Source organism: Sceloporus occidentalis, unplaced genomic scaffold (assembly GCF_023333645.1).
Source record: "Sceloporus occidentalis isolate IW3139 unplaced genomic scaffold, rSceOcc1.0.p SCAF_4, whole genome shotgun sequence".
Lineage (NCBI taxonomy): Eukaryota > Metazoa > Chordata > Lepidosauria > Squamata > Phrynosomatidae > Sceloporus > Sceloporus occidentalis.
In genome coordinates, this window is record NW_028316984.1 from 5,022,610 (window position 1) to 5,134,479 (window position 111,870).

Here is a 111,870-nt window from a genome sequence, read left to right on the forward strand (position 1 = left end):
AAGGGTGTCTGTGTGTCTGTAATTCAGGCTTGGATAAGCAAACCGCCAGGAAGAGGGAAAAGGCCAGTTTGTTCAGAGGGGGTTTGCCATGGCCATCCCCTAAGGCTGGAGAATGTGCCCAAGTATGTGTGTCTCTGTGTGTAATAATTTCAGGTTTGGACAAGCAGCCTTCAAGGGGAGGAGGGGAGGAGGATGAACAAACTAGAACAAACCTCCCACAGTTGCCAGCCTCTGTTGTTGTTCCCCATGCCGGTAGGCAAAACAAACCTCCCGGCCTCCCTGCCATTGCTGTACTAGCCACCAAGGATGGATCAAAAGCTTCTCCCAGCCAGTGGGGAGGAGCTGGAAGCCCACCCCCTGCAGCCACTCCCCCAACCAGGGGCACTTCTCATCACAGGGCCCCCTGGGAAGGAGGAGTCATGGGGAACAGCAGCCATTGCTCCCCCAATGCCCTGTGCAATGGGGCCAGACACTTGAGCCCCGCTTAGCTGACCTGACATCACTTGACATGCAGCTGCTACCAGCCGGGACATTTTTACAAGCCTTAAAACGGATTTTCCTGGTTTATCAGGACAAATGGCAACCCTACTCAAGGGGCAGTCCAAAATTAGAGAGCTGGTACTAAAAGAGTGCTCCTCAAAAAGGGAGGTGGGACCACCTCTTACTTTTCATTTGGTGAGAGATGCATGTATTGTTATAGTTTTAAAATTGTTAGCTGATTTTATTGTAACCTGCCCCAAGATCTTATGATATGGGGTAGAGTAGATATATTTTAAATAAATATGTAAGTAAATAAATTATAGGAAAGGCCCACAATATCAATTTATTCCATGGTAGGCCCAGTCTTGTATATTGCTTTTTTCAGAAGGCTTTAGTATTAGCAGGCCTTGTGAAAGGAACAGAAGAGAAGACTTTCATGGGACAGAACTTGATCTATAGCCACCTACATCATGCCCTCAAAGTTCAGGACATGTTTTTTATCTTTTAAATTGTATTTTATCTTTTCAAGAGTAAGTTTAAATTGTCGAAATATTGTGAGTAGTTTAATTCCATTTTAATGTTCACTCTGGCCTCTTTGTGGCATGGCAGCAGACATTTTAGAGTTCAGGAGCATGCAGCAACTGCACGCTCCTGAACCCTAATACATAACCTTAATACATCATCTTGATGCAGCGTCGTCCACACGGCGCATGTGTCTGTGACGTGCCTTGTGCAATGCACAAGACACGTCACTGCGACGCCCCAGGCAGGGTTGCGGGAACTAGCTCCATTTCGGAGCTCCTTTTTCAGGCAGATCGTTGTTGCGGCCGTGCAGTTCCCACAGCAACAACCTGGAGGAGAAAGGGGTGGCCTCTGCCCACCCCTTCCAATCTGTATCTTGCCTTTGTTTGTGTGTGTGCATCCAAGGGTGAGTCCACGCCGCCAAATAAAGAAACACACACTGAATTGGAATTTAACAAATGGCCACAACTATTCACACAATTCCCTGCAGGTTCCAGGGCAAAATTCTGGGTCCTCAGTGCCCTGGTTCTATGAAGTGCTCCCTTGCTTGCCACAGACGTGCCCAGTGTTCCTTGCCACCCTCATGCTGCATCACTGCCATTTCTCTGTCCCTGAACTAGGAACCTCTGTCCCCAAGGTCTCAATGCCATCCTAAACACTCAGAATTCATGAGTAAGTATGGTCCAGCAGCAAACCTGGTTAAATGTACTCAACATAAGTCCTGGATCTCCACTTGCCCAACCTCTTGAAGCCCTCTACTGACAAGACTGCAGGCTGCTACTGTGGTAGCTGCCCCTATCCTGAAAGAGTGCCCCCAAACACTTAAGTGTCCTTTAGAAAACAGCTATAAACTGATAGCAATAAGTAGAGGGGAACCATCCCAGTGGATGAAAAGGTGGCCCTGCTTTTCCTTGGGCTTGGCTTCCAAGAATTTGTGCAACTGGACAACTGGGCAAGATGATGGTATGTCCAAGCGACAGAGCAATAGTGCCCTTGTCTGCCTGATCCCATTTTGAATGCCACACCCTGATGTGTACCTCATCTCAGTGGAAGGACATACCACTTTTCAGGAAAGCACTACCAGATCTTTCCACCTTGGACCCTGCCACCAGGTACCCCATCCAAAAAAAAAAAAAAAAAAAAAAAGGCTGTCTGGAAAAGTAACACTGCATAGTCAAGCAGACCCATGTCAGATGCACCCAGCCTCCTGAGGAGACTGAAGGTAATGAGCCTTCTGCCACCCCCCTGATGCGGCGCTGACCATGTAAAGTCTGCTACAGCCCTAACTAATATAGCGTCACAGGAATCTGCATAGGTAAAAAATGAAATGCCTACTAACTGGAGGAGTATAGACTATGGGGACATTCCTAGCTCTTTTAAGTGCACTAGGTAATGCAGCACTTTCCGTTCAGATGCAGGCAATGCTTCATATCCCAGTGTCCTTCAGAATCATAGAGTTGGAAGAGACCACAAGGGCCATCCAGTCTAACCACCTGCCATGTAGGAACTCTCAAAGTATACCCGACAGATGGCCATACAGCCTCTGTTTAAAGACCTCCAAGGAAGAAGACTCCACTACACTCTGAGGGAGTGTGTTCCACTGTTGAACAGCCCGTACCATCAGGAAGTTCCTCCTAATGTTGAGATGGAATCTCTTTTCCTGTAGTTTGCATCCATTGTTCCCAACAAGCAAGGAAGGCAAAGAATACATGGGCAGTCCCGCTTGTAAGCTTTTTTGGATGATGGTGCAATTGAATTTAATACTCCCTGAATTATGCATGTTTACCAAGTGGCCACAGGTTATCCAGGAATTTGTTTGGGTGAAAAATACTGTGGTTGGGAGCAGTGTTTGAGGAGCTATCCTGTATTTTTTCACTGTTTTTAGGGGCTTGTTGCAGGCTTTTATTTGCTTTTGGCTGTGTGCTCTTCCTGAGCATATGGTCTGATGGGGTAGGATTTCTGCTGAGCCACTGACCTGATTGGGGGAGGAGCTACCAGCAACTAACTCTATATAAAAAGTAGAAAGTAGGTCATAGACTTATCTGGAGGGAGATATAGCAGCCAGCAGCTCTCTCTATAGCTGCAGTCCTAGACCCTGAAGCTTGGCGAACAGGCATGGCTAACAAGGGTGTTTTGTGTGGCTGTTTAGGAGAGGCCCAAAATTCTCTTCAGTGCTTTCTTAAGGCTACTAAAATGATTAGTGAGGGAGTTACTGCTGTGGTATGTTTGTCTTCCTGCCCAAGGATGTGGGTAGCTACACTTGCACCAAGTGCAAGTTGGTAGCCCTGCTGGAACAAAGGTAGATACCCAGCTGGAGGCTTGGGTATCTACATTTCAGCATGTTAGGGAGCAAGTGGTTTTCTTGGAGAGAGCATAATGCATGGGGAACCCATAGGGGAAGTTCTGAAGAGGTCAGTTCCTGTACACAGGAGGTAGACATTTGCAGAAATGTGACACATGGGTAGGTAAACTTGGAATTGTTCTTTATGAATGAGAAATTGAAGTGTACAATTAACTAACCCAAGAAGATTGGTTGGTAAAGATAGCTGAACTTGCTAAAATTGACAGCTTAATTAAGGAGAAATCCTTGAAAACATTTTTAAAGGACTAGGAAATATTTATTTCTTACATGCATTTCCACTAGGGTCAGTTAAAGAGGTAGACAGTTGCAAGAATGTAACACACAGAAGGAGAACCAGAGATGCTTCTGAGAGCTTGGAATTCTGGAATTGATTTGAAGCTGTCTGTCTCATCAGGGATGACAAGGAAGAGCAGCAGGGTAAGTGCAGGAGATCTTCTTAGACTCAATAGAGGGAGTGGCTGCTGCCAAGCCTCAGAAGAGTCATTTGCTGCTGGACTCCTTGTGGAGGAGTACAGAAGCAGCGGTTTGTGGGCCTGAAAAGATGTTGGAGGTGTGTTAGCTGACTGAGGCAAAAATCCATGAAATAACAGAGAGGCTGACAAGACTTGTCAAACCTATTTACCGTTATCCCTTCCTTTTAGTCCATGTGGCAACCAATAACACTACAAGGCACAGCCTTCAGGATATCATAAAGGATTATGAGGCTCTGAGCAGGAAGCTGAGAGATGGATACATAGGTTGTCATCTCATCTCTTTTCCCAATTGAAGGCACAGTCCAGGAAGGGAGAGGAAAATAGCAGATGTGAACAACTCTCTCCGCAGATGGTGCCACCGAGAATGGTGTGAATTCTTGTCTGGGAAGAAGTCCTCTGATAAATGGAGGGACTCCCATTTATCACACCAAGATTTGGGCTTCTTTTACTGTAAGTGATGCCAGTCCAAGGGCCAATTTTCTGTCTGTGGTATTCTCCAGTGATTGGCATAGGCTGTAAAAAAAAACACACCAAACCAAACAAAGCTAAGTGATTTAAGCAAAGAAGTGATTTTAAACTGATTGGTTTTGAAAAGCAGTGGAGGGGGGTATAGGGAGTCCTGTAACCTATTTAAAATGTAAAATGCTACTCCTGGGAAATTTCAGGAGAGGCAAATCACTTTGGGGGGCCAGAAAAACTGTAGTCTGGTAGTACCAAGGGGATTAAGGGCAATAAACACAGCCTGGGTGGGAGGGGAAATATGTAGCTCCAGGGCTGTACTTTGCCCACCCCTACTGTAAGGAGTAATTCTTCAAAGGAGAATAGATGCAAAATTCGAATGAGACAAAATGGAAACTTTGCCAGTATCAAGAGCTTAAAATGCATGTTCAGTTTCTTTCTTTCTTGTATGATCCTCCCCTCCCCACATCCATCATTTTGTGAAACAAATTACTTCTAGTCCTTAGGACAGGGAGATATTCATTTTTCCTGCACAATTAGAATTTCCTATGGTAAGAATTATAATCAAGTTAACACAGCTTTCATTCTCATTTCCAGCTGCAACACTTGGATAAATGCTGAAGCATGACACTGGTAGGTAATGATGGCTGGTACAGCAATCTCATTCTTTCCCCCTTCTCTCTAGTGCTAAGAGTTTTTATCTCTGCTGAACAGCTTGTGTATTAATTGTGTGGTAAATTTTACACAGTAGTTCTTTAATATATGTTTTTAGTGGTGCACAACTGGATAAGAACTGACACATGCCAGTCTAGTAGAAATTAAACAAAAAATGATATTTTTTAAAGCAAGGACCATCTATAATAGATACAATAAACTTATTTGTTTGAAAGGCAGAGCATCCCAGGGGATACTAAAAAACAAAATCTGAATCACTTGGGTTTCAAACTATTAAATTGTACTGTGCAGTGAATACCATAAAGAACTTTCTCAAGTATCAACTGTTTCCATGTTCCATATCTCACTTGAGGATCAGTTATTCCGTTAGTCACTGCAAAAGATACTGAAACAAATCCAAACCTAATTTCAATGTAACTCAGCTTACCTAGAAGAGCACATGTTTGAGAGAACTATGTGTATTCTCTCTCCAATGAATAGAAGCTTCATGAACAATTTTAGTCTAGCAGAGGTTATGTCCAAGCAGCTAAAGTGCTTGTACCATATACTTCCTATTTGTTCTAAGTAATGAGAATATATGCTACACAAGAATGTTCACTGTAACTCATCAATTTATGTATCAGCTCAGATGGAACTCAGTTAAGAATCCAATGCTTTGTCATTGTAATAACTGCCTTATCACCACCACCACCACCTCACATTTTCCCCAGCCTGAGACTAAAGGCATCTTACAAAAGTTATAACAGATACAGCTTTAAAATTCGTATCATACAAAAAATAAGAATAGAATAGAATAGACCCCTCCCCCATCATAAAAACAGTCATCAACCCCTAAACCAGTGCTTCTCAATTATTTTCTGTCATGCCCCCTAGGAAGAAGAAAACATTTCGCGCCCCCTGCGCGACTGTAAATAGTATCATTTGTCTATAAAATTGTTATAAGTACACCTCTACATAACAGAGCCTCGCGCCCCCCCTGGGGGGCCCGCCCCACTATTTGAGAAGTACTGCCCTAAACAAAGATTAAACATCAAAAAATTTAAAACTGTCCAATATGAATACAGTAAAATTGAAACATGGGTCACCTATCGCCAACACCTACAACTCCTTGAACGCTTTCATCAGCGCTGTTTACGCACAATTCTAAATATACACTGGACTGACTATGTGACAAATGTTGCTGTCCTTGAGCAAGCAGGCATCACTAGCATTGAGGCCATGCTATTGAGGACGCAGCTGCGCTGGGCCGGACATGTTTCTAGGATGAAGGACCATCACCTCCCCAAAATAGTATTCTACGGTGAACTCGCCACGGGTCAGCGTAAGAGGGGCGCCCCAAAGAAGAGATACAAGGACTCCCTGAAACAACATCTCAGGCTTGGCCAGATAGATCACCAACAATGATCCTCCCTGGTCTCGCATCAGGAGGCATGGAGACGCACTATCCATGACGCTGCAGCCTTCTTCGAAAGCTCACACTGAACGAGCCTCGAAGAGAAATGACAACGCAGAAAGAACCGCAACCTGGAAACATCACCCAAGGAGACTTTCTGCTGTGCTTTCTGCAACCCGACTTGTTTATCCCGAATTGGCCTTTTTAGTCACCAACGCACTTGTACAAAGCGTGGGATGAGTCCTTTCTGAATCTTTGTTCGCGAAGCAAAGCCAGAGAGAGAGAGAGAGAGAGAGAGAGAGAATTTCAGGCAGTTTAGTGCTAGAAATGAGTCTTCCTCTCTGTGTGTGTGTGGGGGGGGGGACGGGAGCGATGGTATCAATCAATTTTGATATTGGTATTAATAGAGGGGGAGGCAAGTCTAATGGATCTAATGGACCTAACCTCGTTGGAAAAGCCGTCTTAATGCCCTTTTTAAAGGTTTCCAAGGTGATAATATGGCGGATCTCGTCTAGCAGGTCGTTCCAGAGCCTGGGGGCTGCTGATGAGAAGGTCCTCTGGGTCACCACAGAGCTTCTGGTCTTCATAGGTTATAGCAGATTCTTCCCAGAGGACTGAAGTGTGCAGGGAGGATTTTATGGAAGTAGGCGCTCACGCAGGTAGTCAGGACCCAACCATGTAGGACTTTACATGTTGGAACCAACACCTTGTACATTGCCTGGAAACTGATAAGCAGCCAGTGGAGAGATTTTAGTACTGGTGTAATATGGGCAGTTTTGGATGTTCCCATGACCAGCCTGGCTGCCATATTTTGTACCAGTTGTAGCCCCATGTAGAGTGCGTTGCAGAAGTCAAGTCGAGAAGTTACCAGCGTATGCATTACTGTTTCTAGGTCTTCCTGCTCCAAGAAGGGGTGTAGTTAGAGTATCATCCAAAGCTGATAGCAAGTGCTCACATCCACCTGACGAATCAGTTGGAGTTGGAGTAACGAGTCCAGGAACACACCCAAGCTGCGGGGAAAGTGTGACCCCATCCAGAACTGGCTGGCATAACTCCATTCCTGGATTAAGGGTCCCTATTACAAGTACCTCCTTCTTACCTGGATTCAATTTGAGTTTGTTTTGATAGTTAGCTCTTGTGGCTCAAACACACAGAGTTCTCAATTAGTCCTGCACTATTATTATTTTTGTTTAATCTGAATTGCGATCTGGGAGTTCTAGTTTCTTTTCTACTTCTGTACCCACAGATATGATAACATTAACTTTAGCACCTCTGTGGTACAGAGCGTGCGCTCATTTTTCCAATATTGTTATCCAAATGCCAGAGTTCCAGTTTCCTTTGCCTCATCCTTTACATCCTTTGTTATATGTCACTAAGTTTTACCCTCGACATATCCACTGGTCATATTAAAATTCATAAATTTGACCTCCAAACTGCCCTCGACTTATACATGAGGTCAGCTTATACTGTGGATTTTACAAATGCTCTACTACCATCTTTCCTTTTAAAAGGGTTGCTTATCCACATCTGCTTATATCTATGGGAGGTACAGAGCCTGAAATTACCTGTTTGTAAAAATAATTTGTTGACGTTACTTGTTACAATGGTAAAAGTAACCCTGTGGTGTATTACTTACTATCTTACTGTCCTATTTTTATGCCAATCTGTGCTTTCAGTTACTTGCATAATATCCCTAAAAAGGCCCTCTAAAAGTAACCTTTATACCAAGAGTGGGGAAAGCACAGCTTGTTGTCTACATGCAATCCCAAACCCACTTTTGCAACCCCCAAAAGCTTCCCAGTGACTCCCAACACTTCTTAGCCCCCATAACTTTTTCAAAAATTTGTGCTTCTATTATTATTTTTGTTTAATCTGGAAATCATTCAGAGTGTCCCCAAAACATTCACAAAACTATTCAGAACAGTTGGCCACCCCCTTGACAACTGCTCAAAATCCCTGTGGGAATCCTAGGGAAACTTTGAAAAGCATACAAAGATCCAAAAATGGCCCAAATGGTGACTGGAAATGATATGACAATGAAGCTAGAAATGCTCCCAGCCTGCATCCAGTTGCCCATAACTACTTTACCTAGAAAACCTTAACTAAGAAATAAATTAACTCAGGGCCAGAACAGACTGATATTAAAAGCCAGCTTCCAGCTGGCTTGGGAGTATGGCATGCAGATGACATTACTTTTGAAATGGAATTTCATTGTTTGTTACCAGGAAAAGTAACTTCTTATCAAGAAAAGTAACTTGTTATCAAACTGTTACCAATACATATAACCTATAGAATCATAGAATCATAGAGTTGGAAGAGACCGCAAGGGCCATCCAGTCCAACCCCCTGCCATGCAGGAAATCCAGATCCAAGCATCCCCGACAGATGGCCATCCAGCCTCCACCTCTTAACCTACTTTTCTCCAGGCTAAACATACTCAGCTCCCTAAGGCGTTCCTCATAGGGCTTGGTTTCTAGACCCTTCACCATTTTAGTTGCCCTCCTTTGGACACGGTCCAGTTTCTCAATGTCCTTTTTGAATTGTGGTGCCCAGAACTGGACACAATATTCCAGGTGGGGCCTTACCAGAGCAGAATATAGTGGCACTATTACTTCCCTTGATCTAGACACTATACTTCTATTGATGCAGCCTAAAAATCGCATTGGCCTTGTTAGCTGCCGCATCGCACTGTTGACTCATGTTCAACTTGTGGTCTACTTGGACTCCTACATCCCTTTCACATGTTGTCTCCTTAAGCCAGGTGTCCCCCATCCTATACCTGTGCATTTCATTTTTTCACCCTAAGTGCAGTACCTTACATTTCTCCCTGTTGAAGTTCATTTTGTTAGCTGTAGCCCAGCTTTCAAGTCTATTCAGGTCATTTTGAATTTTGATCCTGTCCTCTGGAGTATTAGCTATTCCTCCTAATTTGGTGTCATCTGCAAATTTGATAAGCATTCCCCCAATTTTTTCCTCCAAGTCATTGATAAAGATGACCTGATTAAACTATGTTATTTCTAACTAATTACTCCCATACTCTGGGTATAATTTCATGCTGAAAAGAAAAATGACATGTCCACATTCGCCCAGTGCAGCGTTTGGGTTTAAAATATTGATGTACTACCTCTTAAATAAAGTTTAAGAGTTTTAAATTTTGTCTTATCCCTAGAGGAAAAAACATTATGAAGATAACATGCAGCCTCACTACTATAGAGCTTTTAAAGCTCAGGACCATACAGCATACATACAACACAGTTCCACTGAGCTGTTGACTTTATCCATGTTAATAGCATTTTTTATAAGTTATAAACAAGATGCAAAGGAAAATAACTAGAATTATAAATGTGTTGTATAACAATATAAGGATGAGTCATTTTATTGTTTTACCGTATACTGACGTTATATATCCAGTAGACTATTACTCCCCTGGAAAAATTTGAAAGCCAAGACATGAATTTTAAACAAACGATAGATTGACAGTTTTGTACAGGAACGTTTGGTAAAATTGAGTCCCGCCCTCATTGGGCTTGACACTCAGACAAGGATGGGGTTTTGCCATGTCATTATGATGCAACGTAGCTGGAGACAAACAACTCATTATCATTCTGCTTCAGACAACTGCAGAAATGGCCACCACAAATTCTTCTTTCTCCACCAATATTCGGATTAAATTCCCCGTACTTGCTATTTTTTTGGAAGTGGTCATTATAATTTTATTTGGAATATTTGTAAAATATGACACAAGTGATCATGGAAGCAAGCTCCTGGGTGAATTCTGGTTATACCCACGTAAGTGTTGGTTAATGGACTATACTATAGCATTTTGGTAGAGTTAGCTGTTCTTTGAATTGTGGTAGCACTGTACACAACTGTACAGTTATTCATCGGCTAAACACGGGACATTTGTGGTCATTTCTTCTGATATGTATTTTTACACATCATAAACTGCCAGCATATCAACTGCTTTCAAAGTGCTGAAGGTTCTTTCTAACTGAAATACACAGTTTCTAAACAGCAGGCATAGTACAAAATAAGACCTTGGGAATGATGAGCTCTTTGTGATCATGCTGCTCTTCTCAAAGAAGCCACTTGAAATTTTGTTTTTAGTTATATTGCTCCCTGTTTTTATAAGGTCTGCTGACTTTCTGTACTGAACTAGTCTGCCTTCATGGGAGAATTCATTTACTTATTTTGAACTCCCATCTTATCTTCCATCTTACTCATGGACAGGGCTGATTTTTCAACAGCAATTATGTCTAGCATTTTGTAATTTGCTTTCATTAATGAGGACAAGTTTTTTATTTTGAAATTGTAAGGTGATCAGTTATTATTTATACTCATGGTAAAAGAACCTTTCTCTAGCAGGCATGTTTCTGGATATATTATGGTAATTCACTAGCCATTCTAATGTTAAATAGGTAAACATAAAATAAATGTATTGTTTATTCAGCATTTAAGCATGGTGTAGCATTTACTCAGCGGAATAAATTTGATGTAAAGTGGCTGTTTCACAGAGCTTCGGCCATAATCACTGAATTAATCTTTATTTTTCAGGTTCACAAGACATGGGTGGGTTACAGACCGCCAAAAAATACGTATGGAATACGTATTAGGGTTAGGAAGGGGCGGTGCTTCCACACACCCCTAACCCTAGTACATATTCCATACGTACAACATGGCGGCGCCCCTTCCACATGGGGGCCGCCATGTTTACGTATCGGACGCATAGCGTCCAGATGTGTCGCGGCGCCTATGATGTCGCGAATGCGCCAGCAGCGCCTCGCGATGTCACAGAGCCGCCGCAAGAAGGAGCTCCATTTTGGAGCTCCTTTTTTTGCTCCGCGTGGGAGCCGCGCGGTGTGGCTGCTGCGGCTCCCGCACGGAGCAAACCTTAGTTTGCTTCAGCAGACTACATTTGGCTGCTCCTTTGGGATATACTTTGATCCATTTTAAAAATTTCTATTTCTCAGGGCATTGCTATTCTCAATGTGAGCGTTAGATCCATCCTGTCTGATATAACATGAATACAATTACAGACAGTGGATCTCATTCTATTTTCAATGAACTAGAGCAAGAACATTAAACCAAGATGCTGCAGCATAAACAAACATTTTACATTGAGCCTATCTTTGTTGGCACAGAAATTCTGAACAAATGAAATTACCATATTTATTTGGATTTGTGACCTAATAAGGAATTTTAGAAATTACATCATAACAATTCAAACTTTCCATCTATTTAACCTAAGATTGTATGTTCCATCTATCTAACCCAATATTGTATCTTTCCAGAATTTCTTTCCAGGACTTGTGTTAACTCTTTTTTAAAAATTAGAGATAGGCATGTGCTCTTCTATTTATAGTTCCACCTTCATCTGATTCTGTCCAGATCCTAGCTTCTTTCCAGCAAAGCAGATATACATATCTCCAGTCTTCATGATTTTTCTTATTCTATCACCATCTTTGTCCACGAATATGATAAAGGTGAGGTCTTCCCATCTCTGTCTTGATGGGCCAGGTAGGTGCTTTTAACCCCAGACAATTTATTCATTTACTGCTTGGGCAAATCTGTTATCTGTTTGATATAGCCACTCTATTTCACCTTTTGATTTTAGATATATTTAATGACACCTGTTCTGTTCTGTCTGTGCTCTGACAATAGCATTATGAACACAATGATGTAGGCTCTCTATACATCCTTCTTTCCATGGTCTTCTGGGTGATCGAGAGCACATTTTCTTCCTTTAGATCAATGTTCCAGTATTTTGCCCTATATATAAGGACTAGAAAGATGTTATTATTTTGTATCATAAAATCATAGAACCTTATAGTTGGAAGGCACCAATAAGGGCTATCTACCTGCCAAGCAGGAATACACAACTAAAGCACTAATGACAGATGCTCATCCAACCTATATTTAAAAACTTCCAAGGAAGGAGAGTCCACAGCCCTCTGAGGCAGGCCATTTCACTGTTGAAAAGCTCTTATAGTAAATAAGTTCTTCTTAGTATTTAGGTGTATTTTTTCTTCTTTTTTGTAATTTAAATTGATTGGTTTGTGTTCTGTTATTTGGAGCAGCACAAAATGCTGCATCCTGACTCCACCCACAGGCCGGTCTTTATGGCCGGTCTGTATAGCACCTATACTCATGTTGATGCAATCCAGAATTGCATGTTGCTCTTTGGCCTATCCACCAAGAATTCGCAAAGATTATGGCCAGTGGCTCTGAGATTACTTCCGCAAGTTCATTTAAGAGCTCACCAAGCCCAGTAGACCTGAATTCATTTAGATTCAATTCAAAACTAGGCATTCCTTTACTGCTTTTTTACCTGTTCTAGGCTGTAGTTTTCTTACTGCATGAGTTATTCTATTTTCACCAGATATTGCACTGTTTTCCTTTTGAGAGAAGACTGAAGCAAGAAGGTAGTAATAGTTCAGGCCTCACTAACCTCTTAGCATTTCACCATCATCTCTACGCAATGGCTCTACGATTTCTATGTTCTTCTTCATGGTCTCTGTGACTCACACACTGCATCTGCAGTTCTGCCGTTCTGTGCCTGCACAGTGAATCTTCAGAACCTTCTAGACTAGATCTACAAGCTTTTTGGTGATAGCTTCTCCCACTCTCCATTTTGTCCTTGCATTCTTGCTGCATTCCCTCAGTTCATTTTTGTTCACCACATGAATAGCATCGAAGGAACCTTGCTGCAGCTAGTTTAACTTTTGTTACAATTTCAGTTTTGACTACATTTCCCCCCCCATAATTGTTCTGTATTCCACTGATATGGACTGTTTTATGGATTCTTCTTCTGGAAAATCTAAGTATTTTAGTCTCCAGCGTGTCATTTAATTGAACATGAGTTTGCCTTCCCTACTGATGACAGAGTATTTTCTGAACAGATGCTCAAAGTGGCCAATATTTTGGAGCTCCAAGTCAAACAACAAGAGTTGGAACTTATGGACCCAGTATACCATCAGATTCAAGCAAGAGTTCAAACTCAGGTCTCTATTTCACTTCTCCCTTCACTTTTGAAGATTTTGAGGAGATTATAGGCCACGTCTTCAACTATTCTATCCACAATCTTTATCAGGTGACAACTACTAATTAGGAATGGCTGATAGAATATCCCAGACTTAATTCTGTGGTTGTCGAGACCTCACATTCAGTACTGTCATAGAAGTCATCCTCAACACCAAGTGATACAGAAGGTAGACAATTAGACCTAATACCAAAAAAGTTTTATTCTTCATTTGCACTCATCTTGAGAATAGCCAATAATACCACTTGTATGGATTTGTTGTTAACTGCCCTCAAGTTGATCTCAACCCATGGCCACCATGTGAATGAGACATCTTCCACTGCTCTGCCTTCTCATGATGTTATGAAGTATGACAGCTTCAGTTTTGTTTTGTCATTTTGGCTTTCAGGGAGGTTTCTGACTTGATCTGTTCTAAGGACTTTTTCACATGGGAACCTATGTACTTCCATCCCAAAAATGGTTAAAGTGCTGGCATCCCAGAAAAGCAAGCCCATTTGCTAATCGTTATCACAGACAAGAGCACAATAAGGGATTAAAGGCACATTACTTAGGCTCCAATGTGAATCTGGGTATCAAACAGAGGAGCACAAAGCCCCATTGCTAGTTTAGAAATACCTTTTCTGTGCATGCCCCAAACTGTCAGTTCCACAAGTGCATACAGACCCACATGCTCCATGGAGGGAAGAGAAACAGGGCGGGGGGGAAAAAATCTTTGCCCCAGAAGCCCCAGAAGCTGTGTCAGTGGAAGGCAGGATGAGGCTTCCCTTTACAAACTACACACACACACACACACACAAGAGAAAGAGGAGGTGGGTGGGTCCATAAATCTGTCTGATTCCACAGAGGGCTGAAACTCCCAGATGCCTTCCTTTTCCAGGACATGTCCTCCATTTTGCCCTCCTGTCCAGGAGCAATGCCAAAACGTCCTCTCTTCTCCCAGCAGCTGTGCCCTTAATTAGAGGCTGCAGGAGGAAGGAGAAAGCAGCTGGGCAAGGGAAATGTGTGTGTATCCTTTAAGAAAAAGGCTCTCTCCCTCTCCCTGGCACAGCAAGGGACCCTGGGAAATCTGGGAACAGGAGGCATCTGGAGGCTTGGTTTTCAGACGGCTGACATTATGTGAAGAGAGTGAATTCACAAGCAAAATGGAAATGTAAATACCGTAGTTTTGCGAATTTGCTTATTTCCTGATTCACCTCACATTCTGTCTGGGGTCTGTCCTGATTGCATGCAGCATCATGTGAAAAGCAGCTGCGAACTTGTCCCTAATGCCCTGGATGACTTTGCATTGGCACCAATATAACCTTCCAATTTTCCTCATGTGAAAAAGTGCTAGGACCCATTTGTCTGACTTCTTGGCTGTCCATGGGATCTTGCACTCTTCTCCAGCACCACATCTCGAATGAATTGATTTTTTCCTATCTTCTTTCTTATCTGTCCAGCTCTCACATCCATACATGGTAATACAATGGCTTGTATGATTCTAACTTTTGTGCTCAGTTGTATATCTTTGCATTTTAGAATCTTTTCTAGTTATTTCATAGCTGCTCTTCCCATTCTTAATCTTCTTCTGATTTCCTGACTGCAGTCCCTGTTCTTATCAATGCTTGATCCCAGGTATGAGAACTCTTTTACCATCTCTATTTCTTCATTGTCTAGTTTGTGTAAATTCTCTGTAGTCATTATTTTTGTTTTCTTTATGTTCAGCAGTAAGCCAGCCTTTACACTTTCCTTCTTGATCTCCCATAGTCGTTTCAGGGAGGTTTTCTGCTAATATTATTCTTTTATGCCCAAGCCTGCTTTTTTCACCATACATTTTACATATAAATTGAACAGTCAGGGTGATAAGGTGTTCTGTTCTGATTGTAGCCTCTTGTTCTGAATACAGATTCCTCATCAGGACTATCAAATGTGTTGACACTTCAATGTTTATAAGGGCATTCCATAACCTTTCATGATCTATGCAATTGAATATTGATTTTCTTTTGGAATTCCCTGATACTTTCCCTTAGTCATTGTATGTTTACAATGTAGTCCCTAGTGCCTCATCTTTTCCTTAACCCTGTTTGGATCTCTGGGATTTTTCTCTCTATGTATCGTTGGAGTCTATGGTATTTTGACCATAATTTTTCTTGCATGGGAGATTAGTTCTGTGATCCTATAGTTGCTGAAGGCTTTTGTATCTCCTTTTTTTTGTGGCTGGGGATGTGTATTGATCATTTTCAATCTGTTGGCCGTTGTTTTCTTTTCCATATCTCTTGACATATGTTAGTTAGCACTATAGTTGACTCTGCCAAGAAGGATGTGGACAAGCTGGAGTGTGTCCAGAGGAGGGTGACTAAAATGGTGATGGGTCTGGAAGCTATGCCCTATGATGAGCAGCTTAGGGAGCTGGGTATGTTTAGCCTGGAGAAGAGAAGGTTAAGAGGTGATATGATAGCCCTATTTAAATATTTGAAGGGATATCATTTTGAGGATGAAGCAAGCTTGTTTTGTGCCACTCCAGAGAACAGGATATGGAGCAATGGATTCAAGATTCTGCCTAAACATTAGGAAGAGTTTCCTGATGTTAAGAGCTGTTCGACTGTGGAACATGCTACCTCAGAGAGTGATGGAGTCTCCTTCTTTGGAGATTTTTAATCAGAGGCTGGATGGCCATCTATCTCATTAAGGGAAAGCTTGGAATTGATTGTGCAGCTCCAAACTTGCAATGTGGTTCTTGATAGTTCTGCTTCTGGGTATAACATTATTTTAAGTATCAGCCTTCTTTGTTTGAGAATTATCCCCCTCCCTATAGTACCCCTAATTTTGGTCTTCAGGAGAGTATGTTCAAGTCTTTTCAAAAAAGTTTCTTCCTCCCTGATAAATTGAAGTGTGAGTACATGGCTTCAAGCTACTGTACCTTCTCTTCCTACAGAGAAACCAGCCTCCACTTGCTGCAAGGTATAGTATGACATATCCTTTGGCAAGAAAACAAACATGGCACAGATATTGTAGATCAATGCCACAGCTCCATCACCATCCGTATTTGCCATCCTATATTTGTAGCCCATTTGTAGAGGTCCAGATACCGAGACAGCAGCAGCTATATAGAAGCTAGCAGCTGGTAGCTCACCCCCAACCAAATCAGTGACTCATCAGAAGCCCTAGCCCCTTAGATCATGTGCTCAGAGACAGCACATAGACCAAAAAAGACCCACACAAGCCTCAAAACACCACAGCCAAGCCATCGACATAGACCCCCCCCCCAAAGTCGTGAGACCTTGCGTGTGTTTTTCACATGGAAATTGTTTCACATTTTATGCTTTTATGAATTTTTCAGTTCACATTTTAAAATATCTGCACTTTATTCCTCTGAAATATGGAAATGAATAGCCTTGACTTTTTTGTTTCAAGTAGAATGTGACAGGGAAGAGCTTCTGCTGCAACAGTAGAACAAAACATAGTGCCAGGCAGATAGTGTCATTTAAAAAAAATACAAACTCCAGACATATTTTTTTAAACCTTTCAACAATTTTTTAAATATGGGCAGTGGTTTCTCTCCAGAAATGTTCTGTTTTGTTTTCTCTGTGTGAGAATAATTGTTCAAGAGGGACATGCAACAAAATGTTCCGGTGTACTGTGTTCATGAGAAGGGTTCTAGACATCTAAGCTAGTTAGACCGACTCTTTCCCAAAATTCTCCAGTACATTTTCCTCTTTACATGTGGACACACAGAACCAGACACCACGCCATACCTTGCTTTTACATATATATATTTTTCATTCAGCAGATGAATGAAGTAGGGTATGTGTGTATATGTTGATGTTTCTGCAAACTTTGGGCCTGCTAATACATCCATTTTTGTGTCTATGTTGCCATTTTTCTACATAAATGATTGTATTTATTTTTACTATAAAGGAAACAGAGAAAACTTGGCACTTCTTGTTATCAGAAATCACTGACCATATCTTTAGATGACAAAGTCCAGGAGGGGCATTGGGTTCTTCATGGTAAGTAATTGGAAATAAGAGGCAGTCGTAACTTGTTGATACTTCCAGTCATAGCCCTTATTTTCCCTTTTTTCCAGTATTTCAAGATGTTCACGTGATGATATTCATTGGATTTGGTTTCTTGATGACTTTTCTAAAGAAGTATGGCTTCAGCAGCATTGGTACCAACCTGCTTATTGCTGCCTTGGGTCTCCAGTGGGGCATCCTACTACAGGGATTTTGGCATATGAGATTCAGTGAAATCCATATTGGCATTAAAAGGTAAAAAAAGACAAGTATCAGTCACTTCAAAAGCATACAATCAGTCACTAGCAACCTCATCCATTAGAATGCATAAAACACACTGTGGCTTCTTAGAGGAAGGATATTTAGGCACAATTGCCTATATCCAGATTTCCTGGAGTGTATCCACATTGCAAAATTAAAGCAGTTTGACACCACCTTAGCTGCCATGACTCTGTCTTATAGAATGCTGGGATTTGTAGTTTGGTGAGGCACCAGAGCTCTCTGACATACTAGGCTGACAGAGGCTGACAGTTCTCTGACAGGCTGGACCAAACTACAAATCCCAGGATTCTGTAGTCATGAGATTTAAAGTGTTAAACAGCTTCAGTTCAGCAGTTTAGACACACTCCTGGATAATATTATTTTACACTGAGGCCTTTTGGTCCTGTCTTTAGAAACCAAGCATATTTCAGCTATAGCACCCTAAGTATGAAGTACACTTCCTGAAGAAGCACCCTGGCTACAAACTCAGTGAACATGATTTTGCCATCATCTCTATGGTAAACTTGGATGTGTTGCAGGGGGGTGGGTGGGGACTACATATGGGGATGTCACCCAGTGGGATGGTACATCTTGACGGGGGGGGTGACACTGCCCAGGGGAAAGATAGGAACTGCTGCCACCACAATTACAAAGATGGGGGAGAAGTGGGAGCCTCTCCTCGCTGCCACCTTCACTGGCCCTGGAGGTGGAGTTTCCCTCTCCTGTTTGTCCCTGTTCCTACTATGGTACTCAAGCAGGGTATAAAAGCCTTTGGTATCTCTAGGGCTGATGGTCTTGCAGAGATGGTAGCAGGGGCAGATGGCTTGGAGCAGGTGGTGTGCTGGGTGATGGGGTCCTCCCAAGGCTTCAGCTGGAGCATGGCTTGTTAGCTGGCCATGCTGCTAGCCCTGAGCTTGGCCCTGCTGCTGTTGGTGTGTTCACTCCCACTGGGTCTTTCCAAGGACCCTCCCCCCGGCATCCTGCTGGTGCATACCCACCTATGCTAGCTTCCTGTGCTGCCCCTTTACCAAGACTTTTTCTCCCTGATTTTCTCTGCCTCATCTTTTGTGTTTGCTCCTGCTCTCACCTTAGAGCTCTGTTTATTGATTTCAGTAAGGTTCCGCATGACATTCTTGCAAACAAGCTTGTAAAATGTGGGCTAGACAAGGCAACTGTTACATGGATTTGTAATTGGTTGACTGGCCAAACCCAGAGGGTGCTCAACAATGGCTCCTTTTCATCCTGGAGAGAAGTGACCAGTGGAGTCCCACAAGGCTCTGTCCTGGGCCCAGTGCTATTCAACATCAGGTCATTGATAAAGGTGTTGAATAACAGTGGGCCCAGGACAGAGCCCTGTGGGACCCCACTGGTCACTTCTCTCCAGGATGAAAAGGAGCCATTGTTGAGCACCCTTTGCGTTCGGCCAGTCAACCAGTTACAAATCCATGTAACAGTTACCCTGTCTAGTCCACATTTTACAAGCTTGTTTGCAAGAATGTCATGGGAAACCTTGTCAAAGGCCTTACTGAAATCAAGATATATTATATCCACAGCATTCCCTTCATCTACCATGATCCTAGTGGCCTTCTAACGTGTTGCTTAAATTTGCTTAAATTTACTCTTAATTTTTTTTTTTACTTGGGTTATTTGGGTGCTGTCTGATCCAGAACTGTATAATTCCCAGCTTTTTTAATTGGGTGAGGGGAAATACCATAACCTGTGATCTGCTGCTGCCTCTTTTTACTGACAGGCACCTAGTAAGGTGAAAAGAGCCTTGGCAGGAGACTTGCATGCATATATACCTTCAAGTCACACCTGTTAACTTTTGGCAACCTCATTAATTTCATAGAGTTTTCTTAGGCAAGGAAGACTCACCAGAGGCAGCCTACAATAGTCTTCCTCAGACTAAAGCACCTGGGTTTCCTTGGTATTCCTCAGCCCAGTAATAACCCAGTACTAATTTTTGAGGTCAGACTTTTAGGGGGATCTAGTGTCTTCTGGGTATTTAGGTGGATTTGGGGGAGGAATGCTAAATGCCCTAAAGGCTCCAGATCTTGTTTGATCTTGGAAGCTAAACAGTATCAGTCCTGGTTGGTACGTGTATGGGAGACCCCCCCCCCAAAAAAAAAAAACCTACCAGGCGTGGAGGCTCTATTTCAGAGGAAAAAACTGACAAAACTACCTCTGAGGGTTCCTTGTCTTAAAAAACCCTATAAAATTCAGGGGGTTGGACTGAATGGCCCTTGCGGTCTCTTCCAACTCTGTGATTCTATGAAAATTCATGGGGTCAACCCAAATGACAGGCAACGTGAAAACACATACACACAATTTGTACAGCATTGCATGAGAGCAAGAATCATGTAAATGTAAGTAATTTCACAGTGATTATCAACCGTGCATAGTTCTGAAAGGGCGTAGGGGAGAGTCCGCTGAAATCAGGAGCAAAGTTCACAAATAACCTGAACAAATTTGATGTCTATAGTGACAACATTCTGACAAGTATTTATTTTCTAATTGGATTCCTTCATTACCTCATTAGTTGTTTGACAATTTTGTCATTTCAGCTCTTTGCCAAATATTTTCCAAAAGTTTAAAATAACTTTTTAAAATTTGCCTATTTCCAGTTTTTTGCTAAATTAATCCTAGCTGCACACAAGAGATTAGAGAGAGAAAGAGAGAGAGAGAGAGAGAACAGTGGGCCCTTGTTATCCAGTGGGATTTGGTTCCAAGTCCTCCCGTGGGTACCAAAATCTGTGGATGTTCAATTAAATACAATGGACATATGATGCTTTGCTTTTTTTGGAATTTATATCTTTTGGAAATATTTTCAAAGCTGTGGATGTGTGAATACATGGATAAAAAAATCCATGGATATGGAGGGCCAACTGTATTTTAACTTTGGGGCTGGAGACACTGCTCCTTTTTGCCCTGGATCATTGCTGTGGCAACAGCATGCTACAGCAACAATCCGCTCCCTCTCGGGAGCAAAAAGAAGCTGCTGTAAGCAGCTTCCTGGAAGGGGCGCCATCATGGGAGCGCTTTTTGGGTGCTCTGATGCCAATGTGTCATTATGGCGTGCCCCGTGTAAACGAGTGTGTGCCATGATGGCACACGGGCAGCAAAAGTAGGGCTGGGTGCGTGTTACCACTCAGTACTATCTAGCCCTACTTTCAGGTCTAGGCTGGCACAAAGTGCTAGTCTGTTTAGAGCCATACTCTTCAATTCTTAAAATATCAACATCAGATTGCTGCCCAAGAAAAAATATATCTTCCATGGTAAACACCTTATATTCTTCCTGACTGTACATGCATTATTTTTGAGGTTATATTAACTCAACTCTGTTTCCATACATTATGTGAAACTGAAATTTTCAGATCTTGAGTTTTTTTCTGCTTTAAATTCAACAAGATTTGACTAGCTGTTTCTAATCAGATTTATTATGGTTTTCCACCATGATGTGTTCAAATCTTGCCTACATGACAAAAATAACGTTTTATATTATTTATCTTTTGTAAGATTGCATAAAACATCACTACTCCATTTTTACAGATTAAGCAAGCAAACATATGACCAATCTTTATTGTTTATTTATTTTGCATATTTCCTGCTCTTTCTTTAAAGAATTTTAGGATAAGACTAGACATTACAAGACATGGAGAACTGCTGCTCCTGCTTTTTCTCCCCTCCTTCCTTGTAAGAACTAATAAAAAACAGCAGCTGTCAACACTGAGAGGCAGGTGCAGGGTGATGTATCATATAATGATGTCTGATGTTGTTTGTCTTAGATGTTATATAGAAGAAGGAGTGGAGGACAAACACAGAAAAACTGAATGCAGTTATGTAATTCTTATAACATCTGACTTGACACTCAGTGTGTTTGGGCTAAACTAGTGCTTACACATTAGGCCACTTTTCTTTTGAGGAGAAAGTAACCATAAGGCCAAATAGGGCCTCTTTAGGTGCTTTGTTTTCAAAAGAAACATGGCCTCAAGCTTAAGCAGTTTTTAAAAAGTGTGACCAAGATTACATGCATGTTGTACTTTCATACAGTTTCTACGTAATGTGTCAACCAGACATCTTACATGGCCAGGAATGTTCAAATTTAACTGCAGAATATCATTATGTGCTTTCCTTTGCTTTGCAGGTTTATTCTTGACTTCATTATTAATCTGATTTCATTTTTATTCCTCTCCCCTCCTCTTTAAAGTATGATCAATGCAGACTTCAGCACAGCCACCGTCCTGATTTCATTTGGAGCTGTCCTGGGGAAAACAAGCCCAGTCCAGATGCTGATCATGGCCATTCTGGAAATCACCTTATTTGCATGCAATGAACATCTTGTTGTGAACATACTAGGGGTAAGAATTTTCTCTGATGACAAGAAACTTGTTTGCTTCTGTTTGTCCCTCACATACACTTGTTCCTTCCTCACCACTCTTGCCCTTATGGAACACTTTGATTTCCATGCTGGAAAGCTTTTTTTCTAGAATATTGTGTTACAATTTTAATTCTATAACTATAGTCAGGATATTTTTCTATAAGAGAGACTCACAGTTGGGAATGTAAAGGAAAAATCTTGTGGAAGATATCAACATAGTAAGGGCAGTCTTGTGATCATCCTAATGTTTCAACCTCCTGAAGCTGATTTGAGCTTTTGGTTTTAATGGAAGGGGAAACAGAATACTTTGGGCTTTTAGTAGTCTGTAATATTATATATACAGTGAGCAATTCCATCAAGGAATAAATATGTACCACTCACTTAGCTGGCTATGCTTTCTCACTATTGGCCATGAGAAATTAGTTGTTCTCAGGAATAGTACAAGTGCTTGCATTGGTGACAAAAACAAAACAAAAAAACAAAAAAACAAAACCCAGCTGCACATTAGAGTTTGGGAACATAAATTTTTAGACTGCAGCTCCCAGAATCCTTCAGTCAACATGTCCACTAACAGTGATGGCTGTGAGATTGCAGGAATGGTGGTTCAAAAAGGTAACATCCATTTGTATACTAGCAGGAAGAACCCTTTAAGAATCAGTCTTTGGGGCCATTCACTCTGCATTATAAACCGGTTTGCAAACCGGTTGAAAAGTGGGTAGTTCACACTGGTGCCGGGTTTTGCACACCCAAATAGGGGTGGACCTAGGGCAAATCCCCTCCTCTTTGCAGGTTTTCTGATTTTGAATTTCCCCCCATGTCTTTTGGGGGGGGGGAAATGTGAACTTGCGCTGATCCCATTCGGGACATCCTGAAGGGAGGGATTAATGGACAGAGGGTGGGAACATATCCATTTTATCCCACAAGTCTACCTTGAGTGCTCGTGCTTAGTTGCCAGCTCTGAGTGGGGTTTCATGGCAAGGGTTCCTCAGAGAGGCTTGCCCTCCCCATCCTCTGAGGCTGGCAGGAGGGAATCCCCCAAAGGAGAAGCTCTTATGGGGGTTTCATGACAAGGGGTCCTCCAAGAGGCTTGCCCTTCCCATCCTCTAAGGCTGGCAGTGGGGAAATCCCCTGAAGGAGAAGGCCTCATTGGGGCTTCATGGCAAGGGGTCCTCCAAGAGGCTTGCCCTCCCCATCCTCCAAGGATGGGGGGGGGGGGGTTCAGTGTGACCTAGATGCGTATCATTTGATTGACAGAACAAAAATAAAAACCCTGAAAATGTTAGAATGCGATCGATAAGGAGGTTTTATTGTTAATTCATACTTTGGTCAGTGTGAACTTGACAGGATTAAATTACACTGGAGAGATTTGATTGGGGTAAACGTAATGTGAACTTCTATTAGGGTTAGATTCAGTATTGCATCAATGAATCTCCCCAGATCTCCCCAGCAAAAAAAGGCAAATGTGAATGGGGCCAGTTGTATGCTGTGTCATTTTACTATTGTGATCCGCTTTGATTCCCTGTGAAAAAGTGGAATATAAATTATTATTATTATTATTATTATTATTATTATTATTATTATTCCTTGTCCAAATCTACTTTGGAATTAGAACCCTACTTTCTTCTTGCTCAGACAGCAAGCATAACTGTTTGTAGTGGCAAGTAACCCTTCCTAGAAGTAGAGATGATACAACAGTTTCCATGTGCCAAATCTCTACCACCTAAAGCTCCTACCTTCTGAATCATCATAGTTCCATCCATTCAAGCCTCTCATGTCAGAAATTATAACAAAACAGAGTCTCCATGTTCAGCAACAATGTGCCACTGCACATTAGGATAGAGACAAACAGCAGGAAAATGCTATTTTCATCTCTCTTTATATGCTTCCCAGAAGCAATTGACTTGCCTCTGTTGGAAATGGAATACTAGATTAGATGGAGCCAACAGGCTTCATACTCAGCAATTGTACACCCATGAATTCCAGATGGCAAGAATACATAAGAGAGGAAGGTTATTATTTTCATTCTCTGATAGTGAGCTTATAGAGGCATCTGCTGGCCACTTGTTGAAACAGAATGCAACCTCGATCGCTTTCTTTCAGGAATAGTACAAATCCACACATGTTGTTCTAATACAACAACCACCTTCAGAACTATCATTCCTTTGTAATGCTGCCGAAATAGCAATAAGGGTCAGGGTCAAGAATAAGAAAGTAGCTATCAACATGTTTATGTTGTACTTAAATGCCAAATGAAAATATGGATTTCAGTTGACTTAGCTGTGTATTTCGCTGTAAAATGAATATATTGTTACCATTCATAGATCAAAAGATGCACATCTTTCTGTCTTTTTGAAAATCCTGAACTCAGTTTATATAACAGGAATCACTTTCCAAACCTGAAATAGGGAATATTCCTTATGATAAGAGATATCTGCCAGTCCAGTGAGGGACAAGCTTTCTAATATAAGGAGTATCTCTTACAATAAAGGACACGTGGCAACCCTATTCCAATACTATGTACAGTATATGCTGAAAATATAATGTACCCTCTGGGTTGCCAGTCCCAAAAATTAATTCACCATAGTTTTATCTTTCTTCCAAAAATACCTTTTCTATTTCCTCCCTGTTTCTTGAAGCAAAAAAGGGGCACTTTTTTCTCAAATCCATCTCCTCTAATTTTTAACTGCAAAAGCACTAAGGAATCAGCTCTTGGAAGAGGGAAGGAGCAAGCCTTCATACACCTTTGTATACCTACATGGATGCAATGGCATGATACACAGAAACTTTTAAAAACATCTTTATGAGTCTCATGTAGAGTAATTTTTAATAATTGTTTTCTTTTTAAGATGGCAAGTATGGTTGTTGTCATTGGATTGATGTTGTTGTCATTGTTGCTATTGTTGTTGTTGGACAGTATGTCTTCTCTGGATAAGTCTTTCCTGGATAAGTCTTCCCTGGAGTGATTGGCTGAACAAGAACTCTTAAACTTATTCTGCATTTTTCAGGCTACTGATACTGGGGCATCCATGACTATTCATGCCTTTGGAGCCTACTTTGGTCTTGCTGCAGCTCGAGTCATATACCGCCCTGGTCTGAAAAATGGACATGAAAATGAAGGTTCTGCTTACCACTCAGACATATTTGCTATGATTGGTGAGTAAGAAGCTGAGGTTCTGTACTCAGATTTCTATTCTGTTTTTGCTTTCAATTCAATTTCTATGGTTCTGTTTGTGTGGAATAGCACCACACCAATTGAATTTTCATAAGCAAGGGAATACTGAGTGTGTTCTTGATTGTCAATATTTTGAATCAATTATTTATGGAGATACTTAGGACTGTACAAACTGTTAGTCAGTCAGGGACATCCCAGGTACAGAGATTTCAGGGCCCAGACCTTTGTGATATTATAAGTCCCTGGTGATGTCACTTTTGGTGATGTTGCAGGGATCAAGCCCAGGTAATGTCATTAAGCACTGTCAAGGAAGTCAGCAAAGTCCTTGACTTTGCTGAACCACTGGTGAATTTAGCATCCAGTGATGAGCTCCCTCATGTTGAGGGGGATCTTGATGGGGGTTCTAGTCATACTCAACTAGCAATGAATGAGGATGACTTTATTACTACAATTCCAGCACAACCCTTAGACCCAAATAAGCTATTGAAATGTGGACTAGACAATGTAGCTGTTAAGTGGATTTGATTGACCGGCCAAACCCAAAGGGTGCTCAGTAATGGCTCTTCTTCATCTTGGAGAGAAGTGACCAGTGGGGTGCCAAAGGGTTCTGTTGTGGGCCCAGTGCTATTCAACATGTTTATCAACAACCTGGATGAAAGAATAGGATTCTTCTTGAAATACTTGTTTTTTGACCAGTTCTCAAATATTTTTTTAATATTCTTTTCATTCCTAGTATTTATAAATTCATTGAGGTGGAAGGAGTAAAAGGGCCACTAGGTCCAACCCCTTGCTCAGTGCAGGAACTGCAACTAAAGCATCCCCAGCAGATACCTATCCAGCCTCTTTAACAAAGGAGACCCAACCACTTCTTTAAGCAATTGGTTCCACTGCCAAACCATTCTTAGCATCAAGAAGTTCCTTTAATTGTGCAATCAAAATCTATCTTACTGTAATGTAAAACCATTAGCCTTTGAGCTAGCCATTTTCCATTTTTATTAGCATATTCGAAGTTTCTTTGTTTAACTATTTTAAGATTCTTTCCAATTTCTCTAGTCAGTTCCATTTTTAATTGTTTTTGAAGTTTTCAATTGAATTTTTATCTTATTTGAAGTTGGAGCTAGCATTAATTCTTTTTCTTTTATTTGTATTTCTTCTTCGATTTTTTTATGTATTTCATTTCTTACCTTTTTTTGTAAGCACCCCATTGTATTATGAGACCCCAAGCAAAAGCTTTACTAGTATCCCATATTATGTTCTTTTTTGTTTCTGCTTTATTGTTGTCTTGAAAGAATCTTTTATTTTTTTTATTTTTTTAATTTTATTTTATTTTCACAAACATACATATTACATACATATAAACATAATACATACGTACAACAATACCAAAGAGGACAAACATCACACTGAATATCTAAACCTAAGATATAATCACTCTTTAATACTTCCATCACATCTTATGGAGCTTGGCTTCTTTAGCCTGTACAGATCCCATCGAACTAGGATATCCTATCTTTTCTTCGTACCTAACATCCTTATTACATCTAGTTCATTATACCAAGGATTATCCTTTTCATCTAAAAAGAAAAATACAGGGAATAATCTCTTATTATATTACCTTAACATTTGTCTTATTCCAGTATAATCAGTATTTTTCAGTATGTACATCTACTCAATCATTATAAGAAAAACAATATCAAAGCTATAGTTATCAAATGTCAACTAAGATATAGATCCACACACTCCCAGTTTTTATTCACCTTCTTTATATCATTCCCCTTGGTGATTTCTGTTAATATATCCATTTCCTTAGCCTCTCTCAGTTTAACCATCCATTCATCTGTTTGAGGTATCTCTTTCTGTTTCCAAACTTGGGCATACATAATTCGCGCCAATGTTACCATATACAAGATAATAGAGTACATCTTCTTCACCATTGGGTTATCTATTATACACACCATATTTAACAAAAAGATACGGGGATCCAATGGGATATTTATTCTTAGAATTTTTAACATTAAACTATGTATATTCAACCAGAACTTCTTTGCCATGTCACATTTCCACCAAAGGTGGAAAAAAGAGCCCTCTTCTTTCCCACATTTCCAACATAAACTGCTAGCAGTCTTATATAGTTTATTGATTTTTTGGGGTGTCATATACCATCTATAAAATAACTTGATGTAGTTCTCTTTGTAGTTTTGACAAATTGTAAACTTTTTTGTATCTCTCCAAGACCTTTCCCAGTGATCCAATATAATAGACTCCTGGAGATCTTGTGCCCATTTAATCATGTTGTGTTTAACGGTTTCGTTTTCCAAGTTCCTTCCCTTCAAAATTCTATAATATTGTGATAAATGTTTTTTCCCTTTGTCCAATAACACTTTATCTAAATCATTATTCTCTTTACTGAAACCTTTGGATTTCAAATCGTCTCTAAATCTATTAGCGATTTGAAAATATAGATACCAATCAACATCCCGACCACCAACAGCCATATCTTCTTTTTGTTTTAGGGAAATAACATCATCTGACCTCCATAAAATCAGATCCTTATATGTCAACCACGAATTCTTATAGTCCTTAGTTCTTCTAAAAAAGGCTTCTTGTGGAGATACCCATTGTGGTAGGTTAATGTAAAAGAGGGCTTTGATCTTGTTCCACACAAATAGAAGGGCGTTTCTCAAATAATGATGTTTGAAACCCTGGTGTTCCTTGATTTTATCATACCATAAGTATGCGTGAATTCCAAATCTTAAGTCTCCACATTCTAAGGTCATCAGTCTATCGTTATCTACTCTTACCCAGTTTTCGATCCAACACAAACAAGCAGCATAATAATACAGTTCAAAATTGGGTAACGCACATCCTCCTTTACAAACATCATCAGTTAACAACTTCCACCTTATTCTAGCCCTTTTCCCTTCCCAAAGAAACTTAGATAACTCTTTCTGCCAAATAAGAAAATGTTTTTGTTCTGCTATTACCGGCAAGTTCTGAAACAAATATAAAAACCTAGGAAGGATATTCATCTTTAATACCGCAATTCTCCCACAAAAGGAGAGATTTAGCTTTGACCAATTAGACAGATCTTTCTTAGTTTCTTTCCATAGGGAGGTATAGTTATTCTGAAACAAATCTATGTTCCTTGACGTTAGAAAGATTCCTAGATATTTTGCTTTCTTAACCACTTTATATCCAGAAATAGAACTTAATTCCAATTGCTCTCTTATATCCATATTTTTAGTTAACAGTTCAGACTTATCTTGATTTACTCTTAATCCTGAGAATTCTGAGAATATTTGCATAGTGGTGTTCAAAGCTGAGATGTTATATAATGGGTCTTCTACAAAACAAATAAGATCATCTGCAAATGCCCTTGCTTTAAAGACATGGTTTCTGATAGAAATTCCTTTAATATCAACATTAGACCTGATATTATTCATTAACACCTCAAATGCAGCAACAAATAGGAGAGGCGACAGAGGGCATCCTTGTCTTGTCCCACGTTTTATCTCAAAAAATTCTGTTCTTTCGTCATTGATTAACAATCGCGCCCTTTGTTCTTTGTATATCGCATTTATCCATGTTAACAAATTATTACCCAAATTCATTTGTTTCAAGAGTTCTTTGAGGAAACTCCATTTAATCTTGTCGAAGGCTTTCTCTTGATCAACCAATAACATAGCTATTTTTTTATCAGGGTTAGTCTCACAATGTTCGATTATATTCAGTACAACTCTCAAATTATCTTTTCCTTGGCGTTTGGGTAAAAACCCGCATTGGTCCTCATGTATATGGTTAGCTAAAACTTCCCTCATTCTGTCAGCCAGTATACTCGAGTAGATCTTGTAGTCAGTGTTGGTCAAAGAGATAGGTCTGTAGTTATTCATATCTTCTCTGTTATTCATTTTTTTAGGAATTAAAACAATCAGGGCTTCCTTCCACGTCTCGGGTATTCCATTGGTTAATATATCATTGATAGTGTCTTTCAAAGGCCCCACCAACACCTCCTCCATTTTCTTATAGTATATGGCTGAAAAGCCATCTGGCCCCAGTGCTTTATTGACTTTCAATTTCCTGATCGCTTTTATTACTTCTTCTTTAGTTACTTCGTGATTTATTTTCATATTTTCCTCATCGGATAGGAACAACGAGGTTTGGTTAGACAGGAAATTTTGTAGTCTTTCTTCCACATCAGGGCTTTCTTTGGTGTCATTGTATAAGTTCTGGTAAAAAAATTTAAATAGTTCTTTGATAGCTTTTTGTTCAGTATATTTAATGCCATTAGAAAAAATACTTGTAATCATCTTTCTTTCCCTCTGTTTCCTTAGTTGGGTAGCCAGTAGTTTCCCAGCCTTGTTTCCCTGCTCAAACGTTTTTTGTCTTATCAATATCATTTTTTTTCTTTATTTCTTCCACATCTAAGATCTTTAGTTCTTGTTTTAGAATTTGCACTTTGATTCTTAAATCCTTATCGCCTTTCTCTTTCCATTCTCTTTCACTCCGTTCCAATTCTTCTTGCAGCTTGATCCTTTTATATGATAGTTCTTTTCGCTTAATTGAGTTTAGTTTGATCAGGTTGCCTCTGATCACGGCTTTGCTGGCATCCCAAATACTTTTCTTTTTCACACCTTCTATCTCATTTTCCTTAAAGTAATATATTAACGCTTCTTTTACCTTGTCACACACTTCCTCGTCATTCAGCAATTCTTGTGGCAGTCTCCATTGAAAGTCTTTTTTGGGTTCATTAAGCTCCATATATATCAAGTTGTGATCTGAAAAGGTCGTTACACACGTATCCATTGATCTTATAAGCGGTAGTAGTTCCTTAGATGCCATAAACATATCAATTCTTGAAAAGGAATCATGCACTTCAGAAAAAAAAGTGTAGCTACTAGAATTGTCATATTTATATCGCCATACATCTTGAATGTCATGGTCATTGTATAACTGAAAGAAGGACTTCGGCAGTTTACCCTGGTTCTTTTTTATCTTCCTTAGTCCTTCACATTTTCTATCTAATTCTGGGGCGATAACAGCATTAAAGTCACCCATCAACAATATCAATAGTGATATTCCGATAATACTTTATGTAGGTCCTTAAAGAATTCCTCTCTGTTTTCATTAGGTGCATATATTCCTAATGCCAAAAGGGTAAGATTTGAGATCTTCACCTCTACCGCTACATAGGAACCGTTATTGTCCCTAAATATTTCTCTCGATGACCATTTCTTATCTATGTAGATCGCCACTCCCCTTTTCTTCTTATCCGTGGAGGAGCTATAACAAATTCCCAATTTTGGATTTCGTAATAATCTCTCTTCTTTGGATTTGATTTTAGTTTCCTGGATACAAATTACATCTCCTTTTAGCTTCTCCAAATAGTGGAAGACTATATTCCTTTTATATTTAGAGTTAATTCCTTTGACATTCAGTGAAATAACTTTAACCATTTTGTATCTGGTTCTCCACAGGAAAGTATTATTCTATGTATATATATATATATATGTAACTTTTAATACATATATATATACATATACAGTGATCCACCCCTTCCTCCCCTTGTTAAAACTTTATTAAATCAACACTATCCTTAAAGAAACAGAGTACAAAAAGGGTAAGAATAAAATCGATTTTCTCAAATCGTTCCCGGGTTGGGTTCATTTAAGTTTAATTCTTCTTCTGTATGTTTTCCTTCTTCATCTTTCTGCTCATTCATACTGTCATTCTTAACTCGATTATGCTTTGCAATGGTCTCTTTAGGAAATCCATTTTGTTTTCCCTTATTTTCTTTTCTTAATTTTACTTCCATCTCCTTAGCTTTCTCTAATGTGTCTATTTTGATTCTCTTCTGTCTGTAAATAAAAGATACACCTTCCACTCTGTCCCATCTGTATTCTACATTTAGATATTTTAACAAGTTAATCAGTCCTCTGTATTTCTGTCTTGCCAGCATGATAGAGGGTGGGATGTCTTTATAGATTTTTGCTTCTTTACCATCAATCAGGAGTACAGAGTCATAACTCTTTTGAATAATCAAGTCTCTAACTCTCGTTCTCGTACAACAAAAAATTATATCCCTTGGGTAGTTCTTCTCTCTAGCTTGAACAGAGTTAATCCTAAAGATTTTATCACATTCAGATTCCATCTTTTCAAAGGAGTAGCCCAGAAAGTCTGCCAAAGGTGGTAATAATATGTCATAAAGGTCTTCATTTGGACTTTCTGAAATACCTCTCACTTTAACACATTTATCTCTATATTTTAGATCTTGATATAGTTCCTTTCGTTGTTGATGATCTTGTTTTTGGCGTATTTCAATCATTGATCCTTCCAAAGTTAAAGTCCTTTCCTTGATTTTTTCCACGTCGTTTTGTGTTTTGTTCATCTCCAAATTCATTTTGTCCATTCTCTTAACGACATTGTCCAGTTCTTTCTTAAAGTCTTTTCTGATTTCTGTCCTTGTCTCTTTAATTTCATCCCTTAGTTCTCTGTTTGATTCTTTAATATCCTCCTTCAATTCTGTCCGGAGCTCCTTCATTTCAGCCCTTATCTTCCTTAGCTCCTCTAATACCAAAAGGTTAGGATCAATAGTCCTAATCCCTTCCTCTGATGAACCTCTTCTCTGGCTGGGTGTCTGAGATTGTATCAGGTTTTTCTTTGCATTTGCCATCGCCAAAGTTTCCTCTTTCTATGTAAAAAATAATAAAGGTAATAATATTTCTATAGTACCCACAAGAAAGAAGAAATGATTATATGTTTCAAACCACGTTTCCCATTTTCAGTCCAGCTAAAGAAACAAGATTATATATAGTCTCCTATGTAGTACCCACAAGAAAGAAGAAATGATTATAAGTTTCAAACCACGTTTCCCATTTTCAGTCCAGCTAAAGAAACAAGATTATATATAGTCTCCTATGTAAAACCTTTAAGTTACTGAAATATATTACCTTGATTAGCAATGTATCAACCCTATGTTCAATTTTCCTTCCTTTGTTAATTTCAATAATACAGTAAAGATATTGAAGGTACCACAGTTCATAAACTTAACATGTAAATCATAATTATTTATCAGTCATTGTTCAATAGCACACAATATAATTCACTTGTTCATGTACTTCCCTTCTTACGTGCAAGTTCTCTTGTTTCCATTAATCTCCCCTGGGAAGCTCCTTTAAGAGAAAAAGAAAGAGAAGAAGAGAGAAAAAAAAAAACCACTCTTTGAAATCAAGAGGATGAAAAAGTCCGCTTTGTTGACCAATCTAACACAATATTAAATCAAATATATGACTCTTATCCTAGTTGGACTTATGAATATTTTCAAAATATCCACTAATCAATGCCAGGGTCGCCAGGTTGCAATAATAAATTGTTTCCAATGCCAAGGTCCTCAGGTTGCAGTAATAAATTGTTTCCAATGCCAAGGTCCCCAGGTTGCAGTAATAAATTGTTTCCAGTACGTAGTCAGCTAAGCGAACAGAGATAAGAGTTCAAAACAAATGAAGCAAATGCCCATTTCTTATTCTCCAGCCGATATAGAAGTTCCAAGTTTTGTCAGCAATTAAGTTGTTATTATCAAACAAAGAGTTCTCAAAATTGTCCACTATCTGTTTAATGTTAATGACCATTAAACAAGAGAAGAAGAAAAAAAAAAACCTCTTCACTTGCAATTACCTGGATAGTTCACTCTTGCAAATGTTTTTAGAATGTCCTGGTATCCAAAGCTTTATATGCAACCAAATAGAGATTCCAAGATTTATCAACAAACAGGCTATTAATATCAAACAAAGAGTTCTTAAAATGCCCACTATCCACTTAGTATTAATGTCCGGTAGCACAGAGTAATAAAAACCCTCTCACTCTGCTTGCCTGGGTAGGTTCCTGCTTGCAAGGCTTTTAAAGTATCCAAATGACCAATCTTCTATCTTCAGTCGAAAAAGGATGACCAAGAGTTTGTCTTCAATCAAAAAGGAATTCCAGGCTTTATCAACAGTCAGGCTACTACTGACAAGCAATATCAATAACAAAAGCACAAGAAAAAAGAACAGTAGAGGCAAGGATCTACTGGAGAAAGCTAACAGTTAAATAGCCATTTACTAGGAGTGCACTAATAAACCTCCTTTATTGCTTTCCTAATTGGCTCCAGGAGTAGCTCCCTTAGTTCCAGTATCCTTCTTATCTGGAATAAACACAGCTGGCAATCATAATTTTACTTACTAGCAGTTCTCTTTCTCCTGTATTTTGTAAGCTAATTGGATGCTTACTGGGCTTTGTCTAGAGGAATTTCACAAATTGAATACAGTCTCTTAATACCAGGGGTTTCACTTTCTCCCCCAGAAGCACAAGAAGCACAAAAACACAAAGATCAACAGCCTTTCCTTCAGCTTTTTTTCCTCTTTGTCTCTTCTCCTTTCCTCTCTTGCTTTCTCTCCGTGCTGTTCCTTTCAAAGGGTCCAACCGGTCATCCTCTCGGCAACTCGGTTTCCCTCACTCAAACACACAGCAGTCCTCTCTTGTCGTCCCCCGCACTCTCCACCTCCACTCCGTTTCTCTCCAACACACCTGGTGCTCCTGACTCCGTTCTTCTTACTCCCCAGACAAACTCCCGTTAAAGCCACGAAGTGAGCGCCACACACACAAAAAAAGAGAACTCTTCTCTCTTCATGGGATAAGGTTCAAAAAGCCCCACAATTATGTGTAAGTTCTCTTCCCAAGCTCTCTCTCCATAAGGCTCAAGTAAAATGGGGAGGGGGTTGCAAACGTCGCCAAAACTAGACGACTGCAGCAGCGGGAGTCACCAGCTCTTCGGCTCTGATAAGAGAGGGTAGAGAAACACTCCCCCTCTGTCTTCCAGAGCCCCCAACAAGCTGTAGGAATACCTTCCCTTAACGGGGAAAGGCAAGGACGGGCAGTTGGCGTCCCCGTTCCCACAAGCACCGTTGCAGCGGAGGTTGCAGTCGGGAGCCTTCCCAACTTGCTTCCTCCTCGCAGCTCCCTCTCACCGGAAGGGTCCTTGAAAGAATCTTTTAAGCTGTAGCCTCAAATTTATCACAAATTCCTCATCTTCCAAAATATTGTCATTTAATCTCCAGTTATATTGTCTTTTATTTTTAAGTTCAAGGTATATTGGTTTGTGGTCAGATTCTGTCCTTGGCAGAATAGACATATTGTCAATTTTCCTCATTAGTGTAATTGTTGTTAGAAACATATCTATTCGTGATGCTGAGTTATATTGATCTGAAAAAAAAGTAAATCCCAGCATCTGGTCATTTAACTTAGTCCAGACATACAGACATCGTCCAAATCCAGTTGATCACATAAACTAAAAAAGGAGTTGGGAAGCTTTCCTTGATTTTTAAAAATTTTCCTAATTGACTTCCTATCTCGGGTTGGTTTCATTACCCCATTGGACCTTAGTTTTAAAAAAATAGTCCAGATTTAACTGTTGCTTTAAAAATTATTTCCATCTCCCAACTATGAGATGGTTGGAGGGAAATAAGAAAGTGTTGGGGGGAAGGACTGCCAATATATTGGGTGATGGAAGGATTTGGATTCTTCGATCATGGGCTGCGGTTCCATGAGGAGGGACTTCTTGCAACAGACGGGTTGCATCTCACGCCAGTTGGAAGAAATGTTTTTGCCAACAGTCTCAAGAACTTGATCAGGAGAGCTTTAAACTGAGTTCCGAGGGGAAGGGAGACAATATTAAGGAAGGCGAAAGGGATGGCGAAAATAGTCAAACTGACACAGAGGAAACAAGGCAAACAGTGCAAGGACCCAACAGTGGGAGGCAAAAAAACTTGCACAGGCAGCAAGTAAAAGGGAACCATGGTCTGCGATGTCTCTACACTAATGCACAGAGCATGGGAAATAAGCAGGATGAACTCGAACTCCTAGTACAACAAAGCAAATATGATATAATAGGCATCACTGAAACCTGGTGGGATGAGTCTCATGATTGGAATGTGGAAATAGAGGGGTATAACCTTTTTAAGAGAAATAGGCCAAACAAGAAAGGAGGAGGAATAGCACTATATGTCAGAGATATTTACACCAGTGAAGAGATCCTGAACATCAATCATGGAAGCCAGGTGGAGAGCATCTGGATAAGAATCAAAGGGGAGGGAAACAACAAGGATGTTACAGTGGGAGTCTACTACAGACCCCCAAGTCAGACTGAGGAATTGGATGATGCCTTTCTAGAACAGATGACCACACACTCAGAAAGGAGAGATGTAGTAGTGATGGGCGACTTCAACTACCCTGATATTTGCTGGAAGTCAAACTCAGCAAAATCCTCAAGGTCTAGCAAATTCCTCACTTGCCTGGAAGACAATTTTATGGTCCAAAAGGTGGAAGAGGCAACAAGGGGGTCAGCTATTTTAGATCTGATCCTAACCAACAAGGATGACTTGGTTAATGGGGTGCAAGTGGTGGGATCATTAGGTGGAAGTGACCATGTTCTCCTGGAGTTTGTAATACAGTGGAAAGGAGAAGCCAGGCATAGTCAGACACGCACCTAGACTTTAGGAGAGCGAATTTCAGTAAACTTAGAGAAGTATTGAGGGCGATTCCATGGTCAGAAATACTAAAAGATAAAGGAGTTCAGGATGGATGGGAGTTTCTCAAAAGAGAGATACTGAAGGCACAATTTCAAACAGTTCCAGTGAGAAAGAAAAACGGGAGGTGTCTCAAGAAACCAGGATGGATGACTAAGGAACTTTCAACTGAGCTAAGTTTGAAACGGAACATGTATAAGAAATGGAAAAAGGGGGAAATCACAAAAAAGGAATTCAAAGAAATAGCAGGCATGTGTAGGGGTAAAGTCAGAAAAGCTAAAGCGCAGAATGAACTCAGGCTTGCTAGAGAGGTTAAGAACAATAAAAAGGGCTTTTTTGGATATGTCCGCAGCAAAAGGAAGAAGAAGGAAATGGTAGGGTCACTGCGTGGAGAAGATGGCAAAATGCTAACAGAAGACAGAGAAAAGGCAGAATTACTCAACACCTTCTTTGCCTTCTCAGAAAAGGCAAAGGGTGCTCAACCTGAGGATAATGGAGCAGAGGACAGAATAGGGGAATTTCAGCACAGAATAAGTAAAGAGATAGTAGAGGAACACCTTATTAATCTAAATGAATTTAAGTCTCCGGGACCAGATGAACTCCATCCAAGGATATTAAAAGAACTGGCAAATGTAATATCGGAGCCATTGGCAATAATCTTTGAAAACTCCTGGAGAACAGGAGAGATCCCAGCTGACTGGAGGAGGGCAAACGTTGTCCCCATCTTCAAAAAGAGGAAAAAAGAGGATCCCAACAATTATCGTCCAGTTAGTCTGACATCAATACCAGGAAAGATTCTGGAGCAGATCATTAAACAGAGAGTCTGTGAACATCTAGAAGGCAATGCCATAATCACAAAAAGTCAACATGGGTTTCAGAGAAACAAGTCATGCCAGACAAACCTAATCTCTTTCTTTGATAAAATTACCAGCTTGGTAGATGAAGGGAATGCTGTGGATATAGTATATCTTGATTTCAGTAAGGCCTTTGACAAGGTTTCCCATGACATTCTTGCAAACAAGCTTGTAAAATGTGGGCTAGGCAAAAGAACTGTTAAATGGATCTGTAATTGGTTGACCGGCCGAACCCAAAGGGTGCTCAACAATGGCTCCTTTTCATCCTGGAGAGAAGTGACCAGTGGGGTCCCACAGGGCTCTGTCCTGGGCCCAGTGCTATTCAACATCTTTATCAATGACCTGGATGACAGAATTGGGAGCATACTTATCAAATTTGCAGATGACACCAAATTAGGAGGAATAGCTAATACCCCAGAGGACAGGATCAAGATTCAAAATGACCTGAATAGACTAGAAAGCTGGGCCAAAGCTAACAAAATGAAATTCAACACAGAGAAATGTAAGGTATTGCACTTAGGGCGGAAAAATAAAATGCACAGATATAGGATGGGTGACACCTGGCTGAATGAAACGACGTGTGAAAGGGATCTAGGAGTCCAAGTAGACCACAAGTTGAACATGAGTGAACAGTGTGATGCGGCAGCTAAAAAGGCCAATGCTATTTTAGGCTGCATCAATAGAAGTATAGTGTCTAGATCAAGAGAAGTAATAGTGCCACTGTATTCTGCTCTGGTCAGGCCCCACCTGGAGTATTGTGTCCTGTTCTGGGCACCACAATTCAGAAAGGACATTGAGAAACTGGAGCGTGTCCAAAGGAGGGCGACAAAAATGGTGAAGGGTCTGGAAACCATGCCCTATGAGGAACGACTTAGGGAGCTGGGGATGTTTAGCCTGGAGAAAAGAAGGTTAAGAGGTGATATGATAGCCCTGTTTAAATATTTGAAAGGATGTCATATTGAAGAGGGAGCAAGCCTGTTCTCTGCTGCTCCAGAGAACAGGACCCGGAACAATGGATGCAAGCTACAGGAAAAGAGATTCCACCTGAACATTAGGAGGAACTTCCTGACAGTAAGGGCTGTTCGACAGTGGAATGCACTCCCTCGGAGGGTGATAGAGTCTCCTTCCTTGGAGGTCTTTAAACAGAGGCTGGATGACCATCTGTCAGGGATGCTTTGAATTGGATTTCCTGCATGGCAGGGGGTTGGACTGGATGGCCCTAGTGGTCTCTTCCAACTCTATGATTCTATGATTCTATGCATTCTGGGGTAGGCACAATCTGTGGCCAAGCACGTGACCCTGGGCACATCACACACTCTCAGCGCCAGAGAATGGTAATGACAACCCCCCTTTGAAGAAACTTGCCAAGAAGACCCCATAAGGTTGCCTTAGGCTGACCATAAGTTGGAAAGGACTTGAAGACACACAAGAACAACAAAAAAAGTCTGCAATTACAGTACAGTGGGACCTTGTTATCTGCTGGGATTTGGTTACAGGATCCTCGTGGATAACAAAATACTTGGATGTTCAAGTCCTATTAAATATAATTGCAGAGCAAAATGGTGTCCCTTAAATAAAATGGAAAATCAAGGTTTCCTATTTGGAATTTATACTTTTGAATATTTTCAAACTGTGGATGCTTGAATCCATGGATAAAAAAATATCTGTGGATAAGGAGGGCTGACTGTATTTCATAGATAGTACACGGGGATAGGAGCCATCATGGTGTAGTGATTTGAGTGTTAGACTACCACTCTGGAGACCAGGGCTCGATTTTGAAACCTACTGGGTGACCTTGGGCAACTCACACTCTCTCAGCCTCAAGGGAAGGCAATGGCAAACCGCCTCTAAATAAATCTTGCCAAGAGAATGACATATTAGAGCCAGTGTGAACTATGGAGACTAGGGCTTGAATCCCAGCTCGAGGCAAGCCTTTACTCATGAGTAAAGCCTTGCTGGGCAGAGAGAAAAAGGTCCCCTTGAGCTCTCCCTCTCTGCAAGGCATGGTCCCCCAGGCCTCTCCAAGGCCTGCCTGCTGCCTGGCCACTCCACAGAAAGTGCAGGAAAGGCAGCAGCAGTGGCAGTGGCCTTTTCTCCCCCCCCCCCCCCAGCTGCAGCCCATTCCAGCCTTACCAGGTCTGCCAAGGCCTGCCAAAAGCTCTCTCTCTCTCTGCTCCTTCTCCCTGCTCTTTCTCTCTGTCCATTGCTCCCAACTCTGGGAGCCGGAACATGGAGCCTCCTCCTCATCCTGGGTCTTTCCTGTGAGTCACCAGAAATCGTATGAGGGGCTGCTGGCAGCCCGCGGGCCATATGTTGTGCAAGCGTGTTCTGAATGGACAAATAAGTATAGCGTTGGTATAGAATTGTTTCCTATGTTCCTCTTTCCTTTTGGTATTTTCCATGATATTCTATTTTTAAAAATTTATTTCCACAGGTACTCTTTTCCTTTGGTTGTTCTGGCCCAGTTTTAACTCTGCAATTGCAGCACCAGGAGAGGCGCAGCAAAGAGCTATCATGAACACATACTTCTCTTTAGCAGCATGCACACTTACAGCATTTGCCATCTCTATCTTGATTGAACATAGAGGCAAACTTGACATGGTAAGCTTCATCCTGAATCCAACTAATTCCCTTTATTTTTACAAGTAACAGGAGTTCTTTATATGTGGGTTTCATATATAAAGTTTCTGTACATTTGTAGCTCAATGTCAGAATCTGGCACATTCTGTCATAAGATTGACATTGTGGTTGTAATATACAGCATGTTTAATGTTTTAATCTAATATGGATGTTAAAACTTATTGGGATATGACAACAGTAATGGGACATATAGCGTTACTAGAAATAATAGATGATGGTTCAAAAGGATGCTTGTCGCCTGACGCAAGAATATTCAGATTTATGGAGGAGGAATTTTCTCAGAATCTGTTGTTGGGAAACAAAGTAGAGATGAGAGCCTAGCCAGTACCGGGGGCTAGGCAAATAAGGAGGACATGGAAGAGAGCTGCCGAAGGGCCAGGTATTGGTGCTGGGGCCTCTTGGCCTCCAACACCTCTACCCGGCCCTTCCGCGGCGGCGGAAGCCGGGTGCTGGCGCTGGAGGCCTTGAAGGCCTCTGGCGCTGCTGCCCTCCGCGCCTCCTCTCCAAAAAAAAGGCGCGGAGGTGGGGAAGAGGACGCGGGAGGGCAGCAGCGCGGGAGGCCTTCAAGGCCTCTGGCACCGTCACCCGGCCTCCTCAGTGCCGCGGAAGGGGTGGGTGTCGGTGCTGGGGCCCTCTTGACCTCCAGCACCGGTATCCGGCCCTTTGGCAGCGGCGGAGGCCGGATGCCGGCGCGGGAGGCCTTGAAGGCCTCCGGTGCTGCAGCCCTGCTTCCTCACCGTCCGCCATGGGAAAGGCCCAGCGGCGGTGCTGTTGGGGGCCAAGAGGCCTCCAGCACCACCATCGCGCCCTTTCACGGCGGCGGCGAGGAAGCCGAGGCTTGGCCTCCGCCACCGCTGCTGCCACCCGGCTTCCCTCGCAGCGGTGGCGGCGGAGGCCAAGCCGCTGCACCGCAACAGTAAAGGTAAGTAAGGGGAAGGGAAGGGAGGGAGGCAGGGAGGGAAGGGAGGAGGGAAGCGAGGCAGGGGTGGGAGGAGAAGGAAATTGTCCCCAATGGCGGCGTGCGTGCACGCACGCCGCCATTGGGGACAATTTCCCAATTTGCCATCCGTGGATGCTCAAATCCACGGATGGCAAATCCGCATATAAGGAGGGCCGACTGTACAGCTCTAGTGGCAGTCATATGTGTCAGCATTCGAACAGTGCATCATCAGAATGTTGATGCAAGTGCCAACTGTTGTTCTCAATTGTCACTGAGAGACAGAGAGATGGTTGGTGTTACTGTGGCTGCTTCAGAAGTTGTGTTATTATTGTTGGTTGGTGTAAATAGTGTGTATTAGAGAATGTTGTCCAATACACTGTGTATATATATTTTGTAAATATTGCAAATGAAGATTAAAGTCCTCGTGAAGAGTGAAGTCTTGTTCTGTTGTTATTTCTCAAGCCGGGAACTCAAGGCAGTTTGCAGTGGTGAAGGAATGTTTCCTTCTTGACCAGAATACCTTTGTAGACATCTCCACAGATTCCTTCTCCTTGGTGTCCTGTCGATGTGGTTCAACTCTGCAGGTGGTTGTGGTGGACACACCATGTCTTTCCACACGCCCCAACAGATTTTGTAATAATTTTGTCTTAAATTATTACATTTTGTATATTTTTGATTATTTCTTCATGATGTTTCCCATTTCTCAAGGGGTATTGTTTCATTTATACTTTGCATACATTTAAGCATGCTTTCTTTAACCGCTCTTCTTTCAGTTTTATATCTAGTAGTAGGCTATATATTTTTAAAATCAACTTTTTCTTTCCTTCCACTATTATTTTATTTAATTCTTTCCATTTGGTTTCTACACCAATATTTAATACAACCTTTTTATAATCTTTTATTTGTAAATAATGGAACCAGTCTACAGACAAAACTTCTTGTTCTATATCTTCTTTTGTTCTGATTTTAACTACTCCATTTTTTTTATCAGTAAATGTTGGAGGTGGAGCCAGCCAATGGCTGGATAAGACAACCGAGTACTTGGAAAAGAGGAATTGGAGTTAAATCAATGCTCCCCAAAAGGGGAATTTTACTTCTCTGATGTGGATCTATAAGATAAAGATATAATAATAATAATAATAATAATAATAATAATAATAGGATTTATTTATATGCCGCCCAATCACTGGGAATCCGGGCTGCTTACAACAGAGGGGATAATAGATGGTTCCCTGCCCTCAGGCTTACAATCTAAAAAGACATAACACAAAAGGAGAAGGGCATGATGAGGGGGGAGGGGATCAGGTCCAGCATTCTTCTCTCCCTCTGAGGCCTGGACCAAGGCAGATGGATTGGAGGGAAGGCTCTTGTTCTTCAGGTTAGCCCTGATGGAGCTGGGCCTGCCTGGTCATCTCCCTCATAGGCCGAAAGATGACAGTTATGGGAGGGAGGAGTCTCTTCTTCCAGGCTAGCCCTGGTGGAGCTGGGCCTGCCTGGTCAATTCCCTCATAGGCTGGAAGATGACAGTTATGGAGGGAGGAATCTCTTCTTCCAGGCTAGCCCTGATGGAGCTGGGCCTGCCTGATCAACTCCCTCATAGGCTGGAAGATGACAGTTGTGGAGGGAGGAGTCTCTTCTTCCAGGCTAGCCCTGATGGAGCTGGGCCTGCCTGATCAACTCCCTCATAGGCTGGAAGATGACAGTTGTGGAGGGAGGAGTCTCTTCTTCCAGGCTAGCCCTGATGGAGCTGGGCCTGCCTGATCAACTCCCTCATAGGCCGGAAGATGACAGTTATATAAGGAGTGTTTTGTTGGTATTTTTGTAAATGGGTGTCTGTCACTTCACTAGAAAGTCCTCTTTTAGTTTCAATACAACACAGTCAATTACAAAAAAAGTAAATTCTCAGTTTTATGTCTATCACCTTGCTGGTTAACATTGTATTCTTCACACACAGGTGCATATTCAAAATGCAACCTTAGCAGGAGGAGTAGCTGTGGGTTCCTGTGCTGATCTGAACATCTTGCCCTTTGGTGCCATGTTAATAGGCAGCATAGCTGGAGTCATCTCAGTTATTGGTTTCAAATATTTGACTGTGAGTATAACTTTTCAAAGACTTTTCAGCCAAATATATCCCAGCTTTGGTAAAGTACTCCTTGTTTCATACTGTGCCAATTTTGAGGCAAATTGAGGCTTTCTGAATTTGATGTTAGAGTACTGAAGATCAGAACCATTCTTGTTATTTTATGTGACTATTTATTAATTAATGTATTTAACATATTCCACCCCCCAAGGGCTCCTGAGATGATGAAAAAATGAAAACCAATTAAAATAATACAAAGATGAAAATATTTTAGAAATAAGTAAAAGGTTGTCTACACTGATGGGAAAAAAATAAGCCTTATTTCACATTTTCCTGGTCTGCAGTGACTCTGCAGCAACTCATTAATGCCACACGCTTGACAAACACAAAAGGGTGACTTTGGCCTAAGTGTCTACAGATATCCTTCTGGTGAATTTACTTCATTCTTCTGCTTTTATCTTCCTTGCATGCATCAACCTATTAACCAATAGCTGCTATCAGTTGCCTGTCAATGTAGACTACCTTGCACTCTGATTCGATGTCTCGCCCTTAGCTGCCCCAGTGAGTGAGGGAATACTAAAAGTATATATGTATACACACACTCTCACAAGCACAAAGGAGAAAGGGGGGAAAACTGTATTTTACTTATCTTTCATTCATGAAAATGTCCAGCCATGAGATCAGTGTTAAGGAGTTGGATTGGGTTACTCTCTCCCTCTTCTTCCTCTCCATCCAGTCAACATTGTTTCAACTTTGTTTTATGTCAGTGAATGGAGTGCATGCATTCCCTTTTCCCCCCTGATCAGTCTCATGCTCGCTCATGTGAGGATTATATGCACTCCTTCCCCCGCAAATTCCCCTACACATATACAGAAGTCCCTTGCCTTCTGGACCCCGCCGTGTAAGGCAAGTTCTGCCTATGCTTGGGTCCCATTGAGGATAATGGGGCTTGTGCACACGGCAGCGTGAGTGTGCACAGCGTGAGTGTGCACAGTGTGAGTGTGCCATTCATTAAATGGCACAGGCCTTCCAGCATAAGCTGGAAGCCGCTTAAAAGGCGCCTGCATATGGTGTGGGCACACTGTATTGCAGATCAATGCACAAGCAAGCAAAAGAATGATTGAGGGGAGGGAGTGTAAGATTTCTGCATGAATGAGCAAGCAAATGATTGAGATGAAAGAGGGATTGCATGCTTCCCATTCACTGATACCAAAACGAAGATGACACAACATTGATCAAGTGGGAACGGAGGAAGAGGGAGGGGGTCATCCACTCCAAGGACACAAGCCTTCAGCAGATTCAGAAAACCTTTATTTAGTAAGCAAAGTAGATCACAGTACATATTTGTAGTCAGGACTGAAGAATTCTTTCAGTTACATCATATACTTACAGTTCAACTGATTCACTAATTACAAAATGGCTCCTTTTCATCCTGGAGAGAAGTGACCAGTGGGGTCCCACAGGGCTCTGTCCTGGGCCCAGTGCTATTCAACATCTTTATCAATGACCTGGATGACAGAATTGGGAGCATTCTTATCAAATTTGCAGATGACACCAAATCAGGAGGAATAGCTAATACCCCAGAGGACAGGATCAAAATTCAAAATGACCTGAATAGACTAGAAAGCTGGGCCAAAGCTAACAAAATTAAATTCAGCACGGAGAAATGTAAGGTATTGCACTTAGGGTGGAAAAATAAAATGCAGAGATATAGGATTGGGGACACCTGGCTGAATGAAACTACGTGTGAAAGGGATCTAGGAGTCCAAGTAGCCCACAAGTTGAACATGAGTCAACAGTGCGATGCAGCAGCTAAAACGGCCAATGCAATTTTAGGTTGCATCTATAAAAGTATAGTGTCAAGATCAAGAGAAGTAATAGTGCCACTCTATTCTGCTTTGATCAGGTCCCACCTGGAATATTGTGTCCAGTTCTGGGCACCACAATTCAAAAAGGACATTGAGAAACTGGAGCATGTCCGAAGGAGGGCGACTAAAATGGTGAATAAAAGGGTCTGGAAACAATGCCCTATGAGGAACGACATAGGGAGCTGGGGATGTTTAGCATGGAGAAAAGAACGTTAAGAGGTGATATGATAGCCCTGTTTAAATATTTGAAGGGATGTCATGTTGAGGAGGGAGCAAGCTTGCTTTCTGCTGCTCCAGAGAATAGAACCCGGAACAATAGATGCAAGCTGCAGGAAAAGAGATTCCACCTCAACATTAGGAAGAACTTCCTGACAGTAAGGGCTGTTCAACAGTGGAATGCACTCCCTTGGAGGGTGATGGAGTCTCCTTCCTTGGAGGTCTTTAAACAGAGGCTGGATGGCCATCTGTCAGGGATGCTTTGATTTGGATTTCCTGCATGGCAGGGAGTTGGACTGGATGGCCCTAGTGGTCTCTTCCAACTCTACGATTCTATGATTCTTTGAAAAGCTGTCATCCCATTTGTCAGCAACTCAAACATACTGTCTTCCCAAGTCACAGAATCATAGTTTGAATCACAAGGACCATCAAGTCCAACCCCCTGCCATGCAGGAATACACAAGCAAAGCACACCCAGTAGATGGCCATTCAGCCTCAGTTTAAACCCTCTGAGACTCCACCACACTCCAAAGCAGTACATTCCACTGCTGAACAGCTCTTACTATCAGAATGTTCTTCCTAATGTTGAGCTGGAATCCCTTTTCCTGCAGTTTGAATCTATTGTTCTGGATCCTGTTTTGTGTAACTGCAGAAAGCAAACTTGCTCCATGTTCAGTTATGACATCCTTTCAAATATTTAAATAGGGCTATCATATGAGCTCATAACCTTCTCTTCTCCAGGCTAAACATACTCAGCTCATTAAGTCGCTCCTCATAGGGCATGGTTTCCAGACAAGCTCCAGTTTGTCAACATCTTTTGAACTATGATGCCCAGAATTGTACACAATATTCCACATGTGGCCTGACTAAAGCAGAATAGAGTAATACTGTTACTTTCCTCAGTCTAGACACTATACTTCTATTGATGCCCGATAGGACTGCATTGCCCTTTAGGGTGCTGCATCACACTGTTGACTCATGCTCAACTTGTTGTCTACTAGGACTCCTAGATCCCTTTCACATGTAGTCTCGTTAAGCCTACATGTGAAAGGGATGACAGGTGTCCTAGTAGACCACAAGTTGAACATGAGTCAACAGTCTGATAGTTTAGCTATTATCTCCAGCTGTTGATGACTTATGACTTGGATGACACAATTGGTAGCATAGTTATCAAATTTGCAGATGACACCAAATTAAGAGTAGCTAATACCCCAGAGAACAGGATCAAAATGCAAAATGACCTTAATACATTAGAAAGCTGGGCCAAAGCTAACAAAATGAAATTCAATACGGAGAAAGGCAAGGTACGCATATATATATATATATATATATATATATATAGGATGGGGGACACCTGGTTTAAGGAGACTACATGTGAAAGGGATCAAGCAGCTCTAGTAGACCACAAGTTAAACCTGAGTCAACAGTGTGATGTAGCAGCTAAAAAGGCCAATGCAATTCTAGGCTGTATCAATAGAAGTATAATATCTAGATCAAGGGAAGTAATAGTGTCACTCTATTCTGCCTTTTAGGCCTCACCTAAAATACTGTGTCCAGTTCTGGGCACCACAATTCAAAAAGGATGTTGAGAAACTGGAGCATGTCCAAAGGAGAGCGACCAAAATGGTGAAGGGTCTGGAAACCATGCCCTAAAATCCTAGACTCCAGTTTTAAAGCAGGCCCGGTACATACCGCTGAAAAATGATGGCCTGCCGGCGGCCTATTTCCCTCTGGAAGGAAGCCGCAGCCGCCAAACAGTGCAGCTTCCCTCTGGAGTAAAAAGAACCCAGTATTTCCGGGTTCTTTTTATGGCGCCGGAGTGATGTCGCGAATGTACCACTGTCTCACTCACAGCGTAAGCGATACACAGTGCCGTGTGGACGCTGTGTGGTACTTACGTCACAATGGCGGTACCCGTGTACACGGGACTTCACCATTAGTATGCCGCCACTCCATACTAGGGTTAGGGACCGTGCGGTTGGTGTGCAGTTCCTAACCCTAGTATCGCTGCCGCCACACCACAAAGTGCCTGTTTGGGGCCACAGTTAAAACAGTAGTTTCAAACAGTGAATGCCAACAATGCAGTATTTTGGCTGCCCAGTGCAAACTTAAAAGTAACTAAGGAATGACCCACTGTAGCCAGATCTACTTCCCCCAAGAAAGGGTGCCACTGGCTCACCAGCTAAGTTTGGGCAAAGATGATCATGATCACTACATCAACCTGGCTTTCCAGGAGCATTGCTGAGTCTAAGAGCAACCCCAAGCTACAAATTTGATCTTTAAGAGGGAGTGCAAACCTATCCAGGACAAACTGCTATCCCAGTCCCAGGTTGATTTTCCTACAGACCTGTATTACTATCTGTCTTATCGGGATTAAGCGTTAGTCTGTTGACCTGCATCCAATTATTTACTACATCATGACAAGTATTCAGAACTACCACATACTCTTTGGCATTAGTTGTGAATGTGAGATAGTGCTGGGTATCATCAGCTTACGGATGACAAACTCCAAACCCCCAAAGCTCCAGATGATTTATCCCAGCAGGTTCATATAGAAGTTGTCCGTACAGGGCAAAAAGCCCAGGTTCCCCCTGGCCTCCTGGCTTCCTTTCAGAATCTGATATAAAATTATTTTCCTGACCTTCATGGTTCGGCTCCCTCATATTTGTGAGTGCTCATCTCTCTTTACTGCTCTCCATGTGCATTGAGATCTTATGACACTGGTCTCCTGACCCAACCAAGGGTCTCCTCCTCCCCTTCTCAAATCTGCCCCTTCTCCTGTGCTGCTCCTCATGTCTGGAATCTCCTCCCCACAGAATTAAGAACTATTACTTCCTTGGCTAATTTTGGGGCCAAATTGAAGACACTCTTATTTAGGGAGGCATTCCAAATTACTGGTTGTTAATCTGCTGCTTTCTTTGTCTTTACTTTGTCTGGATGGTCCTTGTGGTCTCTTACAACTCTATGGTTCTATGATTTACTGTATACTAATTAGTATTAGTTTAGAGATATTTTAAGCATGTAGTATTGTTGTTTTAGATTGTATGCTGCCTGGCAGGTTTTTATTCTTTTTTCCCCTTACTTTATTTGACCTTTACTATGTAAAGCGCTGTGCAAACTTTACAATGCTCTATAAATTAATAATAATAATAATAATAATAATAGTTCAGACAACACAGGCTGAAACCCTGGTGCCAGGATCCAATGGATCTGGCCTGATCCCAGAGTAAACAGCCATTACCCTAGGGCAATAGAAGCCCCGATTTGCCTCAGAGTTTACTGGAAACTCCACAGCAAACCCTGGCTGTTTACACGCCCCACATTCCTACCTTGCGGTGTATTGCTCAGACTGAGAAGCTCCCTCGACTGTTGCCACGTCTAATGCACAAATGGGGTGCCTGGCCACATGAATGTACCAGGCACTCTGTTTCCATTCCAGATATAGTGATGGGAGGCTTCTCAGTTGAAGTGATAGTGTGGCAACATAAAGAGTGCTTGCACTCCTGGGTCTTGGGTTGGTGTGGCAAAGGGTGTGTAAACACTTGCCCATCCCCACACTGACCCGGGTACTAACTCAAGTTAGCACTGGGGCCAGGATAGCATGGGCTCAGCACTATCCTTGTGAGATCTGGGATTCTTCAGACCAACGTTCCACAAAGAAAACTCATTTCAAAAGAAAGAAGAAGTAAGGCAGAAACAATCCATTGACACATTTTTGCAGAATCTGAGGTCCACAGGAAAAAAGTCACACTTTTAACTCCCCTCCTTTTCCCAGCCCAGTTCTATTCCCTCACCACACACCACGGAAACCAAGACTTTCTCAAGCGACCAACCTTGGATGCCAGACAAAACACCTTATCACTAACATTACAAACTGCCTGACTGGGCCTCTTCTACCAAGCTAGCATCTACTAAACTTTTCTACTCTCCACTCAACCCCCTCCCACTAAAATAACTTTAGACAGAACAGGAATATAAACAGTTATAAGAGTGCATACATATATATGAATAACCATTATAACTGAACCCAAATGACTGGTTCTGACAATCCTAGCCCATCTGCTCATCCCCAATGATCTTAAAAAGCATAGAGAACAGTACTGATCCATGTGGAACCCCAGAAGCTAATGGCCAAAAGGCTGATCAGCATTCCCCAGCATCATGTTCTTAGAACATGCAGCTGAAAAAGAACAAAACCACTGCAAGGCAGTGTTCCTAACTTCTACATCAGCCAAATAATCCAGAACAATATAATGGTCGATAGGATGAAATCCTGCTGAAAGATTCAGGGGGGCCAACAGGGCTGTGTTCCCCCTGTCCAATTCTCAGTGGTGATTATTCACCAAGGTGACCAATCCTGTTTCTGTACTATAACCAGGCCTGAACCTGATTGGAATGAATCCAGGTAAGCCTGGAAGCCTGGAGTTGTGTTGCCACCACTCAGTCTAGGACCTTACTTAGAAAGGGGAGATTAGGGACTGGCTGGGTCTCTAGTGAAGGCTTTTTTCAATAAAGGTGTTACATTTGCTTCTTTTAGAGAGGTTGGGATATAGATGAACAAGGGTCTAAAAGACAAGTGTTTGGCTTTACCTTTCCAAACAATTTGTCCACATCATCATGTTGAACAAACTGAAACTGAAACTCTTCCATGTGACTTGGTTGCCTACCCAAACTCTACCTTTACTGTGAAGACCAAGTCAGAATGAATACAAACAGTTTTCTCCACAAAGTATTTATTTATTTATTTAATAAGATGAAAATGGAGCACTATTGAATCAAATTCCATCAGGTCATCTTTGGCTATTGGGAGCACTTTGGACTATATTATTTATTTATTTATTTATTTATTTATTTATTTATTTATTTAATTTATACCCCACCTTTCTCCCAGTTCAGGTCCTAAACTGACCTATGCATTTGTTCATAGTATATAGTAGTAGTTTGTTCTGAATTATATAAAAGACCATCAGGGACTTTTAGAGATAATTAGAGACAACTTGCTTAAAAGTATTCAAGTTCAATGTTTAACAGGAACTTTCATTGAGATTATGGCATAGATTTTTCTCATACTTAGAATGATTTCAATATTTAGAGTTGTGAAGATTTCCATGAAGTTCCATTGGCAGATATGCCTTTATTGCAGATACCCATATAGACTGCTTATGCTTTTCAATATCTACATGAAACTGATGGGAGATGTTGCTTGGAGTTTTGGAGTAAGATGTCACCTGTACGCTGATGATACCCAGCTCTATCACTCCTTTCCACCTAATTCCAAGGAAGCTGTTCCTCTCCTAAATGGGTGTCTGGAAGCTGTAATGGACTGGATAAGGGCAAATTGAAGCTTAATTCAGACAAGACAGAGGTACTTCTGGTCAGTCTAAAGGAAGATCCAGGAATCTTTATTCAGCTTGTATTAGATGGGATTGCACTCCCCCTGAAAACTCAGATTCATAGTTTTGGGGGTATTTCTGGATTCATCTCTGAGCCTGGAGGCCCAGGTTTTGGCAGAGACCAGGTCTGTGTTTGCAGTTAAAGCTAGTACGCCACCTCTGCCTGTTCCTGGAGAAGTCAGATCTGGCCATGGTGGTACATGCCTTGGTTATATCCCATTTGGATTACTATAATGCATTTACTATAAAGCCCCATACAGATTGGGTCGAGGTTATTTGAAAGACCATATTTCTTTGTTATTTATTTATTTATTTATTTATTTATTTATTTATGGTATTTATACAGAGCGGCTTACAATTATTATTTTTAATTAGGCTGTTCCCTGCCCTCAGACTTACAATCTAAAAGACACGACACAAAAGGAGAAGGGAATGGTGATGGGAAAAGGGATGAGGTCCAGTGGTTCTTCTCTCCCTCTGAGGCTTGGACCAAGGCAGATGGACTGGAGGGAGGGCTCTTCTTCTTCAGGCTAGCTGTTTGAAAAGCCATTTAACTCCCAAAACACTGCTCCAAAACCTATTTCTTGCTATAAATACATGTGGCTGAACAATAGCAATTCCATCCAGTTTACAATAGGTAGAAACATTATCAGATTCAAACATAGACCCTTAGTACTGTTCTCTGTGCTACACAGCAAGTAGATTGAGTCACATCAATCAGCTTTCTCCCAGACTGGAGCCTGGTTTCTGGAACTGATCAGCATTGCCCACTGCAGTCCTTTAATGTGCTATCCAGTTCCACCTTTTATATATTTCAGTTCTTGTGTGTATATGTGTGTGTGAATGCTATTGTGTGGCTGGTAATTTCTCCCTTTGTTGTTAATCAATAAAACTAAGTTGTACTTTGCACTGTGAGAGTCTAGTTCTTGAACCTGTTAAACATAGGGGAGATCTCAACTCTTTGAGGTTACCCATAGTTTTCTTGCTGCTATTAATCTGAGTTATTAAAATTCCCCTATTACATATTAATTTGTGGGTGCTGTCTTGGTAACCCAGAAATTTGGATAACATCCCTTTATAAGCCAACTAGAGTAGCCCTGGTGGCGCAGTGGTTAAATGCCTGTACTGCAGCTACTCATTCAAAACCATAAGGTTGCGAGTTCAGTACAAAACCTTGCATCCTTCCACGGTTGCAAAAATTAGTACCTAGCTTGTTGGGGACATTTAGCTTACAGTTGTAAATCACTTAGACACTGCTACTTCAGTATGAAGCGGTATATAAATGAAGTTGTTTGTTTGTTTGTTTGTGTTGAGATTTTCCAGAGAGGCACTTTTCTTTGTATGACCATCTTCTCAGGCTTGCTTGGAGGGAGGTGGCCACTATGCATACACAGGAGGTAGGCACTTGGAGGAATGTTATACACAAAGGTCTTCTTAGTGGTTGCTCCTAGGTTCTGGAACTCCCTCCCTCAATGGCAAATAAAAACATTCTTGTGCCCTAAAGCTATTTCAAACTAACAAGGGTTGGGCATTAAATGCTGTGTCATTTAGACTTTAAGGTTTGTATACAGTTTTAAACACATTTACATTTGAATTCATAACCTTTTTAACTTTTAAATGTTTTAATTGTTTTTTAAATTTGATATTTATACATGTTGATGTTTTTGTACTGTTTTTAAATTATATAGTTTTAAATTTGCTGTTTGCTGCCATGATTTCCTATATTGGAAGAAAGGTGAGATATAAGTAAATATAACAGCAGCAGCAGCAACAACTCTGATCAGGAAGAGGCACGACTATAGCCTGGCAAGCAAAATTTTGCTGGATTTTCAGTCAGGCCTCTTCATTTGCAAGCCAGTAGGTGTATATTGTCCCATCATCATTCATTAGCTGGATAACAGCTTCAGATTAGCACATATTACAGAATCTATTCAATGATATCTTTTGTTCATTGTATTAGACATGCTGTTTTGAAAATGTAACAGAAAAAAGAATAATTATATTTATTTTCTTTCTACAATATCCATTTAAAAGGACTTAAAAGTAGTAGTTCACTTCTTTTATATTCAAGCTCAGTGCTCAACAGCTCACTTCTTTTGTAGCCTTTGTTTGCCTCAAAGCTGAATATTCAAGACACCTGTGGTATTCATAACTTGCATGGCATGCCTGGAATTTTGGGGGGCATTGCAAGTATTATTGCAGCTGCTCTACAAGTCAACGAAAAGTGAGTTTTTGTTTGATTTTTCAATAAATTTATGGCTTGCTTTAGACTAAACCCCCCTGTGACCCACAAAGTGGATTACATGACATGAATGATTATTTTTTGTTTTTTTTAAAGAGTTTTGAACTTTTAACTCTTAATTATGTAACGTTTTTAATTGTTTGAATTGTTTAATTGTTTTTTAAACTTGTATTTTGCATGTTTTATAGTGTTTTAACTTGAACTGTTTTAGATTTGTAAGCCGACTCGAGTCTCTGTACTGGGAGGAAAGTGGGATATAAACATAATAATAATAATAATAGCGAAACCGTTTTACTTATGCATAGACAAAAGTTGAATATCATTTTTCAGTCAAACCAAGCCGATAATGAGATAATGAAACAGAAACTAGATTTGTTTCCTGATACAGTATTTTCATTCCAGATATAAAAACCACTTGCCTTACCTTCCTTTTGTTGTTGTTAACAGCTATCAAGTCAACTAATATGAATGACACCCTGTGAATAAGAGCTCTCAAAGTCACCCTGTTCTTAACAGATCCCATCAGATTTTGCAAACTCAAGACAGTGGCTTCCTTGATTGAGTTCATCTGGCTGTAATGCGGTCTGTAATGTGGAGAGTAGGGTAAAGTCAGAAAAGCTAAAGCACTTCCAGTGTGGGAGGAGAGGCGAAAGGACGCAACTTTTCGCTGCTCCTCACTTCCGTGGCTATTGTTGGAATGGGACCATCTTTTCCCCATCCACAGCTTCCCCAGATACGGGGGGGGGGGGGGGGGAGGGTCTGCCAACTGTAGCTCGCCAGGAGGTTTGCCCAGGTCGGCACCTGGCTTCCCCATCTCTACGTGGTGGAAGACGGGGAGAAACCACAGGGCTCCGACATCCGCGATAGCAATTGCCTGTGTGTGGCAGCTTGCCGAGACCCACACTCCTAAATGCAAAATTTCAATAATATGATTAATTCTACAAGTGTAAGGATAGTCTCATAACACATCCTGTAAGTTTATTTTTCTCTAATTTTCTGGGAGAGTGGACTTTACAAACAAAACAAAACGGATCCCCTTTGAGACTACTGGCGAGGAGGGAGAAATTGAATGCACAGTGGCTTGTAATCACTGAGTTTCCCCAAAACAAAGAGTGCTTTGTGAAGCTGCAGGTAAGCTCAAATCAAAAACAGATACTGTATATTAAAGAGTGCAAGTTGAGCTGACTAAGGCATTTAAAGTGGACTAAAATGAACTGGATAACAAGTTAATGCACTGCTGAGTGATTGCAAAAGAATAAAAAGAATAAAAAGGACAAACTTACTGATGAACAACACCTAACTGAGGAGGAGTGAGAACGACGTAAAAGCAAGGAAAAGAAGGAAAGGACAAAAAAGGAACAACTCTTGAGTAAAGATAAGATATTCTCAAGGACATAAAAAAAGAAAGACCAAAAAGCCTGAAACGTCAAGAAGAAGATATACATAAGCTTAAATAAGCAAAGAAGAAGGAGAGCGAGCAGCTGACCATAGAGACTATAAAGATAAAGCTTGACTAAACTTTTGTTTTTTTAAGCATAAAACTAAAAGAAGAAAAGGTAGAGACTTGGCTTTTTTCTGTTGGGGAGAAAAGAAGAAGAAAAGAAGTAGAAGAGGAGAACACTGAAACTGGCTAGAAGGAAAACCTAGGTAAAGGACTTTTTCCCCCTTTATGAAGATGGGAACAACATTTGCCCTCCTCCAGTCTGCTGGGACTTCTTTTCTTCTCCAGGAGTTTTCAAAGATTATTGCCACTCGTTCCGCTATTACATTTGTCAGTTCTTTTAATACCCTTGGGTGTAATTCATCTGGTCCTGGAGACTTATATTCATTTAGATTAACCAGGTATTCCTGTAGTATTTCTTTACTTATTCTCTGCTGAATTTCCCCTATTCTGTCCTCTGTTCCATGATCCTCAGGTTGAACAGCCTTTGCCTTTTCTGAGAAGACTGAAGCAAAGAAGTGTTGAGTAATTCTGCCTTTACTCTATCCCCTATTAACATTTTGCCATCTTCTCCACACAGTGGCCCTACCATTTCTTTCTTCTTCCTTTTGCTGTGGACATATCCAAAAAAAGCCCTTTTTATTGTTCTTAACTTCTCTAGCAAGCCTGAGTTATTCTGCACTTTAGCTTTTCTGACTTTACCCCTACAGGTGCTTACTACTTTTCCCACTGCTGTTGCCACTACCCAGAGGGAAGAATGCTGGGGAAGCTGGAAAGGGCGAATACAATGTAGCAATGAAACACTATTTTGCATATTGTTCTGCATAAAATGCCACAAAATTATGATGAATGGTATTGGGGTAAAAGTACTTCATGTCTGTACTTGGGTCTGTAGCTCCTAAGAATATCAGTGCATTATTTCCAGCCAGTGACAGGGCTTTTCTCAAACCTCACAGCTTTCTACAGGACACAGGTTTTCTTGCTTCACTGACTGCCTGAACAGGAAACACAAGTAGAGGTGATTATCACTGTAGGTGGTTTCATTTTTCCACCCAGAGTGTAAGGCACAACACCAGTAACTCCACAAAGACAGAGGGGGAAGGTGCCCACAAATTATTGGCAGCTGATTTGAGGGACCTCTGAATATTGAACAAGTTGTGGCCTTCGGACAAGTATTGCCATTCTACATGTTTCTCACCTGCCATAAAATGTTCCATGTATTTTGCCACTATTGTTCTTATTTTATTCTGTATTTTTAAAAAATGTGTCTGAAAAATGCCATTCAAGAGAGAAGAAGATGATGCCATTTGTATTTTATTGTCCCATCTTGCAGTTTATCTACTGGGATGCAGGCTGCTGCTCTGGGATGCTCAATTGCAATTGCTCTCATTGGTGGAACAATCACAGGTTAGTGAAAAAAACAACATTACATCTATGTACTCTTAAAACCCCACAAGAAATAGTAAGCTCATAAGATCATAGAATCATACAGCTGGAAGGTGCCCCATGGGCCATCCCACCAAACCTCCTGCTCAATTGTCACTCTCATAGAATCATAGAGTTGGAAGAGACCCCCAAGGGTCATCCAGTCCAACCCCCTGCCATGCAGGAAATCACAATCAAATCATCCCTGACAGATGGCCATCCAGCCTCTGCTTAAAGACCTCCAAGGAGACTACACTCCGAGGAAGAGTGTTCCACTGTCGAACAGCCCTTACTCTCAGGAAGTTCGTCCCATTTTAGTCACCCTCCTTTGGACACTCACTAGTTTCTCAATGTCCTTTTTGAATTGTGGTGCTCAAAACTGGAACTGTTTTATGTAATGCATTCTAATAAGTGATAATAAGTTGTATTGACTTCTGCACCATTTCTTTAAAGAAATCAATCTCTTTTAATAGAGAAGCAGCTTTACCAAAATGGAAAGAGACAAGAATTGTTTTTTCCATAATAGTTTATGCTGCCATTTTCATATAACACTGAGCATTTGCCTGCATTTAATGTCCTTTTGTGCATTTCTCCCTATGATGCAGGATTAATTCTACACTTGCCTTTCTTGGGACAACCTCCTGATCAGAACTGCTATGATGACTCAGTGTACTGGGAGGTAAGACTTAATCACACAGAAAATGGATCATGTATTTCCCCCCCTCCCCTACTGCTCCAGAGACTGCAGAATTACAGAATTTGCATAACATCTATCCCAAGGGGCACAATTCACCATTAGAAGGAACATTTTAGTTTGATACAAGCAATTAGTAAAAAACAAACTTAGGCCCTGTGCAGACTGGCCTTAAAGGCCAGGTTGGGGAAAAAGGTGGGGCATAGTGTCCATATGGAGCATCAAAAGATAGCCTCACTCCATTTCTACATGACATCCATTCAAATATTCAAAGATGGCTGTCATGTTACCTCTCAGTCTTATCCCCTCCAAGCTAAACAGACAAAAACCTTTGACTATCTTGGGCCCGAAATAGGCAGACAAAAAAAGGCACCTGCCATGTGGTTTGGGAGCATGATGATTGGATGACAAATGTCCCCAAGCCATGCAGAAGCTGCTCGGAGTTGCCTAAGGCAGCCCTAACCTGGCTGCAAAAGGAGCAGATTTTATCCACTCCTTATCACGGCTCCTTTGGGACTGTGTCAATGGCTGGTCTTGGGGCCACAGTGTCTGGTCGCCACAGCACTGCAGTAATTGGGGTGGGGGTGGCCTCTGGCCGCTCCTTTTTCCCAGTCTCCTTGAGGCCATAGTCTCCCTTCTGATAGGATATTGAGGGATTTTACATATATTTATAGTGTTATGCATTACTGTCTTTGTCTCTGACTATATAAGTTTGATATTTCACCCTTTGGTGGAAAGGGTGTTATAAATAAATGTTATTATCATTATTGTCACTATCCTTCTTGAACAATGATGCCCAGAATTGGATACAGTATTCCAGGTGATGTCTAACCAAAGCAGAATGGACTGTCACTACTAATTCTCTTGATCTGGATACTATACTCATGTGGATGCAGTCTAGAATTGCATTGGGGTTTTTTGGCCACCAAATAACATGGCTGACTCATTCAAGGGCCTAGCCATGTTAGTCTAGATTGATATACAAAAAAATCTTGTAGCACCTTTGAAACTAACTGAGAGAAAGAAGTTGGTAGCATAAACTTTTGCAAAATTCATTTATTTCATCAAATGCACAAAATGCCTAAAAATGACTCATGTTTAGCTTGAGTCAACATTCATCCCTGTTTTTTAGTTTTGACACAGCTCACCAGCCTCTCAAGATCATTTTGAATTCTGATCTTTGCAGCATTAGCTATCCCTCCTAACATGATGGAATCTGTATTTTTAATAAGCATACTTTCTATTCCATCATTCAAGTCATTTACAAATACACTGAACAACAGGCCAAGACAGAACCCTGAGGTATTCCGTAAGCCACTTCTCTTCAGGATGAAGACGAACCATTTATGAGCACTCGCTGCCTGTCAACAAGTTGCAAATCCAGCTAACAGTAGCACTATGTAGCCTATAATTCACCAGCTTCCCTGTTAAAATATTATAGAGCACCTTACCTTCCTGAAATCAAGATATGCTACATTCTCAGCACAATGAAACAACATAAATGGAAATATACATGAGACTATGTATGAAAATGTTTATATATGGTGGTTGTTATGATATTTTGACGATGTCTTAAACAATAAAAATATTTTTTTTAAAAAAAGAAACAATTTGTTATATTCAAATTTCTTTTTTCTTTTTAGGTTCCCTCTGAAAAGTTCCCACAGGAGTGCAATCCTGATTACAAGGAGGACAATAGCAATGTCATTGTTGAAGCACAATAGGAATGCTCCACAGCCTTTGATGTCTTGTATGAGATGTCCCATGAGATGGATTCTCTGCTAAACCAGGCACTATGTGCGCATTTTAAGCAAAATACAAACTCAGGCTTTTAAAAACTGTCTGTGTCTTAAAACTTTTTTGTTTGTTTGTTTTAAAAAGCCCTCAGTACATTCACTTGGGTCCATGGATGGGAGGGTGAAAAATGGGAGCTTTCAAAGTAGTCTCACCTTGGGGAAGGAAGAGAAGATTCCTATCTGCATAAAATCACCCTAGAAACAACACATAAGTTGCCTCTTTCTCCTGCTCCATCCTCCTTTCTTCCTTCTCCTCCTATTCATTTTTATCCCATTTTTACCCCAGTTCACATATCAAAATAGTTTACAAGATAAAATTGATAAAGTTAAATTAAAGAAAAAGGTCAGTTGAGACAAAGATTGCAGGGCATGCTTCAAGACAACCTCAAAGGAGAATATACTTTGAAACATCAACAAGGATGATGGATTAAACTACAATTTTGGAAGAGACAAAACAAATGTCTCAGGAGATGAAGGGAAGAAGGAAACTGTTTCTCTGTGGCCATTTTGGCTGGGTGAGTTTTAAACTTTTAAAACTGTGAGTCACTTCTAGAAGCCTAATTCTATATAACTATATACAGCTGGTCTCAGAGTTGTTGTTGGAGTTGCCCAGACTATTATTATTATTATTATTATTATTATTATTATTATTATTATATTTACAGTTAAAATACAATGCTTTATACATAGTTTCATAATAAATCCTTCCTTCTTCTCCCTTTCCCTTGTTGTAATTTTACATAGCTACACATAATTTCAGCCCTTTGTCATATATTCTCTAATATAATTTTTCATAACTTCTTTATCTCTCATCTTCAAAATAATCATTTGTTTGAAATAAAAGACTGTGCATTTTCTCTTCATGCTTTTCGCTTACTAACCACAAAACTCAGTTCAAAATTTTCTCTCCCATTGATAAATCGCACACTATAATATACTATAATGTACATGAATATTCTATATCTACCAAGTCTTAATTATATTTTAGTTACACCATCTTTGCTCAAAAAACTTAAGTAGAGGTTCCCAAGTATATTCTTCCTGAGTCATCTCATCATGTAGTTGCAGGGTTATCTTGTCCATTTCTATTACTTCTAGTGACTTTTCCAACCATTCATCAATTTTTGGCATATCATTACTTCTTCAAAACTTTGCTGTCATTATTCTAGCTGCTGTTATCATGTATAATAATGGTTTTAGAATTTTTCTAGCATTCTTATCCTCAACCATGTTCAATAAATATAATTCTTGCTCAAGAGGATATTCTTGTTTATATATATTTTTTGTATCGTCTTATGAACTTCTTTCCAATATTTTTTTACCTCGACACACGTCCACCACATATGGTAGAAAGTTCCTATATATTCTTTGCACTTCCAACATTTTCCATTTTTATTTCCATATATCTTTGACAATCTGTTTGGTGTTAGGTACCACCTGTGTACCATTTTCATATAGTTTTCCTTTATATCCATACATTGTGTGAATTTCAAATCCTTCCCCCATGCGCTTCCCCATTGTTGCAATTGTAGGTTATGCTTAATATTTTTTGCCCACTGTATCATACATGATTTGACAGATTCTGTTTCTAAATTTAGTTTCAAATACAATTTGTAAAGCTCTGAAATAACTCCCTTTTTCCTTTTTTTTGATAATTGCATCTATTTCCGTTTTTTCCTTTAATATACCTGGATGCTTGGTATCCATCTTAAATCTTTTTGTTAACTGCCTATATGGGAACCAATACAAATCATGACCTTCTAACAATTCTTCACACGTTTTTAATTTGATTTCCCATGCCCCTTCCTTCAAAATATCTTTATATCTAAGCCATTTTTCTCCTTTTGTATTTCCTCTAATCTGGAAAGCTTCTTGAGGGGATACCCAGCTTGGTATTCCCCTATATAATTTGTTTGTGTATGTTTTCCAAATTCTATATAATTCATTCCTAATTATATGATCATTAAAGAATTTATGTTAAAATGGGCTAAGGATTTAAATGAAGTAATACAATTGGAGGACTGGGAGAGGCTCTGGAAAGGAAAATCAATCAAATTATAAGCATAGAATTAAAAGAAAATATTTAGAAATCCATGTATAGGTGGTACCTGATGCTTTATAAGCTATCAAAAATGTTCGAGAATAACAAAAATAAGTGTTGGAAATTTACTAAAGAGGTTGGAAGTTACCTGCGTATGTGGTGGAAATGTTCTAGAACGAAAAATCTTTGGAAAAATATCCATAGGGAATTGGAAAAAATATTTAAATTTAAAGAAAGTCTGAATGTTAAAATGTACCTCTTGAACATGACGGATAACCTAAAATTGGATAGAAAAAAAGAAAAAAATCTTATTATATGCTATAATAGCAACAAGAATAATATTTGCGAAGTACTGGAAAAAGGAGGAATATCCAGCAATTGAGGAATGGCAACTAAAAATGACAGATCTATTTGAAATGGACAGACTGACCTATTTAGTCAATAATAGACTGATGGAAGATTTCTATAAAGAATGGGGAATTTGGAGAGAATACCTTCAGAAGGAAAAGATAGGAGAACTACACCTGGCTCTGGAAAAGTGAGATAGAGATAGATAATTCTCTTGGGTTAAAACATAATACATGAAGTCGTACATTGGAAAAAATAGTAGATAAATAATATTGAAATGATAAAATATATTTTCATGAGTGATGTATCAGTAATGAAAAAAGAAATATATAAGAATGAGAGTTTAATATAGTTAGAAAGGTATAAAAGTGATGGAGATAGCATTAAGAAACTAATAGTATATATATAGATATAGATATAGATATAGATATATAGATATAGATTAAGTTGATAAGGGTTCAGTGAGCTGTATTAAGTAAATATTGGAAGAATTCAGCAACCAAGGAAGCTTCTCTTTTGTTGTTTTTTTGTAGTTTTTGTAGCTTTTTCTTCTTTTTTTCCTGAAATTTATGATGAAATGTTTCTCTATTATTTTTGTATGTTTTTAATATTTAATAAAGTTTTTAAAAATCTAATTAATACTTGGCGATTTTATTTAACTCTTTCTTTCTAATCTTTTTTGCAGCCATGGCAAAAAGAACCACTCTATGTGTTACACAGTCGCTGGTGTCACTCAAAAGGAAATGGACCAAATCAACAGTAGAGCTACCACTTTTGTTTGTCAGCAAGGGTGTTAAAAATTTCTTTCTAGGGTTGCTGTACAATGGACAAATTAAGAAGTAATGAACAATATCCTCCACCTGAGGCTGACTGCAGATGCATAATCTGTTCTCAAAAGGCATTTTGTTGTAGCATCCATCTAGAACCGCCGTAGGCATTACTTGAAGTCATAGTTCAGTGAAGGCAATTCTCAAAGTAGGCGACTTGAGTTTAGTCAACTATCTGGCTCTGAAATGTTCACTCTTGAAAAAGGAGAACCAAAAGGAAAATTGTGAGGTCCTAATTGACTGCAGATTTTTTCTTAAATCAGTCCTAAAGAGGAATTCCCTTAATTGCCTATCCATGCCAATAACAGTGTTCAACTCAGAAAAGTTATATTTTTGTAAAAGAATTTGAAAACTTGATTACCAGAACTGGTTGTTGCACATTTCCAAGTAACACAAAGCTGGGAGACGATTAGTTGGTAAGACAGCCGTGTGTTTAAAATATCTTATCTGTATAAAATCTATTCTTGTTTTAACTGAGGGGCACAAATTCAGTGCACAAAAAAGGTGCAGGACTTCCATTGGTAAAGTGCAGAGCTTTCGGAGAAATTTGTTTTGTAATATCTCCATGGTTTTGACAGTGTTGATGTTTGATCCCCATATTTCTGCACCATAAAACATCTGGGCAATAACTTTGCTGTTGAAAATTTTTAAGGCAGGTTCAATCAACTGGCCACCCTGGTTGTAATAGAATTTCAACAAAGCTCTGACTGTTTTGTCAGCTTTCAGTTTTACTGCCTCCCTATGGTTTTTCCAAGAAAGGGACTCACTGAAAACTATGCCCAGATATCTGAATAGCTGGGTTTGTTCTGTGTTATGTTGGACTAGGATCCATTTGTGCTTTGGAGAGTTTCTGCTGAATACCATTACTTTGGTTTTGGAGTAGTTTATTGACAAGTGTTCTTGATGGCAATAGACACTGAAAGCATTCAGTAGATTTTTGAGACCAAAACGAGATAGGGAAATGAGCACTAAATCATCTGCATACATCAGAATGAAGATCCTTCTGTTCTTGATAACTGGGGAGGGAGAATCAGTTGAAGATAAGAAAGATACCAGATCATTCATATAGATGTTAAGGAGGGTAGGTGCCAGAAGGCATCCCTGTTTCACTCCTTGGGTTGTTTTTATGGCTTCTGTCAGGGAACCATTTAAACTGATTCTAACCCTCATAAATAGTTCCCGTATCAATCTTAAAAGTCTGATATCAATCCCTTAACTGTGTTGCTTTCCCCATAATCTATTTCTCTTAATAGAATCGAAGCAGCTGTAAGATCAATGAAAGCTGCATAGACATGTTTCTTATTTTTCTTTGTATACATCATTACAATATGGCTTAATGTAAAATGCTGATCTATAGTGCTGTATCCACTTCTGAATCCTGCCTGTTCTTCATATATGACTTGTTTATTTTGTAGCCAGTCTGTTAACTTGCAAAGCAAGTGTTGAGCATATAGCTTTGAAGTAATATCAAGTAAGCTGATTGGCCGGTAGGTTTGTGGATCATTCCTGTCTCCTTTCTTATGGATTAGGAAAACAATGCTCGTCTTCCATCCATGCGGCATTTGTCCTGAATTGTTTATTGTAGATTGGCGAGGATGGGAGACCACCATTCAGCATATTCTTTGAAAAGTTCTGAAGGAAGCATATCCTCTCCTGGAACTTTCTTGGGTTTCAATGAAGCAATTAAACATTTTAGTTCATTGGCTGTGACTGGTTGCCACTCAGGGAGATTAGAAGAAACTTTATCCATCCAGACTGCTTTAGAAGGGCTGGAATGAGAGTGAAAAATATTGGAGAAATATTTAATCCACGTAGGGGCAATGATTGAGGCTTCCTGTAAATTCTTTGCTTTTTTAAATCCATGAGTAACAATTTCCCAGAATTTGTCTTCTTTCCGTTCTATTACCGCAAGTTCCAAATCCTGCCACTATGATTTTATATGATCAGCTTTCTTGGCTTTTAAAAGACTTTTATATTTCAGCCTAAAATTAGTTAAATTTTCCATGTTCTTACTAGATGGGTTTTTGCAAGAATCTCTTATCTTTTTGGCCAGGTCTTTTTTTTGACTGCCCTGCATTCTGTATCAAATCATCCATATTCAGAAGTCTGAAAATTTTTGTCTGTAATTAAACACGGTCTGAGTTCTGTCACAATTTGTTGGTAGAGATCTATATGATTTGTAGATTTATCATAGAAAAGCTGGCGGATACTTGACAGAAAATTGTTGTTTAATTTCTCTTGTATATTGCTACTCAGTCTAATAGACCACTTCAGCCTTCTTTCCCCTAACAGTTCCCCTGTTAGATTTGCTCTTTTAGTTAGTTCTGCTCGTTCAAGAATTGGTTGTAAGGATGCTATCAAAGGGAGGTGATCACTTTCCATGCATTCCAGGATTTTAAAGGAATTTACTAGGGGGGAACAACGAAGGTGAGGCTAATATGTGGTCGATAACGCTGCCACCTCGATTGCTTAGATAAGTATAATACCCTCTTGTTACATCCAAACTGAATAGCACTGTGCCCAGGACAAAACCCTTCCGCATCCCACTGGTCACCTCTCTCCAAGACAAAGAGGAGCCATTGCTGAACACCCTTTGGGTTCATCCAATTATATATCAATTTAACAGTTGCCCAGCCTAACTCACATTTTACCAGCTTGTTTGCAAGAATGTCATGGAGAATTTTGTCAAAGGTCTTACTGAAATCAAGGTATGCAGTATCCACAGTGTTCCTTTCAACTACCAAGTTGGTAATTTTATCAAAAAAGAGAAATCAGATTTGTCTGGCATGACTTGTTTCTCAGAAACCCATGCTGACTTTTTGTGATTATGGCTTTCACTTCTAAATGTTCACAGACTCTCTGTTTAATGGTCTGCCATAGAATCTTTCCTGGTATTGATGTTAGACTAACTGGATGATAATTGTTGGGGTCCTCTTTTTTCCCCTTTTTGAAGATGGGGACAACATTTGCTCTCCTCCAGTCTTCTGGGACTTCTCCTGTTCTCCAGGAATTCTCAAAGGTTATTGAAATGGCTCTGAGATTACATTTGCCAGCTCTTTTAAGGCCCTTGGATGTAGTTCACCTGGTCTCAGAGATTTAAATTCATTCAGATTAAGGAGATATTCTTGTACTACCTCTGTGTTGGATTTCCCCTATTGTGTCTTCTGCTCCATTTCCCCCAAGTTGAGCACTCTTTTTCTTTTGTGACAAGAAAGTGTTGACAAGAAGGTGTTGAGTAATTCTGCCTTTTCTCTGTCCCCTGTTAGCTTTTTGCCATCTTCTCCACATAGTGGCCCTACCACTTCCTTTTTCTTTTTGCTACAAGCATACCCCCAAAGCCCTTTTTATTGTTCTTAACCTCTCTAGCAAGCCTGAGCTCATTCTGCGCTTTAGCTTTTCTGACTTTACCCCTACACACGCTCTCTATCGGTTTGAATTCCTCTATGGTGATTTCCCTTCTTTTTCCATTTCTTATACATGCCCCATTTAAAACTTAGCTCTCTTGAAAGTACATTAGTCATCCATCCTGATTTCTTGAGACACCTCCCATTTTTCTTCCTCATTGGAACTGTTTGAAACTGTGTCTTTGGTATCTCCTTTTTGAGAAACTCCCATCCATCCTAAGCTCCCATCTCTTTTAGTGTTTCTGACCACGGGATCACCCCTAGTATTTCCCTCCTGAAATCCACTCTCCTAAAGTCTAGAATGTGTGTCTGACTATGCCTGGCTTCCCCTTTCCACTGTATAACAAACTCCAGGAGAATATGGTCACTCCCACCTAAGGATACCACCACTTGCATCCTTGTTGGTTAGGATCAGATCTAAAATAGCTGACCCTCTTGTTGCCTCTTCCACATTTTGGACAATGAAATAGTCTGCCAGGCAAGTAAGGAATTTGCTAGACCTTGAAGTTTTGGCAGAGTTTGTCTTCCAGCAAATTTTAATATATTGATGTACCGCTTCTAGGCAAGAAAGTGAAAACATTTAAAAAAACCTTCACTTTTCTATTTTGATAGCTTTAAAGATTTATACTATAATCGGCCCTCCATATACACCAATTCTGCATCCATGAATTCAATCATCCATAGCTTGAAAATATTGCCTCCTCCCACCCGAAATTCTAAAAACTAAACCTTAATTTTGGCATTTTATATTTGGAACACTATTGTACTACCACATCATGTATAATGGAACTTGAGCATCCATAGATTTTGGTAGCCACAGTGTGTCCTGGAAACAAACCACAGTGGATACCGTGGGTTTGCAGTATTTTCTAAATCAAAACAATGAGAAAAGAAACAAGCAAAATGTGAGATTCAAAATGGATACATTTCTTTCATTCTTTACATAAGTAACATTGTAAAATGCTTTAAAAATTTTAAAATGTTCTTTTAGAATGCCAATTTGGTCAAATTTTGACCATTTTTAGTAGGGTAAAAATGTGAGTTTCTTTTTAATGTTGAAGTTCCCTCTTGAATTAAATTATCTCAGGATGATTCTTATTATGCTGTTTATCTTCCACAGTTGCAGGTAGCTTGACAATAATCGTTTACCATCTTGGAATTGCAACCTTGGAACAGTTGTAGCATCATATCACAGTTCTTCAAAACATCCACATAACTGCATGAGCTAGCTGAAAGGGATAAAAAGGAAAACAAAGTTAAGGCCAAAGGAAAAAAATAATACTTCCAACTTATTTAAATCCACATAGCATAACGTAGCATAATACAGTATGTAGAGAGAACTTGTACCTTTGAGACTAAATGAAATAAAGAAATAACCTCTTTCTTTCAGTAGTCTCAAAGGTGCTACAGGATCTCTGTATGTACTGATTCTACAGACTAACACAGCTATATCTTTGAATACCATGATACAGCCAAGGCTCACGTAACCCAGTGATCCAAAATATGTGCTTGTCCCATTCTGAAGCATTCTGCCCTGGAGGACAGGGACCTTATCATTGTCATGTATGAATGGCAACCCCTCAGTTTTACTTTTGCAACATATTGCACTTCAAATTGTCCTTGAAAATATTCAGAAACCAGAGCTGCTGCAGAACATGGTCACTGAGTATAGCTAATTGTAAACCTCATATTACACTAGTCTTGGTTAAATTTCATTGGCTCCTACTCTCTTGGGTTTGCCAATTTTAAGAAAAAGAAATTTCTGATAGAATCATAGATTCATAGGGTTGGAAGAGACCACAAGGGCCATCCAGTCCAACCCCCTGCCATGCAAGGACTCTCAATCAAAGCATACCTGACAGATGGGCATCCAGCCACTGTTTAAAGACCTCCAAGGAAAGAGACTCCACCACTTTCTGAGGAAGTGTGTTCCACTGTTGAACAGCCCTTACTGTCAGGAAGTTCCTCCTAATGTTGAGGTGGAATCTCTTTTCCTGTAGCTTGCATCCATTGTTCCATGTTCTAGTCTCTGGAGCAGCAGAAAACAAGCTTGCTCCCTCCTCAATATGACATCCCTTTAAATATTTAAACAGGGCTTCTCTTCTCCAGGCTAAGCATCCCCACCTCCCTAGGCCATTCCTAATTATGTGCATTATGCCATTATGCCATAATTATCTCCATTATGCCAAGAGGCTTTGATTGAAACTACTCCCACAGGTTATTTAGGCTTAAATTCAATTTTTATTCCCAGCTAGGCAGGGACGTAGCCAGGATTTTGGGAAGGGGGGGTCCAGACTAAGTGCCACCATTATAATGGGGCTTGGATGTGGCGGCGCAGCAGCACACACCATTCATTTTATCTAACGGAAGGGGGGGGTCCGGACCCCAAGACCCCCCCCCCCCTGAGCTAGGGCAGACCTGTTGAATCAGTTGCGCCACAAAAATTATTTAGAAATAATCTAACTAATTAAATAAATAAAACCCAAGGGATAGGTGACACATAAAAACCAGGGGAGGGTTAAACAAGTGGGGGGGGGGAGAGAATGAGGGGTAAACTCACAGATTTTATGGAAATTAAATTGGTTATTTCCTGTGAAACAGCTCAGCTACATGTGAAAAAGACTTTGGGATTATTATTGATCATAGGTTGAACATGATCCAGGAATGTGATACTGCAGCAAAGAAGGCAAATGTTATTTTAGACTGCATTAATAGGAACATAGTTCCAAGTTCCAAAGGTTGAAGGAGCTGGGCAGTTTGGTGAAGAGAAGACTGAGCAGTGACATGATCGCACACTTTAAATACCTCAAGGGCTGCCAAAAAGAGGAGATTTGTTCTCTAATTACCTGGATGGCAGGATCCCATCCAATAGTTTGAAGTTACATGACTGAACAATTTGATTGAACATTAGAAGGAATTTCTTGACAGCAAGAGTGGTTTAGCAATGAAACCAACTGCCTAGAGATGTGGTGGGATCTCCTCCTCTGGACATCTTTAAAAAGAGGCTGCTGCACCTGGTGTGAATGCTTTAGTTCCGTGGTACACAAACTTTGGTCTTCCAGATGAGCAAGCTGGCTAGGGCTTCTGGAGGTTGAAGTCCAAAACACCTGAAAAGTCAAAGTTTGGGAATCACTGCTTTAGCTGGAGATCCTGCACTGAGCGGGGGTTGGACTCAATGATGCATCCAGCCCCATTCAACTCTATGATTCTATGTTTCTATTTCCACTAACACATGTAGCTACAGGGAATTGTTTTTTAAGAGGGGCTCTTAAAAAGCAGGTTGTTATTAATTTTGTCTACTTGAAGGTACCTGCAGGGGGAGATCAGAATACTTTCCTCATTGATTATCATGCAAATGTCCCAACATTCCTGGCCTATGGACGATAAGCCTCAGAGGCTGAGAGTGAATTGCCTTCATTCTCAGACAGTTTGGAGTTGCAGTCAATCAGCATCTGTGGAAACTCATGATTAATTTCCCTCCTTTTTGATATAGATGTGCCTATTGTTGTTGTTGTGTGCTTTCAAGTCATTTCTGACTTATGGTAACCCTAAGATGGGGTTTTCTTGACAAGATTGGTTCAGAGGAGATTTGTCATTGCCTTCCCCCAAGGCTGAGAGAGTGTGACTTGCCCAAGGTCACCCAGTATGTTTAGATGGCTGAGCTGGGATTTGAACCCGGGTCTCCAGAATGCACACGTCCATAGATATGCTTAGCATGAGCCAATTGCTCTTATTATAACTTAAACTATACGTTTATAACTGCCTTGAGTTCCTATATTGGGAGAAAGACAAATAAATGAATAAATAAATTATAGCTTAAATTTTAAAAGGCTGTCTTTAGATGTAGGGGGAAAAAACACCAGCATTTTGCCCTTGGCAAGCAACAGGCATTATAAAAAAAGCAACAGCCTATGAACAATGCTTGTTTGTGAGGAGAGAAAGGAGTTTTCCCTTGGCTATCCCATCTTCATTCCAACAAAGCAACAGGAAATAACCAATTTAATTTCCATAAAACCCATCAGTTTATCTCTCATTCCCTTTCCCCACTTGTTTGACCATCTGCTGGTTTTTCCTAGCCTGGAATCATAGAATCATAGAGTTGGAAGAGACCACAAGGGCCCTCCAGTCCAACCCCCTGCCATGCAGGAATCAAAGCATCCTCAACAGATGGCCATCCAGCCTCTGTTTAAAGACCTTCAAGGAAGGAGACTCCACTACACTCCGAGGGAGTTTGTTCCACTGTCGAACAGCCCTTACTGTCAGGAAGTTCCTCCTAATGTTGAGGTGGAATCTCTTTTCCTGCAGCTTGGATCCATTGTTCCTGGTCCTGTTCTCTGGAGCAGCAGAAAACAAGCTTACTCCCTCCTCTTCAAAAAGGGGAAAAAAGAGGATCCCAACAATTATCATCCAGTTAGTCTGACATCTATACCAGGAAAGATTCTAGAGCAGATCATTTAACAGAGATTCTGTAATCATCTAGAAGGCATTTTCATAATCACAAAAAGTCAACATGGGTTTCAGAGAAACAAGTCATGCCAGACAAATCTTCCAACTCTACGATTCTATGATTCTATGATTCTAGATGTCTTACCAAAAATAGTGTCAGATCACAACCCCATAACAATTTAAGTTAGAGACAGGCCCCAAAAAATTAATTGGTGTTTGAATGAAGTACTTTTGAAAGACGAAACAATAATAAAACAAGGAAAGGACCAATTAGATCTGTACTTCAAGGAAAATCTAAACAATGAAGTGAAAACTGAAAATATTTGAGATGCCTCAAAAGCAGTTATGAGAGGCTTTTTCATTCAGAACAATTCAGAGTGGAGGAAAAAAATGGAGAAAAAAAGAGAAAGGAAACTAAATCAAATATTACAGATAATAAAAGAGAAAAAAACCAATTAAGAAGGACTCGAAGAAGAAAAAACCTATTGGAAGAGATACTTTGGTCAAGATACTGTCCAGTGATTGCCTAGTGCAGAATTACACAAGCGTAGCCACACTGGACCTATGATACATCACGCCATTGTTTAAAAATCTGTCAGGTAATTGCAGGGCTGTGTGTAGTTGCAAACTGCTTGTTTGTGCTCATGGAGCAACATCCTAAACAGGAAACCACTTGTGCAGTGGTTAAGTCAGTGAAATACACATTCCTGATTAGGACACCCATTCTTTCTGTGACAGCTTGTACAAAAGGATGCACTAGCAAGATTCTAGTCTTTGACTGTACGCAGATGCACTAATCTTCTCTGTGTGCATATGCATACCAACATTTGTGAATTGACTATGGGGAGCCTGGGGTCTCTCATGGTCTTGATCTGACTTGGATTGACTGTAATATTTACTCAATATATTAGATATATGAAAGCTAGTAGGTGGTATTACTCCCCCCCACACACACACACATTTCACTGTGGCATGATGTAAAACAAATTAAGTTAAGTCCAATTTTATGTGAATATGTTTCTAACTGTGCAATTAATATTCTCCTGTCCTCTTCCTCTCCAAAGCTCTTCATGCAATACATATCTAATCCAGAGGTTGCCCCAATCTTCTGGAATAGATTTAGGGGTTTAGAGAGGGAAGGGAGAATTGAATTTGGTGCTTAGTCTGCTGGTGGAAAGTAACCATTATATAGAGCACACTGATAGTAAGATCAAGTTTCTGTGTATGGGAACTGGACTTTTAATGCATACCCTTCAAATGTACCAGTTTGTCAGGGAAGTCCCAATTAATCCTGTCATACTTTATTTTCAACTGCTTTTAAAATGTATCAGTTTCTCTTTCCTCCCTCGCCCTCCCCTTTATCCTTATTTCAACTGCTAGAAAATTAGTTCAAATTGCAAAACTAGTTTGTACTTAATTAATATAGCAATGGGGAAAGGAGAGGATGGGATGATTCTTGTCTTTCCCTGCAGAATCAGGCAAAAAGGCAAACTGCTGTAATGTCTCCTAGATTGAGTGTTCTTCCAAAGTATTAAGTTTTGCCATCTTGACCACATTCTGATGTTGCTTGGCCACATGCACCCCAGTTTTCGTCTGTGAAACACTGGAGGGTATGAAACACACATATAAATACCATTGATCCAAAGGGTGTTTTCTGTTTAGAGCTAGCAATTGGATTTAGGCTTCATGCTACAGATACCCACAATATTGTGGCAGCCCTTAAATGAAGGAACATATTCCTTACAGAAATTCACATTATCAGATCCTAGTACCATACATTTTTAGATGGTTGTGATCCCTTTACGGGGTATTCTAGATTATCACAGCTAGCTAAGAAGAGGACTGATGATATTCAGAGAAGCTGCTTTATATATATATATAAATATATATATATTTATACCTACTGCAAAGTTTATTCTCACAGCTCTTGGGGCAATCTCCACATGGCGGGCCTTCTTTGTAGGGCCTTTTCAATTGCGATACTATATTCCCTCTAAAATCATGGAAGAATAAAAAAGATGATTATTATTACTATAAAGAATAGGTCTTTAAAGATTAAAAATAAAGCAGAATCTGAATAAAACTTGAGTAGCTTCAGCAGAGCTCAAAACACTTTTTAATAATTGATTTTGAAAGCAAGATTGGCAGGAAATTATTTTCATGTGTGTGATGATAGAATGGTTGTGTGCCTCCAGTTCTACCTCCTAAGAGAAATTCATTTCAAGTTGTTTCACAACAAAGGGCATTTTCTTTTTGTTCTGGTATTTTAACTCAGTAATAGAGAGAAAGGATTTTCTCACCCTTTATGTGTGTGCCTGTGTGTATGTACCTTTAAGTAGCCTGTCAACTTATTCTGACCCCATTAATTTCATAGGCATGAGCAAGGAATACTCAGAGGTGGTGTTGCCAGTCCCTTCCTCTGAAATTTAGCCTACAGCAGTGGTGCTAACCAGAGCTGATCCTGTTCAGTTTCAAAGATCAAATAGGATCTGGTACCTTTTAGGTGTACAAGAGTAAATTCCACTGAATTCCTGGCAAATAAATACTAATTCTCATAGAGTTTGGGGCATTAGAGAGGGCTATACAGTGAACACTTGTTATACGCTGGGGTTTGGTTCTAAGATTCCCCCATGGATAACAAATCCATGGATGCTCAAGTCCCATTAATGATATAATGATATAGCAAAATGCTATTGCATTATAATAATATAATGACATAGCAAAATGGTGTTCCTTTTGAAATTGGAAAATCAAGGTTTGATATTTGAAATTTATACTTTTTTTGAACATTTTCAAACTGTAGATGCTTGAATCCGTATTTTAAAAAAAATGTGTATAAGAAGGACCTACTGTATATTGTTGATGTATGATATTCATACCAGATTGGGGTGTCCTATGTGTGTGGGAGATGCAAATGGATGAACACTTACATTGAGTGTTTCTAAATTCTGTGTATTGATAGCATTCATATAATTTTTATTTTGTTATAATGATTATGTACAGTATTAATCATCTGTTTTGTTTTGTTTTGTTGTAAATAACTCTTGCTGTTAAGAAGCACCCATAAATCTAAATGAATGAGTGAATGGATGCAAACGTTAGTGAAAAGTGTACACATGAATGCCATACATTTAGTAAAATTGCCTATACAAATGAAAACACTAGGTGAAGCTACTATACAAGAATATACTAGGGGAAATTGCTTATAAAAATATGTATACTAAGGGAAATACACACAAAAATATGTTTGCATTCTTATGCTTATAAAAAAGGTAAAGGTAAAGGTATTCCCTGTTGACAAGGTTGTCAAGTCATGTCTGACCATAGGGAACATTGTGTCTGTTACTAAGCCGAACAGCCAGCGTTGTCAGAGACTACTCTGTGATCATGTGGCCAACATGACTGCACAGAACGCTGTTTGACTTCACACCGAAGTAGAACCTATTTATCTACTTGCATTTGCATGATTTTGAACTGCTAGGTTGGCTGAAGCTGGGATTAGTGATAGGAGCTCACCCCATCATCCGGCACCTGGGCCTCAAACTGCCAACCTGCCGATTTTGCAATCAACAGAGTCAATATCTTAACTGCTTGAGCCACCACATCCCTTCTTTTTTGTGCGTGTGTACATATAAAGATGCACACAAATGTCCACATATATTTTGATATGCTGAAGAGCCAATATTAAAGTGGATTTTCTAATGTTTACAAGAGCTTTACTATGTAGAGAGCTCTTGTAGCTCCTTTGAGAGTAACTGAATGAAGTTTGCAGCATAAGCTTTCATAGACTTATGTCTACTTCCTCAGATTCATTTGGTGGAGTGGAAATCCAGGGACAGACATATATGCCATCGGTGTGTGAGAATATCAATTCAAATTAAAAATCCTTTGTGTGTGGAAATGAAGTCCAGTTTTAATTATGGTTGTTTGTGAACAAAGGCATTGGAAACTAATCCACTCACAGCTGTCTCGTAGTGGATGCGCCATCGGCATTTGAAGCTCAACATATCCAAGACGGAGCTTCTTGTCTTCCCTCCTAAGTCCATCCTTCAACACTCCTTTTCTGTCTCTGTGGACAACATTTCTATTCAACCAGTCCAGCAAGCCCGCAGTCTTGGTTTTATCTTTGACTCTTCTCTGTCGTTTATCCCTCAGATCCAGACCAAGCCAAGGCTTGTAGATTCTTTTTGTACAATCTTGCCAAAATCCGACCATATCTCTCCGCCTCTACTACCAAGATTCTGGCCCATGCCCTAGTGGTATCATGACTTGATTATTGTAACATCCTCCTGGCTGGGCTTCCTCTTTCTCACCTCTGTCCTTTAATTTCTGTCTAGCATTCAGCAGCATGCATTATCACATCTGCCCACCGCTCTGACCATATCTCTCCTTTGCTGGCATCCCTTCACTGGCTCCCCCTCCCTTTCCGTATTCAGTATAAGCTCCTGCTGTCGACGTTTAAAGCCTTCCATGGGCTGGCCCCTCCTTACTTATCAGACCTTCTTTCTCCTCACCTTCCCACTAGGGCCCTCCGTTCTGGTAGTCAAGGTCTCCTGTCTCAGCCCAGGATTTCCTCTGCCACATCTCGGATTTGCCCCTTTTCACTTGCTGCCCCTCACTCCTGGAACCTTCTTCCTCTGTGAGCAAGAGCCATCACTTCTTTAACCAGCTTTAAAACGGAGTTGAAGACCATCCTGTTCAGAGAAGCGTTCCCAGACATTGCATGATTGTCACTTGCTATTTCATGTTCTTTTGTTGTCTGTTTTATTGAATCATTTCCTGTATTGCTATGTATTTTATATATATTATCCTATTATTTCTTAGATTGTACGCCATAGACAGGTTTACTCTTTTATATTTATTGTTTTTATGTACAGCGCTGTGCAAATCTACAGCGCTAAATAAATAAATAACTACCCTTTGTGTATGGAAACTAGCCTTTTTTGTATGGCAAGTCTAGTCTGGCATTGGAACCTAGTCTGTAGGTGAAGAGAATAGAGGGGGTTAGATAGTGATGAAATGTGTGTAGTGTGCCACAAAGCCATTAAGTTTGTTCAACCCATTGCTGATGAACTGTAGTCTGTGGATGAACTCCAATTCTGTTGTTTCTCTTTCCAATCTATCTTTGTAGTCCTTTTGTTCATCTACAGGTTTATTTCCAATGACAAACTGGACTTGCCACTTCATTCCCATACACAAAGGCTAGTTTCCAATGCCTTTGTTCACAAACAACTATTGTTAAAACTGGACTTTCTACTTCATTTTCATACACAAGGGATTTTTAAAATTTGAATTGACATTCTCATATCTCTGGCTTTATTTCGCGGACGAAGACTCAGGAAGGACTCATCCCGTGCTTTCTACAAGTGCGTTGATGACTAAAAAGGCCAATCCGAGATAAACAGGTCCGGTGGCAGAAAGCACAGCAGAAAGTCTCCTTGGGTGATGTTTCCAAGTTGTGGTTCTTTCTGCATTGCTGTTTCTCTTCGAGACTCGTTCGGTGTGAACTTTCAAAGAAGGCTGCAGCATCGTGGATAGTGCGTCTCCATGCCTCCCGATGTGAGACCAGGGCGGGCCCTTGTTGGTGATCAATTTGGCTGAGCCTGAGATGTTGTTTCAGGGAGTCCTTGTATCTCTTCTTTGGGGCGCCCCTCTTACACTGACCCGTGGCAAATTCACCGTAGAATACTATTTTTGGGAGGCGATGTCCTTCCTCCTAGAAACGTGTCCGGCCCAGCGCAGCTGCATCCTCAATAGCATGGCCTCAATGCTGGTGATCCCTGCTTGCTCAAGGACAGCAACATTTGTCACATAGTCAGTCCAGTGTATATTTAGAATTGTGCAGAAACAGCGCTGATGAAAGCGTTCGAGGAGTTGTAGGTGTTGGCGATACACCATGTATCAGACCTATAAAGGAGAATAGACAGTACAATGGCTCTATACACACTGATTTTGGTATTTGTTACTCCAGACTCTTTTATGAAGCCTTCCGAATGCACTATATGCCTTTGCTAGTCTGTGATCGATCTCTTTATCAATCTTGGCATCTGAGGAGATGATGCTTCCCAGGTAGGTGAACTGCTGGATGGACTTAAGCACAAATTTACCTACAGTGATGTGGGGATGGTAGTGTTCTTCCTGAGGTGCAGGCTGATAGAGAACTTCTGTTTAAGTGTATGAAAGCTCATGCTTCCAACTTCTTTCTATCAGTTAGTCTCAAAGGTGCTACAAGATTATACAGACTAACACAGCTTTGAAGAGCTTCCTTATTCATCTGTAGTTTGGTTAGTGGACTCCTGCATACACAGATTTGCTTTCTCTACTGAAATACCACTTCATTTCCTTACACAATTTCATACACACACATATTGTGTGTGTGTTTGTGTGTGTGTGTATCAGAGTGTTCGTGGGGAACTCTTGAAACCAGTGAATGAACAGTATGTTAATTCAGAATTAATACTTACGCAGGGCAGTAATTGCACAGGTAGAAGTAGCTAAATTTATTCATTGGGCAGAGAGCTAATGCACATCCAACCTGATTTGAATTATGCCAAACAAGCTAGGCACATAAGGGAAAAAAAAATGAAATAATGACTTTAAATCCTGGATTGATCAGAAATTCTTGTTTCTACACAGTATAATAATGTTACAAATACAAAGAAAAGTGCTTGATGGCACATAGAGACTAATTTTTAAAGAAAATTTATTATAAAATGGCAAAAACCTTCACAACTAACAATCAGTTTTGGGCATTTGGCCAAGATTCTGAATTGGAAATAAGGCAATAAAACTTTTAATATGAACTGTCCATCCATCTCACATCCCAAGATGTAGTTAGTGTTCCCATTTTGGCTGGTGATGTTCCAATAGACAGAGATGGGACATTAGCATAACATAAAACTACTTCTTGGAGCCCACAATTTTCTAACAAGGAAAACCCAGTTCTTAAAATGACAAAGCATTCCATCCAATTGAAGGTGTCTCAGTTTAATTTTGGGGGTTGCCCCTTTCTCTCTGCACCATGGCTCATTCCATTCAGTAGAATCTAATTGCTAATGCTTAAGTCTGAATCCAGCACAACACTACTACTATGATATACTACCACATCACTAATAGGACAGCCCTCCCTTCATCCACCATCTTGAGGGAGAGAGAGGCAGGCTAGCTCCAACAAGCCAAGTCCTCCCTCCAGTCCATCTCCCCTGGTCCAGGCCTCGGAGGTTGAGAAGAACTGCTGGACCTCATCCCCTTCCCCACCACCATTCCCTTCTCCTTTTGTGTCGTGTCTTTTTTGATTGTAAGCCTGAGGGCAGGGAACTGTCTAATTTAAAAAAGATTGTATGTACAGCGCTGTGTAAATTTACAGCGCTTTATAAATAAAAGTTAATAATAATAATAATAATAATAATAATAATAATATGACATGTGAACTGCGTTTTGAAGCTACCCAGGGGTAAGACCAGATTTGGGGAGGATATTATTCTTTAAAAACTAAAAATGTTCCACATAACTTTAAGGTTATTTGTTTTGTTTGTTTGTTTACTTCTTGATTTTAAAAAAGGCCTCACCTGAATTTAAAACAGCTGGGAAATGACACTCACCCCTTTAGAAAGCCTGGAAGGAATTTTAAGATTTAAAAAACAGAAACAAAACAAAAACAAAACAGGTCTAACAAATTTAGGAAGTGATGGTGCAGCAAAGGAGCTCAACACATTCTGACATCTCTGACAACCACTGACATTAGGTGAGCAATATATCACATGCTAGATGTTTATCATTTCATACCTGAGTATAGACAGAAATATCATTTTTGGGGTCAGTTGCGCCAATGCCATACTTGAAACTGACTCCTGTATTATTCCACACCTGGATTGTATCTGACCACGAGCTAACCTGCTTTGATTGCAAAACAATCTGAATACAGAAGGTTCCTGTAACAGGAAGAAATATAGTTTATGTTTAAGGCTACAGAAAGATATATTTGTGTCTATTTATATCTAAGTTACAATACTTAAATGCTTTTGCTAACTTGTCCACAGAAATCACATTTCTATGGATATATGACCATTGCCAAACACACAAATTAGTAGCTTGGTTTATTACATGAAGATCATATATTGGTTACATGTCGATTAAAAATAAAATATCACTGTAAATATTGTATTTAATAATTAGAGAAAGTGAATAAAAATACAAAAAATGTGGGAAAGTTTTATGCTTCACTAATTCTTGTCTCTGTCATTCACTGATATGAAGAGCTGGGCTTCCCAAAAGCCATTACTCTCTAGGCCATAGGATTCTTGGGTGTGCCAAATTAATCTCCCCCCACAAACTAAATCAAAGCTCATTAACTGACACCATGAAGATCCTTCAATTTCTTTGTGACCTCCTACCTAGCAATACTTTGGCAGTACCTGTCTGGGTAAAGGGGAGTGATGCTCCAGTGAAGTAAGAGGCTATGCTGATGGTAGCATTATGTCTGATAGTATGCCCCAAGTCAAACAGGCTTTTACTGAGGAACCAGACTAAACATGCCAAACAGCTATGGGACAGCAGCAGTAGTGGAGGGTGAAACTGGTGGAAGATTTCTCAGAGACGACAGCAATGGCCTCATACAGGGTTGCCATAATTCTCTACCACCAAACCAGGACAAAATGTTGGAAAACGTAGGATGACAAATGTAGGACAAAAATTAGCCCAAAATGGAGGACATTCATGAAAAATGGAGGACACAACCAACTAAAAGCCAAAAACATCATCAATGGTGTTGGTAGCCCAATCCCTCCCCCCACCCACCCCTATAGAGGCCTACCAGGCCTGCTGGGCCTCCTTGCCACCCACTATGGTGCCCAAAGGGAAGCGGCGGCTGTAGGCACAGCCCCAGCCGCCCCCCCCCCAGCCCAGCAAGGGCTACCAGTACCAGGCCTTGTCAGATCTCTCTCTCAGCCTGCCTTCACTCCCTCTCTCTCGCCTGCTCTTCCTCTCTCTCGTGTGCACACAGGTTTGAATAGAAAGCTCCTCCTCTTCTGAGCCTTGCCAATGGAGAGGCAGGAGCCGGAACAGCCGACCCCCTGGCTGCAGTCACGGGTCACCACAAACATGGGCGCTTCCCCTATTGTTGGGAAATATAGGCTGGACCTGGAGAAGATTGGAGACATGGCGATTGGCATTGGGGAGGCCTGGGAGCTGGAACATGTATCTAAAAGGACAGGACATTCCCAAATACTATAAAACTGGGAATGTCCCACCAGGATCCATGATATGGCAATCTTAGCCACACAGCTAACTCTAAATGAGATACTACTACTACTACTACTACTAATAATAATATTTATTTATAACCCGCCTTTCCCTGTGTTGGATCAAGGCGGGTAACAGCATATAAAAGAGAAAACAATAATATCAAAGTATTCAACTTGGTCCAAAGAGAAACAATTTTGGCACGCAGAGAGTGAAATTAGGGGATTAATTTGGGAAGGCCCGCCGGAACAGATCTGTTTTTATTGCCTTCTTAAAGGTCTCGAAAGATGTTAGTTGGCGGATCTCATCCGGCAGATTGTTCCAGATTTTTGGAACGGCAGCAGCAAATGTCCTCTGGGAGGTAGTTAGTAGTCTAGTTCTCTGTGACTGTAGTAGGTTCTTCCCTGAGGACCTGAGAGTGCAGGAAGGATTATATGGGAGGAGGCGTTCCCTCAGGTAAGCTGGACCCAGGCCATGTAGGGCTTTATAGGTAATATCCAACACCTTATACTGTGCCCAGACGCTAATAGGCAGCCAGTGTAGGGATTTTAAGATAGGCATGATAGAATCAAACTTGGAACTCCCAGTCACCAATCTGGCTGCCATGTTTTGGACCAGTTTCAGATTCCGAACGTGGCATAAGGGTTGCCCCATGTAGAGCGCACTGCAGAAACAGAGACGAGGGGTTACCAGGGAGTGTACAACCATTTCAAGGTTTTCCCGTTCCAGGAAGGGGCGTAACTGGCGTATCAGCCGAAGCTGATAACAGGCACTCCTAGCTGTCATGTCACCCTGGGATGACAGGTGAAGCGACGAGTCCAGGAGTACCCCCAAGCTATGAACACAGTCCTTTAGGGGAAGTGTGACCCCGTCCAGTACAGGAGAGTTTATCACCATTCCCGGATTAGGATTGCCTATAGCGAGTACCTTCATTTTATTTGGATTCAGTCTATTTTCCCTCATCCAATCCATTACCGACCTCAGACAGTCATTCAGAGGAGAGATGCCATCCTTGGTCACTGAAGCAGCTCAAGACATGGAGAAACAAATTTGGGTGTCATTATCCCCCACGCCTCTCCTCTTCCTCCTCCTCCCTTTTAAAATAGGGGGATAACCACACCTTCCAGTATCCTCTCCCTTCTCCTTTCTCTCCCCTCATTGAAAGGAAGGCGAGTGTCGCAAGGGGCAATTCGGCCCGACCGCAGAGGAAGCCACTGGAGCAGAGTATCCCAAGCAGTGGCGGCGAGGTCTAAGGGGCCAGCTCTTTCCCTTGGCCTGACCATCCCTCTCCCGCTGGACCGGCTCTGGAGCTGCTTCTCCATCACCTTTTCAGGCCCAAAACCAGCAATGGCGACAAGAGAGAGACTGGCCGTGGTGCCTGTTGGGATAGAAACCCACAAGGATCCCGGAGACAGAGAGGTGGCTACACCATTTGTCTGTCTCTGTGGAGACCACCAACTGCAGCGTATAAGACAGGGATAAAAAGTCATCTTATACACCGGAAAATACGATAGCGATTTGATCCCAGCAAACCTTCAGCTTCTGCAATTTCAGTTGCTAGGTCTGTTAAGGGTGCATGGGCTTTGTTGGGAACCAAAGACTCCAGCTTTCTCCAAGGAGATTCTATTGGCCTATCATGTGGTTTTTGCTCAACAGAGGATAAACATTCATTTATCTCCATAAGGAGCAGCCTTATGGAGAAAAAAAGTTGAGATTTTTGCTTGAACTATCTTCCTCCTTCTCGGAGGTAAATCAAACACAGGTGGAGAAGAAATTCCCAATTCTTTACAGGCTTTCCTTGTGAGGATCATGTTTCCAACAGGAGACACAGCTGGATGAAGGGAGGCAAGACTCCATTGCTGACTTGTACCAGCTCTGGCCACTCACCTCTGCCTGCAGCTGTTCCATTGCTGACTTGGCCCTGGTGTTGGGAGGGAAAGAGTCAGCTTCTCCAGCACAGTGTCCCTCACTTGGAGGTCTTTAAACAGAGGCTGGATGGCCATCTGTCAATGGGGATCCTTTAATTGAAAGTTCCTGCATGGCAGGGGGTTGGACTGGATGGCCCTTGTAGTCTCTTTCAACTCTACGATTCTATGATATGATCAGGAGAAAAATTAAAACAGAATCAATAAAATTGAAGTAGTACACTAAGAAGCTATATAAAAGAGATGAAACCCAGGCTTGCAGGAATTGATTCTGTAAGGAAATAGTTTTTTGTGGATTTTTCTGGCTATGAAGCTGTATTCTAGAAGAGTTTGTTCCTGATGTTTTGCCAGCATTTGTGGTTGACATCTTCAGAGAATTCTGGCATGGGAGAGAGTGGGGTATATAAACTGTGTGACCCTTGGTTGAGAGGAAGTGATTTACATGTTAATTTGTGTATTGTTCTGTTGTTGAATGGCAAGGCCTCAGAGTGTCTATTAATAATCCATTGTCTGTTGGGAAACCCCTTCACCCTGGGTGGTTTTTCTTTGCATCTGGTGAGTCTTCATTTTGGTGTTTTCCAGGACTGGTATCCAAACTTTGTTTACTTTCAGGTTTTCTTCTTTCCTGTTGAAATTGTCCAGGTGTTTATGGATTTCAGTGGCTTTCCTGTGCATTCTGACTCGATGGTTGTTGGCATAGTCCAGAATTTCAGTGTTTTCAAATAGCATTTTATGCCCAGGATGGTTTATAATGTATTCTGGTACTGCTGATTTTTCTGGCTGACCCAACCTGCAGTGTGTCTCATGTTCCTTGATTCCTGTTTGAACGCTGCGTTTCGTGTTCCCTATGTAGACTTGTTCGCAGCTGGGATTTGTAGTTTGTTATGGCACTAGAGCTGTCTGTCAGAGGTGCCTAAATATGTTGTAAAATTACAAATCCTGGAATTCCATAGCATTGAGCCATGACAGTTAGGACAGTGTCAAACTGCATTAATTTAGAAGTGAAGTTTAGACCTTAGTTATGCTATGGAGGAATATTACTATAAAATCTGATCCCTGAAATTACTGTACAATTTGATCCAGGTATTTGAAAAATGGCAAAAATCTGACCCCTGAAAAGGAGGAAAAATATACAAAAATACAAGCAAATGTACAAAGTGTTCAGGAAAAAAAGTACTTTGTATTGTATGTGGTGGGATTGTAGAAAAGCAAAATATACTGGAAACCAATACATTTGCTAATAAAGAAGATACTAGATATAAATATAAAGATCTTAAAATGTTCCTTTTGGGAATAATTGCAAAAGAGATAGAGATAAAATACAGAAAGATGATATTTTATATGATAATAGTGGCAAGAATTATATATGCAAAACATGGAAACCAAAGGAAGAACCAGACACAATGGATTGTTTGCTTAAATGATAAGATTTTATGGAATCTGACAAGTTAACCCATCTAATCAGGAACAAATCAACAAATAACTTCAAACAAGACTGGTCAGACTTTTTTATATAAACAAATAGGGGGAAAGAAAAGTACATTAAGAGTAGAGAATTAAATACACACATATTTGTGTGTCTCTCTCTGTGTTTGTATATACAGACATTTAAATATATTTTTATATAGTCACATATGGAATATATTAGGAAAAGGATAAAAATAAAGGAAAATAATGAAAAACACAAAATATTAAAAGGGGAAAGAAAATAATAACAGTAACAATAACAACAATAATGAAAACTGCCATGACAATGCTATGGAATTCCTTGCCTGAGAGCTCTGGTGCCACAACAAACTCCAAATCACAGGATTCCAGAGCACTGAGCTATGGAAATTAAAATGGTGTCAAACAGCGGAAAAATGAAATGCACAGATATAGGACGGGGGACACCTGGCTGAACAAGTCTACATGTGAAAGGAATCTAGGAATCCAAGTAGACTACAAGTTTAACATGAGTCAACAGTGTGATGCGGCAGCTAAAAAGGCCAATGCAATTTTAGGCTGCATCAATAAAAGTATAGTGACTAGATCAAGAGAAGTAATAGTGCCATTCTATTCTGCTTTGCTCAGGCCCCACCTGGAATATTGTGTCCAGTTCTGGGCACCACAATTCAAAAAGGACATTGAGAAACTGGAGCGTGTCCAAAGGAGGGCGACTAAATGGTGAAGAGTCTGGAAACCATGACCTATGAGGAATGACTCGGGGAGCTGGGGATGTTTAGCCTGGAGAAAAGAAGGTTAAGAGATGATATGATAGCCCTGTTGAAATATTTCAAGTGATGTCATATTGAGGAGGGAACAAGTTTGTTTTCTGCTGCTTCAGAGAACAGGACCCTTAACAATGGATACAAGCTATAGGAAAAGAGATTCCACCTCAACATTAGGAGTAACTCCCTGACAATAAGGGCTGTTCGACAGTAGAACAAACTCCCTCGGAATGGAGTGGAGTCTCTTTCCTTGGAGGTCTTTAAACAGAGGCTGGATGGCCATCTGTCGGGGATGCTTTGATTGAGAGTTCCTGCATGGCAGGAGGTTGGACTGGATGGCCCTTGTGGTCTCTTCACTCTACGATTTTATGATTCTATGATTCTATGCTTTATTTCTTCAGTGTGGCAGCTGCCTAAGAAATCAAAGGACATTACAATGGAATCATTAAAAGAATATAACAAATTGTAGTACAAGAGCCTTCAGTCTCCTTCTTCACTTACCATCCACAAATAGCTCGTCTTTGGGACTCACTGTTCCTCGGCACTTTTCAACTGATTTTTTAGCACTTTCACTAGCTTTTGTACTCCATTCCTTAATAAAACAAAGGAGGGGGGGGGGGCGAAGACACCTTTTAGCTGTATCATGACAGTAGGCCAGTTACAATGGAGATACAAGGCACAAAAATAGACTTTCATATCCAAGCAGCAGCACATTTAAAATGAGCTCCACAGTTAAAATGAGCTCCATGGTTAAAATGAGCTCCACAGTTTGGGATTGCTGAATTTGAAAGTTTATTCTTTTGCCTGTTTAATTTGGTTAAGTCTTTTTTTAAAGAAACAAAACAAGAAACTCTTATATTTGGAAGTTTTTTTATTCAAGATTTGGGTGGCATGGGTTTCTTTAGAATGACAAAATCAAGGCAAATGCTGGCTTTAATAATAATTGTTATAAAATATAATGTTAGATTGGATAGGGTTTTTTTCAAATCTATTATTTGATGGTATTATAAGGTGATTTTATGATTCTATGATTCTATTTTGCCTTTGTAGATTTTACCACATGAGAATTTGATAGTGTGTAGGCATTTAAAGGTATGTAATGTGTATATGTGTATGAATATGTTTTGTTTATAATGACTGTTATTGTTTAAAGCTGTTTTTAATAATAACATTTATTTAATAACAAAAGAATTTTATGCATGAGAAAAAATATTAAATGTTCAATGAATTACATATAGAAAGCTTTTAGTATTAGAGACAAAAATGAATATTGCATTACATTGGTGGAAGAACTCAATGTGCAGGGAATAAAGATTCAGTGGCATTTCTATAGGCAATTGTTTAAGCAATTTAAAATAAATAAGAAATTATATGGTTTTGAGATTTCCAGATCAGAATTTTAAATACAACTGCTTCCAAATGATGGCCACTTCATAGCCAAAAATGTATAAAACACTCTTAAAAACTGAGATGGAAGATGAATAAGTAAAAGAGTAAATGGTGAAATGGGCACAAAATATTGATCATAATATACAAATGGGAAAATATGTGGGGAAAAGGTTTGAAATTTATTTTGAATTATGATCTAAAAGAAAATCCTTACAAGGTGATATTATTTAACTCCATAAAAGATTTCCTAAGGTATGAATATATAAAGGTACTTCTAACCTATGTTGGAAATGTCAGAAAAAAATAGAATGGACTTTTTCATCATATGTGATGGACTTGTGAAAGAGTAATAAAAAAAATTGACATAAATACATAAAGCGATGGAAGATATACTAATATCCAAAATTCAATTGAGACCTGAATATATATTTTTTTAACTTGGGATTTTAGGAGAACAAACCGAAAAGAAGAATGGGATAGTCAAAAGCAGCCAGATAGCTGTATGCACAACACTGGAATGTCCTTCTTGCCCAAAAAGAATGGCTTGTAAAGCTTAATGGATTTGTAGAAATAGATAAAATAACCAATCTTATAAGAGAAAGAACTATAGAATTATTTAAAATTGAATTGACATTAATTATTGAGTATAGGAAAAAAGAAATGGCGAAAGATATTTAAGGGCGAAACAGACCACCCCGAAGAGAGCTGAGAGAGCTGGGTTGAGGCTGTTCCCCCCCCCCCCCCCACACACACACACAAAGCAGCAAAATGCCGCTATTTTGTGAGCTTGCAAAAAGTCATCTGTTATCTCCCCTCTGTGACTTTATGGCACTCCTGTGGTGTGCAGTGTGTAAACAATATGCTGCTGGAGTGATGTGAAGCTGGCCCATGTGAAGAGGCTTTGGGGCAAGTGCTGTGCATGCCCTCAAGTCACTGGTAAGCTGGTGTTTTGAGCCAGTCTGTTTTGGCTCTTGGTTTAGGATTTGTAGAATAGCACAGATTGTATTCTTAAGTAGTATGTCATTTATTAATAATCAGTATTACCATTAGAAAATGAGGTGGCGTTTGATTGGCCAGAATACTCTGGGAGATTACCTTGGGCACTCTGTTGCAATGCTGGGTGGCTGTTCACACATGTGTCCCACCGTGCCAAATAGTGGCACCATCACTAAAGTAAGTTGCTCATTCTGAGGTCACAACAAGGTGCCTAATATCAATTGTATGGCTGGCCACGTCAGAGAGAGTGACTTTTGCCAGTACCAGTAACACCAAACAGTACAGTGGAATGTGTTGTAAACAGCCTCCTGGCAGCACAACCGAGGGCTCTGGGTCTTCTGAGAAGATCCGGAGCAAAAGGTGAGTCTTTGATAAAATGTTTTAAGAGCATAATAACTTAGGTTTGTTAATGTCCTAGCCAGTTGTCATCCAGACAGTTCGCATCAAAACAGGGGACTGAGCCCTGCATCATCGGTTCTACTTGCTGTATCAATGCTGTATCATTTTATTTTGCCTGTGAAAACAGGGCTTGAGTTTTTTAAAATTACAGACACACGCGCGCGCGTGCGCACGCGCAATATTGGAGAAGTAGAATTAATACAGTGGACCCTTGTTATACACTGGTATTTGGTTCCAAGATCCCCCGTGTATAACAAAATCCGTGTGTGCTCAAGTCCCATTAAATATAATGACATAGCAAAATGGTGTCCTTTATAAAAAATGGAAAATCAAAGTTTGATATTTGAAATGTATACTATTTTGGAACATTTTCAAACCGTAGATGCTTGAATCCACGTATAAAAAATCCGTGTATAAGAAGGGTTGACTGTAGTTGGTTTGATACCAAGACCTGGCAAGTTGGAAGTCATTTGTTAAGGCTTGTCTTTATAAGTTAATACAGTAGAATATGGAATAGTTTTTATAGCTGTAGAATTATATAAAAGGGTTTTGTCTTTGTTTTTGTAATACCTGTAGTATTTTTAGTGTAACCTTTTATGAATGTTTTATATTAAGAAAATATTAGTGTTTGAATAATTAATAATAATAATAATAAAATAAATTGAGAGCTGCAGGCACAGATCAATATCTCCCTCCTGTACTGGAGGGAGAACCAAACTTGCAGTATATTGGGTTCCTAAGGAAGCATGCCTAGAAGCTACAGTTGATCAGCAATGGATGCAGATATAACCACAACTGTTGTTGTTGGGTTTGTTGTTGTAAAGTACCTCTAAAAATAATTTAAAACCTCATACTCTCTCTTATATTGTTCAGTTCCTTTTACACAAATATACATTGGGCAGAACTGAGCCCCAATCTATATAGTTTATAATCAACTCATTTTGATGGCCACTAGAATTATTAGAGGTAGATGAGTGGGCCATGGAAAGAAATGGAAAGGGATACCTGGGGGACAGAATGGTTAGATAGATGCAGTGAATAACTGGAATAAGAGGAGCCCTGGTGGCGCAGTGGTGAAATGCGTGTACTTCAGCCACTCACTCAAAACCATAAGGTTGCTAGTTCAAGACCAGCAAAAGGGCTCAAGCTCAACTCAGGCTTGCATCCTTCCAAGGTCACTAAAATGAGTACCCAGATTGTTGGGGCAAATTAGCTTACAGTTGTAAACCGCTTAGACACTGCTTAGGCAGTGTGAAGTGGTATATAAATGAAGCTTGTTTTGTTTGTTTGTCACTAGTCTCAAATGCACATAGTGCATGCTATGGATGGGCAGATTTATCAATTTCTTTCCAGTGACTTCCTCTTTTTCTCACCTTCTAGCCTGTTCTATGCTGGATTTTTTAAAAGTGTATCTAATGTTGTGTGAATTTAATTATGCTAATATTTCTAAGACCAAGACAGTTAACATGCCAGCATATTTAGGAGGGATACATGGTTATCTAAATATCTGCCACACATTTAGCTTGACTGAGCTAGAGCAAATGCTTAAAACACATTGATTAATCATATACTTAACTATGGGACAAAACAGAATACCTTGAAAGGGTGGCTTCAAGTTGCCCTTCCAAAGCCAGATTAGGGCCATGGTAACCCCACCCCGTAGCCCCAAACTGCCTTTTGGCCAACCAAAAAAGGAGATGCAAACAGCAGTTCCTCTTTGCAGCGGCAAAAAGCCAGCTGTTCTGCCCTACTGCAATGGGAAGCCAGCTTTAAGGTGGTCTGGTGGCATGTGGCATGTAAATGCCACACTGCTAGAGCATCTGGAAGCCGTGTAAACAGACAGAAGGCTTCAAGGCGGCTTGGGAGTGTACGGCATATAAACACCACGCTCCCATGCCACCCAGAAAGTGGCATAAAAGGGCCTTATGTTTCAGCCCTCAGTTCCAATAAAATGATGCTGACATTGAATAAGAATAAGGATATGTCTGCAGAAAAAGGAAGAAGAAGGAAACAGTAGATCCACTGCGTGGAGAAGATAGCAAAATTCTAACAGGAGACAGAGATAAGGCAGAATTACTTAACACCTTCTTTGCTTCAGTCTTCTCAGTAAAGGCAAAGGGTGCTCAACCTGAGGAAAATGGGACAGAATAGGGGAAATTCAGCACAAAATAAGCAGAGATAGTACAGGAATACCTGTTAACTTAAATTGATATAAATTTCCAGGACCTGATGAACTACATCTAAGAGTATTAAAAAGAGCTGGCTAATGTAATACTGGAGCCATTGGCAATAATCTTTGAGGACTCCTTGAGAATAGAAGTCCCAGAAGACTGGAGGAGGGATAATGTTGTCCCCATCTTCAAAAAGGGAAAAAAAGAGGATCTCAACAATTATCGTCCAGTTAGTCTGACATCAATACCAGGAAGATTCTGGAGCAAATCATTAAACAAAGAGTCTGTGAACATCTAGAAGGCAATTCCATAATCACAAAAAGTCAACATGGGTTTCAGGGAAAGAAGCCATGCCACACAAATCTAATATCTTTTTTATATAAAAATTATCATCTTGGTAGATGAAAGGAATGCTGTGGATATAGTATATCTTGATTTCAGTAAGGCCTTTCACAAGATTCCCCATGACATTCTTGCAAACAAGCTTGTCAAATGTGCGCTAGAGAACGAAACTGTTACATGGATTTGTAATTGGTTGACCGGCCGAACCCAAAGGGCGCTCAACAATGGCTCCTTTTCATCCTGGAGAGAAGTGACCAGTGGGGTCCCACAGGGCTCTGTCCTGGGCCCAGTACTGTTCAACATCTTTATCAATGACTTGGATGACAGAACTGGGAGCATACTTATCAAATTTGCAGATGACACCAAATTAGGAGGAATAGCTAATACTCCAGAGGACAGGATCAAAATTCAAAATGACCTGAATAGACTAGAAAAGTGGACCACAGCTATCGAAATGAACTTCAACAGGGAGAAATGTAAGGTACTGCACTTAGGGAAGAAAAATGAAATGCACAGATATGGGATGGAGGACACCTGGCTGAATGAAACTACGTGTGAAAGGGATCTAGGAGTCCAAGTAGACCACAAGTTGAACATGAGTCAACAGTGCGATGCAGCAGCTAACAAGGCCAATGTGATTTTAGGCTGCATCGACAGAAGTATAGTGTCTAGATCAAGAGAAGTAATAGTGCCACTATATTCTGCTCTGGTCAGGCCCCACCTGGAATATTGTGTCCTGTTCTGGGCACCACAATGCAAAAAGGACATTGAGAAACTGGAGCATGTCCAAAGGAGGGCGACTAAAACGGTGAAGGGTCTGGAAACCATGCCCTATGAGGAACGACTTAGGGAGCTGGGGATGTTTAGCCTGGAGAAAAGAAGATTAAGAGATGATATGATAGCCCTGTTTAAATATTTGAAGGGATGTCATATTGAGGAGGGAGCAAGCTTGTTTTCTGCTGCTCCAGAGACTAAGACCCGGAGCAATGGATGCAAGCTGCAGGAGAAGAGATTCCACCTCAACATTAGGAGAAACTTCCTGACACTAAGGGCTGTCCGACAGTGGAACACACTTCCTCAAAGTCAGGTGGAGTCAAATTTTTTGGAGGTCTTCAAACAGGGGCTGGATGGCCATCTGTCGGGTATGCTTTGACTGAGAGTTCCTGCATGGCAGGGGGTTGGACTGGATGGCCCTTGTGGTCTCTTCGAACTCTATGATTCTAGGATCCTATGATTCGGTTAATGTGTAATATAGAATGTACACAATGGGTGTTCCTCATTTATCAAATATCTATGATTGTTGAGCATTTTTTTTCTCTTGTGGAATATTTTGCTATCTCAGTTTCTCTCATCTTGCCTTCCTGCAGTTGATTTCATGCATCTTTCATTCTAACTCTAAATATATTAGATGGGCTATTTTCTAGCTGTCTATAATGTTGGAAGTTACAAATGGGAACAGTTTGCCTGCAAAAGCCACAGTGAAGGGTTTTCAAGAGTCATCAACAGTATCAGTGATTTGTATCTTACCATTTTCATCATATTGCTGGCAGTTGGCTGCACATGTCTCCTGATGTCATTGTGTTTTTCAATAATTTCATTTTCTTGATTTTCAGATATATCAGCAACTATGCCTTTGTTTATCTAAATGAAGGTTTAGAAAAATATTATGTAACCTATTGCATTGACTGGAAAATCTCCACCTTTTCCCACCTAATCAACAACATGGTAGCAGTGTTTTTTGCCTGTCTCATCAAAATACCACAGGGCTGTACGTGCAAACATTTTTAGAAGTGCCAATTTTGTGGGTTATTTTATTCTGGCGTTCTGGAGTTACTCTGGCCTGTAGTTCATTTTCAAGCATTATTAATTGGGTAGCCTAGTACTTAAGTGAAGGCAGGTAATAATGTTATGTGCAGAACTATTTTTTCCCTATCTGTCTGCCCCACTCACTTGATACAAAAGGTTTCTTCTCTGTCTTCCCAAGCCTTTGAAAGTCTGGCTGTCTGGGAAACATGCAAGGGTCTTCTCATTAGACGTTCCAGTGTAACAGAACTTGCAACCTCAGGTAGCCTCACTGCCTCTCACCTTTCTCTTTTGGCCTGCAAGCAACCAGGGAAATAATTCATTCCCCTTTGATTAAATGACTTGTTCTGATTGTTCTTTTGGTTCATTCTATTCTTGCCCTTGCCTTTTTTTACTGAGTACAATCAGTTCTGTCTATCCCCAAATTCAACCGTCTATAGCTAGAAAATATTTTAAAAATATATGAATCCCAAAAAGTAAAGTTTGTTTTGTTGTTTTATATATGGGATACCATTTTACTATGCCACTATATTTAATGGGATAAGTATTCACAGATTTTGGTATCCATGAGGGATCTGGAACCAAATCCCCAGTGGATACTGAGGGGGCAGTGTATCCACTCTGAACTTTTAGTCCAGACCTTAAAGTAGCTCTTCAACGTTCTGAGCCTATTTTAGGAATAGAGTTCAGCACCTTGAAGAACTTTCTTAAAGTCCAGACTAAAACTCAAAGCAGATTCACTGCTCCATCAACATCAGAGCCATGAGCTGCCACTGGGATAACATGCAGTCATTGTGATTTTAACTGTATATTATATATTATATTTATATTTTAAAAATATGTTTTAGACACTTTGAGGGCTTTGCTGAAATGAGGGGAATTTTTAAAAAGCACATAAAATATATGAGAGCTGTTGTTCTCAACAATGGCATTTAAACCCCTAAAAGCTTAGGACTTTGATACCCGAGGGAACACTTCTCCCTATATCAGCGGTTCCCAGCCCGGGGTCGCAACCCCTTTGAGGGTTGAATGACCCTTTCACAGGAGTCACCCAGTTGGGCTCACCCCTCCTTCTCCTCCTCCTCCTCCTCCAGGGCGGCAAGGCCTCCTATGGCCTGCTGTCACTGCCGCCACTGCCGCCACTGCCTCAAACCCCACATGGCACAGGGAAGCCACTGGCTGGAAGAAGGGGTGGGGCTGCCGGCCACAAAGCCTACTAGGGTTTGTAGGCAGCGGGATGTCCTGCCCCTTCCCAACCTCCCAGCCAATCAGGGAGGCCACCAGCTGGAAGAAGGGGTGGAGCTTATGGCTGCAAGGGGGTTGCAGCCAGATAAAGGTTGGGAACCTTTATGAACCTCATCAAGAGGGGCTTGCAGAGGGAGGGCACCTTTCTGTCCTACATTGACACTTTGTGAAAATATGGGTGAAGTTCTTCTCCACTGTGCTCCCACCCACCCTTTGGAGGCATGACTGGCACTGCCATAGGCTTATTCCAGCACCAAGTTAAAATCTAGTCTTTAAATCATAATGATTTCATCCAAATCTGTACATATACAAAGTTTTAAACTATTTTAACTTTTAAATTTAGTTTTAACTACTTTTAAATTAAGTAATATGCTTTTAGAATGTTTGTCATTTTAAAAAATTGTTTAAAAAGTTAAATTGTTTAAACTGATTGCATTCTAAGCCACTCAGATATCTTCTGATGATGTGTGGGATCTAAATATCAACCAGTCCGTTGTCAGTGGGATCCCTCTTTCACTGGGGATGGGAGTTGAACAATTGAAATATAGCCTAGAGTACTATAACTTTCTTTCTCCTTTACCTGAACTTTGCACCTCTCCACAGTCCTGGAATAATTCAATTTGGGCACATCCACATTACACAACTGTTACCACTTTAAATGCAATTGCTCCTTAGAGAACTACTGTAGTTGGACTAAAGAATTCAAAGTACTCTTCAACCTACGAGATCAAGTTAAAGTGACACAGTGTTGATATATATTTTGAAGCTGCTCTGCATAACCAGGCTCAAGTTGGTTGGGCAAAAATTCAAATACAGTAGCATACAGTAAAGCCTGCAGCTATTAATATACTGCTATAGCAGTCAGGCAGGATCATTCTGCACTATCTTCCTTGAAGAACCAGTTCCAAACAGATGAGCTCTCAGAGGAGGGGGGGGGATTTTATCCTCAGCACTAAGTGGGAATAGGTTGATGGTGATAGCCTTTCCAAGACCACCACAAGAGGAATCTCCACTTCAGGGTTTGAAGAACTTAAGCACCTTAACTAGTTTCATTTCTCCTGCTTTAGTTCCATTAAATAATAAAGGAAGCATGTCCAGATTGACCACTTTGTAAACAAGATGCTATGGGTGATACTGAAATTTGGCAGAGTGTGAGAAGGCTTAACTTATCTTTAAAACAAGATGCACAGAGATATGTGCCTTGCTAATAAAGTAATTAGTGCTTCTGGAAGGCTCATTGGAGTGTTAATTCCTTGTAAATAACGAACTCACTATCCATTGGGGATGCAAAAATCATTAATTGCAGTTCATTAATCACATGGATTTCAGTTTTCTTGACCCTTTTAAATTTCTATTTATGAACTGAGAAAATTGCCATCTGAACACCCAGTGGGGGAACTTTCCAATGGTTCCTTTGCAAATGAAGTAACTGGGCAGGCACTAATTTTAAATTTGATGTTCTGGGTGTTTTTATTGCTTTATTGCTCTACTGCAGTTAAACAGCAAGTGTGCAATTGATTCTGTGCATCTTAAGTTGGAAAGGTCTGGATGCTGAAATTGTATGTTGTTATTTTACAAATGACTGGATTCAAAATTGTCAACCCTAAAACAGAAAATATCACACAGGGGAGAAGAAAGGTATTTTGGTAAAGTTTATGAGGAGAATATGGTGAAGCCAACCTGGGATCACTTTTCCAGTTCAGTTCCTTATGTGCTGTAATCCAACCAAAATGGTCTGTTGAAACAACTCTGTGTAACTGAGGAAAAACACACACTCACATAGTATGATGTGATACTAGTCCTCAGAGTCAGTTCCCTGAAGAGATTACAAATGCTCATGCCATTGTATTGGGCCATATCCCCCAGAGCTTGGAAGCATTGCTTTTTTTGGAATACAGTTCCCATAGCTGGGTGGATGATTATGGGAGCTGTAGTCCAAAGCTTTTTCAAACTCTAATTCTCTCCCTCTCACCCTTTCCCTCTTCCTCCCCTCCCTCTCTCTAGTGCATACTCTAATGCACTGAGTTATCCTATACAATATACAGCTTTTCCTTTTTTAAGCCAGATGGGACTCATTTGGAGCACAACACCACCATACAGTTTGCAAAACAACAATACACAATGTCAATGTCTTGTTGTCAATACACTAAGAACAGCTTCCTATGTTGCTAGACCTTTTCAACTTGAAGCTGCATATACTTAGTTGCACCCCTGCTGTTCAAATGATCAACAAACATGAAGTACTAAAGCAGTAAAATCAAGAACATCACATTTCACACATAGGTACCCTCCCAGTTACTTTATTTGAAATTAAAATGGGTCAGCTCTGGACTGTGTGAGGAATGAGACATTTAAATGATCTCACAATTCATATGTGCGAAGAACAGAAATAAAATGTTTTACCCTTACATCTTTACACCTCATCCACTTTGTTTCATGAAAAAAAAAGAGACATTTGAAAACAGGTAGGACAAAAACAGTAAGATATATGCCCACTAAGAATCAATAACAGTGGGAAAGTATTTTCAGGAATTTTGGTATTTCATGTAACTGTTGTCATTTCTTGAGATTCATACCTGTCCTAGAGTTTGCTGTAGCATAGAAGCCAAAGGAAATAGGAGAATCTGAAGAAGCATCACTAAGGAACAAAAAAATCTGCAAATATAATTAAAATTAATTTATATGTTGTTGTTTTTATCGTACCATTTCCTGTATTGCTATGTATTTTATATGTATTATCCTATTATCTCTTAGATTGTACACCATAGGCAGGTTTACTTTTATATATTTATTGTTTTATGTACAGCGCTGTGCAAATCTACAGTGCTATATAAATAATAATAATAATAGTACAACAAAGCAAATATGATATAATAGGCATCACTGAAACCTGGTGGGATGAGTCTCATGATTGGAATGTAGGAATAGAGGGGTATAACCTTTTCAAGAGAAATAGGCCAAACAGGAAAGGAGGAGGTATAGCCTTATACGTCAGGGACATTTACACCAGTGAAGAGATCCAGGACATCAATCATGGAAGCCAGGTGGAGAGCATCTGGATAAAAATTAAAGGGGAGGGAAACAACAAGGATGTTATTGTGGGAGTCTACTACAGACCCCCGAGTCAGACGGAGGAATTGGATGATGCCTTTCTAGAACAGATGACCACACACTCAGAAAGTAGAGATGTAGTAGTGATGGGTGACTTCAACTATCCTGCTATTTGCTGGAATTCAAACTCAGCCAAATCCTCCAGGTCTAGCAAATTCCTCACTTGCCTTGGAGACAATTTCATTGTCCAAAAGGTGGAAGAGGCAACAAGGGGGCCAGCAATTTTGGATCTGATCCTAACCAACAGGGATGACCTAGTTAATGGAGTACAAGAGGGGGGGGGGGATCCTTAGGTGGAAGTGACCATGTTCTCCTGGAGTTTGTTATACAACAGAAAGGAGAAGGCAGGCGTAGTCAGACACGCCTTCTAGATTTTAGGAGAGCGGATTTTAGTAAACTTAGAGAAATACTGGGGGTAGAATCATAGAATCATAGAGTTGGAAGAGATCGCAAGGGCCATCCAGTCCAACGCCCTGCCATGCAGGAAATCCAAATCAAAGCATCCCTGACAGATGGTCATCCAGCCTCCGTTTGAAGACCTCCAAGGAGGGAGACTCCACTACACTCCTAGGAAGTGCGTTCCACTGTAGATCAGCCCATACTGTCAGGAAGTTCTTCCTAATGTTGAGGTGGAATTTCTTTTCCTGCAGCTTGCATCCATTGCTCTGGGTCCTAGTCTCTGGAGCAGCAGAAAACAAGCTTGCTCTCTCCTCAATATGACATCCCTTCAAATATTTAAACAGGGCTAGTTGTTTACATCTGCTTTTTTCTTCTCCCTTCCTGGACCAAGCCCTTCGACTGGGAGAAGATAGGAGATGACAACCTGTGCATCCACCTCTTTCAACCTCCTACTCAAAGCCTCATAATCCCTTATGATATTCTGAAGGCTATGCCTTGCAGTATCATTGGTGACCACATGAACTAAAAGAAAGGGATAGTGGTCAGTAGGCTTGACAAGTCTTTAAATTATATTACCACACATGCGGCCTTGCAGCAATTAAAGAATGGATACAATTAAAGGACAATAAATTATCGCAAATAGAAGGTTTTGACAATGTTTACGGCTGGCATGGTTACTTGATATATGACAAAGTTAAAACAAATAAAGAATTCCAAAATCATTATATATGAAAATCCCTGTTACAAATTTGGCAAAAATATAGAAAATTTCTAGTAGGAAATATTCCAAAATGGAAATTGACTAATGAGGCCTTCTTTAGAAGGGAGGGAATGAAAGAGAATGATTGGATAACATATGAGGATTTAATAATCTGGGGAAAAGAACCAACAAGAATAAAATCAATGGAAGAATTAATAGAACAAGGCTATAACTGTAACTGGTACTTATATCGTCAAGTACTTGAAAGATATAAGATAGACATGAAATTACAACAGATCGAGAAGGAAGAAACAGAGTTCAGCAAATTGATAAAACAAAATACAGATCATCTAATCTCCAAACTTTACAAATTGATTTTAAAATATGCCATGGAAGAAGAAACCATAAAACAATATATGATCAATTGGGCCCAAGATGTGAAGAAACCCATAATGCTAGAACAATGGGGAAAAAATTGGAAAATAAGACTGAAACACACATTGAGCTACGATATAAAGGAAAACTGTTAACAAACTACAATACAGATGGTACTTATCACCGGAGAAATTATCGAAAATCTATAAAAATTCCAATAAAAAATGTTGGCATTGTACATCTAAATTGGGAACTTTTTTCCACATGTGGTGGGAATGCGAAAGATGCTAAAGTATACAGTATATGAAAATGTTCAGATGTAACATAATGGAAATGGTTATTCACTTTGCAGAAGCCTGGTATTGGCTGCAGCTGGGACTCAAACCATCAGGTGATGTCCAAGGTCACAGTGTGTGCCAGACAGCACTTAGCAATGTGTAAATATACTGTGTCATCTTTGCAAGGGGAAAGATATTCCAAGATGCACAGGAACTTGTACAGGAAGAGGCTGGACAAGGTGGCCGCATGGCAAATGTGTATATAAGCCCAGATGTCTGTTTGTACAGTTTGTGGGGTTAATAGTTGGTAGATGGTGTTGATAATTGTTCTCGCGTGTGTCTTTGCAACAAATAAACAAAGTGCCTCTTCGGAGATAAGCCAGGCTTCGGTGTACCTTTCTTCTTACAGCTGTTTTCCTGGCATGCTCCAGCAGCTTAACAGTTGTTTGTCTTCACACAAGCTTCCAAGTTTACTCTGCACGCTCAGGTTTACATCAACAAGAATGAAGAAATTTTGGGAAATGATCAACATAGAATTGGAAAAGATATTAGAGGTGAAAATAAAGATTAAACCAACATTCTACCTGATGAATGTAATAGAAGACAATGAATTAGAAAAAAGACATGGAAAACTTTTGTTCTATTTGATTGTGGCAGCCAGAATGGCCTTTGCAAAAAAAATGGAAAAGTAAAGAAATCCCAACTTTAGAAGAATGGAAAGTAAAGATTTATGATATGATGATTGCTGATAAACTCACATATCTGCTTAGAGACCAGAGCAACAAAAGGTTTGTAGAAGAATGGAATCCACTGGCTAAATATCTACATTTAAAATGACTTGAATGATATGTTCAATTTAAACATTGTAAATAACAATTATCAGAAAAAGTACATAAAGAGAAACAAAGTATAACTGGTAAAATGTAATATTGGGGAGAACGGTAAAAAAAAGGTGTGAGTAAAAAATTAAGCAGCACAATATAAGTAATAAAAATATGTAGATAAATAAATATGAGGATGTTATAGAAATAAAGTAATGGAGTTTTTGAAAAGGAAGTATTTAGTAGAAAAGACAACAATAATGAAATTATGAGGCTTTAAAACATGGAAAGTACAAAGTAAATATAAATCAATTAAAGATATTCAAAATAAGAGACAGGAAGTCATTTTATGTTGTTTTATGTTCATGTTTGTATAAATGTTGGTGTTTACCTACCCCCTTTCCTTCTGTGAATGTTTCGAGAGTTGTAAATATGGATGTGTTTTTAAACAACAAAATCTAAAAATAATAAAGAAAAATAAAAAAAACAAACCCCAACAACAGATCAGATTAGTCTGGCATGACTTGTTTTTGAGAAATCCATGTTGACTTTTTGTGAATGTGGCATTCCTTTCTGTCTGCTTACAGATTCTCTGTTTAATAATCTGCTCTAGAATCCTTTTTTCCCTTTTTGAAAATGGGGATGACTTTTCCTCTCTGTTACCGAGTATGGATTTATATAAAATTTTGGGTGACATGCGATCTGAAGCCATGACCCCTGACTGTCCCCACAGCAAGCCACCATTAGCCTAAAGGCGAGGAGACCATGTAGCCAGCTGCCTTGCAAAGGCATGGTCTCAGAAAAAGGTAGATTCAAACCTGTAAGAGGAAGTTTTGGGAGTTGCTAAACGAGATTCGCAGAAACCTTTACAAGGAAGACAATAGATGTGGCTTCCTTCTTAAATGAGCCAGTGATTAACTTAACGGCTCAGCCATCAAGGTATCTGCTCTCCTGAAAAGTGGTAGACCTTTTGCATTGTGCAACCATTGTGTAAAGTTCAGCATAAGCGCGTTACAGACCGCCCCAAACGGGCAGTCTCGCGCTGCTGCCGGTTGCTGTGTCTGGGAACTGCAGTGGCCAAACCGCGCGGTTCCCAGGCGCAGCAAGAAAGAAGCGCCGAAATGGCGCTTCTTTCTGCGGCCCGGAAGTGGCACCACGAGGCGCTAGTCGCACACTTGCGGTGTCCATGACATCAAAATGGCGGCCCCTGTGTGGACGTTTGCCGCCATTTTGTACGGGCTCGGTCCGTATTAGGGTTGAGGGGCGTCCGGAAGGGATGCCCCTTCTCAACCCTACCACGCCCCTTCCTAACCCTAATACGCCCCTTCGGCGCGTCTGTAACATGCCTTAGACAAAGATAAGCAATCAACGCCTTTGTCCCGCCAGGCAGCCATCGCCTGAGGATAGGTTTAGCCCTATATAAGGTCCCAGTTTACAGCCCTCCAGTGGGATTGTCGAGATTCCAGTTCCGAGCGTGAGTTCCTAGAGCGTCTTGCTCTGCTGAAATCACTTGAGCAAAGCCAAGCTCACTGCCTTTCGGGCCTCTAGTTAGCTTTGCCCGCCGGAACTCTGCTCCAAAGCCACCATGGCCGCTCTTTCCTTTCCCCGTTCCCGCGGCCGTGTCTCACCATCCATCCTACATCACATCTGACTCCTTGGAGAAGACGTCTAAAGTAAATATCCCCAACGGTGCCTCTCTCTTTCTTCCTTTACTCCCCGAACTCACCCTTCACTTGCTATAGCATTGAATGTGTGTGTGTGTGATCCTTTTTGTTGCGTGGCTTTAATGAATGTTCATAGTTTAATTGCACCTCATTGGAATCCAAGTCTCTTTCTCTTGGGGGGTGGACTAGGCGACCTCTGGTATACACTAAGGGACACGATCCTGTGCGTGCGTTGTTAGGACACGCCCCTCGTCTATATTTGAGCTAAGTAAAATTCCCCTAATTTGATCCTTCCTAACACCTCCTCCAGTGTGTTGGGACTTCTGTTTTCCAAGAGTTCTAAAAAATTATTGCCACTGGATCTGAGATTACATTTGCCAGTTCTTTAAATATCCTTGGCTGTACTTCATCTGGTCCTGGTGACTTAAATTCATTTAGGTTTTTTTAAAAAATCATTTAGATTGACCAGGAGACCGAGACAAAGTCCCTGCAAAGTCCCATTTCCCACAACCAACCAACGATTCAGGTGAGTCTCACAGCCGAACAAATCCAGAAATGGCTGTGTCATTTCTGTATGAATGACTAAAGTTTGAAGGTGTACTTGTGTAATGATATATTCTTGGATTCTGACAAATCTTGGAATTTCTAAGTAATTGTGTTCTGAATTAGATTGCAAAGGTACGGCAGCGGAAGTGAAATTGATTGATCTCAATCTATTTAATTAGTACTTGAAAAACACACTAAAATTGGACAATACTTTTCTACAATGGGACATGAAAATTCAACAAGAAAATAAAATATCATGTTAGTTCAAGCTATCACTAACACCAGCTTTGTGCACTTAATTGCATTTTTATCACGCCTTTGTATGACCATCTAGCAGGTGCTAAAACAACATTGTTTAAATAATCCATTACTTTTCAGCTATATGGATATGAGTTTGGATCCTCAATGTCAGACTTTCCACCTCAGGTAAAAAAATTGAGAATGCAGCTGCCATCCTTCAAAGGGTTTAATTAAGATATCCAGATTATGAACCTGGAGAAACAAACTTCTGCAATTAGAACATATTGTGCAAGTACATTGTAAATAATTGCAGACTCTGTTAATATTGGAGCCCAATTCAAGATTATTTTGGCAACAAGCCTAGATCTATAACACAATGTCCACTCAACAGGAAGCACTAGCCAGTTAGAGGTTATACATTAGTGTGACACTGTGATACCATGTCTTTGCAAACATGTATTTCACATTCATATATGAAATATCTTGAGTACAATGCAATGCTTTTAAATCGCTTTTATTTCAGATGAAGATATTTAAAGGTATATTTAAGTAGTTTTAGACTGCAATCTTGTACACATTTCCTTGGAAGTAAACTCCAGTACTGTGAAATGATTAAGTTTTCTTCACAAAGAAATACTCACAATTGAAAAAAACCCTAATTTTTTTTCCTGAGCCTGGAGAAGAGAGAACTGAGGCGCTACGTGGTTGTTGTCGTGTGCCTTCGTGTCATTTATGACTTATGGATAATCTAAGGAGAACCCATTATGGGATTTTCTTGATCTGAGAAAGTGTGATTTGCTCAAGGTCAGCCAGTGGGTTTCAATGGCCAATCAAGGAATCAAAACCTGAACTCCAGGGTCATAATCCTATACTTAGACCTATAAACCATATAGGCTCAGTTATATGGTAGTTACACAACAACTACTAGTGCTGTTTGACAGTTTCTTCTGGAGGTGCTGGCTTTCCAATAGAGGATTTTAAATTGGGATTAGATGATCATCTGTGAGCCATACTTTAGCTGCAGATGGTTTGCAGCAGCCAGTGGCTGGAGAAGATTACTCTTTGAGTGCCTTCAAATCATACAGCCTCTGCTTAAACACCACATTCAAGCAAACCTCCTTTGTTGTGCCAGTTTAAGTTGGCACATAACATGAATACAGTGAACTACAGAAAAGATCAAGCTCACTACAATGTGAAACCAAGAAGGTCACTTCACAGTGGGAAAAACATTGTATGAATCCACTCTGAGGCTGCAATTGCACTGCAGAGTTAATGCAGTTTAACACCACTTTAACTGCCTTGGCTCAATGCTATGGATTTCTGGGATTTGTAGTTTTGGGAGATATTTAGTCTTCTCTGTCAGAGAGCTCTAGTTTCCCACCAAACTATGTATCCCAGCATTCCCTAGCATTAAGGGATGGCAGTTAAAATGGTTGTCAAACTGCATTACTTTGTGCATATTCAGCTTAAGTGAGCTTATAATGGACTCACAATAAAATTATAATGAGTCAAACTAAATAGCCACAAATAACTGAAGAAAAGATTGTGACTGTATTTGTTGATGGTTTTTCTCCAGAAAGGCTTATACCAACTACCCTTCTGCCCTTGGCTGCTGTGGTGCAGCAATCTTTAGGACAGGTTGGAACATCAGCAAAACATGATTTAGTCAAGACCTATATTTACTTGGAGTAAATGCCTTTGCAAATATCTTTCTACTCTGTTAATTTCAAAAAGAGCATTTATACCCAATTTCCATGTATAGTGAGAAAATTTCTGGTGCCACTTCTTCCTGCCATTGTGGTGGGAGCCCTTGTGACGCAGTTGTTAAATGCCTGTACTGCAGCCACCACTCACTCACAAACCATAAGGTTGTGAGTTCAATACCAGCAAAAAGGCTCAAGTTTGACTCAGGCTTGCATCCTTCCAAGGTCACTAAAATTAATACCCAGATTGTTGGGGGCAATTAGCTTACAATTTGTAAACCACTTAGGGAGTGCCTAAGTGAATTGATAAGCGGTATAGAAATGTACTTGCTATTGCTATCGCTATCACGATGCACTTGCTGATATCATATCTACATTGTAGGTCTCCTTTTGCCACACTGCTGTCATTATTGGCCCTTTAAGCTAAACTGTGGTTTTGGCAGATAGGGGTGCTACTCAACACTGCTATCACAAAAGGACTATGTGAATGAGACAAGAAGTAGCCAATTGGTGCAGCCACTTTTCTTCCTTTAGTTCTGTTTCAATGATTGCTATTACACTGGTACATTTCCTATTTCAAACCAATTGATGTTCACTTAGAACACAGGTGGGCAATTGTAAGGGGTGCAAGGGCCATTTCTTTCTTTCTTTCACACTGTCGCAGGGGGATTGGACCCACTTGCCATGTGGCCAAAGTGAAATCAGAAGTAATTCCATTTAATTAATTAATTTCATTTATGGTTAATTTTTACACCTGTGGGGTGGAGGTTTGGAGCGGATTAGCTTGTGCTTTGCTTTTCCTGCAAGTGTCTAGGAGTGGCTTTTTGGTATTTAGAGGCATTGTGTAAGCATTCAAAAGCCATTGCAGGTTCATTAGAGAGAGTAAACAAGCAACAAATAATGGGCCCACATGCAGTCCACAGTTTCCCAATCCCTGTTTTAGAATAACATGTGGAGTTTAACCTTTTCTTCCCCTCCTTACCTTACTGCTACTCTGTGGAAAAGGGAAAGTGAATGAAACCCCTTTCATTGGCCTCCTTTTTCTATTTCTGTTTTATTTTATGATGGAAAAGGCAGATGAGGTGGAAATATGGAAATTACAAAAGGGAATTCTGAAGCCACTGCTAGAAATAAAAGCCATATTCATTTTTGCTCATGCTGGCATGCTGCCGTGGATTAATGATATAGCTAGTCGTTCCGTCTAAGCATTAGAGATAACACTATGATGATTTGTGTCATATTGCCTGGTGTTTTGCACCACCTGGCTAAGAATTAGACTTCGTGATGCTTGAAGTCTAATTCAGCTCCACGGCTCTGAAAACTTTTGTTCCCACGGCCCATTCATGATGGATTGACAGCATCTCACTCCTGCTATACTACTTTCCTATCAGTTCTGGCTGTTTGTGCCATGTCATGATATACTTGATACAACTTCTACAGGATATCACATCATGGGATACTGTCCCTACAGGGATTTGTTACAATCTGACAGTGTGATATCCCTTCACTTTTACAATGCTATAACTAGTCTTATTAGCATCACACCAGCCACTGTGATTTTTCTTGTCATTTCAGCCAAGATCTGCATTCTCCATGCTGATAGCCTGAAGCATACACTCAGTTACAGTGTGTCTTGTGTGTCAGAACAATTGGATCTTGCAATCTGCTTATTTCTTTCTTGTCAGAAACTTGTTGTGACTGGATGAGGTAATATTCATAGAATCATAGAATCGTAGAGTTGGAAGAGACCACAAGGGCCATACAGGACAACCACCTGCCATGCAGGAAATCTCAATTGAAGCATCCCCGACAGATGGCCATCCAGCCTCTGCTTAAAGACCTCCAAAGAAGGAGACTCCACCACTCTCCGAGGGAATGTGTTCCACTGTCGAAAAGCCCTTACTGTCAGGAAGTTCCTCCTAATGCTGAGGTGGAATCTCTTTTCCTGTAGCTTGCATCCATTCTAGGTTCTAGTCTCTGGAGCAGCAGAAAACAAACTTGCTTCCTCCACAACATGACATCCCTTCAAATATTTAAACATGGCTATCATATCACTTCTTAACCTTCTTTTCTCCAGGCTAAACAACCCCAGCTCCCTAACTCATTCCTCATAGGATATGATTCTAAGAAACTGGCCAAAAAAATTCTGGGATAGGGTTGCTTTAGGGCCATCCTCCTTTCCCATGACCTTTCCTACATTCCAGCCTTCTGTCTTGGAGGAATAACAAAATGTCCTTCATTCTGAGCATCTATAAACGTGAATTTATACGCATGTTTTTAGCTTGTGTGTGTGTGTGTGTGAGATGTCCAACCATTTTTGCTCGCAGGTCCCCCATTTGAGTTGAAGGTTTGGCTGGGAAAAGAAACCCACTCTTCTCTCTCTCTCTCTCTCTCTCTCTCTCTCTCTCTCTTTTTGTTATCTTTCCTCTCTCTTTCTCTCCCCCCCCGCCCGGTGGCTCCACAGTGGCCCAAATCCCTTACCATTGAGCTCCCAGTGACTTCATGCGATGCCAGCCTTAAATGTGAGCACTAGAGCTCCGGCGCGAAAAGCATTCATATATAAATGTGAATTCATGCTTCTTAGTCCTACTCCAAATAGAGAACCCTTTGTAATTCCTCTTGGACAGAAGGTGCAAATCGAGGATGTGCCCTGGGAAAGGAGGACAATCTATGGTTGTGAGAGTGGGGGAACACACCAACAGGTGTGTGGAGGGGACAGAGTTCCAACCCCATAACCAGGGTGACCTGATGTCCTCACCACCAAGGAGAACAAGGCTCCACCTTTTCTGGATATGCCTCACTCTTCCTCTTGTTGAGAGTGGTTGGGTGGCAGCCATGAAGGTGAAGGCAGAGGAGGTAGAGGAGTACCCCTGTCTCTGCTGGACCTGCTCCAGCTGTCCACCAAGAAGGAGGAGAGTGAAAAAGACAGGTGCAGTTCCATCAGGTCTAGCTGTGAATTCTGTGACACATCACTCTCTTTAATCTTATTTTATTGTATTTCATTTTATTGTGTTCTCTGTATTTTTATTGCTGTAACCCGCCCGGATTCCTTGTGACTGGGCGGGCTATAAATAAATAATTTTATATACACACATACACACACACACACACACACACACACTCAGTCTGCCCTTCCTTTACGCAGGGGATCCGTTCCGGACCCCCTGCCCCCGTGTAAAGGGAATTCCCCCAATGCTCGAGCCCCATTTAAATGAATGGGGCTTGTGCATGCAATGGTGCGGCAGTGAGGTGGCATGGTGATGCACACACCATGGGTGCGCACCCCATTATTTCTTATGGGACGCACCACCCCTTCCCACAGCGTGGCTTTCAGCATATGCTGAAAGCTGCATAAAGTGCGCCCGCATATGACACAGGCGCACTGGAGAGAGAGAGAGAGAGAAATTATATAGTATATGATAAAATTAGGAATAGATAGACCCCAATTGTAATTTGTTTATATTTAATTTTGTTAACAAATCTAATGGTTTTATTGTTATTTATAAAGCTTTCAAAACTTTTCCCTACCCTTTCATTGTATTGTCTGAAATAGAAATGATAATTTAAGGAGAGTATATACTATAGACAGTTTTCCCAATAAAAATTGCAAGTTTTTTCCATTCTTTCAATTTCTTATTAGTTATTATTATTATTATTATACTTTATTTATATAGCACTGTAGATTTACACAGCGCTGTACATAGAATCAGTAAAATCGCTAAAAATAAAACCTGCCAATGGCATAAATTCTACAGGATAATAACAAAATACATATTAAACAATAGATAATAATACAAGATAGAATTAGATAAAATAAGCAGGTAACAAATTAAAAACATCAAATATTAAATATCAAATCAAATATCAGATAAACAAAATAACTGGGATTTTTTACAGGTTTTTTTTAAACAAAGTTTGGTAGAAGCCTGATAATTGCCTGTAGTTGGCTGATTTCCCCATTTTACAGTACATTTAAAGGAAGCTTCATGTAAAACATTTATTGCTATATTTATGGATTACATACATACATACATACATTAAAGTAATGATATGTACTGTATTTGGAATATGAACAATTGCTTTAGAAGCAAAGTGTCTTTAGGAAAGCTTTTCTACATTACCTTTCACAGTGTGGTCTGAGAAGGGCTGCAGACGTTGGATCAAATTGCACTAAATAAGTGTGTATATAAAGCAAGAACACTTCCTGCTTTTCAAATGATTGTTTCCTTCCCTCTCAAAAACAAAAATAAAATAAAACCACAACTCAAATGCACAAAGCTGGAGATAAGGTGTCTTCATTTATTTTAAGGCTTGAATTCTGTGCTTCAAAACATTTTTCAAGGTACGTTTTACAAAATAATAATATTATAAAACACAGTAATATTCTAACACTATACAGATATAAACAACATGCAGGATTTGTTCTTATAGCTTGCAAAATTACTTTTTAGCAGTTTTCAGGAAATTTGTTTGTATAGAACATCCAGTTCAAATGTAACTTTGTGTTTGTTGTTATGTGCAGCAAAGATGGTTTTGACTTATGTCTACTCTGTGAATGACAGACCCTCAACAACAGCCCTCTGAGATCTTGCAATCACTGAACTGTGACTTCCTCTACTGAATCAATTCATTTATAATACAGTTTGTCTCTTTTTCTACAGTTTTACAATATTGCTGAGAATTATCATCTTTTTCAAAGTACAAGAGCATCAGTTTAGTCAAGGAGGAGGAGGAGGTCATTTATTTCCACTCTCATAGAATCATAGAGTTGGAACAGACCACAAGGGCCTTCCAGTCCAACCCCCTGCCATGCAGGAAATCTCAATCAAAGCATCCCCGACAGATGGCCGTCCAGCCTCTGCTTAAAGACCTCCAAAGAAGGAGACTCCACTACACTCCGAGGGAGATTGTTCCACTGTCGAACAGCCCTTACTGTCAGGATGTTCTTCCTAATGTTTAGGTGGAATCTCTTTTTCTGTAGCTTGCATCCACTGCTCCGGGTTCTAGTCTCTGGAACAGCAGAAAACAAGCTTGCTTCCTCCTCAATATGACATCCCTTCAAATATTTAAACAGGGCTATCATATCACCTCTTAACCTTCTTTTCTCCAGGCTAAAAACCTCCAGCTCCCTGAGTCGTTCCTCACCCTCCTCCTCTTCACATCCATATCTTCCATCCAGCCAGGTGAAACAACAGGAGGGTAGATTAAAATATTCTGCAGTGTCCCCATGAGTTTGCTGCAGCACACTGGACTACCATGGCATACAGCTTGGGAACTACTGAGTTACATTAATCTCATGCCCTTGTGCAAATTCAACATCTTACATATCCGGTTAAACTCTTCATGATAATTCCAGCTTCTTAGAGGCATCAAGCAGAGTTGCCCTCAGTTACCCTCATTTTTTACTTTTGCTCTGGAATCATTTGCATAAAGTATAATAAACAACCTATGTATTCAAAGCATTAAGATTGACTCAACAGTCCCTAAAATCAGAATGTTTGTGGATGACTGTGACACATACATCTCTGGTAACTACTATATTTTACTGGATGACAGCACCCTGGGCTTTCTTTCCCACTGCTGTCCCCAAACTGAAATAAACCCTTTTATAAATCTCTGTTTTAAACGGTTTTGTAATGGTAATGTGGATGTAATGCAGACAAACTTTTATTAAAATGAAAATCAGAACTTTATTGTACAGAGGTTTTAAACAAATGTTTCTTGAATAAATGTAAAGTAATTGTTGGTTCAGACACTTGTTACTTATTTCAGTTGGTGAGGTTTCTTTCATAGTATTAACATTGGCCTGTTACAGACTGCCAAAATAAAGCTGCTTCGGGTCTCTTTGAAGGCATGCTATTTAAATGATGCATGGGTCCTAAGAGTCCGGAGGTCGCGCCAAAGCCACACTCCATTCCTAAGCGCCGGAGTGCAGCTTTGGTGCAGCTTCCGGATTCTTAGGATGCATGCATCATTTAAACAGCATACCTCCAAAGAGACCCGAAGCAGCTTTATTTTGGCAGTCTGTAACAGGCCTTTGTTACACTTTTGGTTTCCTTAAGAACTCTCCACAGTGTATCAATGTTACAGTTTTCAAGAACACTCACACTGTTCTTTTCTCTCTTAGTTCCCCCCAAGCCTACTACTAATCCTGCCACTCAGGCTAACTATAACCCGCAGGTTATTTTCTTATAATTAGCTCCCTCACTTGGAGTATCTATTCAGTTAATAGTCCCTCAACTCTAGACTTTAGCCTCAGTTCCTCTCTGGAACCCTTCAACTACTATGTCGCTCTCTGGACTCTGCAAGACCCCATCAAATCTTTCCAACTTCCACAGGGTTATCATATCACCTCTTAATCTTCTTTTCTCCAGGCATGGCTGTTAACATGGATTCCCAAAACAAGAAGGATGAATTCACAAACCCTTATCTTCAAGATTCTGGCAGTTCGGAAGATGAACCGAACCCCCCTCTGTATGTACCTAGCCTAATTTGGCATACAAATTAATTTTATGTACTACTTGATTAATCTAAAAACCTTCAGTCCCATAATCATGCCTAATTACTTCTGCAAGTGCTCAATTGCCAGGACAAAAAGAATAGGAGAAAGGGGACATCCCTGTATGGTGCCCCTCTGAAGCGACATTGGAGAGGAGTCCCTTCTATTAACATATATAGAGGCCTGTGAGTCTTCATAAAGCTCACAAATACACCCAGAAAAGTTGCTCCCAAACTCCATTTTATCCAATAAGCTAAATAAAAAGGGCCACTCCACCCTGTCAAATGCCTTAAGGGCATCCAACGAAATCAAGAGTAAAGTTTCATTAGTCTGCCCCTGAAATATTGGCCTGAAATATTACGTCTAATACCCTCCTAACCGCATCAGCCAACTTTTGGCCAGGAATGAATCCAACCAGGTCAAGATTAATATATTCTGCTATGAATGTATTGAGTCTACCTAATAAAATAGATGATAGAATCTTAGCATCCTGATTGATTGGGGCTATTGGCCTAAAAGCTGTAACTGAGGGGCGTTCATCTAATGTCTTGGGGAGAGGGATAATTCTTGAGTTCTTGAGCTGACTGGAGGATTAGAAGAGAAGAAGACTTCATTATAAAGATCTACCAGCTGAGATGAAATATCAGGACACAACATTTTATAAAATTCTCCTGTGAATCCAACTGGGCCCAGGGCCTTCACTTGGCTTAAATTGCCAATAGCCATATTGGACACCCAAACAGTGGCTTACCACTATAGGCTTGACATCACTCCCCTCCCCTCTCAGCAGTATTGGAAGCTGGCTTGAGATTTTTTTGGGTGACGATGTAATTGTGTTTTATTCTGATTTTATTGTCAATATTAATTGTATTGTGGATGTTTTTAACTATGTTGTTAAACCGCCTTGATCTTTGGAAAGGCGGTATATAAATAAAATTTTATTATTTATTATATTATTATGGGTTAGGTGGAGAAGGGGGCGAGATGGGGATACATGAGCAGTCAGGGGATGATGGGTTAGGTGTCAGGGTGAAAGAGTGGAGTAGATGGGGTCTAGGAAGACGCAGGGGACGCAGGGGATGATGGGATCGGCTGGTTGGCAGAGAGGAGGAGATGGCATGAAGGAGGAGTAGGAGGGGAATGACGGAGCAGGACGCAGGGGCCAAGGGGTTTGGCATTGGAGTGCTTTTCCACACCAGACCAAATCGCAGTGCAATCGAAGGCAGCCTGAAAGCGAATTCTCTGAAGTGACTTTTTCACGTTTTTACCAAAATGAGGGGTGACTTCAGAAACACTGTTGATGCACTTTCCAAGCAGCTTCCATAGAAATCAATGACATCTGATAAAACAGTCCCTTTATGACATGAAACCGCATCGTTGGAAGTGCAGTCACTTCAGAAGTGAGCTGGAACTGAGCCACAATACCACCCAAAACCTCCGTATGATATACTCCTATGTCTCTCTCTTTGTTCAATTCTCTTTGCTTTGTAGCACCCTGTGGTTTTATATCACCCACTGAGGAAGAATCTCAAAGCTTTGCATTTCTCCTCAATTGGCCATTCTCAATGGCAGTTGTCTCTCATGATCTCTATGACTCCTCCATGAGGCTGACCCCTCTCCCTATAATCCTAGTCTAACCCAACACATTCTTACCTGGAGGGGAGATCAACTGTTTTGCCCAGATAATGGGGGGGGGGGCATTATTATATCATGAATTGGTTTACCTCTAGGCTATGCAACATATCATGTGAACTGAAACTGAAATTTTCTATTGGTTCTCATGTCCTCTTTCTTTAGTTGCTTCAGAAGCAGAGACAACAGGAAAGAAGAGAAAGGATTCCCCAATTTTGAGAGAAAAAGAAAGGTCCTAGAGTGAGGCTGGATGGTTCCTTCTCCTTCTCAAAATGAACCTTCAAGGTAAGTCCTCTAATGTGCCATTCCCAGCTGTCAGAGAAAGAGATAATCATGAATGGAATTTACCCAAGCAGAAATGTGTATCCAGCCATGAAGTTCATTTTTCCATGTTGTAAAAGTTGCTACAGGTCCCTTCTACTAAAAGCAGCCCTGGCCAAAGCAAACCTGTCTAGTTGTTGTTGTTGTTTACTTTGGAGAGTTGCTGAGCAGATTTCTTCCAGGGATGCATTGGTTCAAAAGGGAGCAGTTATGGCTGCTGATCTAGATGAGTGTGCTGCTAATCTAGTTTCATAAGCCGAAAAGGTATATATTCTAATACATTTAGGTAGTGTGCCAGAAGATACCTTAATTCCTAGGGAGGTGGAAAGAAAGGAAACAAAGAGGACTTCTGATTTTCCAAACGTAATCATTTGTATGTAGTATTATGCTTAATATATAATTTTGAGTTCTTTTAACACCTCGTTTGTGTCATTGTCTTTCCAAGGGATATGTTGAATGAGGGCAAAAAAGAAGGTAGTATTATAGACTGTGCATTGTGGAAGGTAAGAGTTTATTTTGGGCCACAAATTCAGATCTAGCCAAGGGGAAACTGTATTACCCTCAAACGCTCAATGAGATGGAGCTATGGACAGGCAGACAGTTCAGAAACCCAGCTGGCTTCCACCAGAAACAACATGTTGATAGAAAGAATTCTGATAGTACAGTTCTAAGAGGTTCAAAGTGATGCTTAGATAGAGCTTTAAGCACCTTGTGAAGGCCCCAAGACAGAAGTCTGTGGTTCACAGAGTGGCTAAGCAGGAATTCCACTTGAAAAATATTTTAATGTGTGGATGAGACAAAAGGGAGAATTAGTTGGATGAAGATAAGATGGGGATGGGGGCATATTACTCTGTAGAAAAGTATGACATCTGTAACACAGGCTTCAAAGTGGCCACCACAAGAGACTGTAGCATGTAAGCACACTCTCTTGTGTTTGGAATATGCTGCACAAGTAATTGAAGTGGTGGCAGCAGTGCCAAGGATGTCTGGAGTTGAATGGGAAGCAACCTTGTTAGCATTAATCTTCATCTCTTTCTCTATGGTCCCTTCTGAACATTCCTCTTTACTGGTCCCTTAAGAGGCTTTTAACTCTGTTTCCCGCAGAACAGTTTCTTTAGCCCCAGTCATTTCAGGTCAGAGGCATATGAACAATCTGTTTCAATTTTATTTACATCAGCAGCTTCACTAGCATAGGCTGCGCTGGAAGAGGAGGCCATTGCCACAGAGTGTGCTGTTGTGTGCATGTCTTTGCAGTGCCTGAAGGAGACTGCCTGAAGGATACAATGAATAGCACATGCACAAATTTGCTGCAGATCCCTTCTACTGAACATGATAATTAAAAGGAAGGAAGGAATGAATGAATATGGGACTTTGTAAATGGTGCAATTATACTCTTTTGTTGTTAGCTACCCTCAAGTTGATCTCAAGTAATAGAATCATAGGATCATAGAGTTGGAAGAGACCACAAGGGCCATCCAGTCCAACTCCCTGCCATGCAGGAAATCTAAATCAGAGCATTCCCCAACGAGTCATGGTGATCCTGTAGCTAAAACACCTCTAAGCCCCGCTATCCTCCATTGCACTGCTTAGGTTTTATAGATTCAGACCCACAACCTCCCTAATTGAGACTAGCCATCTGGCATACAGTTTTCCTCTCTTTCTACTGCCTTCTACCTTTCCTAGCATTATTGTCTTTTCTAATGACCAATGCTTTCTCATGATTTGGCCAAAGTACAACAGCCTCAATTTGATCATCATGGTCTCCAGAGAGCGATCAGGCATGATCTGCTCAAGGACCTATTTGTTTTTGGCAACCGAACATGGCTGGTCCTAATCCAGGCTGCTGCCACAGTCTTGAACCAGCCACCGAAAAGGAGCTGTTTCCCCTCGCTCCTTTTTGGCCTGCCTCTTCTGGACTGGAGCAGGTTTGGCATGGCTTCCAGCCACATTCAGGGCATGTGTCATGTAAATGCCACACTCTCAGTACAGCCCGACACGGTCCCTTTTGGCCCATATGTTCTAAGACAGGGGCGGGTTATAGACCGCCGCTTTGAGGTGGTCTGCCGCCGCCGCCGTTTGCTCCGTAAGGGAGCCGTCGCAGCCACACTGCGCGGCTCCCTTGTGGAGCAAAAAAGAAGCCCTAATGACGTCGCAAGGTGCTGCTGGCGCACTCGTGATGTCATTAGCACCGCGACACGTTTGGACGCACAGCGTCCGATACGTAAAGATGGCGCCAGCTGTGTGGAACGGCCGGCGCCATATTGTACGGACAGAGTCCGTATTAGAGCCAGGGGCGTCTAGAAGAGACGCCCCTTTTTTAAAATGGGACGTCCTGCGGAAGTCCCAAGTGCCGGTCTGTAACCGGCCTTAGTTAACACTGGAGTTGTTAGCAGTCTCATTGAATATCATCTGTTCCTGGTGATTTATTCTTTCCAATTTCTCTTATTGCAGATTCCTCACCATTTTCTAGAGTTTGAGGTTCATCTTTGTATGCCTCTTCATTTCATGTATCATTCAGTTTTTCATCTCTTTTATTTTATTTAGCTATTCTCTGTATTTCGGCCAATGAATTTTTATTTCTTCTTGCTCTTGCAGTATGTTCCTATCATAGAGCAACCCAGCCTTTGGTATGAATTTCCCTTTGAGTTTTCTTGTCTTGTGGAAGAGATCTCTCATTCTTCCTTTTTTTGTTATTGTCTTATATTGTTATAGTAAGCCTCTTTATCCTTGTGCACTAATCATTGAACAGTTGCATTTATTGTTCTGACTTTGTTTCTATCTCCCTTTTGTTTCGCTTCTCTTCTTTCCTTTACTGCTTAAAGCATTTCCTCTGTTATCCATTGTGCCTTCTCTTTCTTTTTGGTCCCTGAAAGTATCTTCTTGCATTCTTCCTTCATCATGTTCCTGGCTTCTGACCATAGTTCTTCCAGTTCCCAGTTAATTGTGCTTAATAGCATAAAGCTGGTTTTATTATTATTATTATTAGGTTTTTTTACATAACATTCAAAAAATACAATATAAATTACAAACATAAAAAAGAATAAAAGAAGAAAAAGGAAAAAGGAAATAAAAAAATAAAAAATATACACAACACACAAAACTTACAAATATGGAACTCTTTAAAAACACTAAGCATAAAAAAAGCATAAAGGTTTTTCTTACTTTGTTTGTAAACTCTGTTGAGATATTGTTCAATTATATTTTGGTATGATGACTGTTTTTGCTTCCTTCTTCAGCTTTATTGTTATCGTTTATATAAGTAATTCATGGTCTATACTACAGTCTGCATTTGGTCTAGTTTTAGCTGCAAGAATAGAGCTTCTTTACTAAACTATAATATACTAAACTATAATCTCTCCGTCACTATTTACAGACTCTATTCCAATTCTAACAAATATCTAACAAATGTGGAAAGCAAAACAATGGCTCACAGACTGGAAG

The 111,870-nt window shown here is 40.4% G+C and overlaps 2 protein-coding genes across 3 annotated transcripts; one reads left to right on the forward strand and one right to left on the reverse strand.

Moving 5' to 3' along the window:
* Nucleotides 1–9,951: 9,951 nt before the first annotated feature.
* LOC149313448 (ammonium transporter Rh type A-like) lies at nt 9,952–60,680 on the forward strand. 2 transcript variants are annotated; one of them, XR_016280827.1, is made up of 11 exons: nt 9,952–10,153; nt 17,470–17,653; nt 21,867–22,017; nt 25,043–25,190; nt 39,054–39,220; nt 42,154–42,291; nt 51,859–51,980; nt 54,773–54,846; nt 55,470–55,543; nt 57,202–57,355; nt 60,429–60,680. XR_016280827.1 is itself a non-coding variant. In XM_089519127.1 (10 exons), exons 1-10 carry the CDS (start codon nt 9,991–9,993, stop codon nt 57,280–57,282), a joined length of 1,302 nt encoding a protein of 433 aa, XP_089375253.1. In that variant the 5' UTR covers nt 9,952–9,990; the 3' UTR covers nt 57,283–57,399. The 2 variants fall into 2 exon arrangements, 1 of the variants encoding a protein (XP_089375253.1); XM_089519127.1 differs by lacking the exon at nt 60,429–60,680 and having other exon boundaries at nt 57,202–57,399.
* A 4,286-nt stretch (nt 60,681–64,966) lies between these two features.
* LOC149313449 (cysteine-rich venom protein piscivorin-like) lies at nt 64,967–92,776 on the reverse strand. The gene is made up of 7 exons (XM_089523208.1): nt 92,717–92,776; nt 88,620–88,733; nt 82,297–82,387; nt 76,206–76,351; nt 74,885–74,979; nt 70,325–70,413; nt 64,967–65,203 (listed from the first exon to the last, which is right to left on the reverse strand). Exons 1-7 carry the CDS (start codon nt 92,774–92,776, stop codon nt 65,082–65,084), a joined length of 717 nt encoding a protein of 238 aa, XP_089379334.1. The 3' UTR covers nt 64,967–65,081.
* Nucleotides 92,777–111,870: the final 19,094 nt, after the last annotated feature.

Excerpts from the sequence above, each read along its gene's own strand:
- LOC149313448 (XM_089519127.1), top strand. The coding sequence starts at position 9,991 with ATGGCCACCACAAATTCTTCTTTCTCCACCAATATTCGGATTAAATTC. Across the intron at positions 25,191-39,053 it reads AGACATATTTGCTATGATTG|GTACTCTTTTCCTTTGGTTG; the intron begins GTGAGTAAGAAG and ends TTATTTCCACAG. Across the intron at positions 39,221-42,153 it reads ATAGAGGCAAACTTGACATG|GTGCATATTCAAAATGCAAC; the intron begins GTAAGCTTCATC and ends CTTCACACACAG.
- LOC149313449 (XM_089523208.1), bottom strand. The coding sequence starts at position 92,776 with ATGCTTCTTCAGATTCTCCTATTTCCTTTGGCTTCTATGCTACAGCAA. Across the intron at positions 88,734-92,716 it reads TACAGCAAACTCTAGGACAG|ATAAACAAAGGCATAGTTGC; the intron begins GTATGAATCTCA and ends ACCTTCATTTAG. Across the intron at positions 76,352-82,296 it reads AGACGAGCTATTTGTGGATG|GAACCTTCTGTATTCAGATT; the intron begins GTAAGTGAAGAA and ends TTCCTGTTACAG.